Source organism: Theropithecus gelada, chromosome 18 (assembly GCF_003255815.1).
Source record: "Theropithecus gelada isolate Dixy chromosome 18, Tgel_1.0, whole genome shotgun sequence".
Taxonomy (NCBI): Eukaryota; Metazoa; Chordata; class Mammalia; order Primates; family Cercopithecidae; genus Theropithecus; species Theropithecus gelada.
Genome location: NC_037686.1, coordinates 23,597,932 through 23,742,110, shown reverse-complemented (window position 1 = coordinate 23,742,110; position 144,179 = coordinate 23,597,932). Strand labels below are relative to the sequence as shown.

Genomic DNA, 144,179 nt, shown 5'->3' with positions numbered 1-144,179 from the left:
CACATTAGAGAAAAAGTAAGGGCCATACGGAGATGAAAACCTGCAGTTAGAAGTTTCAAACTATGCTCAGATGGTCTTTATTTTTAATAATGATTTTTTTTTTAAATTTGTGAATAATATATTCTCTTTTCATTTAACTTGTAACAGAAATAAGCCCCAATGAAACAATTTGGACCTGAATTTTTCATGCTGAGGAATAGGCCATTTTGCTAATTCCATAATCATATCAATAAATAAACAAATTAGTGTTTATTCAGTTTGTTAGAAAATTTGGGGTCTCACTTGAACAGCTGGCTGTCTTTGCTTGCCAAATTAATTGTAATGAATGATCTAATTTCTTAAGTAAATGAATTTGAAAAACTGTTGGATTAAATAGGTTTGTGACTAAATGGTAGAATTATTAGGTTACCCTATGTTCTGTTACAAGTATCCTGGAAACTGCATTTTGGAGCCTGGAACTCTATTAACAAATGTCACTTGAGAGTAAAACATCCTTTGGTCATTAGTATACTCCCAAAATTAGCTGAATGAAGCAATTTGAGTATACTCTAGCAGTTTGAATTTGAGGGCCAATGCTATATTTGATATGTAAGCATGGGACTGGATTTTCACTCCTATTTTTGAAGGCATGTTTCGGCAACACAGGCCCTACACACTTGGCCCGTCCAGTTTTGATCACATTCAGTTGTTCCCGTAAACAGAGAAAGCCCCATGGCCTTTCTGGAACAGCTTGTAGTAATAAGACATGATCCTAATATGTGCTATCTTCAGATTATATCTTTTGAAGGACCTGAGCACATTTATAATCAAAATAGAAAAGGATATCAAAAAGGTTTTCCCCTATATTTAAGCTACATATTTATTTCTCTTGCTTTACCACATTATCTCTATTATGCTCCCTGCAATGACTGTTGACCATTAGGGGCAGTAGACAGCATTCTTCTTTTTTCTATTTTAATGAAAATAATTTGCGTTTATTTGAAATGTTTGTAATTGATTTCTAGGAAATAAACTTCAACATGTTTGGAAGCTTCTCTTTATCTTAAATGAGTTTTAAAGAATGAAAAGTGTCTGGTTGAATTTGTAGCTTCACTTATTATGATCATGTTTTTATTCTCTTTCCATTTCTTAACATATTAAATCATGTTCTTCCAGTGATCGAACTATTCTTGAATTCCTAAATTAAATCCTATTTTGTTAAATTCATTCTTTAATATATTGTTAGATTTGATTTGCTAGTTAAAAAAATATTTCTGACCTATATTCCTAAGTAAAAGTGATATTCCGCTGGGCATGGTGGCGCACACCTATAATCCTAGCACTTTGGGAGGCCAAGGCAGGAAGATCATTTAGGCCAGGAGATTGAAACCAACCTGGGCAACACAACCAGACTCTTGTCTCTACAAAATAAAAAGTGATCTTCAGTTGTCCTGTGTGTGTGTTTACTTTTTCTTTTTATCTTTTCACCAGCTTTATTAAGATATAGTTGACAAATAAAGTTATATATATTCAAGGTGTACAATGTGATTTTTTGATATATGTATACATTGTGACACCATTAAACCAAGCTAATTAACATATCTATCAATTCACATACTTACTTTGTGGTGAGAACATTATAAAATCTATTCTCTTAGCAATTTTCAAGTAGACAATACATTATTATTAACTATAGTCACCACGCTGTACAAGAGATCTCCAGAACTTATTCCTTCTGTCTAACTGAAAATTTGTACTCTTTGACCAACCATTTCCTCATTCCCATCCCAGCCCCACTCTGCCCCAGCACCTGGCCACCAGCATTCTACTCTCCATTTCCATGATTTCAACTTTCTTAGATTCTACATATAAGTAAGATCATGCAGTAATTGTCTTTCTGTGCCTGGCCTATTTGACTTAGCATAATGTCCTCCAGGCTCATCCGTGTTGTTGCAAATAACAGGAATTCCTTCTTTTTTAAGGCTGAATGGTATTCCATTGCATAGATATATCCTGTTTTCTTTATCCATTTATCTCTTGACAGACACTTAGGTTGATTCTGTATCTTGGCTATTGTGAATAATGCTCCAATGAACATGGGAATGAAGATATCTCTTTCACATAATGATTTCATTTACTTTGAATATATACCCAGAAATGGAATTGCTGGACCATATGGTAGTTCAGTTTTTACTGTTTTAAGGAATCTCCATACTGTCTTCCATAATGGCTGTGCCAAGTTACATTCCCACCAATAGTGTGCATGGGTCCTGTCTTCTCCACACCCCTACCCACACTTACTATTTTTTGTCTTTTTGATGATAGCTATCCTAACAGGTGTGAGGTGATATCTCTCTGTGGTTTTAATTTACATTTCTCTGATCATTAGTGATGTTGAACATTTTTTCATATACCTGTTGGCCATTTGTAAATATCTTCTTTTGAGAAATATCTATTCAGGTATTTTGCCTGTTTTAACATTGAATTATTTGTCTTTTTAATATTGAGTTGTTTCAGTTCCTTATACATTTTGGATATTAACCTCTTGTCAGGTGTACAGTTTGTAAATATTTCCTCCCCTTTCATAAGTTGCCTTTTCACTCTGTTGATTGTTTCCTATTCTGTACAGAAGCTCTTAATTTTGATGCAATCCCATTTCTGTCTTTTCACTATGTTGCCTGTGCATTGAGGGTCATATATGACCAAAATATCATCTCCCAGACCAATATCTTGGAGCTTTTCCCTTATGTTTTCTTTGAGTAGTTTTATAATTTCAGGTCTTACATTTAAGTCTTTATTTCATTTTAAGTTGATTTTTCTTTGTGGGTGAGAGAAGGGTCTAAGTTCATTCTTTTGCATGTGGATATCCAGTTTTCCCAGTACCAATAATTGAAGAGACTGTGCTTTCTTGAACATTGTATGTTCTTGGTACCTTTCTTGAAGATCAATTGAACATAAATGCATAAACTTACTTCTGGGGTCTCTAATATGTTCCTTTAGTCTATGCATCTGTTTTTATGCCAGTACTACGTCGTTTTGATTACTATAGCTTTGTATACAATTTGAAATCAGGTAGTATGAGACCTCCAGCTTTCTTCCTTTTGCTCAACATTTCTTTGACTATTTGGAGTCTTTTGTGGTTTCATACAAATTTTAGGATTCTTTTTTTTTTTTTTTTTTGAGACGGAGTCTCGCTCTGTCTCCCGGGCTGGAGTTGCAGTGGCTGGATCTCAGCTCACTACAAGCTCCGCCTCCCCGGGTTCACGCCATTCTCCTGCCTCAGCCTCCCGAGTAGCTGGGACTACAGGCGCCGCCACCTCGCCCGGCTAGTTTTTTGTATTTTTTAGTAGAGACGGGGTTTCACCATGTTCACCAGGATGGTCTCGATCTCCTGACCTCGTGATCCACCCGTCTCGGCCTCCCAAAGTGCTGGGATTACAGGCTTGAGCCACCGCGCCCGGCCAACAAATTTTAGGATTCTTTTTCTATTTCTGGGAAAAATGTCATTGAATTTTGATAGGCATTGCATTGAATCTGTAGATTGTTTTGGTGCCAATGATCATCTTAGCGATATTAATTCTTCCAGTTCATGTACGTGGGATATCTTTCCATTTATTTGTGTCTTCTTCATCCTTTCAATGTACAGGTCTTTCATCTCCTTGGTTAAATTTATTCCTAAGTTTTTTTTTTTTTTTTTTTTGGATATAGTGTAAATGGGATTGTTTTCTTGATTTCGTTTTTGGATAGTCTGTTGTTAGTATTTAGGAATACTGTAATTTTTCTATGTTGATTTTGTATCCTTTAACTTTATTAAATTTGTCTATTCTAACAGGTTTTTTTTGGTGGAGTCTTTAAGATTTTCTAAAATCCTAAAGATTTATAGATGAAATGTGATCATATCATCTATAAATAGAGACAATTTTACTTCTATTTTTCCAACTTGGATTCCTTTTATTTCTTTTTCTTGCCTAATTGTTCTTACCAGGACTTCCAGTACTATATTAAACTGAAGTGGTAACAGTGGGCATTCTCATTGGATTCCTAATCTTAGAAGAAAAGCTTTCAATTTTTCACCATTGAGGAAGATACTAGCTGTGGGCTTGTCATATATGGCCTTGATTATGTTGAGGTATATTCCTTTATAGTTGATCTGTTGAGAGTTTTTATTATGGAAGGATATTAAACTTTGTCAAATGCTTTTTCTGTATCTTTGAAATGGTCATATAATTTTTTTCTTTATTCTGTTCATGTGATCTTACATATTTGCATATGTTAAACCACCCTTTCTCTGGGATAAATCTCACTTGATTATGGCATATGATTCTTTTAATGTGTTGTTGAATTTGGTTAGTATTTTGTTGGGGATTTTTATATCTATGTTTATCAGGAATATTGGTCTGTAATTTTTTTGCAGTGTCCTTATTGATTTTGGTGTCAGAGTAACAATAGCCTTCTAAAGTGAGTTTGGAAGTTTTCTCTTTCCTTCAATTTTCTGGAAGAGTGTGAGAAAGATTAACATTAATTCTTCCTTAAATGTTTGGTAGAATTCACCAGTGAAGCTGTTGGGTCCTGGGCTTCTCTTTGTTGAGAAGTTTTTGATTACTGATTCAATTTCTTTTTTTTTTTTTTTGTGATGGAGTCTGGCTCAGTCGCTCAGGCTGGAGTGCAGCGGTGCGATCTCGGCTCACTGCAAGCTCCGCCTCCTGGGTTCACGCCATTCTCCTGCCTCAGCCTCCTGAGTAGCTGGGACTACAAGCCCCCGCCACCATGCCCGGCTAATTTTTTTTTGTATTTTTAGTAGAGACGGGGTTTCACCATGTTAGCCAGTATGGTCTCGATCTCCTGACCTTGTGATCTGCCCACCTCAGCCTCCCAAAGTGCTCGGATTACAGGCATTAGCCACCGCGCCCGGCCTACTGATTCAATTTCTTAGCTCATTATAGATCTGTTCAGATTTTCTATTTCTTCATGATTCAGACTTGCTAGGTTTTATGTTTCTAGGAATCTATCCATTTCTTCTAGGTTATCCAACTGTTGGCATATAATTGTTGACAGTAGTCACTTATGCTCCTTTTTTTTTCTTTTTTCTTTCCTTTTTTTTTATATAGGGGCTAGAGTGCAGTGGTATGATCTCAGCTCACTGCAACCTCCGCTTCCTGGGCTCACCTGATCCTCCCACTTCAGCCTCCCGAGTAGCTGGGACCACAGGGGAGCACCACCATGCCTGACTAACTTTTTTATAGTTTTTATAGAGACAAGGTTTTGCCATGTTGCCCAGGCTGGTCTCGAACTCCTGAGTTCAAGTGATCTGCCCACCTTGGCTTCCCAAAGTGCTGAGATTTCCGGTGTGAGTCACTGTGCCTGGTCTTTATGATCCTTTTTTATTTTTGTGATATCAGTTGTAAATGTATCTTCTTCCATTTATCATTTTATTTATTTGTACCTTCTCTCTTTTTTCTTAGTCTAGCTGAAAGTTTGTCCATTGTGCTTATCTTTTTTAAAAAATTAACTCTTATTTTCATTGATCTTTTCTTTTCTATTGTTTTTCTACTCTGTCTTTCATTTATTTCTGCTTTGATATTATTTCCTTCCTTCTGCTGACTTTGGGATTAGTCTGTTCTTTTTTTCCAGTTCTTTGATATGTAAAGTTAGGTTATTTGAGATCTTTCTCATTGCTTCTTAATGTAGGCTTTTATTGCTATAAACTTCCTTCTTAGAACTGCTTTTGCTGTATCGCTTAAGTTTTGGTATGTTGTATTTCCATTTTCATTTGTTTCAAGATTTATTTTATTTCTCAAAAGGGTAATAGGTATGTTATGAATAAGACTACCTGATGTCAGTATTGACCAGAGTCTAAGACTCTCCCAAATTTACTAACAGTTCTAAATCTGCCTGTCCCACAACCTTTCACTAACTAGCAGGGCTGCTCTCAGATGGTCTTTGCAGGCAAAAGCCCTTCCATGTGAGTTTCCGGTTTGGAGATATGAAGTTTTTTGGATGTGAATCACTCACGAGTGGTCTGCAGCATGCCTTCTGACCTGAGGCCTCCTGCTCCTTCCAGGCAGCAACAACTCCTTCCAGAGACTCCCAAGGTCTCTGGAGACTGCAGTGGAGGCTGCACTGCTCTTTCCTCTTCTGGTCAGTAACTAGTTCTTTGAGATGAGAACAAATAAACAGCAATGAAATGATTCCATCAGGAGATTTATCTTCTAAAACCTGCTGTCTGGAGAAAGATGGTAGTGTTAATGGAGATCAAATACATACTTTCCCTATAGCCACTGAAAATTCTCCAAAGAAGCAATAACAAAGGAGAAAATTATACCTGGGATGAAGCTAACAAAGTGCTGAAGAGTGGACAATAAACAACAAGGAGTAAAGCACAATTTGAACAAAAATGAAAGACTTCAGCAGTCAACTGACAGCCGGACAGACGTTTAGTACATTGCTGGATGGTAGAAGGCAAGTGGGGGTAATACTGAGGTCTCCTGCTAATTCCTCTCACCTAAGAGGCACAAGGGCTAGATGCACAGCTTTGGCAAAGATAGGAAATTCCCTGGAGTTATTTTCTTCATGAAAGATGCCAAGACTGGCAGACCTGGAGGGTAGATTTCTCCACCAAATAGTGTTGGAAGTGAAAGGAGCTCCTCAGCCAAGCAATTTTTTCTTCTCCTTTAACCAAAGGAGCCAGTTTTTCCTCCTCTAAACCAAGGGAGCAGTGAGAGAGAAATGCCCAAAAGACTTCAGGAATACCAATCAAGGCCAACATGTAGTGAAGCAAGTTGTGGCATTGTCCCCTGGGCTCACCTGGTGCAAACAGCACAGATAACTCTTGCAGGCAGCCCTCTGCGGAGGAAAGGTGGCATGAGGAAGGGGAGGAGAGTAGGGCTTCATTCAGTGGTGCACTAATCTAGAGAAGCTGAGCAAACCTGCACCAGCAGCCAATATCCAGAAGCCTCCTTTGGTGCTCCTCAAATTCTAGGGCATATAAGACTCCTCTAGACATTGTTTAAAATGCATGCTCCCGAGCCCCACCCCAGGAGGCTCTTGTTCAATAGTGAGGCCCTAGGAATGGGGTTTTTCCCCCCTCTTTTAAAAAAAGCAACTGATATTCTACCAACCACGCTTGGGAAAATGCCTGACCTTTTATTTATTAAAATAGGCAATAAATGGAAAATAATGAGACATTTGAGCAAGACTAGCAATCAGAGGGGATAAAGCTGAAAATGTAGAGCAAATGGCCACCTATAAATATAGAATCTAGAATGTTAACAACCACCCCAGCATACCAACAAGTGCATTTTAAAAGAGGAGTAGCAATTTATTAAGGAGCAAACTAGTGTGTGTGTGAGTGCATGTGCACACACACACACACACACACAAATGTACACTAGAACCAATGAAACCATGAGTTTAATAATACTTAAACAATATGCAGGCACCACGCTAGGAATGTTATGTGTATGAATTCATTTAAAAATGATCACATCCTGGGAGGAAAATTCTTTGGTTAGCTCTATATAATAGAAGAGGAACGGAGACTTGGAGAGGTGAGATAGTTTGTCCAAGACCATAAAGTAAAGTAAGTGCTGAGGCCAGAATTCTAGCCAAATTTAGGGGTCTGTTCTAACCACTGCACTATTCTTTGCAACACACTGCACTTGGAAGAGATCAATTAGAGAGTGTAACTATTCTGACCGGGAAAAGAGAAAAGATGAAATATTAAGACTGACTAATTTATTCATTCATTCCTTCAAAATATATATCCATTGCATGTCTACTATATGCCATACTGGACACTTTCAGCAGTGAAGGTGACGGAGAAATTCTTCATCCTCATAGGCTTTACATAACAGTTGAAGGAGCAGAAAACAAACAAATAACCTATATATTTACAATAAATATAAGTTTTAAAGAAAAATGAAGCAGAACAAAGGGATGAGATGGGTTGGGCAGGATGAGGCTATTTTAAATCGGGCACTCAGCTGTGCTTTTTCTGCAAACAGAACAAAAGGAGCTATGGGAGAGTCAAGCAAAATCTTGAGATGTGCATGCCGGACAATAGGAGTACACTAAGGTGGGCATAACCTTGGTGTTTTCAAGCAATGGCAAGAAAGTCAGTGAGGCTGGAGTAAAGGTGCAAGAGCAATAACATTACCAAATGACTTCAGATAGTCAGCTTTATTTATACTACTCCATCAAAATATTGGAAGCTCCACCTCAGGGTGTATTCTGTTACACGGATACGATGACCTACGCAAGCAAGCCACGTGCATTGTTCTGGAGTGCTAGAGAAAACATCTGAGAATACATGTACTGGTAAAGATGGATATTATATAGCAAAGACCTGGAATCAACCTAAATGTCCACCAAAGATAGACTGGATAAATGAAAATGTGTTACATATACACTGTGGAATACTATGCAGCCATAAAAAAGAACAAGATCCTGTCCTTTGCAGAGACATGAATGGAGCTGGAGGCCAATACCCTTAGCAAACTAACGCAGGAACAGAAAACCAAATGCTGCACATTCTCACTTATAAGTGGGAGCTAAATGATAAGAACTCATGGGCACATAGATGGGTGGGGCCTACTGGAGGTTGGAGGGTGAAAGGAGGGAGAGGAACAGGAAAAACAACCAATGGGTACTAGGCTTAATACCTGGGTGATGAAATAATCTGTACAGTAAACCCCCATGACACAACTTTACCTTTGTGGAGGAAAGACTGGAGACAGGAAGAAGAGTTAAGAAATCAGGAAATGATTGAAATAGTGCAGGTAAGAGGTGTCTAGGGTCTGATCTAGGACAGGAAAATTTGACATTTTAGATAGTAAAATACCTGAACTTTAGACAGTAACACACCTGCACTTGTATCCCTGAACTTGAAAATTGAAGTAAAATAAAATGAATAATGCAAAAAAGATGGGTATTATAGTTCATGTATATAGTATCTCCAATGACTTTTTAAAAAAATCAAGTTAACATTAACACGATTCTAAGATTCATTTATTTGGGCTCAAATATCGGTCGACTGCACTCCAAATGGTCCCTGGTAAGTCAGTTCAGCGTACATTTTCCCACAGCTATAGTGCTTCTGTAGTAGTTTAATTTTTTAGAATGAACCTAAAGTCCTATTTAGCGCCTCTGAATTTATTTATTTATTTTATTTATTTATTTATTTATTTATTTATTTATTTATTATTTTTTGAGATGGAGTCTTACTCTTGTCACCCAGGCTGGAGTGAGTGCAATGGTGTAATCTTGGTTCACTACAAACTCCACCTCTTTGGTTCAAGCAATTCTCCTGCCTCAGTCTCCCGAGTAGCTGGAACTATAGGCATGCACCACCATGACTGGCTAATTTTTGTATTTTTTAGTGGAGATGGGGTTTCACTACATTGGCTAGACTGGTCTCGAACTCCTGATTTCAGGTGATCCGCCTGCCTCGGCCTCCCAAAGTGCTGGGATTACAGGCATGAGCCACTGCGCCCGGCCAGCACCTCTGAATTTAATGATGGTAGTAGCAATAGTACAAACCATAACCAGGATGACCGCATTATTTCTGGGAGGAAATTAATTCTGGGTTCCACTAAGTGGGACCAACTCACAGCTCCTTACACAGCCCATTCTGGTTCTGCTGCTTTTTATTGGGAATCCACAGCAGCAGTGAGGTTCCTAGAGTTCTTGTGGCATCGGGGGGAGCCCTGTGCAGTTAAAGAGGGTCCTGGTGACCTAGGTGGTAGTAGGGAATCCCCAGAATATCAGGAGTGGGCAGAGAGCCCCACTGTTCTCAGCAGTGGAAGGAAAAGGAAAGTAAACGTGATGAGAAGGGGCAATTCTGGCACAGACAAGAGGGGGCCTCCAAGCAATACGACCCTGCTGCCGATTCTAGGGGAAACTGTTCTCGTTAGAGGGGCACCCCTCGGAATTCAGTGTCTCCGGAGTTGTTCAGTGTGGAGGTGAACTCCTGAATAAGACATCTCTGTCTGGGTGAGAGACGTTTATACATCAGGTAATGGTATGTAGAAAACTGTCTTAGAAACTTCTGCTTATATATTACAAATGTCTCCATATATTGAAATACATGTATATTTAATAAATCAGAAGATATGGTAGGGTTATTTAGCTTCATGCTTTTTCACAGACCCAGTTTTGTGACCAAAAGTAATAGTTTGTCTCTGAACTGCATTTTGGATCCATTATTCTGGTTACCTTGTGGATGAATGTAGAGGGAGGAAAGACTGGAGACAGGAAGAAGAGTTAAGAAATCAGGAAATGAGGCCGGGCGCGGTGGCTCAAGCCTGTAATCCCAGCACTTTGGGAGGCCGAGACAGGCGGATCACGAGGTCAGGAGATCGAGACCATCCTGGCTAACACGGTGAAACCCCGTCTCTACTAAAAAAAATACAAAAAACTAGCCGGGCGAGGTGGCGGGCGCCTGTAGTCCCAGCTACTCGGGAGGCTGAGGCAGGAGAATGGCGTGAACCCGGCAGGCGGAGCTTGCAGTGAGCTGAGATCCAGCCACTGCACCCCAGCGTGGGTGACAGAGCAAGACTCTGTCTCAAAAAAAAAAATAAATAAATAAAAATAAAAATAAAAATCAGGAAATGATTGAAATAGTGCAGGTAAGAGGTGTCTAGGGTCTGATCTAGGACAGGATAATTTAACATTTTAGGTAGTAAAATTGGACAGGTTTGTAGAATTTGATATGAAAGCAAGGAAGGAGAATAGCATAGAACCCAGTACCTGGTTGACGAAGTGGGTGATAGTGAATGAAGGAACAGTTTTAGGGGAATGACAATGATTTCACTCTTAGACACATGGAGTTTGTTGTTTTGTTTTGTTCTGTTTTTTAGAACAGAGATCAGGCTGGGTTAGAGGAAAGTCAGCCTGCTCAGTGGGAATAAGAGGGTTGTCCTGCTGGACTGGAGAAGGTTCAACCTCCATAGTGACTGTTGTAGGTATGGTAACGTCTATATCCACATTTTTTACTGTGGTATCAGGCAAAGTTGAATTACTTCTGAATATTGAAGACAGATCTAGGGGTGAAAATACCATCTCATCATTCAGTGAACTTACAAAGGCTGAGGAGAGCTGAATTGGAGGCTGAGTTGTGGGCTCTTGATGGCCTGAAGGAAGTTCATCATTTTCAGGGGTATTTAGCTGCTGAATTATAATCTCTTGCTGGTCTTTCAAATGTTGAAACTGCTCAGGGGACATTAAGGACTGAGCTGGGGCCCCCTGTTGGGTTAAAATTTCAACCTGATTAGTGAACTCGAGTCATGGTAACCATGTGATCCACAGGTTTAACAGTGACATGGTGTAATATTGGCGGCGGAACTTAATCATGACTTAGAGGAGAAACTGTTACCTCGTGATGCTCTGGAGGTTGAACTACAAATTCATCAGGGAGCTCTGAAAGCTGAGCTGGGGCCTCTTGCTGGGCTGAAGAAGATTCACCCTCCTCGGAGGTCTGCGGATGCTTAGCTGCAGCCTCCTGCTGGGTTGCAGAGGGGTTCTCATCCTTAACAGGTTCTGGAGATTGGACTGATGTCTCCTGTTGAACTGGTAAAGGTCCAGCCTCTTCTGATGACTCTGGAGGCAGAGGTGGGCCCTGTGCTGGGTGGCAGATGGTTCTACATCATTAACTGGCCCTGAGAGCTGAGCTGTAGCCTCCTGGTGGGTTGGAGACGTTCCCACCTGTGCAGTAGGCTCTGTTGCTATGGTGAGCTGAGTATCTGGAGGCTTAATAGCAACATTGGGCACATCTGAATGCTGAGCTTGCTGGTGACCTGGAGGTGAAACTGTGACTTCATGATGTTACGGAGGCTGAGCTAGGGCCTCCTGCTGGGTCTCAGAAGGTTTAGCCTCCCTGGAAAACTCAGAAGGCTCATCTGGCTGCTCCTGCTCACTGCGGGGAAAGTTCAGGCTCCACAGGGGGACCTGGAGACCCAGCTGGGGCCTCCTCTTGGGTTGCAGAAGTTTCCACCTCCTCTGGAGGCTGAGTTGGGGCCTCCTGCTGGGCTGGAGAAGATTCAGTCTCTTTGGTAGGCTCTGAAGTTATGGTAACCTCCACATCCACAGGTTTAACTGTAATGTTGGGCAAGTTATAATGAGCTTGATCTTCACCTGGAGGGTGCATTGTCACCTCACGATTTGGTGGAGTTTGAGCTGCACTCTCCATAGAGGACTCTGGAGGCTGAGCTGGGACCTCCTGCTGGGTCTCAGAAGGTTCAACCTCCCTGGGAAACTCAGGCGGCTTCTTCTGTTGACTGGGGGAAAGTTCAGGCTCCACAGGAGGACCTGGAGGCTCAGCTGGGGTCCCTTGCTGGGTTGCAGAAGGTTTCATCTCCTCAGGGTGCTCTGGTGTCTGAGCTGGGGCCTCTAACTGGGTTGAGGAAGAGCCCACCTCCTTGGGGTGTTCTGGAGGCTGAGCTGGGGCCTGTTCCTTACCTGGCTCTGGAGTTACCGTAAGCTCCACATGCACAGGTTTGACTGTGACACTGGGCAAGTGTGAGTGCTGAGCTTCACTCCAACTTCTCAATGGAACATTTACCTCATGATGTATCAATGGCAGAGCTACGATCTCTTCAGAGGCAGGCAGCTGCTTTGCTGGGGCCTCCTGCTCTGTTGAAGAGGGGACCCCCTCAAGGGACTGTGAAGGCAGAGCTGGGGCCTCCTGCTTTGGTTGAAGAAGGTTCTACCACCTCAGGGAGCTATGGAAGCTGCACTGCGGCTTCTTGCTGGAGTAGAGGACTGGATCTCTTCAACGGTTTCTGGATTTTGAGTTTCAGGCACTAGATGGAACTGAGCAAGTCCAACTTGCTTAGGAGGCCCTGGAGGCTCATCTGAGTTCACCTGGAGTTCTGGAGGCAGGCTGCCCGGATACAGTATATCCATACTTGAATCTAAATACTCATTCTGCAGAGTTTGTTTCTGAGGCTGCGGTTTTGATACAAATCGGTATGGAGTTCCAACAACAACCCTGGCAAGCCTTTGAGGCTGAGCTAGATCTTTCTCCGGGTTCTTGGGCAGAACAGTCAAGTTCGTTGCTTTTGATTTCTATCTAGAGGTGGAACAAGTATTTCATATGCCTGATGATCTGCAGCCTGATCTAGATCTACAGTTAGAAACTTACTTTTGAGGCGAAGAGGCCGAGCTGAGGCCTGGTTCTGATCCCAGTCTAGCGTTGCAACCACCTCTGGGAGCCTTCTTTGCGGAGTGAGCTTGTCATTCAGATCCCGGTGTGCAGCAGCGAGCGAACTGCTGTGGCCCCAGGGCAGCTCTCCAGCTGAACTGGTGTCCAGGAATGGAACCAAAGTCTGAGCCAAAGTCTCAGTCGGTTCCTGAAGCGGGGCTGACATCTTGGAGGAAGCAGAAGACCCCAGGTAATCAAAGCCCCTCCGGGTCTGCCCGGGGGTGGAGAGTTAGCTCAGGCGGCGATTCGCGTAGGAGATCGGAGGAGCGGGAAGACCAGGGCTCAGTTGGCCCCAGGGACTCAGAAGTCAGCTGGAGCGGGTCCTGGACCCACTGCAGAGGCTAAGCCGCCTGGACTAGTAGCCACAATAGTTGCCATGTGAGGAGGGGCCCGTGGGGGCCAGAGACGCAGCCAGGACAAGACACGCGCTGGCGCCGCGCACTGATCCGGAGGCATTAGGGCAGCCCCGAGACGCTGGCGCCCCTGGCAACCGCGCGCCCCGTCCCGTCCTTTATTAACGTCACCTTTATTTACGCAGCCTTTATTAGGCTGGGGTCCAGATCCGCTCCCCGTCACCAGGGCGATCTTATCCCACAATCCAGCCCCAACCTCCCTTCCGCCCCGCCCCGCCCCGCCCGGCCCCGCCGGAGCACCCCTCCTCTCCCCTCAGCGAGGAAGGATGTGGGCCGTGGGGTCTGCGGTCCCAAGATGCCAGCAGCCTGGTGGAATGGATGGGGTGGGTGGGGGCGCGGCAGAGCTTCCCGAGGAAGTTTCGGACCTCGCCTTGGGATATTCAGAAGTGCCAGTCCAGTTCGGGCAGCCTGAACTCTTCCTCCTCCAAGCTAAAATCCCAGAGATGCTTTTCCTCCTCTTGGCCATAGGGAAAGCAACTGACCTGCAAAATGTGTGCCAGTTAGGGTGGCACCAGAGCACACATTACGGTCATTTATTTCAAAATGTTGCCATTTCTGCTAAACCTTCCATATCCTTTGTTGCATGTTTGGTAATTAATTTACCACCCTATTAGGTAGGGGCTACCAGGGTATAAACGAGGACTCCAAATTTTCTGTCGGAGGGATTTAGGGGAGTGGGCAATTCAGACTGAGAGAGAAGCCTTTAATCCTAGTGAATAGCCCTTTGCACTAGCCTGGGAGGAAGCAGAACTGTCATCCTACTTTGACTTAACACAGCCTTTACCCTAGAAGCTACAGCGCCGCCCTTCAAAGGTCTACCCTGTGTGCACACGTGGAGAATGTGGGGAAAAGAAAGAGAGATCAGCCTGTTACTGTCTCTATATAGAAAGAAGTAGACATAAGAGACTCCATTTTCTTCTATATTTGAGATGCTGTTAATCTGTGACCCTACCCCCAACCTTGTCCTTGCAAGAGACACGTGCTGTGGTGACTCAAGGCTTAATGGATTTTGGGCTATGCAGGATGTGTCTTTGTTAAACAAGTGCCTGAAGGCAGCTTGCTGGTTAAAGGTCATCACTATTCTCTTAATCTCAAGTACCCGGGGACACGTACATGGCCAAAGGTCGCAGGGACCTCTGCCTAGGAAAGCTAGGTATTGTCAAAGGTTCACATGGGGAGCCATGTGATAGTCTGAAATACGGCCTCGTGGGAGAAAGGAGAAAGACCTGATCGTCCCCCAGCCCCACACCCGTGACGGGTCTGTGCTGAGGAGGACTAGTACAAGAGGAAAGAAGGCCTTTTGGCAGATGTTGGCAGTTAAGATAGAGAAAAGCACCTGTCTTCTGCCCGTCCCTGGGCAATGGAACATCTCGGTGTGAGACCCGATTGTATGCTCTGTTTACTAAGATAGGAGAAAACCGCCTTACGGCAAAAGGTGGGACTTGCTGGCGCAATGCTGCTAAAAGGTTTATGGAGATGTTTGCATATGCATATCAAGGCACAGCATTTTTCTTTAAACTTATTCATGTCACAGGGATCTTTGTTCATATGTCTTACTGCTGATATTCTCCCTACAATGATCCTATTATCCTGCCACTCCCTTATCTTTAAGATGGTAAAGATAATTGTCAATAAATACTAAGGGAACTCAGAGACCGATGCCGGCTTGGGTCCTCTGTATGCTGAGCACTGGTCCCCTGGGCCCACTTTTTCTTTCTCTATTCTCTGTCTCTGTGTCTCATTTCTTTTCTCAAGTCTCTCGTTCCACCTAACGAGAAATGCCCACAGGTGTGGAGGGGCAGGCCACCCCTTCAGAGAAGACGCTTAGGCTGTTAAAGTCAGCATGTTACATAATTTTCTGAAATGCGACTATAACTAGAACCCAGCTGACTTCCCCCATAGCCATTCTTACCTATCTTATTACTCATTGTCTGGCAGAATCACCTACTGGCAGTGGTATTGACACTTACCTTTTGTTATTTGAGGATTTCATGGGATAATAAATGTAGACTGCTTTGCAAACAGTGAGCTTTCAATAAAAGGCATCTATTATAAAATAATAATTAAAGAAATTAGAAGCCAATAAAAATATTAACATTGCCTGATAGTGAAATATGTATTTGTATGTATGCTATATTGTATATATACATATGCTATATTGCTATATATATGCTATATTGCTAAATTATATGTTTAAATTTCAAAAAATTAAATAGTTCAAACACGTATTTTTCATATTTCACTATTCAGCTGCAGCCTGCAGTGAAAACGTGTGATTACAAAGTCCTTTCTGTACATTTTGAGTATGTCAAGATTTAAAATCCAACCTCATGATTAGTATGTAATTCATTTATACGTCCGAGGTTACACGCATAAATATACGTGGATAATCATTCCTAACTTTCTTTTCTAGTTGATATTTTTTGACCCAAATTGAGTAATAAAGAAGTCTTGGTATTTCATTAGTAACTGAAGACCTCAAATTCTCTTTTACTGTGTGTGATTCTGCCTTTAAGAACGGGATCTTAGTAGCGCTGCGGTTTATTCAAGTTCCGATTCTTCCCACCGTAATAGCTACTGACTGCCAACATTACCGGAACTACTGTTGCTAGATGAAACGAAGGCAGGTAGCCAGAGGAAAACCATCCTGTAAGCACCCACTTCAGGCCTGTGCTCCTAGACTAAGCGGAGCCTGCTGATGAGGTGGGTCACAGAGACGTTCATCTCAAGCACTTCTCAAAGCCGCCTCTAAAGGGCAGAGCAATCACAAACCCGAGAGCACTACTGAGGAAGACTCATTGTAATATGAGCAGCCACCCAGGATTCTGCATCCTTTCTCTATAAATGTTATGTGGTGTGCCTTTTAATTCCACTCACAATTGATTTGTTTTCATGATATGTGGTACCAAGCTCTAAAGTTACAAAAAGATATTCTTATTCTCCAGAATCAATATTACCCAATATTAGCAATTTCTTATATATTCTCCCAGAGAATACATGTGTGTGCGTGTGTATGTGTGTGTGTATGTGTGTGTGTGTGTTGTGTATACAATACCCTCGCTCCTTCCTCCTATATGAATGGTAGTAACCATATACTCAATTCTGTATCTTGGTTTCACTTAACATTATCTTGGATGAAATTCAATAAAAGAATACAGGAAGCTTTTTTTGTTTATGGTTGCAAATTATTCTAGCTATGTGTGTACTATAATTTTAAAATACTTCAGTAAAGGGCATTTAACTATTTATTCAGTACTTACAGAATCTTGTGTATGCATAATTTCACTTATGCATGAGTACAGCTGAGGGTGGAATTCCTAGCGTAGAATTCCTAGTTCAAAGGGTATGTGCCTTTGCAACCTGATATATATTGCCAAGTGCATCAATCAGGGCTCTCCAGAGAAACAGAACCAATAGGACACACACACACAGAGAGAGACAGAGAGAGAATTGGCTCACACAGTTGTGAGGGCTGATAAATCTGAAATCTGTAAGTCAGGCTGCCACATTAGAAACTCAGGCAAGAGTTAATGTTGTAGTCTTGAGTCTGAAATTTGTAGGGCAGGCCAGCAGGCTGGAATTCAGGAAAGATGGCTATATTTTAGCCTGGAGGTAAATTCCTCCTACTCTGGGAAACTTAGTCTTTATTCTAAGACCTTCAATTGATTGGATAAGACCCATCCACATTATCAAGGGTAGCCTGCTTTACTTAGAGTCAGCTGCTTATAGATGTTAACCACATCTACAAAATATCTTCATGGCAATGCCTAGACTATTGTTTAACCAGATAACTGCACACCCTTGCCTAGCCAAGTTGACACACACTATTACAAAGACTTTCTGAAGGACTCTCATGCACATATGCCTGTAGTAAAAACTTCTGCCAAGAACTTCCTAAACTGTGGCTTGCTACATGAGTCACAAGGACAGCTAGCAGGATGCACAAGAACACTTGCTTGACACACTGTCTCCACGAATGAACCGATGTCAACTCCTGTGATGAGCACCTGTAGCCAACATTCTCTGATTTAAAACAAATGGTGTATACTTCTCCCTTTTGCCTTTAAACACTTCCCCCTGCCTCAGCCACTTTGGATGTGCCTCCGGTCTCCAAAGCCTGCATATCCCAGATTTGCAAATTCTCTGTGCACTCCCAAATAAGCTCATTATCTTTCGAGAGTCTTTTGGTTTGTTATTTAGGTTGACAGGCCTAACCTTGGTCATGAGGACCCTGTGGCATGGGTAGTGAAGGTGAGCACGGTGACACACATGACAATTCACATTATTTCAGTCCATTTCAATCCACACAGTCTCTTTCAGGTCAATGTTCCATCTTCAAATTTCTTTCCCCCACGCTCCCCACCCCCGCACCAACCCCCTTTCTCTTCTCTAAATTGGCATGTGGATACAGTCAGGGTTAAGGAAAGATTCAGGGGACCTCATGGGGACAAGGAATTGAGGGACCTCTAATCCACGTAGTGGGGGTCAGTCCTTTTGGGACCTCCCTTGTTCCTGCTCCAGGTCTGGTGTCCTTTGAAGTGCTGCTGATTAGTTGTACCTTGTGGTGTTGGATATCACAATGGCACCCATAGCTGAAGTCCTGCCATTTGCCCATAATTTTGCAGTCCTTGACATGTCTCCAGCCCAGGCCTCAGGGAGCCCACTGGTTATCTCAGCACCTCTTTACCTGTTCCCAGGGAACACAGCAGTGTCTGGATCCACAGCACACTCTGCTCAGAAGTGAGGGACTAGGGGCTGTATTCCAGGTTCATCCACCTGGCTTTCTTTGTATTGAAACCACCTTTGCAAAATTATAACTGAGGAAATTATGACAGTGAAAGAAATTAGACCTAAGCAACTCCATCTTACTTCTAACCTTTAAGCTGTCCTTGTTCATTCCTGGGCATAGGCCAAACTAACTTTAAGAAGAAATTCAGTTCATGGTTTGACTTTAAAACAAAATTAATAACAGCCCTTTTCTGAAAAGACCCCCTTCTTGCCTGGGGACCAGTCTGCCTTTGCAGGACTAACAAATTAGCTACACGTTTAGGAATTACAGTTTAGGGGTCATGCAGCCTCTGGTTCCAAGAGTCTGAACCTCCCCAAATTGCTTCTGGGGATAACATCACTATTGTAAAACCAAAGATCAGCGCTTGAGATATTTTGCAGACCCTGCACTTGATGGATCAGCTGACACCACCCAGACTGGTAATCTGGCTCAACCAGTTCTGCCATATCTACCCAGAAGCAGAGGACAGCAAGAAAAACTCACTTTGACCAGCGATAATTCCATCTCCAACCTGACCAATCAGCACTCTCCACTTCCCCTGCCCCTACTCGCCAAATTATCTTTAAAAACTCTAATCCCAGAATGCTCAGGGAGACTAATTTCAGTAATAATAAAACTCTGGTCTCCCGCATGGCTGGCTCTGCATGAATTACTCTTTCTCTATTGAAATTCCTCTGTCTTAGTAAATTGGCTCTGTCTAGGCAGCAGGCAAGGTGAACAGATTGGGTGGTTACACCCTCAGACAGGACATGATCTTTTTCTGGAGGCTCTCAGCTCCCTTAGGTTATACAGGGTGAAGAAAACAACTAGCCCCAAGCTTCCCTCATATTTGCCTAGATGTGTCCATTGATTTTTCCCCTCTGGGAATTTGGTCCGGGGCAGGTTGCTGGATGAGTTGCCTCTTTTTGCTCCCGCATCTCTTTTCTCCTTGCCCCCTGCTCTGGGAATGGAGTATGTCAGCCCTACCCTTCCCACGTGGCAGAGGTCTCCCTTAGAGCATAACCTGAGTTCTCCCTATTCCAGGCTTAATGGTGAAGTCAGCAAGGTCTAAGTCTTGATGTACTGATTGGAATTTAAAGAATGCAGAAAACTATGTATCTCTCCAAAAAACTCTTACCTTGAGAGCTTGTTTGGAGGTTCTAGCAGGGAAGTGCAGCTACTTGTATATCCTTGACCAAAGACCAGTTCTCCTCTATCAGGGATGGTCATCCTCTCAGACCGAGCATGCAGCTTCAGGAGGGACGCACATGGAGGGGTGAGGGAGGAAGGGGACACCCGCCTAGCCAACCGGATCAGCTAAATCAATCCTGGCCATTAATGGGATGACGTATGTCACAGCCGGATCACCCTCACATTCCCCAAAAAACTCTTATCTATCTTGGTAACGTCTTCCTGAGGATTCAAAAAATGCTACTTATGCAAATGCTACTTATGCTATCAAAAACCCAACATCTCAATCTCTCTTCTGGGAAGCAGTGGTTATAAGGGCCCATGAGGAGGTTAATGTGATGGAGTTGGTCCTTCCAGGAATCAGTGCCCTTCCTGGTAGCGGAAGGAGTGGAGAGGAGGCAGGGAGTGGAATATCACACCCTTCCTTTTGGCCATTCATGGCCAGTTCAGAGGTTTCTGCCTCTATAAGTATTCTTTTCTGATATGGAAGTCAGGGCTGGCTCTTAGTGACCTTGCACAACTGATTCTCCAAGAGCCATCCCTCCAGATATGCAGAGAGCGTTGTGTTAGGTGCAGGAGAAGGCTGGTTGCCACTGGGATTTATGGAGATTGTGAATGAGAGGCAACTTCTGAACTGTTTGAAATAAAAGAAATAAGTCAACACTGTACTACTTCTGTCTTATAAACAGGCCCTATCTTATGTCCATTTAGACAGACCTGGGTTTCTTAACCTTGGCACTATAAACATTTTAGTACAGATGGCTGTTGTTGGAGCTGTCCTGTGCATTGTAAGATGTCCAGCAGCATCCCTGGCCTCTACCCTAAATGTTGCTGTCACTCCTTCCTAGTTGAGACTACAAAAATATCTCCATACATTGCCAAATGTCCCCTGGGGGACAAATCACCTCTACTGAGAAACACGAATTTAGACCTTGGTCTTATTTTGATGTTGCTGCAATGCTTTCATTTTGTGCTTTTAAAAAATGTGGAACTATCTTAATGATTTCTGTTTGAAGCAGTAAAACTCATCATAAAATGTTAGTAACCAGTTTTAATATCTTGGCAGTTTCATTTGTGCATGACTCCCTTTTCCTGTCCATACCCATATCAATATTTAATATCATATTTTTTACAAAAATGGTATTCTCCATTCTGTTTTGGATTCTGCTTTTATATTTATTAATATATTGTAGGCATTTTTCTATGTCAATAAATACAGATCTACATCATAATTTTAAATGCATACTATTTCATTGTATGAATATATTGTAATTTTATTATTTTTTAACTAGCCATTTATTTCCTTTGTTGAGGTACGTGTTTTACATGCAGAAAATGCAATTTGATAAGATGGTACTCAAGTTACCATCACCCAAATAAAATATAGACATTTGCAGCACCCAGAAGCTTCCCTTGTGCCTCTTTTCAGTCAATTCCATAAGGTACCTCTTATTCAAAGAGACAACTGCTATTTTAATTTTTTGACTTTATTGCTAAATAGTATTCTTTTGTTTATTCTTTGTTTTTAACAGCCTTAAGGTATAATTGATTAAATAGTATTCTTTTGTGTATAAATATCATAATTTATCCTTTCTCCTATGTTGAACATTTGGATTGTTTCCATTTTTTGCTTATTTTGAATAAAACTGCTATAAACATTTCTTTCTTTCTCCTTCCTTCCTTCCTTCCTTCCTTCCTTCCTTCCTTCCTTCTTCTCTCTCTCTTTCTTTTTTTCTCCTTCCTTCCTTCCTTCCTTCTCTCTTTCTCTCTCTCTCTCTTTCTCTCTTTCTTTCTTTCTTTGATGGAGTCTCACTCTGTCATCCAGGCTGGAGTGTAGTGGCGCGATATTCGCTCACTGCAACCTCTGCCCTACCCCCAGGTTCAAGTGATTCTCCTGCCTCAGCCTCCCAAGTAGCTGGGATTACAGGTGCCCATCACCACGCCCAGCTAATTTTTGTGGGTTTAGTGGAGGCAGGGTTTCACCATGTTGGTTGGGCTGGTCTCTAACTCCTGACCTCAAGTGATCCACCCGCCTCGGCCTCACAAAGTGCTGGGATTACAGGCATGAGTGGTGGCCGGCCTACTAATTTTATTTCTTAGAGTTGAATGAATCTTTTCTAGCACATTAATGCCCCATGTAATTGTGGATGTGTGATGACTTGGGGTACCTCCAAGAGATTGCTCTCAACAACAAAGAGCTTATGGAGATGAGTTCCAGGGCAGGTCAACTTCTGCCACCACCCCCAGGCATTCAAGTGGGGCAGAGTAGTTAGTTATGTGCCCTCTGGAGCTTAGAGCCTAGGTTTATGGTTTCCCTCTACTTCCACTCCTTTTATAGTGGTTACCTTTCTCTGACCCTGTTCACTGCAGTATAGCACTCGGAGTCAGACGAGGCACAGAGCTTACTCATTACGTTACTGTAAGAAAATTCCAGGGTATGAACTAGGTGGTGGAGGTAAATTACAGGTGTAGTATCTCATTACATAGTTTAACAACAGTTCTTTCAGACATTCACTGTTGTCACTGCCATAACCAGTCCAAAAGCCAATTTCCATATTATTTTGATTGCATTATCCAGTTTGAACTTTCTCTCTCTCAGACGCCTTGATTCCTGGCGATGTGGGACTTTTTACATTCTGAGTCCCTGGTCTTCTCCTTCTGCTTCAGAACTGATTGGCGGGCTGGAAAGGTGTGAATCAAAAGAGTGGTAACTGGTGATGTGGCCATACTTTTAACGAAAAATTCTCTTTTTCTCTCACTCATTATTGCCATCCCCTTTCACTCACAGCCCTGAATAGATCAATAAATATTGAAATGGGAACCCAGAAGACTTGAGTTTGGGTCCTAGGTATGCCATTTATTGGTAGCTGTACCTGAAAAATTTAAGTATCTGAGCCTCAGTTCTCTCATTGACAAGGTAAGGAGATTTTTTGTCTCTTTTACTCTACAAGGTTGTTGTGATGATCAGATGATATAATGAAGGTAATAGTCATGAGTAGCTTGATGTTCCACTACAGGAAACTGTGATTCCATTAAAAAAGACAGTTCCTGTCCAGGCGTGGTGACTTATGCCTGTAATCCCAGCACTTTGGGAGGCTGAGGCGGGCAGATCACCTGAGGTCAGGAGTTCAAGACCAGCCTGGCTAACATGGTTACACTGGTTTTACCAAAAAAAAAAAAAAAAAAAAAAAATTAGCCAGGCGTGGTGGCACATGCTTGTAATCCCAGCTACTTGGGAGGCTGAGGCAGGAGAATTGCTTGAACCCAGGAGGCAGAGGTTGCAGTGAGCCGAGATTGTGCCATTGCACTCCAGCTTGAGCAACAAGAGTGAAACTCCATCTCAAAAAAAAAAAAAAAAGACAGTTCCAGACCAGGTGCTGTGGGTCATGCCTGTAATCCCAGCACTCTGGGAGGCTGAGGCCGGAGAATTGCTTGAGACCAGGAGATCAAGCCCAGATGGGTCAATATAGTGAGACCCCATCTCTACAAAAAAGTTTTTAAAAAATTAGCCAGGTGTGCTGGTACATGCCTGTAGTCCCAGCTGCTTGGGAAGCTGAGGCAGAAGAATTGTTTGAGCCCAGGAGTTTGAGGCTCCAGTGAGCTGTGATCATGCCACAGCACTTCAGCCCGGGTGACAGAGTGAGACCCCATCTCTAAAACTAAATGAATGAACAAATAAGAAAATAAAAAGACAGTTCTAAGGAGACAGAAATTGACTAAGAAATGAAACACTTCCCAGAGGCAGGTGAGTTAAATATAATCAAAGTTCCTAAACCTGAGCAAGCTTGAGAATTTGTGGGTCCAGCAAGAAAGTATTTTTATAAAAAGGGCCATTGGTGTAAAATTTCCAGATAAAACACACATTGCATAGCATACTGGACATACTTGTGCTAAAAAAAATTCATTGTTTATCTGAAACTCAAATTTAACTGGGAATCTTGTATTTTCACTGGTTAAAGCTGGCAAGCCTATGGAGGCGATCCTCATGGCCAGCCTACTTTTGAGACTACTGACCCAGATCCTGAGTAGGGCCTGCCAAGGAGCCAGGGAAATGAGCTGACAGCCTACAAGGTAAGAGTTCAGATGCTTCAGGGAGATGATTGTGGTCTTCTGCTATGATAATATAAAATCCTGCTTCACCATCTCCCCTAGGCTTGACATCTTACTCTTGGAATTTTCTACATTGTAAATATCAACTTCCAAGGCAGGGGTAGAAACTTCAGGTACATATCCATTATGAATGCTTTACTGTAGTTGAATGACCTAGACATAAGTTTTCCAGAGTGGGCAGAGATTATTAGGCCCTGGTCTCTGTTGAGAGGGGAGGGTGGTGGCCTGACTGTAACTCCCAGAGTCTCAGAGCTGGGACTGGGAGATGCTAAAGACACACTTTGCCTTCTTCCCAGGCTTGCCAGTCTGTGCAACCCCACCCGGCTTCATGTCAGACCCAGGGGAGGTAGGTGGGATTGTCTGTGCAACCTCTGTCTGTTCAGATGAAAGAGAAGGGTCCGGAGTGGTCCTGGGGGAGCAGTAACTTTAGCATTCTGGTACAAGTTGGTTATCACGATGGAGGACAAAAAAGCAGCTCTGATTTTCTTTTTGCTCCAGTTCAGTGCTGTCTGATAGAACTTTCTGCAAAGATGGAAATGTTCTGTATCGTCCATTATAGTAGCCACATATCATGTGTGACTACTGAACACCAGAAATGTGGCTAGTGCAACTGAAGAATTGAATTTTTAATTTTATTTACACTTAATTAAAATGTAAATTTAAATAGTTGCATGATGTGGCCTATGGCTACCATATTGGACATGTGCTTTATGGGCCAAGGTCAAGTCCATACTTGAACCACTCACTGGCTGGCAATTTGTGGGCTTCATAGACATTTAGTTTGTACAGTTAGTAAAACGAACAAATCTGATTTAGATGCTGACATTTAATAATTGAGAGATTTCAAATGAAAACTTGCATTTCTGTTTTCTTTTGAAAATAATAGGCTACCTGGCAACGCCTGGCCAACGATCCTTTGATGCACCAATTAACTCGAGCTTGTCAGCGGTTATTTTGCTTTTGTTTTGCTTTGCACTCTGCCTGCTTTCCCATGTATTTTACCTGCCTGGCTGCCACAGGCGTTTGGTTTGAGGAACCCTTGTTTGAAAAAAATTCGGTTTCACCTTTATGGAAAACATTAAACTCCTAACTTTGCTTTAGGAATTTGGACCTTAGGAGGGGTCTGAGATAGATGTCAATTAGAAGATGCCTCTCCCAGACTAACTAAGAAAAGGCCAAGTACAGGAAGGCAGAGGCTTCAAACTGTCTGAGCAGGCTTGCATGCTGCATCCATCACATTCTAAACAGACAACTTTGGGCAAGTCCCTTCACCTCTCAGAAGCTCAGTTTCTCCATGTGCAGCATCAAACCTGTAATGGTAGGGACCTTGTATTGCTATTATGAAGCCCTAATGAAATGAGGTATATATAGTGCTTCAGGTCTATGCTCAGTAATAAACTTAAAATTTAGAAAGTAACTTATTTTTATATATATTTAAAGACTGAGTCTCACGCTATTGCCCAGGCTAGAGTGCAGTTGCATGATCCTGGCTCACTGCAGCCTCTACATCCTGTTCTCAAGTCATCCTCCCACGTCGGCCTCCTGAGTAGCTGGGACTACAGGCATGTGCCACCGTGCTTGGCTAATTTTTGTGTTTTTGTAGAGACAGGGTTTCACCATGTTTTCCAGGCTGGTCTTGAACTCCCAGGCTCAAGTAATCCACCCGCCTTGGTCTCCCAAAGTGCTGGGATTACAAGCATGGGCCATTGTGCCTGGCCCATTTATAATTTTTATATTTAGATAAGAATGTCACTTTTGGAAAGAAACTGGTAAGAACCAAACAGTGCAAGGAAAACGAAATTTTTTTGTTAATATATAAAAAATAAATTGCTGCAGCCTATATATAAGGAATAAAATAAAATACTGTTTTTATATGATTTCTGAGTTAATCTCATGGGTCACAATCTAATACACCATGCAAAAACGTAACTGCATTTTGAGCTTGTCAAGATGATGTTCGCTGCTTAGCGGCATTCTTAATTTGGAATTGGAAAGGAACCAGAAATGGAAAAAGAAATCAAATTCAGAAGGAGCATAACATCACCAAAAGCCCTGAAAAATAGGGCAATGAATGTAAATGTGAGCACACCCAAAGGATTAGGAAAGAAGAGATGAAAGTGTTCTTCCTAAAGGATACTATGTGAGCAAAGCAAAAGGAAAGATGTAGAAGTGACTGGACAGGCATGGTGGCTCACACCTGTAATCCCAGCACTTTGGGAGGCTGAGGCAGGTGGATCAGGCAGGCAGATCAGGAGTTCGAGATGAGCCTGGCCAACATGGTGAAAGCCCGCCTCCACCAAAAATACAAAAATTAGCTGGGCGTGGTGGTGGGCACCTGTAATCCCAGCTACTCGGGAGGCTGAGGCAGGAGAATTGCTTGAACCCGGGACGTGTAAGTTGCAGTGAGCCAAAATTACGCCTCTGCACTCCAACCTCGGTGACAGAGTGAGACCTGTCTAAAAAAAAAAAAAAGAAAAAAAAGAAATGATGTCCCGTCCCAGTAGAATTGCAAAAAACAAGGGCAGCTCTGAACTACTGCAGCAATCTCATGCAAAAAAGAAAAAGACTCCATTATAGCCTGTGTCTAAGTCACTGGACAGAGTAGTAGCCAGCAGAATTTGTCAGACTTTTAATTTTATCGATTTTTGGAAAATGACAGGAATTTAAACTTGATTATAGTCATTTGACTACAATCCTCTTAGGAGATCTGATTATGAGAAAAGTGCTTAGAAAACAAACATTTGAGTGTGTGATTAAATACAGGGTGGGAGGAGCAAGTGGTCAGGGCTGTGCTCTTAAAGAGCTATCATCCAGTTGGGGAGAGGTAGGAGAGAACAGAGGCCTGTCTGTGGGAGATAGACAATGACTGGTGAATTTGGTATTGTATAGTCTTTACTTTTTAATAATTCAATTTCTTTCAGTTTGAAATAGTGTTTGAAAGATAATTAGACAAAAGTTTATTTCTGACAAAGGGATAAGGAGCCAGCATGTTCAAAGGCTCTGATACTTAAAATAGTAAAAGAAGATGGGGAAAATATTATTCTCCAGAATGTGGTACACAGACAGAGTTGATGGCATGGCTTATATCAGTAGCAAAGTCATTTATAAGAATTTCAGGACATTGGAAAGGAGAGAACATGAATGAAAAACTGAACATGATGATGAAATTTTATGGCATGTGATGTAATTTCTGTGCAACCTCTGGTAATCTCACTAGGTTTAAAAATTATTTGTGCATTATCCTTAGCAAACTAATGCAGGAACAGAAAATCAAATACTGCATGTTCTTACTTATAAGTGGGAGCTAAATGATGGGAACACATGAACACAAAGAGGAGGAAAACAAGAGACACTGGGGTCTACTTGAGGATGGAGGATGTGAGGAGGGAGAGGATCAGAAAAAATAACTATTGGATACGAAGTTAGTACTTGGGTGATAAAATAACCTGTACCACAAACCCCTGTGACATGAATTTACCTGTATAATAAACCTGCAATGTATCCTGAACCTAAAAAAAATGTAAAATAAAAGAATAATTTGTGGATACCAGTCCTGGGAGACTGTGGCAAGGATCAGTGGCAAGAAAGCGGACAGGGAGAACCACTGCTGGTAACATGCCATTTTTGTACAAATTTTTAAGAGATACCTCTTTGGGACAGAGTGACACATTTGTGTGAAAAACAGGCATTGTAGCCCCATGGCAGGGTGCATAGCTTTGAGGGTAGATTGCTGGTACATTGCAGGCTGTGCATTACAGAAGGTCTTCTAGCCAGGGAGTCTGTACAACTCAATGTGGCAGCCTCAAACATGAGGATGTATGCATGGAAATTTACAGGACACATGGAGGAGGGTTTTGGCTGTCACAGGTCATAGAAGTAGGATTTAGGCCAAGATCACCTAATCCTTAAAAGATTTAGGGATTATAGTGTGTGTATGTGTGTGTATGTGTGTGTGTGTGTGTGTGTGTGTGTAGTGTGTTCAGGAAACTAAGTAGATTAGTATTTTTGGAAACTATATTTTTAAAGAGGTGCATTCGTTTTCTGGGGCTGCCAGAACAAATGACCACAAATTGGATGGTTTAAAACAGAAATTTATTCTCTCATAGTTCTGGAGGCCAGAATTCCAGAAGTCTAAAATCAAGGTGTCTGCAGGTTGGTTTCCTCTGGTGGCTATGAGGGAGTACCTGGTTCAGGCCTCTCTCCTCGTTGCTTGTGGCTGTTGGCAGTCCTTGGCACTGCTTGGCTTGGAGTGCATCATCCAGTCTCTGCCTCTGTCTTCCCATTGTCTTCTCCTCTGATATAAGGATAGTTGCCATTGGATTTAGGGCTACTCCAAATTGCAGATTACATCTCTAAAGACCTTTTTTTGCAAATTGAGTAATGTCCACAAGTTCCAGGTAAATATATTTTTTGGGAGGCCGCCATTGAACCCACTATAAAAGGAGTCATGGTAAGACATTAGGCAGAAATCTAGCCGATATCATGTGATCACTGAATTTCTTATTTATATTAGTTTATGCTTCACTGTTATTCAAGTATTTGTCACTTACTTGGTGTCTGTTTTAGCCTTGGCAAACCTTCATTTTATACTTGTGTGACTTGGTTTTATTGTTACCAGACAATTGTCTGAATCAGAAAAGTGTAGATTTAATGAACACACTTCTTATTTTTTTCTTTCTTTTTCTTTTTCTTTTTTTGGTTTTCTTTTGAGACAAAGTCTCTCTCTGTCATCTAGGCTGGAGTGCAATGGCATAATCTTTCTTTCTTTTTCTTTTTCTTTTTTTGGTTTTCTTTTGAGACAAAGTCTCTCTCTGTCATCTAGGCTGGAGTGCAATGGCATAATCTCAGCTCACTGCAACCTCTGCCTGCCGGGTTCAAGCAATTCTCCTGTCTCAGCCTCCCGAGTAGCTGGGATTACAGGCGTACACCACCACACCCGGCTAATTTTTTGTATTTATAGTAGAGATGGGTTTTTCACCATGTTGTCCAGGCTGAAACTCCTGACCTCAGGTGATCTGCCCACCTCAGCTTCCCAAAGTGCTGGGATTACAGGTGTGAGCCACCACACCTGGCCACACTTCTTATTTTTGAAAGATGAAAAGTCCCTGACTACAGTCTTTGAATTTGAGGCTAAATTTCCTATTTGTCTGGAACTTGTTTTAAATTGTTGATATCTTAGAGCATCATTTTCCCACTTATTAGTCTTTGCAGATTGATTTCCATGAAGTATTAAACCTTCATGTAATCGATGCAGGATTACATAGAAGGATATATCTACACACACAAACATATATATCCTATTGTAACCCTTCTCATCTAAAGTATATTGGATACCATATGTTATTCTGAAACACAGAGTGCCAAGAGAATATACCATATATATATATATTTTTTTTTTCTCAGAGTCCCAAGAGAATATACCATGTATAAATTGCAGAATGCTCCTTGTCACATACTCTAATGCCCACAGGTTTTTAAATTAGCATTCAGTCAGGTGCGGTGGCGCATGCCTGTAATCCCAGCTACTTGGGAGGCTGAAGGGGAAGGACTGCTTGAGATCAGGAGTTTGAGACCAGCCTGGGCAACATAGTCAGACCACATCTCTAAAAAATAAAATAAAAAATACATAGATTAGAATTTTTAAAAAGTTCTTTTTCTGAAATGGGGTGGGTTACAAAATGAAACAAAATGTTCTTTCATGGAATTAAAGAATGATAGACCTGAAAGGGACTGTAGATTAATCTAGCTCACACATTTTACAGACAAGGAAACTGACACACAGAGAGGTTGACATATCACAGGTCACACATCTAGAGAGTGAAAGAGAGAGCGCTAAAGTCTAGTGCTTGCTCCATTCACCTCTATTGCTTACAATTAAATTTGCAACAATTGTGAAAGTTAAGTACATAGATAGAAGCCCTGATGAAATGAAAATTGGCATTCCTGTTTCCTAATGGCGCACCTAAAATGAGAAACCTGGCCTCATCGTTTTTCATTCACTTATTCCAAAACCTGAGGATGGCCTCTCTCCCCTGTTGCCATCACCATTTTGCATTTTTCTAATTTTCTCCCCAGATCTATCTAATCTTTTCTTATTTTTCCTTCCATGGAATGAGAAAAAGTGGGAAATTCAGACTCTGGGAGGGAAACAGGAAGAAAGGTGGAAAGAAATAAAGGGAAGAGAGAAAAATATAATTTCTCCTTCCAGCTTTCTATTTTTTTCTATTTTCAGGTGTCAATATTCTAGTGGGTTTTTTTGTTTGTTTGTTGTTTGTTTTTGTTTTTGTTTTTAATTGAGATGAGTCTCACTCTGTCTCTGAAGGCTGGAGTGAAATGGCATAATCTCAGCTCACTGCAACCTCTGCCACTCGGGTTCAAGCAATTATCCTGCCTCAGCCTCCTGAGTAGCTGGGACTACAGGCATCCACCACCACGCCTGGCCAATTTTTGTATTTTTAGTAGAGGCGGGGTTTCACCATGTTGGCTAAGCTGGTCTTGAACTCTTGGCCTCAAGTGATCTGCTGGCCTTGGCCTCCCAAAGTGCTGGGATTATAGGCATGAGCCACCGTGCCCAGCTGTAGTGCTGTGTTTTTGAAAATTAGAAAGAAACGAAATGCATGTCAACAACAAATTCATTAAATAAGGAGTTCTCAAAATTTGGTATGTTTCAGAGTCTCCTCCAAACACTACTAAAAATATGAACATTTGAGCCTCATGCCAGACCTTCTGTAGAAGCTGGACACTGGCAAGGGGAGAATGACCAAACTTCATAGGTGATCGTAACGCACACTGAAGTCTGCTAATCAACGCACCAAATCGTGATAAATTCATGCAAATGCATACTGTGCAGCCATCAAAAAGATAATGTAGATCTATATGAATTGACGTTGGTAAATGTCCATAACATGTTGAGTGAAAAGGTCAGGTGAAAGAATAACAGGTTTAAGATGATTTCATTTATTTTGTAATATATATTATATAACATATGCATGCAATTATAGCATATTGTGAATATTCATGTGTATAGGTATAATATCAGAAAGAATATAGAACCATTGTTCTACAGTGGTATTAGAGATTTCCACTTTCTGCTCAATATAGTCCCATTTTTGAATTTTTATGCTGAGTCTATTATGAACCATGCATAATGTGGGGGGGAAGTATTAAAATAAGAAACTGCCTAGGAGCTTCTGTCCTTAAATGACAATGTCAGGGAAGATTAAATTAATTAACACTATTTAAATAATTTACCACTGTAAAAATGTTTTATTCATCTTCTCCTTGCGCTTACTCCTTTTGACCATTCTAAATTACAGATAGCACATGTTTAACTTACCTTGTAAATTAACCTCTTCATCTAGAACAGGAAAGAAAACAAAATTCACTGCCCACCTTTTTTTGTGGCAAAAGCTATGACTCGTAATGAGGCCAGTTGACTAGCTTTCCTAAGAGAAAGAATAAAATGATCATCTTTCAGGACAGACACACTGTTTGGGTCACAGGCAATCCTGAAATATATTACTATATACTAACACTGGAGTATCTTGGAACGTGAGTGAATGTTTTATTGGAGACAGAGAATAGGTTTGGTTTTCCTACATGTCATTAAATGTTAAAAAAAAAAAAAAAAGAAAAAAGAAAAAGAAAGAAAAGAAATTTTAAAATAAATTTACCATTTCTCACAGATAGGGCATGGTTAATAATTTTGAGTCCCTGAGTAAAAAGTTTGGAAGAAGTTGACCATACATTTATTTGCAAGGTAAATAGTTTCCCAGACACTCTGCTGTGTGGTCACTCCTATGAAGAAGAAAAAGGACAGAGTAGTAGAGGTAATGTATGTTTCTCTGTGTTGTTTCCTTCTGCCGTTTACACCTCCCACCCCCATACATATCAGGGGCAGACAAATGTCCATTCAAGATGAGTGTTTGTAGATTCGCAACTCCTGCAATTTAGGTATATTAACATGGTTAATGTCTTAGAATTTTCACAGAGTACTCAGTAAGTTTCTCTGATGAAATAGCACAGTTCTTAGGAAGTAATCTTTATGACACTGCTATTGCTGTTTCTGATTTGGTCTATTTAAGCTCTTTCAGCTGGGGATCTTAAACCAAAATCAGGCTGGAGTACATTGTTACTGGTTATTAATGTTACATTTTGCTAGAAAACATTAAAATCAACCATAAAATTATGGAAATGAAGAGAGTCTTTAGAAGTTANTTTGGTCTATTTAAGCTCTTTCAGCTGGGGATCTTAAACCAAAATCAAGCTGGAGTACATTGTTACTGGTTATTAATGTTACATTTTGCTAGAAAACATTAAAATCAACCATAAAATTATGGAAATGAAGAGAGTCTTTAGAAGTTACATAATATTCTTTTTTTTTTTTTTTTTTCGTTTTTGAGATGGAGTCTCACTCTGTCGCCCAGGCTGGAGTGCGGTGGCGTGATCTCAACTCACTGCAACCTCCACCTCCTGGGTTCAAGCGATTCTCCTGCCTCAGCCACCCCAGTAGCTAGGATTACAGGTGTCCACCACCATGCCCGGCTCATTTTTGTATTTTTAGTACAGACAGGGTTTCTCCATGTTAGCCTAGCTGATCTCGAACTCCTGACCTCAAGTGATCTGCCTGCCTCGGCCTCCCAAAGTGCTGGGATTACAGGCATAAGGACTGTGCTCAGCCAAAAAGTTATATAATGTTATTGATAGTGTTTGATAAACATAAATACATCTATATATTATATACCTACATATGTAATATATATTATATATACTCCTCTTGCCTGTATTATGAATATATCTATGTATATGTACATCAGACACATTTATACATATACATATGTGTGTTTATTCCCTCTGTAAACAGAGCTGTATTTTTTTCTTATAATGTTGGAGGAATTAGGGCATGAAACTTAAATCTAACATTTATTGAGCAGTTACTATGTTCTAGGCATGTTGTCTCATTCAACCAGCATAACTACCTGTCTAAATATAATTTCCGAAAAGCTAAAAACATGATTCTCACTCCAATGTAGAAGAAGCACATGTTAAAGATGTATTAACTCATTAATGAGGGAGTCAGCAAAATGACAAAGTGGTTTAAAGAGTATTTTGAGGAACTGGGTGTTTATAGGCATTTGAGAAAACCATTAGAATAAGATTGTTCTATAGTGCAATAAAAAACCATAACATTTGAGGTTATCTTTTCTACCTTTCAGAAATTACTTGTAGCTCCACTGAATCTATCTATTAATACAAGTTACCATAAAATCCCACAGAGTCTAAGTTCTTAATTTTTATACAAATCACACAAAAAGAGCCATATAAAAGTCAAACGGACTGAGCGTGGTGGCTCACGCCTGCAATCCCAGCACTTTGGGAGGCCAAGGCGGATGGATCACCTGAGGTCAGGAGTTTGAGAAGAGCCTGGCCAATGTGGCGAAGCCCTGACTCTACTAAAAATACAGAAATTAGCTGGGCATGGTGGTGGGTGCCTGTAATCCCAGCTACTTGGGAGGCTGAGACAGGAGAATCGCTTGGACTCGGGAGGTGGAGGTTGCAGTGAGCCGAGATTGCACCATTGCACTCCAGCCTGGGCAAAAAGATTGAAACTCCGTCTCGAAATAAATAAACAAATAAATAAATAAAAGTCAAAGGAAAGTTGCCCTAGTTAATTAAATAATCCATAAGTGAGTTGGTTAAAAAAATGCCCTAGTAGGACCTTGAGAGCACATGTGGTACTCTCCTTGCCTTACATTCAAGTTTTAGATGATACCTTTTAACATACCCTGTTGTATAAGTACATTTATTATCCTTTTTCACTTGGTAGTGTTAAGCAAGTAAATCAGATTTGTATATGTTAAATCACATATACTTAGATGGCAGTAAAAACACCTGAATTTGAGTAGGTCATCTCTAGTCTATATTTCTATCTATAAATACAAAATAACTATATCTGTCTAGTTTCATATTTATTACCTGACTTTTGTCTTATTTGTCTTGTTTGCCTGATTTGGCATTATATTGTGTCTGTGATTTTTTAAAATTACAAGTTACGTCAAATTCTTTTGGTAGGTAGACAGAATATTAATATAGTTACCTCAAAAAAGATTTAACTTTGTATGCCAAGTACGTTTTTCTACATATATCTCTCAAACTGTAAATTAATTATTAACTGTGTGAGCCTTTTCTTTTTCCTAAGACTCTGAGCCACTTACTCTACTTGGTTATTGTATGTATTGTACACTTGAGCCTATTATAGGTTAACTTTAATATGAAAAAAAACTCTTCCATGGCCATTGCTAGTATCCTTAAACCAACTGGTTAATTCACAAGTATGTAATGTTGGTGAGGAGAGAGCAAAACCCTACATATTGTATCTTCTAAAAATGCAACCCATTGTTACTCTTAGAAAAACAAGTCCAAATACCTGAGTGTTTATCAGAGATTTTAGATATTTGGAATATGGTACGACAAAAGTTGTACTAAAAATAGATGCAGACCTTTGATATAAGAAAGATCGCGGCCAGGCGTGGTGGCTCACACCTGTAATCCCAGCACTTTGGGAGGCTGAGGCAGGAGGAACATCTGAGGTCAGGAATTCGAGACCAGCCTGGACAACATGGTAAGACCCCATCTCTACTAAAAATACAAAAAAAATTAGCTGGGCGTAGTGGCGCATTCCTGTAATCCCAGCTACTTAAGGGGCTGAGGCAGGAGAATCACTTGAACCTGGGAGGTAGAAGTTGCAGTGAACTGAGATCACACCAGCCTGGGTGACAGAGTAACACTCTGTCTCAAAAAAAATAAATAAATAAAATTAAAAAATCTCATGTTCTTTGATAAAAAGATATCGGTTTTGCCTAACCAATTATATTATTTCTAGATATCTTGAAATCCTCTTCAGGTTAGTAGCTAATTATAAAATTATTATATATTCTTGATGTTTTTACATTTATTGCAAAACTTTTAAGATCAATTTTTCACATTCATTTTTTGCTGTTGTCATTAATGTTGTTTTTGTGGAAAATGGAGATAACAAAAAAGGATTAAAATTCTGGATGTATTGTGATCAAAGATAGTCTGATGGTTTGCCTCTTCTGAATCATAAAGCACTGACTATTAACTTTCAGAATAATGTTTAAACCTCTTACCCCTGCTGATATATATGCAAAAGAACCAGTGCAAAATACTTGAGCTCAGAGCTTTACATATTTTTCCATATGGATTCTTAGACATCTATGGGAATACCTGAGACAGATCTGTCCTTGAATGCATTTGTTTAGTTCTGCTTTAATTCTCTATGTATCACACAGCTCCCCAGGCATGCTCAAAGCACAAGCTATTTAGGCTCATTCTTTTCCTAATACTGGCTTAACCTCCGACCTCAAATATGGTGAAAATCTGCATCTCTCCTATACTGCAGAAGACTTTCTAGGGGCTTATGTTTTCTCAAGTCATGTTCTGTCCCAATTTCTGGTTGAGGATGAAAATTTCTCTTTCGTATTGATCTAACAGTAACTCTTTTTGATTCTCAGTCTTAAAACAATCCAAACAGGAAGCAGAGTCCCTATTCCTTTAATTTCTCCCCCTGACCCTAACTAACCACGTACAATAAACAAGGCAGTGGATGTGACTGGCTTTTCTGAAGGCTATGTATAATATGAAACTGAAAAATCTTGTCCTTAGAAATCTGTGTCATTCTTGTATTTTTTTTCTCCTCAGACCCCAGCTACCCAGCATTTTCTGAGCCCTTGTATCTCTCCTCAAATTTTTCACTTTTCCCCACTTTCTGCCCATTCTTATGAAGACAGAATTGGTTATTTCCCCTCTTTTCCTTGCTCCTTTGCTTTTCAGACCTCCCTTTCTTCAGCTAAGATGACTGTCAAGATGCTTTGTCAAACCAAAGAGTTTTCCCTCTAAAAGAAATTCTGCCACCAGCTAATTTTTTAAATCAAAAGAATAATGTAAGCATAAGATTAAAAAACTTTCAACAGTAAAAAAGAGAATGTAGAGAAAGTGTGATTTCCTTTCATCTCGTACTGCAAGGCCCCAATTCTCATGCTTCTTACTCAAAGGCATCTCTTCGCGGCAGTTTCTTGGGTACATAGTGTGTCTATGTCCCCATGTTTTGAAAAGTATTGTGCTGCATACCTCCCATTTCCCTCCATATCCACTCTTGACCTTTCCTTTCTCACTTAGATCTCCCCTTGGATGCATCCTCAGGCTCCCATACCTTGGGCTGCATGTTGGAAGATGAATGAAGAGAAAAGAAGTGGGGCCTTGGCCTGGTTTCCTGAGATCCCACTGTGGCTGTCTCTGGCTACTCTCTTCTTCCGTTTATGGTATTTGTGCCTTTCCTTCACCTGTTTAGGCCTTTTTGTGGTTACAGTGGCTCATCCTATTTCTAGAGGTTTCTCCACACCCCACCCAGAACTTATAAACAGTCTCCTGTTAAAACTGAGATTATCTTGCATGACTGTGCTATTTGCTGCCTATAGAGATCCCAAAGATACAAACGGGAGCACCACATATATGATTTTCCAGAGCTTAGCTGTCAGCCTGTATCAACTTGCATGCAATCAACCTGAGGCCTTTATAAGCATAATTTCCAATTGCACCTATGTAATTTCTTTATTCTGTCCCTTATTCATGGCAATTAGGTTGTTTCCAGTCACCCTGTGTATAACTTTACCTCAAACATAGATCCCTGTGCTTGTATCTTTGCACATATGTATAAGTATTAACGGCAGGATAATTTTTAAAAATAGTAATTGTTACACCAAAGAGTATTTGTATAAGAAATATTAATAAGTACTGACAAGTGTGCCACTTAGAGATTTGTATTAGTCTATACTGCCACTGACAGTGTCTTGCCATTATAGCATATTATTTGCCAAACCAATAGGTGCAAGAAGGTATCTTATTGCCATTTTAACTTGCATATTCAAAATTTAAGATGTATAACAACTTTCCATGTACTTAAAATGATTTTTTCCTTGAGAACCTCCTTTCCCTATTTCTCTTATGTAAGTGATTTTTAAAATATTATGTAATATATTCCTCTTATATAAGTGCTTTTTAAAATATTATGTAATGTATTCTTATGTAAGTGCTTTTCTAAATATTAAGGAAATTAATCCTTTGTCTCTCTTATGCATTTCAAATATTTATTTTCACATTGCATTGATTTATAACTTTACTTTTGAAACACTTCCAATAAAGAAAATTTAAATTTTGTATAGTAACATTCGTCAATCATTTATTTTCTTTGTTAGCAAGACCTTCCCCACCCTGAGACAATAGAAAGGTTCACACTTTCTCCTTGTATTTTAAACATTTTACTTTTTACATTTTTATGTTTAAAACATTGAACTGTGGAAATTTTTGATATAAAAAATTAAGCAGGTCTAGTTTCTTCCAGATGTTAGCATTGTTCCTTCTCCACTTAATGACTATTCCAATGTTTCCCCATGACTTGAAAAATGCCACTTTTATATATGTATTAGTCGGTTCTTACACTGCTATAGAGAAATAGCTGAGACTAGGTAATTTATAAAGAAAAGAAGTTTAATTGGCTCACGGTTCTGCAGGCTGTGCAGAAGCATGGCGACTTCTGTTTCTAGGGAGGCCTCAGGAGATTTACAACCATGATGGAAGGTGAAGAAGAAGTAGGAATGTCTTACGTGGCCAGAGCAGGAGCAAGAGAGAGGAAGGCAGGTGCTACACACTTTACAACAACCAGAGCTTGTGATAATTTACTCACTCACTATCACAAGAACAGCACCGTGGAGATGGTGCTAAATCATTCATGAGAACTCTGTCCCCATAATCCAATCACCTCTCACCAGGCTCCACCTCCAACACTGGGGATTACGATTCAGCATGAGATCTGGGCAGGAACACAGATCCAAACCATATCAATAGATACTGAATTTCCATGTTTATTTGGGTCTGATTCTGAATTTCTATTTTGTTCCATTGTTTTTGTTAATCTAATTTATTAGTTGTCATAGGTTATGCTATGCCATGATGTAAATTATTCCTGAAATATCAGTCGCTTAATAAAATGAAGGTCCATTTCTCCCTCAGACTCTATATCAATGTGGATTGATTGCTGCAAATGGGTGTGGGGTAGGTCTTTGATTCACATCATCACTCAGAGAACCAGGTTGATAGAGGCAGCACTGATCTTATGACACCAAAGACCATCCTTGTAGTTTAACTAAAATATGGGCAATTTTGTCTGGGCATGGTGGCTCACGCCTATAATCCCAGCACTTTGGGAGCCCCAAGCAGGCAGATCACAAGGTCAGAAGATCGAGACCATCCTGGTTAACTCGGTGAAACCCCATCTCTATTAAAAATACAAAAAAATTAGCCGGGTATGGAGGCGGATGCCTGTAGCCCCAGCTACTCGGGAGGCTGAGGCAGGAGAATGGCATGAACCTGGGAGGCAGAGCTTGCAGTGAGCTGAGATTGTGCCACTGCACTCCAGACTGGGCGACAGAGCAAGACTCCATAACAAACAAAAAAAAGGTCAATTTTATAAATGCCTCATAAGCACTTGAAGCAAAAGTATATTCTCTTTCACAGAGTATGAAGTTTCACATATATTTTCGTTAGATCTACATGCTTAATTACATCATTTGATTCCTCTATATCTTACTCATGTCTACATGACTTTCTTAGATTAAGAAGAATAAATTATATTTATTCTACTATTTTTTTCATTTCTTTAGCTTTGCTGAACAATTTTTAAAAACTTAATTCTTTGAATTAAAAACATGTATTGAGTTATAATATACATACAGTAAAGGACACACCTCGTATGTGTAGAGATTGATGATTCTTTATGCGTGACCACCAGGATCACAGGAGATGCTTTCTTGCCCTCTCCCTGCTAGTACCCTGCCAAAAATAATTCATAGATTAGTTTTGCCTGTTTTTGATCTTCATATAAACTTCATTCTTTCCCACCATCTGAGTTTGCTGGATTAAAATAATTATTTTGTAATTTCCTCTTTATTTTCAAACACATTAGATCTCTATCACTTGACTAATCAGCTTCAAACAAATTCCTTTTCTTCCCTCTATGATAGATGGGGAAACAAATAAACTTACGTAGCTACTGTCTATCTTCTCTTTGCTTCCTCCTCCCCATTTTAGTGAGTTATTACACATTATATACAATAACCTAAAATTGTTCAGTCTTTGTTCGTTCTAAATTTCTATTGATTCAATGGTCACCGTTATTCCCTTCACCATTGTTTCTTCCTTTAGCACTCTGAGAGCCAGAGTTCTCGTATAGCAGGGTTTTTTTTTTTTTTTTTCCAAGAAGAGACTCATGGGAAGTGTATTTCCTGATTTCTTTCATGTTTGAAAGTATCTGTCTAGGCTGGGCATGGTGGCTTATGCCTGAAATCCCAGCACTTTGGGAGGCCGAGGCGGGCGGATCACCTGAGGTCAGGAATTTGACACCAGCCTAACTGACATGGTGAAACCCCATCTCTACTAAAGATACAAAAAATCAGCCAGGCATGGTGGTGCGCTCCTGTAATCCCAGCTACTTGGGAGGGTGAGGCAGGAGAATTGCTTGAACCCGGGAGGTGGAGGTTGCAGTGAGCCAAGATCATGCCATTGTACTCCAGCCTGGGCAACAGGGCAAGAAACTGTCTCAAAAAAAAAAAAAAAAAAAGGAAATTATCTGTCTATTGTCTTTATTCTAAGCAACCATATGTATGAGTATAAATTTATTACATGGTGTTTTCTTTCCCTGATGACTACTTCTGAAAATTATTTTAGAATTCAATGTCCCTATAGACAAGTCTGAGCCATTAAAGCCAGAAAAAAATTACCCTTTCTTTCTTTCTCTTTCCCTTTCTTTTTCTTTCTTTCTTTTCTCTCTCTCTCTCTGCAGTGGTACAATTTCAGCTCACTGCAGCCTCCACCTCCCTGGTTCAAGTGATTCTTGTGCCTCAGCCTCCCAAGTAGGTGGCACTACAGGTGTGCACCACCACACCTGGCTAATTTTTGTATTTTAGTAGAGACAGGGTTTCACCATGTTGGCCAGGCTGGTCTCAAATTCCTGACCTCAGGTGATCCACCCGCCTTGGCCTCCCAAAATGCTGGGCTTTACAGGTGTGAGCCACCATGGCCGGCCTTACTTTTTCTTTTTAATGAGCTGACCTTTTTTTGCTTGGATGCCCTTAAGATGTTTTCCTTTCTGCTATTTACTGAGTATACTGGTCAGTGGTGATCAAATCTATATTAATTTTTTCTTGGGACATGTTGTGTTCTTTTTCCCTTTTTTTTTTTTCTTTTGAGACAGAGTCTTGCTTTGTTGCCCAGGCTAGAGTGCAGTGGCACAATCTTGGCTCATGGCAACCTCTAACCTCTGGGTTCAAGCGAGTCTCCTGCCTCAGCCTTCCTGTAGCTGGGTTTACTGGTGCATGCCACCATGCCCGGTTAATTGTTTTGTATTTTTACTAGAGACAGGATTTCACCATGGTGTCCAGGCTGGTCCTGAACTCCTGACCTCAAGTGATCCACCCATTCGGCCTCCAAAAGTGAAGTGCTGTGAGTACAGGTGTGAGCCACTGCAACTGGCCAATGTTGTGTTCTTTGAACCTGTTGATTTAAGATTTCAATTTCTTGTAAGATGGCAGACTGAGTATCTAAGAGGGAAGACTCCTTTCCCTCTTAAAGACATCGTAAAGGTCAAAAACAAGAAGGGAAAAGTAAGGCAATAATTGAATTAAATATACAGCTGAGAATCTAACACAGAATGAAGCATATAGAGATGAAGAGATGGAAAATTAAAAGAGAAGGCAAAAGACAGGCAGAGAATGGGAAGATCCAACATATGCGAAATAGAATCCCTGAAGGAGCCTATAGAGAGAATGGGGGGAAAGCAATATTCAGAGGGCTAATGGCTGAGAACTTTCCAGACTTTAAGAAAGATATCATAACACTGAGTCTCTACCAGGATAAGTGAAAATACTTTATTGAGAAACAAGATATTGAAACCACAGAGCATCAGAAAAAAAAACGTGATAGTGATAGAAAATTACCTACAAATGAATGATAATTAGACAAATAGCAGCCATAGATACCATAAGACAATTAAATAATATCTTCAAAGGTTGGGGAAAAAACCCATCAACCTACATTTCTATACCAAGCTTACAATGTAACAGTAAAAAGGAGGCTTAGTATGACTAAATCCATTTTGTTCCTAGTCCCCTCATTCATGCAATATTTTTAGGTTAACTGTTTTTGCTTTCTTCTGCACATAGGCCAAGCTAACTATGGGAGGAATTTAGTTTGTAGTTTGACTTTAAAGCAAGGATGATAATAGTTCCCCCTAAACTAACCCGAAGAGATAATAAGGGTGTACACACAAGTAACAATGTTATGTTAAGGACTTCTAGAAGCAAGGACAAAGGACAAAGTTTCTCAATCCATCCCTCCCACCTACCCCTGACCCTTGCTGCCACCCAGATGTCTGTGATCACTGGTCATCTCTGTACCTCAACCCCCTCCTTCTTCCCCCTTCCCCTAACATTCAAGAAGTCTGAAATTTCTATTAACTTATGATGGTTCTTTAGGACATTAGTCTGTCTGCCATCTTCTCCATTTGCTGGCTCTCTATCTCTCTCTCTCTTTTTTTTTTTTCTGGGGGGAGACAGGGTCTCAGTCCATTGCCCAGGCTGGAATGCAGTGGCACAATCTCAGCCATCCTCTACCTACCAGGCTCAGGTGATCCTCCCACCTCAGCCTTCTGAGTAGTTGGGACTGCAAGTGTGCACCACTATGCCCAGCTAATTCTTGTATTTTTTAGTAGAGATGGGGTTTTGCCATGTTGCCCAGGCTGGTCTCTAACTCCTGGGGTCAAATGATCCACTTGCTTCAGCCTCCCAAAGTTTTGGGATTACAGGTGTGAGCCACCGTGCCCGGCCTAGCTGGCTCTCTTAAAGTCACTTGCCTTGCCACAACACTTTGTCTCTCAGCTAACTGGCTGTTGTGCTGTGAGTGGTATGAGCTTGGACTCAACTACACAATCATTAGTAGTGAGGGCAAAATAAAGACGAATTTCTGCGTTAAATGACTCAGGGTTTAATATCCACAGACCTTTACTATTAGAACTATAAAGGCTATACTGCAGGAAGGAAGAAAATAAGCCCATGTGAAGCCACAGATCTAAAAAGCCATGGTGAGAAGAGAAATGGGTAAAACCTCTTAGAAAAATCTACCTAAGTATTACTCCTAAAAGCAATAGCAACAATTTTTTAAAAAGCAATTTGATGATGTTTAAAGCAAAATGAAATGAAATAGTAGACATGGCATGTTATATGGAATGGAAACTATTTGGAGAGAAGCTAAATTGTTCTATATCTTTGGTTGAGAAACAGACACCAATAATTTTAGAACTACTTAAAAATAATAAAAATTTATACATTAAAAATTTGAAGATTATCAATAAAATAGTAGAATGTAGAAAAGTGAAGAAGAAGAAAAGGCAATGAAGTAAAACTTGATAAATCAAAGGCAAGACTTGATAGGAATAAAATAAGCCAAGAGAATCTAAATTGAATGGAGGGCCTCCTTCTTTTTAGTTTAATTGTATTTTTGAACTTTTTTCTATTGCATTTGTTTTCTTCTTCAGCAATGCCAAATATGCATATGATGGATCATGTTGCCTGTCTTCCATATTTATTTTTCTCTATTATTTTACTTTGCTCAGTTATCTCAAGCCTGCTATCTCACATCGAGTTGTGTTTTCAGCAACATCTGTTATCTTTTTATGTCTGTTCTCCATGTGCCCATGATTTTTGTGATGATATTGTTCTTCTCTTTCATTTTTCTTCTTGAGCTCTGCCAGCTCATTTTGCATCAGCTTTCGTGAACCCTTCCAACTCTCTCTCCATGTTTCCCAGGGATCGTGTGTCTGTGTGTGTGTAAAATTCATTTGAAGTTTTAAAAAAATCAATTTCAATCTCATTCTTCATATAATCTTTCTGGCATTTGATTATCTATCTTTCATATGCCATATTCTTTTTCTTCCTCTTCTTTTTGTGTCCTGGCTCCTTCTTGGTTATTTCTGCTTTGAATGGAGTTATTCCTGGTCTATTTGGAGGTATGGGCTAAGGAGTGTACCTGAGGAGCAACTGGATTACAAGATGTTGCCTATGAAAGTTTTCTCACTGACATTTTGCCTTGTGGCATGATTCTAACCTGGTTGGAAGAAGTTGCACTATTTTTCCCATGAATCTCCATATTATATAGTTTTCTAGTGTGTTTACCTTTGCCTTAGCTTTCACAACTCTTCAGATTACAGAAATTGGCAGCTCAGGGCTGTGAGATGATCCAAGGTTTTGCCTCTAATTGCACATCAGTAGCTTGCTTCTTACAGAAACGTTGTGTCTACGCATTGCTGGTTGAAAACGTCTTCCATTCCCGCATTGTCAAAAGAGGTCAGAGAGGTCCAGGCAGCCTAGATCTGGCCTCTCCTCCTACAGGAGGCAGTGGCTGCTTTGCCTCTGGGGGGGTTCCACTGCAAAGAATTCTGCTCTGTCCCAAGTGTACTGAGCAGGAATCCTCATGTGGCATTCTCCCTAACTGTGGGGACAATATTCCCAGGCTTTCTTCATATATTATTCTTCAGGATTTTAGGCATTTTCTGGCATCTTTGAATTTTTTTTTTTTTTTTCCAGGCAGGAGAAATGGCAGAGCTATTTTTATTTCATTAGTTTAAACTGGAAACCACCTTCTGCCAGTCCCTCCTTTAACAAGTTTTTCTCCTGCTACATGTGTAATACTTTTGTTCTAGCCTATTTTCTCTGTGGCAGTGGGAAATTTTTTTCTCAAAAATAGAAAAGTCACCCCTGTTTTATTTTAATGATTTGTACTTGATGGCATTAATATTCCTTCTCCATAGTATAGCATGATTCTTAAGAATTGTTATACAATGAAATCTCCTAGGAGATTTTAATGTCATTTTATAAACAGGGGTCAGGAACTCAATCAAGAATGTTTAAAATTAAATATCTATGTATTAATCACTATGCAATTCATATTTCTAAAATTATTCTACCATTAACAGTTTAAAGACAAACAGGGTCTGGGATAACTAGTATGTGAAATGCAGAGGGGTAAAATCTGAGTTGTTTTGTACTCTTGGTTTCACAGTTACACACATTATTTTGAAATTTCATGTTGGTAAAGTGATATTTCAGTTGGAAATTTTCTATCATATAGCAAAAACAGGGAATATTTCTATTGAAAGAAGTTATTTTAAGACAACTTATATCAGGACTACAACCTAAGTCAATTATAACTCAGTAATAATTGCCAGTTGCTGCAAATATCCCTGTGAACAAAAGTCCTACAGGCACTTTTCATTCTTTATAGCAAAGGACTTTGATTGAAGTCATTCATGGCCTCTCCTTGGTGCACTGGCTCTTGCAACTAACTGCAGAGTTTAGAGAGAGACTCTGAGTGATTGTTCTTTATCTAGTGCTCGGTTGTCCTGAAGAGGCTGGTGTGTTTGAAGATGTTCAGTTTTGCTTGGGGCACATCTGTGCCAAGGAAAGAAGTGTTGTGCTTAATGCAAGCAATAGTGTTTCCACCTACAAAGGCAAGTCTTGTTTGTATGTACTGATCTCTGTTTCAGACTCTAGAAGACTAGTCTGGAAGCTCTTCCTGTTTACAGCTTCCTGAAGGAAAGACTTCATTTACTTATAGAAAGATTAATCTTCTTTCTCAGGCATATTATTCATGCCTAGTCAGGTGAAGAATAGTGGAAACATAATTGGTCATGATTGTAAATATTGTTATGTTGAAGGGTATTTTCTCTTGCCATGGAGGCATGCTTACTGTCCTGCCTTTATCTATCGTAAGATAAGTGATTGTAATTCTCTAGCTTGGTTACTCTCCAACATTCATGGTTATATTTAGGAAGAATTCACATCTTTATAGTATTGAATGTCCTATCCTTTTCATTATTTATTTATGTATTTTATTTTTTTAAGACAGTCTCACTCTGTCACCCAGGCTGGAGTGCAATGGCACAATCTCAGCTCACTGTGACCTCTGCCTCCCGAGTTAAAGCAATTCTCTTGCCTCAGTCTCCCGAGTAGCTGGGATTACAGGTGTGTGCCACCACACCTGGCTAGCTTTTTCTTTTCTTTCTTTTTTTTTTTGAGACATGGTCTTACTCTGTCTCCCAGGCTGGAGTGGCACGATCATGGCTCACTGCAGCCTTGACCTCCCAGGCTCAAGTGACCCTTCCACCTCAGCCTCCTGAGTAGTTGGGACTGTAGGCGTGTACTACCATGCCTGGTAATGTTTGCATTTTTTAAATAGAGATGGGGTTCCACTATATTGCCCAGGCTGGTCTTAACCTCCTGGGCTCAAGCAATCCTCCTGCCTCAGCCTTCCAAAGTGCTAAGATTACAAGCATAAGTCACTGTACCTAGCCAGCCCTTTTCATTTTCAAGCCTTCTTTTTTGTCTTCACTTTGTTGAGTATTTTCTTCATATTAGTTCTGTATATTTCCTTTTCAGTTTATTTATAGTATTATGTATATTTTGTTGCTACTGCACTTGAGATCTTTTGGCTATTATCATGTGATCTCATGTTAACATTTGTATAAAGTAAGTTATAATATTTTATTAATTTTGTAATATAATTAGGTATATTATAGCTCCCATTTGCTGTTTGTCTTTATGATCTTTTAAAAAGTAGAATATGCTGTATGTGTAACAGGTATTTACATATTCATCTATGATATTCTGTTAATAGGACTTTTCTTCATGCACTGAGTGCCATAATATGTTCCACCAGTGATGTACTGGTGTACTTGTGTACTGGTGTATGCAAGCAATAAGCAAAGTCTAAACCATTGTGAGCTGAGTGGTTCCACAACGTGTGTTGTGTTCTCATGTTCTCTGTCTCAGCCTCTCCTTCCAGTTTTTGTCTTGAGTTCTAGTAAATCATTTTTATATGTATTGACTCCCAAAGCTATGGTACTAACAAGGGCAGAGAATCAGAAGGTAGCTGAGGACACACATTTTCTGCCAACTTGTGATGCTTTTAAGGAAATATTTGAGGAAGCAGAGAATAAAGAAAATTAGGAGATTGGTAGAAGTCTTTGACATTTTGAAGGACATTCTAAACATTGCTAAAACTGAGGATTAAGCAATCACTTAAGTACAATACCTATACCACATCTCCATAGAAACTACAGGACCCCATATAAGTAAGTTCAGTTAGAGCCCTAACATCTAGGAATGTATCCCCACGCTAAACTGGGTAAGTGTGCACATTTCTTGATTGACTCTCTTCTGTTAGTTCTAATGAGTTTCCTAGTGAACACTATTTTGGGGGGTAATAGTATAAACTACAAATAACAATAATTTTTATAACTTTCTTTTCCTTACTTTTACCTCTTAATTTTCTCATCTACATGCATTAGCTAATTCTTACCAATCATGTCTTTTTTTGTTATTTGAATGGAGATAATCCTACATTAATCATGTCGATCCAACTTGTTTAAGATAGCTCTTTACAAAATAAGACCACATCCTCTTATTCCTATTTTATGAAGAGTTTTAATATCAGAAATTTTTAAATCATATCAAATGCTTCCTAGCCTCTATAAAAGACATTGTACACCAAAAATGTATGAAAACTGCTCAATCCCATTAGCTCTTAGAAAGGTACAAATCAAAACCAAAATGAGACATCACTATGGTCTACCTGAAATGGTAATAGTAAAATCGGGTTGGCTATAGAAAGTACTGATAAGAATGCGAGCAACTTGAATTTTTAAATGCTGCTGGTAGGAGCATAAATTGGTAAAACCAGTTTGGGAAAGTGTTTGCCAGCATCTCTTAAATCTGAGTAGACACACATCATAAAACCTGCAATTTTGACTACTAAGTATATAACCAACAGAAATGCATGCACATGTGCATATATTTATCCTAGTTCAATTTATTATTGACTCAAATTGAAAACCAATGTTCATTAACAAGTAATATGATAATAGATATTTAGAATAGATATTTATATAATCATTCTAAAAAGGAAAAGATACTGTATTTTTTTCTTTGACTTTATATGTTGAATTATGTCAATAACTTGCTTAATGTTGCCAGGTGCTTCCATTTTTTTTTTTTTTCTAGACGGAGTCTCGCTCTGTCACCCAGGTTGGAGTGCAGTGGCCAGATCTCAGCTCACTGCAAGCTCCGCCTCTCGGGTTCACGCCATTCTCCTGCCTCAGCCTCCCGAGTAGCTGGGACTACACCGCCACCTCACCTGGCTAGTTTTTTGTATTTTTTAGTAGAGACGGGGTTTCACCGTGTTAGCCAGGATGGTCTCGATCTCCTGACCTCGTGATCCACCTGTCTCGGCCTCCCAAAGTGCTGGGATTACAGGCTTGAGCCACCGCGCCCGGCCAGGTGCTTCCATTTCTAGCTGTTTCATATTGGTCACGGCAAATTGGTATTATTACTTTGCACACTGAAAAGGTCGGTTTCTTTCTCTCTTTTGAATAGCTCTGATATACCTAAACTTATTATTATTTTTTTTTACAGTAACTTAAATCATTCCTGTGGCCATAAACTTGTGGATTTTAGCTTAAGAGAGGACCTTGTTATTCCAGAATTCCTGTTTCAGACACAGAAACACTGAAATCCTTTATCAAATTTACCTGAATCCTATTTCTTAATTCAATATTAACCCATTAAAACTTAGAAACTATTTTCCCCCCAGAATGATTCAGTCACTAAAACAGACCGAGAAAATTTTATGAGCCTTAGGACATTAAATATGATAATAAATGAATAGAAAATGGTCTAGAAATATTCTTCATTAAAAGTTATACTCTGTATCATAACTATACTTCTTGAATTGCTTCTCTTGGTTACAGGTATAAGACTCTTGATATGATAAAAGGACACTTTCATAGCATACTACCTTCCATCTATATATTTTATCTTTTGCTTTTGTGAGTCATTCACCTATGAAGATGGCCCTTTTGATAATATGCTCTGGATGAGTTAAGGTGAACTAACTTGTATTCCATTACACAAAACCCGGATATATATATATTTATATATATATATGTAAAATTTTGTGAAAGGTTAAGACTATGTTAATCCACTCATTCAATAATTATTTATTGCCGTTTTTGTACTAGGTTCTAGGATAGTAACATATATCACAAAAATAGAATCATGCCCAGAAAATGACTTTTTAAAAAATTTTACTTTAAGTTCTGGGATACATGTACAGAACATGCAGGTTTGTTACACAGGTATACATGTGCCATGCTCGTTTGCTGTACCTATCAACCTGTCATCTAGGTTTTAAGCCCCACATGCATTAGGTATTTGTCCTAATGCTCTCCCTTCCCTTGCCCCCGACCCCACCGACAGGTTCCGGTGTGTGATGTTCCCCTCCCTATGTTCTCATTGTTCACCTCCCTCTTTGAGTGAGAACATGCGGTGTTTGGTTTTCTGTTCCTGTGTTAGTTTGCTGAGAATGATGGCTTCCAGCTTCATCTATGACCCTGAAAAGGATATGAGCTCATTCTTTTTTATGGCTACATAGTAAGAAAATGACTTTTAAAAGCATTAAATGACTGGGGACTGGGCGTGGTGGCTCACACCTGTAATCCCAGCGCTTTAGGAGGTCAAGGCAGGCGGGTCACCTGAGGTCAGGAGTTTGAGACCAGCCTGACCAACATGGTGAAACCCCATCACTACTAAAAATACAAAAATTAACTGGGCGTGGTGGTGGGTGCCTGTAATCCCAACTACTCGGGAGGCTGAAGCAGGAGAATTGCTTGAACTCACGAGGCGGAGGTTAGAGTGAGCCAAGATTGTGCCATTGTACTCCAGCCTGGGCGACAAGAGTGAAATTCTGTCTCAAAAACAAAACAAAACAAAACAACAACAAAATATTAAATGACTGCAGGGGTTGGGCATGGTGGCTTATGCCTGTAATCCCTGTACTTTGGGACGCTGAGGCAGGCGGATCACCTGAAGTCAGGAGTTTGAGAGCAACTTGGCCAACATGGTGAAAACCCATCTCTACTAAAAAGAAAAAATTCGACAGGCATGGTGGTGGGCACCTGTAATCCCAGCTACTCGGGAGACTGAGGCTGGAGAATCGCTTGAACCCAGAAGGCGTAGGTTGCAGTGTGCCAAGAGATTGAGCCACTGCACTCCTGCCTGGGCAAGAGAGAGTGAGTCTGTCTCAATAAAACAAACAAAAGACTCCCAAAACATTAAATGACTGAACGTAGGCTATTTTGGCCATAAGAAGTTAATTCTTTTGAACTGTGTCAAGTAATAGTTCTTTTATCCTTTTAAGAAAGATGCATGTGTCTACGAGAAAGCTATCTCTTGAGATTCTCAGGAGTAACACTGTGTAGAATTCAAGGAAGATCTAGTATTGCGGATATTGTTTTGTCTGTTCAGTGGCCAAGTTTATGAACTTTCTCTCTAGGCTTGAGTTGCCCAGCTGGTATGCACAGTACCTAAGGTGCCCTGTGTGTCTGGGTTACATAGGTGCCAAGACTGATTTCCCTCAACCTTCAGGGGGCTACCCGGCACCCAGACAGCTTAAGCCTCAAGCTGGTGAAGGCAGCCTCTTTGTTTCCTGTTTTCTTGCTCTGTCGCCCAGGATGGAGTGCGGTGGTGCGATCTTGGCTCACTGCAACCTTCGTCTCCTGGGTTCAAGCGATTCTCCTGCCTCAGACTCCCGAGTAGCTGGGACTACAGGCATGCGCCACCATGCCTGGCTAATTTTTTATATTTTTAGTAGAGATGGGGTTTCACCATATTGGCCAGGCTGGTCTTGAACTCCTGATCTTGCGATCCACCCGCCTTGGTCTCCCAAAGTGCTGGGATTACAGACATGAGCCATTGCGCCCGGCCTAGCCTCTTCTATTTACCCTGGTGAGTGCTTATGTATCATCCCTTACTATGGAAGGCAGTGGGCACTATGTTGTGTGACTGGACTCTTTCAGTCTTCTATCTTTGCTTCTCCTTGTCTGCCTTCCCACCTTCCAACCGCATAGTTTTCTGAACAAATTCTCATTTCTGTTGGACTGGCTTCTTTTTCCAGTCAGCCTAGGATTTGCTGGCCTTGAGTCCAGTCAGTGGCTACTGTTTGGCAGCTCAGATCCCCTGTAAGGCAAAACCAGCAATCTACTGAATAAACCTAGCATTAAGCTGAGAAAAATAATGAACAAAGCTAACACCATCCATTAATTTTCTCATTTTGACTTACCAACTGATGACAAGCAAGGACTAGATAGTGGGGCCTTCACTTTATGTACCAGTTTTTTCCCTGTCAGTGTACCACGTAGTAGTATACTTTATATAGTTTCTTGGCAGAGAGGTCTAAGGCAAAATTGGTAAAGAAAGTTTGAAATATGGATTATGTATATTTATTTCTAAAAAATGAAAAAAAAATACATGAAGAAAACACTTACCCTGATAGGCAAAATAATCTGTGTGAAGATGAGAGCTGGTGTGGTTTGTAGTAAGGGCAATGAACTAGGCTGATAACATCTGGGCTTTTTTCCCAGCTCTGCTACCTTTATACTATGTGACCTCAGGCCCGGTATTTTACCTCCCTAGCTTTGGTTTCTCCGTCTCAAAAGGACATAATAATACTTGCCATACCAACCCCAAAGGGATGTTGTGAAAACGATATCAAAGTGGTTGGAATGCTTGAAAATGCTAGGACATTCGTATGATGTCAAAGAATGATCTTGGATCTAAGATCAAAGAGTTCAGGCACTTTGAGATTAGTAAGAAATTTGGGTCAAATGCTGAAGTAGGGCTGCTACCACTACAGCGGTTTTCTTTCAAAATTTTAACTATAATACAGAATTATCATAGAGTTATATATTATTTCACATAAATAGAATTATTAAAATTTGGCTTTAAAGTGATCATATTTGTTCTGAAATGGAAATCTTATTTAAAATTTATTTTATATAACCTAAATAAGATACAAGGACCAATATCATTTTTCTCACCAGAGATCTGACCATATTCACAATGCAAATTTGTATTTATGAGAAGTATCTGTACCACAACATTTTGGAATTACATATGTATATATACATATATATACTCAATTATATGTATATAAATATTCCATTTTATGAATCATGCCAATGTCTTTTATATGATCTACAATTAAATACAAATTCAATTGTCTAAGCATAATTCATCAACCTAATAATTTTCTTTAGCTGAGTCTCAGATGCTGAGACCATGCATTTAAACAGATATAATTACTATCTTTAATCAGTGATTGTAACATGAAGATCTGAATCTTTAGCTACCGTAAAAGTGAGATTCTCTATGCTATTTCCTTTCATTTCTTTCCCCAATTCACTGAAAAAAATTAGATATTTTTATTTTACCATGCTCACGAGCAAATTCAAAACACAGTGTATATTCTTCATCCTCACTCAGATAGCACAGACCAAGTAAAATGTCATCCATCTCATAAATAAGTACATTTTTCTTTTTTTGTTTTAATTGTAAACTCTGCATATACTTCTTATTAATACAAATAGAAAACCATTAATTATGACTTAATTTATTCCGTTTGATACCCAAATATTTAAGAGCATGGTGTCCCTAGTGGACAGAAAATAATAAAAGGAATACTTGGTGGTAAAAAACTTAGAACAAAGCCATTAAAAAATATTTATTTCTGTCTTACTGTTGTAAGTTATATCTTACTATTATAGGATTAAGATCCTTTTAATGGCATTGAAAGACAGACTTTTAGATTTCTGCAAGGTCACTCCTCTGTTATGGGGCTTACTTGGCTCCTGAGGAAGTATCAGTTGATATTGTGGGTTTGGAAAGGCTCAGTTAGCATTTCTTGGGCACTCAGTATTTAATCTATCTCTGTTTTAAACATGAGCTGAGACCCTGAGGCATCCCTCAGACTATTAGAGACAGACTTAACGGGTGACCCACTAGGAAATTTGGTGTTTAAACAGAAAGAGATAACCATCATTTGTTACTGTGGACAGAGAGTGACTGAGAGATTTCTAAAAATATATTTTACATATACTCAAATAGTACTTACCATGTACCAGCCTCTCCCATGCTCTTTACAGGCATTGATTCATTTAATTTAATCCTCACAACAATGACTGCACAGACTAGGCTTGTTTTCTGGTACAACAGATGAAAGCCTACTCCTGGGGAGAGATAATCAGTCTTAACAAGTACCGTGGGGGACACTTGCCAAGAGATAGGGTTAAAATTAGGAGAGATACCGATGGCAGTCATCTATGCCAGCTAGGTTCATCTGTACAGTCTTCAGATTTCTTAAAGATGAATCATCAAATTCTACCATGTTACTACTTCTCTCTTAGTTTTATCGTAACCTTTCCTTTGAATAAGCCAACCTTGCCTGAGAAGAATGGTCTACTACCAGGTCAGCAAAGGTATGTAACTCTCTTTTGACTAGTGGTATGGTGGTATCTGCTTTGTAATCAACCAGTCGAACTCATGCAAATAAAGAGAAATGAAAAGTCAATGGGATTGGAGAGGGGAATACCATAATTTTTGCTTCCTCAGCATTCATGACTTCTTTTGCTTGCATAGGTTTTCTTTATTTTACAAGTGAGTTTTCTTTTAATGTTGTTCCACTTTGCATTTTAAATTTCCCTTAAGCAACTAAAAATGTTACAAAAGTGTCATTACCTTTCACATTAAATATCAAATTTGCCAAAGAAGTTGAGTTGTGAGTACTCCAACAAGCAAAATATTAAAGAATGAATTTCAACTTGCTGATTCCACCTAGTGAACTAACGGGATATAAGGGAACCTCTTACGTTCCAGACACCATGCTTGGCATTATGCACAGTTACCCATTTAATCTCATAGCCTTGCAAGGGGGTATTATATCCACTGTTTGAGGGTGGAGAAAACAGGCTCACACAAAGTAGTAGCTTCCAGGGGTCTCACAGTTAATACTAATGAAAGGCTTGGGCTTATAAATTAGGTGTTTCAGGTTCCACATTGCACAGCACTATCTCAGAGACTAGGGCATGGGCATCGTGATAAAAACGTACCAAATTTATTGGTTATCAACGACAGTTCCATTTGCAAATACTGAGCAAATAATGGCAGTAGGGCATCCCGCCATTTCCTGCATGATTAGTTGAAAAAGAAATACCTGCGCACACATATTTGAACAATGTGATATAGCTAAGGACCTGGACAAAGTCAGCTAGCAGGAAGAAGCATTTGAACAAAGGGTAGACCACGGCCTAGGACGTGGATGAAGACACCCGTCCGTTTGCCTCCTGAAGCAAGATGGGGCTGAGGCGCTCAAGGGCCTATTGGCTTCCCAGAAGCCTTTTCAGCCCCGCCTGAATACAGCAAGGTCGACCCAGGGTTCACCTTCAGCGGTGAAGGCAAGTCCTGGTATAAGGGACGCACATAGGTCCGCGCCACATCCTGACACAGTTTCTACAAGAAGGGCGGGATGGGAGGGGGGCATTCGTTAATCCAGGTCAGAAATACACCTTGTTCCTCGAGGGAGGATCTTGGACGGAAATTCCACCCGCGAGGTCTCCTTTTGGAGATGCCCTTTTCCTTTCAGGTACAACATCCTTCATTATGTACCCCCAGGGTAGAATGTATCCGGGGCTCGCAACGCGACCCTTAGTCCCCAGCAGTGCGGCCACCGCCGGGTCCCCGAGCGGGCGGGAGCAGCGGTGACGCAGGAGGCGGCGGGGCCCCGGTGCGGCCGGCGCGAGGAGGGGGCTGCTCGGCGCGGACCTATCAGGACGCGCGGTGTTTCGGGCGCGGGGAGGGCGGCGGCCTCCCGGTTTCCTCGGGGCCCGGCGCAGCGCCGCCTGCCGAGTTCCGAGCGAGCGCGCGGAGCCCGCGGGGGTCTCCGGGCGCGCCCGCCGGTCCCGGTTTTCCTGCGTGGCTCCCCCGCCCTTTCACGTCCGCCTCTTTCTCCAACCAGACGCGGCTCCGACGGCGCTCGGCCTCCTGCTCTTCGGGCTCCCCGGCTCAGCCCGCAGCGCGCATCGCCCGGTCGCTCTTCGCCTGGTGTCCGCGGGCCCGGCGGGGGCGCCTCACCTCGGGCGCGCGGCGGTAATGCCGCTGCCGCCCTTGCGGCCAGGCAGGCAGCTGGCGGCGGCCGGAGTCGGAGCGCGTTCGTCGCTGGCCGGGACGCCGCCCTGGCCTGTGCTCAGCTCCCGCGGCGGCCGCGGGGCGCCGGGGCCCGGCGCGGCATGAAGAGGAGGCTCGGTGCAGGCGAGCGCCCAGCTCCTCGGCCCCCAGGGCCCCCGCGGGCCCCCGCGCGTCGCGCGCGCTGGTCGCGGCCCCGGCGCCCACGCTAGCCCCGCGCAGGCACGAGACGCCGCAGCCCGGAGCAGAAGGCGGAGCAGGAGGCGGCGCAGGCCTGCCGAGCGGACGCGGGCGGCACGGACCCTGAGCGCGGAGCTTCGCGGCGGGACTCCGCCGGGCGCGGGTAGCGGTGCCGGGCGTGCTGCAGTTCGCTGCCCCTCTCCGCAGGGGCGCCGCCGCGCGCAGCCTGCGCCTCTCCCCACCTGCAGCTCCTCCTCCCGCCGCTGCCAGGCGGAGAAAACGCGCCTCCTTGCCCTTCCCCGGCCTCCTTGGGTCCTGCCGTCCCCAGGCCCCCAGCTCCCGTCCCCTCTCCCTCCTCCACCTCTTCCCCCTCGGCCTCCGCGCCTCCCCTCCCCCGACTCTCTGGCCCCCCATTCATTCCGTCCGTTCCCTCCCATTTCCTCCTTTCCGCTCGGGCCCTCTCCCCAGAGCCTCCCCGCGCGGATCCCGCTGCAGTCTCGGGGTTCTCAGCACATTTATGGAAGTTTAGGGCCTGGACAGTGGCCCCGAGTCCGGCGTGAGAGCGCAGCCTGGGCTGCTGGCCGGGAAGAGGAAGATGTCTGTGCTCAGGCGGATGATGCGGGTTTCCAATCGCTCCCTCCTCGCCTTCATCTTCTTCTTCTCCCTCTCTTCGTCCTGTCTGTACTTCATCTATGTGGCCCCGGGCATCGGTAAGCACCGAGACACACCCTCGCTTCCCCTGGTCACACCACAGCCAGCGCAGGCTGTTAAGGATGTTACTTCTGGGATTTTGAAGCTGTTTAAACAGGGGCCCGCAGAAAAGCGTTTTGTTTTAAATATTATTTCAGAAGTGTCAAACTGCTTCAGGGCATGGCTTTGGTATGTGAGTTTTGTTAATTCATGCATTTCGTTGATGCGTGTTTGTTAATAAAGTAAAAGATTGCATTAAATAGACATGGCAGAATTAGTGTGATGGCCCGGGATGCCCTAGTCGCTTTCTTGAGTGTTCATGACAGCTTTATCCATTTAATGTTAAGTCTTTAAGCCTAAACTCAGTGCTTAATCATAGTTTTATTCAAACACTCTCGGGTATAAGAACTGGTTGTAAAAATATGGAGGAGCCAACAGCAGGGAATGTGGTTGAGTCCAACGATGTGTGTATTCTAGGGTCCTAGGTCGCTTTTTTAGAATGGGGTCAGTGGACATTTGTGCCATACTTGGGGAATTTTAAGGCGATGAGTTGTCTGTATAAACAATGCTCCTTTATTTTAGTCTGCTTGAGTCGAATTTTCAAGGGTAGGTTACCTTTGCTACCTGTTAGGATGACTTCTGAGAAAATAGTGATTAAAATAACCATTATCTAAGGGAACTTGTAGTTTAAAATGTTAACCTGTTTATCATTTTTTGGCCTTTGGTGCAAAATACACTTTTGTAAAACTACTTGAATTAACTGTATTACATATCCTAATTCCTTGTCCCCCTTTTGTTGAAAAGGAGCCAATGCGGCGTTAATTATAGTGAATGAAAAATAGGAACTTCACATGCATATTAAAATAGGTCATATTTCCAAAACTTTTCTGAGTTTCTCCTGGCTATTATGTATTTAATGTTCAATTACTTAGTAACAGTGACCATCTCCTCTCATTTCTCCTTACACACTATGGTCGTTTGAGCCAGTGCTGTTTGTTCGGAGTTATCTAAAAATAAAATGCCCCTTACAGAGTGAAAACACCTGCAGAATTTTGAGACGGAATGATCAGGGTATTGTCTTGACTGTAGTAGATTATTGTAATGAATTGCAGCCGGGAAGGAAGATGGAAACCTCACCCAGACTGCTTCATTTCTTAAAATTACTATGAGACTTTTCCTTTAATACATTTTTGGATTCAGTGAGGTGTATAAACTCAGATGATGATGTTTGAGAAGAAGTGGATTGTGAAATGATGTATCCCAAAATAGAAGTTTTAGGGTAAAGTTTGAAGAATATTTTAACATTATTGCAGTTTTCCTTTAGGCCAGAAAAAAAACAAAAAAACCTCACAAAAACCTACCCCTTGAAGCCTATAGTACAAATGACAGTGGTAGCTTAGTGGATTTGATATTATCTAGATATTCAACAAGGGCTTGCTTTATTTTTTGCCCTTTTGGAGTCTTATAAATTAACTCTTCATTCTATAGCAATTTTTACTTTCTCATGTAACTCTTCAAAAGTTCGGACATCTTTGGGGTATGTTATTTTACTAGGGATTTAACTTTGAAAGATTTTGGAGAAAAAGTTTTTTTCACACTTACATAACAATTTTCCCACTTTCTTAGTATTATGTGTAACATGTTAAAGTTATATTACTCAAAAAGCTAACCAAAGGAAATCAGAATTCTAGTCATCCCTTTTTTTAAAGTTAGTGCATCAGCATATTATTTGTAGGTTCTTAATTCAATTTGTGTGAAATACTAATAAATTTTTCTTACTTGAATGCTTAATGTTTGCCATAGAACGGTCACTGATATAATGTAAAAATTTTGGCAAATGTCTTGTAGGCAATTAGATTGACATGGCTTAATCTACTCTTTTTTTGTAGGTCTTATAAACGATAATAAGTTATTAAAACCAGTTAGAAGAGTGTAAACCAAAAACTTATAAAATGCTGTGAACCTGTCAAGCTGAATCTGTTTCCAAAACCCTGTACCATTTAGCCAAAATAAGCCTCCTTTTTAATCTTTTGTATCTTTAAGTATTGGGAAGCAGTTTTCCAAAATGCAAATTTTTGCTTGAAAGTTTGAATTTTATCATTGGTAACAAATACTGTCAGTTTTTCTTGAAGTGTTAGGCTCACTTTGCTCATTTTCGAGAAAATGTAGGTCAGATACACAAGTTTAAATAACCATAGTTTTTCAGTTGTTCTTTCAAGGAAAAATGATGTTCCATGAAACATGTGGCTTGTTGAATTCATACTGCGGCAATCAATCAATTGCACAAGTGCTTCAGATTTCTTATTTATGAGACATATCCAGAAGTAATTAGGTTCTTATAACTAGTTTTTATTCGATGTATGTAGATTTTTCTTGAAATAATAACTTCAAGAAAACAATTCATATTTTAGCCTGAATTACATCTTGGGGCAAAATGTGTTTATGACTAAAATATGTGTTGTATGAGTACTTTTTATGTGCCCTAAATAAACATTTCAAATCTCCTCTGTTAAGAAATTACTATTAATTCTACCATATCAACCTGTTTGGTAGACTTTAATTCTATTTCCCTACTTCTTTTCTGTCCTGAGCCCTGTGTCCCAGGTAGATCTTCTGTCATTTTAGTTCCTCCTCTTTGCCATTGTGAGCAGATACATCACAGTTGTAAACAGCATAATCTGTTTAGTTTCCAGTGTTTTCAGATGTTCCTCAGCATTTCTGGACTATTTGGGTTGTCAGCTGCAGTGAGTTCCGTGGAACTCAAAGCTCATTATTTTCAAGGAAACATTTTTCCTGAAGTGTCTAATGCATACAGGAAACACAGGGATTGTCTTTACATTATAAACCTTACTACTCAGGGAAACTGGATGGCACACACCTGCCCCATCACCACACCATAGGAAGTCCATGGACAAATTGCTCCAGTCCACCCAGTAGAGGCCAGAGCCATAAATTATTTCTTATTCTGTGTCTACCTTTGTGCATGACTGCAAAGATGAGTGCAGTTTCTCGCCAAGGTTTTGACTTGGCTGGATTGAGAATAGAATTGCATTTAATAGGAAACCTTTATTAATATAACTTCCAATATAACATAGTCATTTTCTTGCTGTCATATCAAAGATGAGCTGACTTGTAAGTTCATTCAACAATGAGTGGTGCACCCAAGAGAGGCTGGACATTGTTTGAGGTATGGAAGATAGATGACTAAGACTTAGTTTCTTCCCTGAAGTACAATGGGATGAGCCCCATAAAACGGCTGTAGTAAATCGCTGGAAGGCATGTGGTGGGGAGTGAGGGCTGGTTAAGGATTTCCAGAGGAGAAAGTGGTTGAAATGGAATGGATATGATTTATCTGGACTGAGCAAAGGGATCCTAGTCAGAGGGAACAGCATGAGCAAAGCTTCTAGAAGATGGGAGCAGCTCCATCCAGCTACTGCTTAGGGCTTGGAGTGGCACATGGGCCGGGTTATGAAAGGTCTCTAGGGCTCCAGTGCCCAGCCCTGGTGTTCAGATGCATGAGGTGTTTAAAATTCCTGGCAGAGAGAGACTGGTCTTTGTTCATACAACTTTATCAAAGCTGTCTGTGATTATAAAAACATTGATAGTGCCTGTAATCAGTGGGGCAATATAATAGGAGGAGATTACATAACTTCCCTGGGAGTGGGAATTTCACTGTCCATTTGACTCACCAGAAGCCCTGACCTTTCCTGGACACACTGATGGGCTGTTTTGCTCTCTGGGTAGAGGTGAAATCTGGTGGGGCCACTGTGGTCTGACTTCTCTGGACCCTTAGAGGAATTATCTGGCTGAGTGCTTTGTTATTTGGGCCTCCCTGGGGTGTGTGCGCTGCTGGGAATGGTGGAGGTGATGGGGACGGCGGGTAGTCAAAGTGTGGGATCTGTGTGCAAGCATGTGTGTTGTGGGGGAGGTATCTTAGGTCCTTTGCTCAGAGTCCCTCTGGCATTTTGGCTGGGGTTCTTCCTGGGCTAGCACAGAAGGTAGCTAGTTACCCTGCAGCTTTGTTATAGCTCTTTAGCCTCCTGGCCCTGGCAAGTGGGCCTGGCTGTGTTCTTTGGAGCTGTTATAGTCTGCTTTGTTTCAAAGGTCTTTCAGTTTTATTCACCCAGTGCTCTGATCTGCATGACCCATTTCAGGAGTTCAGATTTGGGCCATGGTACTGGGCATGTCTTTTCTCTGGGCCTCCCTTACTGGCCGCATATCCCATGCTTTTTTTGTCTTGTGAGTAGCAGGAAATGTCACAAGTTTTGAAAACGATGCAGCCCATTGTTTTAGAGTGACCCTTCTAGCATGAAGGTGGATTATAGGGGGAAATGGACAATAGAAGATTAGAACCATTGAGGTTGGTAGTTCATCAGGGCAGAATTGAATGGATGGGAATCATGGGTTTGAGGAAACAGGAACAGGTTTAAGATGAGAGTTGGATTCTAGCTTAGACCTTCAGGTAGCTATTAGTAGGGAGTATAGAAAGGCACGTCTTTGGGGGGCTATTTTGGTTTTAGAGAAATGGAGTTGGGATCGCTGTGTGATATCCAGGAAGAATTAGTAGGCAGGCAGATGGAAGTAAGGGCTTGCAGCCCAGGAGAGAGATTTGGTTGTCTTCCTCATGTAGGTGAATGGTATTTATCTGTTTATCCTCCAACACGCCTGAGTAATAAAACTCACTTCTGCAACTGGAAGTGACTCACTGTGTTACTTCCTCTGGAACATGGAATCACAGGGGTTAAATTGGAATACAGAGGAAGACCAAGTATAGTTTCAGAGTATCTGATGAGATTTGCTACCCTCCTTCTCACTCCCTGGCTTTGTTACAAGAGTCAGTGGGTCCACTTCACACTCAAGAGATGAGTTGGCCTTCTTAGAGATTGTTTGCACAGTCAGATTGCCATTCCTGAGTAGCATATGTAACTCAGCTATATCTCTTTAGTGTAAATTAATCCAAATCTCATGCCCTTGTGGGAAATTAGGCAATATTGAACGGAAACTTGATTCATTGAAATCTGGCAATGCTAACTGCTATTTTTCCACCTTAGCCTTTCTTTTACAAATACATTTGGTAGGTCTGTTAAACAATGTGGCAGAGTAAGGCAGTGATGGGTTTTTTTCTGCAGCAGTGCTTATCATTACTGCCTTTAATGTTTATTAGAGATAAAAATAGCCATGTCTGTGATTACTTTTAGAAGAGGAACTTCTAACCTAGGTTTGTAGTGTCTGTATGTAATAGGTATTCCAAACACTATTTGTAATTTGCTTGGGAATAGAATGCATTTTCCTTTTGAGGCAGTGTGGTACACAGTAGTTAATTTGCTAACCCATCCTGTGGAAAGCCTGTTTCTCACAGGTTCTCCTGCAGGGCTTCTCAGGGCACTTGTTCTTCTGGGCTTCATCTCTGATGGTTGTAGCTGTGGCTTTTCCTCTCACCCTCAGAGCCCTTGCATTTGCCCCTCTCTCCAAGATCCCAAGGCCAGGGGAAACTTGGGCACAGAAGCATTGGTTTCTGGAGCCAGAGCTATGGGCAGAGCAGCCCCAGGAGTAAAATCCCAAAGATAGCCCACCTCCTTGTCCATATTTGGAGATCCACATCTTCCCTGCCACACCCCTGACCCCTTGCCAGTAGGGCTAGCCTTGTTTGTGAAATGAGAGAAGAAGGACAGGCTCTGGAAGACGGCCACTTGCCTAAAGTGTCACACATCATTGTTGGAAGAGCTGAAGTGTACACCTTAGGATTCCTGACTCATTCTACTGTGCCCTAGTTGAAGGAACTCTCATTTTTGTCCTGGAAAATGGAAGATTTTGGGGAAATACAAGCTCGCTCTTCTTCAGTTTGAAGGAATACTGTATAGACAAGCGATGAAATTTTTTGGATAGCCTAAGTTAGCATTAAGGGTAATTACAATGAGGCAGAGTTGAGGTTTATTGAAAAGAGAGAGAGAAAAAAAAGACCAACCTTCTAACCGACCTGCAATCAGTGAAATAAGTGGCCTTATGAGTGCTCCTTTCCTTACACATTATCAGGTGAGGGTAGATGACCGCCTCTTAAGGCTGTGATTACTCTGGAGAGGGTGCTTTGTTTGGGAGACTGTACAGACCTCTAGGATTCCCTTAAACACTGGTGCTCAGTGCTGTGTTTATACTGTGTGCTTAGACTCTGCAGCACCCTGGCTTACCCTGCAAAAGGGCAGACCTGCTCCTCCACCTGTCTCCCACCCACATTGTCTTTTGTGACTCCTTTTCCCTTTCAAGCCTGCCTTTCATGTTTGTCTTAGGTAGAAATGTGGAGGTGGGAGGGGAGGCTGAGGTGAGATGTGTGGGAGGAGTGATTTTTCTAGAGCTTGGGTTTCCTAGCTCGCCCTTGGGAGTTCCTCAGGCCTGTGTGTTTGCAACATTCTTTTTCTAGTCCATTTTCTTGGCCGCCTTGGACCAAGCTGGCTTTTGTCACAACTGCCTGAGTCTGCGGTTTGCCAGCCTAAGCAGAGCAGGTTGTCCCCACCTCTTTGCCTTTCTCTTTTCTCCTTTCCCCCTGGTCCCTCTGAATCTGTTTCGCGTTTTCTTAATTCCTGGAGGACACGGTGATTTAATATTTAAAAGGCGTTTTCATTCAAATTCTGCCTTTTATCAGGATAATAACAAAGAGAATAATTATACAAGTAATATAGTGATTCAAGTTGAAGATCGATTCAAGTGAAGATTGAGAGTAGGTTTTCTGAGGATACCCATAATGCCTTTAACATGCCTTTGGAAAATTAGGCATTTACTCCAGTTATAATGAGATTTTTTACCTTATATCTTGGGCCCACTGGAGACTTTCAGGTAGCACCCTGATTCTGTTTTTCTTGAGCATTTACATCCTGTATTGGGCCAGTTTGATTTGCTGTGTTTCATGGTCAGACTGCCTGTGGACATAATTAGTTTTGGTCTTAGCAGAATTTAGCTCAGTTTGGTTTAAGATACAGCAATACCCCTCTTCAGTTGAAATAGGAGAGCTAGCTTAAAGGATGTTTATGTCAGTAATTATATTTTTGGCTGTGTAGCACAGCAAAATGTTTAGGAAAATATACTTGGTAATTTCAAATCTTAATTTTTAATTTTTTTTTCCTCCAGAAATGTAGTATGACTTTTTGCTTGCATCTTTGTTTTTATGTTTGATTACTTGAATTAGTGAAAGTCTTTGGCTTCACCAAATTGTTGTGTTATATATTCATTAAGGATGAAACAGATACTCCTATGTCCAAATGAATTGTGGTATATTCAAAAGCTTTGTAAAAGAAGGTACATTTAAGGCCGGGCGCGGTGGCTCAAGCCTGTAATCCCAGCACTTTGGGAGGCCGAGACGGGCGGATCGCGAGGTCAGGAGATCGAGACCATCCTGGCTAACACGGTGAAACCCCGTCTGTGCTAAAAAATACAAAAAACTAGCTGGGCGAGGTGGCGGGCTTCTGTAGTCCCAGCTACTTGGGAGGCTGAGGCAGGAGAATGGCGTAAACCCGGGAGGCAGAACTTGCAGTGAGCTGAGATCCGGCCACTGCACTCCAGCCAGGGCGACAGAGCTAGACTCCGTCTCAAAAAAAAAAAAAAAAAGAAGATACATTTAATATAAGTTAAACTGATTTGGAAGGAAGGGTCTACTGTTTTACTTGTTACAAATGTTATGTTTAGAGAATTACTACAAGAAATAGTTTTCAAGTATGAATGTGCTTGAGGCTTATTTAAGGTGATGTGCTTTAATAAGCTTATTTCCCAGGTCTTGAAGATTCTGAATCTGATTCGTTTTTAACACATACCCAGATGATTCTGCACACTGGAAATGATATTTCTGAAAAATACCCCAAATGGTGGGGAAAAAATAGTGCTTCCTACTTTTCTAAATTGATTACTTACATCATTTGATTTTTTTTTGGAGACGAGTCTTGCTCTGTTGCCCCAGGCTGGAGTGCAGTGGCTTGATCTCAGCTCATCGCAAGCTCTGCCTCCCGGGTTCACGCCATTCTCCTGCCTCAGCCTCCCGAGTAGCTGGGACTACAGGCGCCCGCCACCACTCCCGGCTAAGTTTTTGTATTTTTAGTAGAGATGGGGTTTCACCGTGTTAGGCAGGATGGTCTCGAACTCCTGACCTCGTGATCTGCCTGCCTCGGCCTCCCGGAGTGCTGGGATTACAGGCCTGAGCCACTGCACCCGGCCGATATGGTATTTCATAGAAATAATCTTACCTGTTGAAAACCTAATTAACTTGTTTATAACATCATGTTTTACTGGCAATAGAGATGGCTATCATCGTGAAGAAACTTTTCCTTCAGAAGAGAAATGGACAGATACATTATTTATGCCTGCCAGGATCATGTGTTCCTTTATGAGTCTGCAGTGACTAGGTGATTGGGTCCTGGGTTATCCTAAATTTGTTTAGTGTTTTTAATTATTAGAAAGAGACATTGTAATTCACTTAAGAGCAGTAAAACTTATTAAACTGTATAGCATTATAGGTTGTTCAGTGGAAGTAATTTCAAAACGTTTCCTAGCATTTGGCTAGAAAAGTCATTTTTATAATATCTTTACAGTGGTATATTTAAGTAGCTATCTGAAGTTTGTTACTATAACATGATATCTTGATTGAATACTATGGCCTGTTTTTATATATTTGAGGCAAATGTTAATATGATTTTACTGAAATCTTGTTACTATATTGCCTTCCTGATAATTAAGTTAATTGCTCAGAAATTATGACTTCTAATTATAGTGCAATTTTCAGTTTGACTCATAGGAAGATAAATTGGACATTATTTTCATTTGAATCAAGAGACCAAAGGTAGAGAATTAAAAGGTGCCTTGTTTACTGATTTGAAAATATGCTTTGAAAGTCTTTGAAATTCATTTCCTACCAGTTCCCTTCTCTGATTCTCGTTTTAGGCTCATTTTCCTTTCATGAATACTAAGTTGGAATTCTGAAAGGTATTTTAATTGTGAAAACACAAGTAAATTGAAGATGATTATAAAACATATTCAAATAGTTCACATTTTACTTCATTTTGATAGACTTCTTATATATTCTACACTTATATACTCTGACATCACTAATTTTCAACAATTTTATAATGTTTCCTGGGCCTGCTTATTTATGGCTTGGTCTTTCAGTCTGTAATGTCATTAAGTGAGTTTCCTGATTAGATTTTTAAGATCTGTTTAATTGCCTGCATTCTTCCTTCCCTGATTTCCTAATTTCCTCCTGATTCCACTTTCCACAGTGTGGTTCATAACTCTTAGGGTTCCTGTCATGCTTTAAAAAAGCTATATAGTTATTTTAAGTGAATTATACGGTGCATTAGCAAATGACAGGGCTGATAGTTATCTTTTGTTAGATAGTGTTTTCATATCACTAGGTTCAGAGTCTACTTTTTGAATTATCAACTAGGGTTAAAGTAGGCTGAACTAATGATCTGGTTGTTGCAAAAGTCCGTCTGATGTTTTAGACAGTTTGTGCCTTTGCAGGATCTTGGTTCTTTACACAGGAAGCCAAATGGCCCCTTAACTTTTGGCATTGCTTGGTAAACGGTAGGCACTCAATAAACACGTGGATAAACATGTTTCCATCCTGAACATTTTTAGTAAGATCATTGGAAAAGTCAGTTTTTATTAAAAAATGTTTAACCTTGATCAGTATTCCAACACAAAGAATCTCCAGAAATAACTTAAGATTGTTAAACTGCAGAGTGGAAGTTGTAAAGACACCTGTTACAAAGATTTCTTGTCAGTTTTTATGTTTGCATCTGCAAAATCTGCAAAGCTTGAGTTGTTAGCTAAGATCTGAAATAGATCTCCCATATGTGATCATTGTATTTGTTGTTTGATAAAGTGGGGCTCTGAACACAGAATTCTTGCAGACTTTGTCAGCTCATAACTTGAAAAGTAGAGGTAAGGATGTTATATGTTAGTAATAATTTGCACTGCAGATTTCCTTGAGTCCATACCTGGTTTTAAATTATTGTTACCATGGTCAGACAAATAGTACTTTGACATAAAAGAATTTTTTTTTTTTTTTTTTAAAAAGCCTGGCACATCCTTGATGTTTGTCATTTTTTTGTTTTTAATCCAAGTAGTACCCATCTTCCTTAGTCCTAGCTGTAGTATGAATAATATTTCATGAATAGTCTGGCCTAACCTTGGGGTTTACACGATAGTTATTGAAGATAACATATTTTTCCTTTACCCACATGGATGAGTAATTCTTGGGGATTTATTGAACAAGAGGCTAGATGTGGAAAGAAGAAAATTTTTCAGTGTCAGAAACAGATATTTAGAAGATTATCATAAATCCTTAGAAATTCTTAGAAAGAGGTACCTGATTCACATATCTGTAGTTAATATTGAGTGGTGCATTCAGATTTTTACTTTTGTCTATATTATTTCCTGTGTTCTGTAGATAATACAGGAAATCATTTTCTCTTCTGTAACTTTTAAGGATCCCTTCTGGCTTTCTCCTCCTCTTTGTATTAAAGGAAATCTGGTTAATCTCTCATATGTTCACTTCCCTTATAACTTTTTACAATGAAGATTTCTTTTTCCTTGTCTCTCCCTCTCCTCTGTGGCCTTGAACCAAGGTTTCTTCCAAATCCCTTCCCCTCAGAGTCACTCAGGCTTGTGCTTGAATCCTGAGTTGTTAATTCTACCTGTGTTAACTTTCTTTTGAGTTTGTTTTCTCATCTTCTAATGGACAAAGTTGTACCTGTCATGGGGTGGTGTGTTATTTTCCTAGGGCCGCCGTAACACATTACCACATGTCGGCTTAAAACACCACGTTTATTTTCTCAAAATTACGGAGGCCAGAAGTCTGAAATTAAGGTGTGAGCATGACAGTCCCTCTGGAGGCTCTGGAGAAAATCCTCCTTGCGATTTCCAGCTTCAGGTGCGTGGTGGCCGTATCACTGCCTCTGTCTTCACATTGCCTCTGTGTGTGTGTGAAATCTCTCTCTACCTTTCTGTTACAAGAGTGCTTGCCATTAGATTTAGGGTCCACCTGGGTAATCCAGGATGATCTCCTCATCTCAAAATCCTTAGCTTAATTACATCTGGAAAGACCTCTTTCCAAGTGTCACATTCACAGGTCCCGGGAATTAGGGTGTGGGCATATCTTTTTGGGGATTTCCATTCAACAAACTCCAGGTGGTTGTAAGAATGAAAGGAAATATAATTGTGTATGTGTACTTACATATATTTATATGTGGACTTCAACTCAGTGCCTGACCAAACTCAGCACTTAGTAAATGTTAATTCATCTACTGCTCTTCAGAAACCTATGCCCGTCAAGCTTCTATATCCCTGGAAGATTTCAGCAGTCAGTGCTCAGTTCTGAATGTTCCCTTCCACTTGGTGCCCCACCTCCGTCCTCGTTGGTGACCACCAGGATGTCTAGCTCTTATCTTCTGCCCTCACTCCGCCTGGCCATGCCCTGGGTGTCAGCATAGCTGTGGCTTGCTCTCCTTTGCACCTCTCCAGACTGCAGCCTTCTTAACCTTCCGCTTCTAGGGGTTTCTCACCTCTGTTAACAGTTATGTCTCATCCTCACAATGACTTCTTGTCCTCTCACTCTCCTTTGCTTTTTTTTAAACTCTCTATCCCACTTGGCCCTTCCTAACTTCCGTTACTACCCATCTCCACTCAAGACAGATTGTCATTCCCTGGGTGTGCACCGCTGCTGTGCACCTCAGAGCCTCTGCTTAAACTTTCCCACCAACAGAGTGGTTTTCTCTCCTTCCTCTTGCTTCCTTTAGTGCCTAAAATTATTCACCCTTTCTTCTAGTTTGTTCCACTCAGGCGGCAGACATCCTCTTGCAGAAAACCTTCCCTTGATCTTGCTAATCACTTGTTTGCCTTTTCTGAAACTTGCTGCTTTCACTTTGTCAGTGTCCACTGAAATCTTTACTATTTTCCTTTTGTTTCCACTGCTTCCTGAAGCTGCTGTCTTGAAGGCTTACAGTGATCTCCTATAGGCTTTTCAAAGAGGCTGAATGGTATGATGGTCAAGGGCTAACTTGCTGGAGCCAGACTGCTGGGATTTGAATTCTGGCTCCACCACTTCCTAACAACTATGTGACCTGCGGCAAGTCATTCAACTCCATGCTTCAATTTCTTTATCTGTAAAATGGAAATAATAATAGTACTTGCCTTATAGAGTTGCTTGTGAGGATTAAATAGGTTAGTGTATGTAAAGTATGCTTGACAAAGAGAGTATGCTGAATTTTTTTAAGCTGTTGTTTTTAAGTCCTCCTTAGCATCTGCAGCATATGACATGGTTGACCTCACCCTCTTCTTTAGTCTATTAGCTTTTTCACTGTGTTCAAGCTGAGATTAATTCACTTTGGGATCTTTTGTCTTTGTGCTGCCTATTTGTGGTCTGTCTTCACCTTTTTATCTCCCTTTTGGATAATTTTTCCTCTGGGAATTTATCACGATAGTTCCAGCTTTTACATTTATTGAATGTCTCTCCAAATGGTATTTCTAGCCCTCTTTTAGCTTCGGTCCTACATTTATAACTGCATCCCAGATTGCCTGACCAACATCATCATCTCCCTCTCAAAATCACTTATTCACTTGACTTTTGTTAAGAGACCTGGGAACTGTGGCAGCATGTCATAGCAGCTAGGAACAGAGATGTCAGGATCACAGGGATGCTGCGTTGGTGTCCTGCAAAGCCCAGGAAACAGTTCTGGATCCCTGCAGGCAGGCATGTTCTTCTTGTCTTGAATCCTTGCAGCACTGTTAGTGAGCAAAACTGGATGTGGAAAGGGGCTGGGAGGCAGTTTTATAGCAGATGTGTCCCTTAATTTCCTTAAGTGAAGAATTAGACAAGTTCATAAATCTCTTGCCTTGCAAACTCGGGATAGAATGCCTGGCCTAGAAGCTTTCATAAACTGTTGAAAATAGGTTTTATTTTATTTTTTAAATTTTTTGAGATGTTATCCCCTGGGAAGCAGAACTGGTAAATAAGTTAGATTTATGTCTCTCAATGCAGAGTCTAATAGAAAATGAATGAAATTAGAGAACAAACAGCATGGTTTTAATTAAGCAGTGGTAGGTTTCCCTATTTGTTTTCTGAGATGAGGGTTCTTATAAATTGGAATAGAAAGACAAGGATTTTCTCTACCTAAAGACTTGCCAGTATGACATTACATTTTATTTTTTGCAATCTATCCATCGGACAAAGGGCTAATATCCAGAATCTACGAAGAACTTGAATTTACAAGAAAAAAACAACCCCATCAAAAAATGGCAAAGGATATGAACAGACACTTCTCAAAAGAAGATATTTATGCAGGCAACAGACATGAAAAAATGCTCATCATCACTGGTCATTAGAGAAATGCAGATCAAAACCACAATGAGATACCATCTCACGCCAGTTACAATGGTGATCATTAAAAAGTCAGGAAACAACAGGCTGGAGAGGTTGTGGAAGAATAGGAACGCTTTTACACTGTTGGTGGGAGGGTAAATTAGTTCAACCATTGTGGAAGACAATGTGGTGACTCCTCAAGGATCTAGAACTGGAAATACCATGTGATCCAGCAATCCTATTATTGGGCATATACCCAAAGGATTATAAATAATACTGTGATAAAGACACATGCACACATATGTTTATTGTGACACTTCGCTACAATAGCGAAGACTTGGAACCAACCCAAATGTCTATCAGTGATAGACTGGATAAGGAAAATGTGGCACATATACACCATGGAACTATGCAGCCATAAAAAAGGATGAGCTCATGTCCTTTGCAGGGACGTGGATGAAGCTGGAAACCGTCATTCTCAGTAGAAAACTATCACAAGATCAGAAAACCAAACACTGCATCTTCTCACTCTTAAGTGGGAATTGAACAAGGAGAACACATGGACGGGAACATCACACACTGGGGCCTCTTGGGGGTGTGGGGGTTAGGGGAGGGATAACATTAGGAGAAATACCTAACGTAGGTGACGGGTTGATGGGTGCAGCAAACCACCATGGCATGTGTAAACCTATGTAACAAACCTGCACGTTCTGCACATGTACCCCAGAACTTACAATTAAAAAAAGACATTACATTTTATACTGCTACTGATAAGCAAGTTTTGGGTTTGGGTTAACATAGTTTTACGTTTGGAAAGCAGACAATTAGAACCATTCTCATGCTGGTTTAGTGTGTCTTGCAACCCTTTGACATAGCACTTTCTTCCTGTTAACGACCACTCTCTATTTAAACACAGCTTCATTCCCTAACGGGTTTTGGTCTTTAGGGATTAAACCCATGAGGACCATTAACCTGCGGAATGTAACTCAGCTGTAAATGATTTGGAATAAATAAATAGATTTTCCATTTGGAGAAATTGGTGTCTAGCTTAATTTTGGTCTTCATTTGTTTAATGAATAGTAAATGCACTCTTTTTCACCTTTGTTAGAGGTACCATAAAAAATCATTTTTAAGGCCAGGTGCGGTGGCTCACGCCTATAATCCCACCACTTTGAGAGGCTGAGGTGGGCGGATTGCCTGAGCTCAGGAGTTCGAGACCGGGCTGGGCAACATGGAGAAACCCCATTTCTACAAAAAATTAAGTGGGCGTAGTGGCAGGTACCTGTAGTTCCAGCTACTTGCGAGACTGAGGTGGGAGGATCGCTTAAGCCTGGGAGGTGGAGGTTGTGGAGAGCCAAGGTCGAGCTACTGTACTCCAACCTGGATGACAGGGTGAGACCCTGTCTTAAAAAAAAAAAAAGAAATCATGTTTTTTAATGGTTTTGTTACCTACAAGTTAGATAAGTTAAAAAGTTGTTTCCAGGAAACACAGTAATGCATATAATGCTCCTACTTAGCATCTCATTTCTTAGGCCAGGATCAGTCCTGGAAGTAGAACTTTTTTGCCTTAGGCTGAGTTCTAGTACTTTGTAGCAGGTTTTCTTTTCACAGTTTGGTGTAGCACAAATATGAGATGTTTATATTACTGACAACAAATTTCATATGTAACTTTAGGATTAAATAATCCAAGGTGTTGGAAACCAGGTGTCATTAGTAATCTGTGTGATGCTGCCCCACCCACATCATTTCAGTTGAACTTTGGGTCTTCATTTTGGCCGAGTTGTTAATGTTAGCTTGTCTTTTATTGAACATTTTCCTGCATTTTTGTTGGCCGTTCTTTTAGTTTTCTTTTTTCTCTTCGTGTCTTTTCTTCCAGTTTTTCATAGTTATCAAAGATGAATTTATTGTTGTAGATACTTTCATTATTAAAAATTAATATGGATTAATTCAATTAGAAAAAGTCTAAATGTACAAGAATGGGATTAGGAACTAATACATTTAAAAATAGAGGAAAATAGAATTGAGATATTCAAGACAGATTATTTAAATATAAGCAATGGAATACACAAATATGACAAGTCTTATAAAAATAAAAGGGAGTGCTTGCTCTGGCAGCAAATATACAAAAATGGGAACAATACAGAGAATATTAGCATGGCCCCTGCATGAGGATGACATGTTTATTTTCAAATTTTACATAGAAAAGAAAAGGGAGAAAATAATTAAAAATCAAAAGTAGAGGAGATTCAAAAATTATATAAGATTATGCATAGCTTTACCTAATTTGAATATCTCAATGAAATTGTTGATTCTCGGGGACGAAATACTCCAAATTGAGTCAAGAATAAGTAGAAACTGAAATACATCTAATACAGTTTCTGGTAGAGGGCAGGCATTCAACAAATCAACAAATTGAATACATGAACAGAGAGGAATTGGAACAGGCATCTGATTACAGCTTTTTTTTTTGACAGAGAGTCTCGCTCTGTCACCCAGGCTGGAGTGCAGTGGCACAATTGCCGCTCTGCTCACTGTAACCTCCGCCTCCTGGGTTCAAGTGATTCTCCTGCCTCAGCCTCCCGAGTAGCTGGAGCTACGGGCATGTGCCACCACGCCTGACTAGGTTTTTTTTGTTTGTTTGTTTTTGTTTTTAATTTTTTAGTAGAGATAGCATTTCACCATGTTGGCCAGACTGGTCTCATACTCCTGACCTCAAGAGATCACCTGTGTTGGCCTTCCAAAATGCTGGGATTACAGGCATGAGCCACCACGCCCGGCCAGATGATGTCTTCCTTTTATGAGAAGTCAGTTCAAACTTTTAAGGGCTTAATATCTGCCACACTGTATCAGTTGTTTCAGAGTTCAGAAAATGACAGCAATGTGTACAGTCTATTTTATGAAACTAACATTAAGAACAAACCATAGAAGGCGAAAAACCCAAAAACCTTACTTATGAATATATATTTAAATTGTTATGAATAAGTTTTCCCCCATATGATCTATTTATTTTAATTATTTTCAACTTTTATTTTAGATTCAGGGCATACACGTGCAGCTTTGTTACACGGGTATATTGCATGGTGCAGAGGTTTGGCGTATGATTGATCCTGTCACCTAGGTAGTGAGCATGGTACCCAATAGGTAGTTTTAAACTTCTGCCTCGCTTTGTCCCTCCCTCTTCTAGTAGTCCCCAGTTTCTGTTGTTACCATCTTTATGTTCATAAGTACCCAGTGTCTAGCTCCCACTTAGAAGTGAGAACATGTGGTATTTGGTTTTCTGTGCCTGTGTTAATTCGCTAGGATAATGGCCTCCAGCTGCATCCATGTTGCTGCAAAGCACATGATTTTGTTCTTTTTTATGACTGTGTTCTTCATTCTTTTAAAGTCCACTTAAGTACAAAAATGTAGTCAAAATGTGTTGTATTTGTATTTGTATTTGTAAACTAGTATAGTAAATTCAGGTGTAAGCAAGTTAAATCTAATTACAGGACTACTTTCTAGAAAGCCTGTAGACATGCTCTTAAAAATGATACCTGTAAAGCTTAGGTGAAACCTGGATTTCTGTTTCTCTCTTTTTTCTGGAGGTGAAAGAAAAGTTTTATTTTACTCTGCTTTTCTAGTAGTTTTATTTATGCTCTGCTCGTATGTACTTTGAGCAAGTTCACATTTACATAAGAAGTGGGAAAGACGGTAGTAAACATTAAATTTCTCTCATCCCTCTATTCCATCTGGAGAAACTAGAGCAGGACTTAGAAAATTAATCAGCATTCTTAATTTTTTTCATTCAGCATTCATCTTTTGAGAGTGTCATTACTGTATTCAGAGACAGCTTATGTTAAAATTGAGTCATTAACTGAGACTTGCAGTTTCTTGGTTTTTGCCATGATAGTGAGCCTCTGCCTCTCATCTAAATGGAGTTTATGATTTTTAGCTTTGTGTTTAGAGACTTTAAAGAAGAATGCACTACTTGCACAAATGCCTTGTGGAAACGAGGAAACTGAGATCCAAGGAGCTGTACAAAGTTATGCACAGCGCTAACAGAATTGGGACCAGGAAAGGAGTTTCTTACTTAGTTCTGTGCCTCTGGGGAGTCTGGACATCTCAAAAGTTAGGGATTTTTGTGATAAAGCTTTGTCAATTTACCAGTTTCTCCCAGCAGAGGAAATTTGGAGCCTATTTTTGAAGCACTTATTGTGAAGAATTAAATTGACTCGCTTTAAAAATACACATTGATTTTGATTTTATTTGCTTTTACCCTGCTGGTAGATTTGTGATTGAAAGGCAGTGTAAAAGTTTAATTAACTCTTAGAAGTGTCCCAAAGAGATACTTATCCTAGATCACCCCTCTCTGCAAACACATCAAGAATTTTCAGGACCATTGCAAGATCTTTGTTCATACATTATGGGATTTATAAGGAATCCTAGCTTTTGTGAAGTTTTTGGTAGGAGGAAATTAATATTTTAATTAGAGAAACTGAATTATAACTAAGATTGAGTACTTGTAATAAAATGCCTTTTTGAAATTTCTAAGTATATTTTATAGTAGAAAATCACTTATGGATATGGGGTTTCATTATGATATTTTAGTTTGTTCAGTTAGTTTCATTTTATTTGATAGGTGGATATTTCAACTTTTTTTGTTTTTATTGCTTTTAAAAAATCAGTTTGTTTTTGTCAGTTTTTATGGTAGGCAATATTTTGTATTTCTCTTTTCCCTTTGGACGTGCTGATTGAGTCAGTTTATGTTTATTGGGCACTTCACCAATTCTGAATATTATTTTATTAAATATTAAAGCTTACTGAGTTATGACATTTTTTCTCTATTTTTCTTTTATAGCCAACACATATCTCTTTATGGTACAAGCTCGAGGTATAATGTTGAGAGAAAATGTGAAAACAATAGGTCATATGATCAGGCTGTACACAAATAAAAACAGTACGCTCAACGGTACAGGTAAGACTACTTCCTGCTTTACCCCTTGTAGTCACAAAGCAGTAAACCAAATCTTTTACAGTCTGTTCTGCCTTCAGGTAACTTCCTGTTAAAGATGAAGGTATCTTCCCCTAAGCGTCCTGGCAGATTATTTTACTGTGCAAATCGAGACCGTTACCTATTTTAGGATGTATGAAGGTGTGGTCACAAAAGTGATGAGATTTTGTACAAACACTTAAGTTAATTCTTGCAAACAAAATATAGAAAGCAGCTTCTACTTTTTCAATTCACATATTGTATTAAAGAGAAATTAACCAGAGAATAATTTATTCATCTTAGTAAGCCATACTACCATCTCTCTTTATGTTCATTCTAGTTCCTAAGTTGTTCTTCCAACTAGGTCTAGAAAATAGTTGCTTTTAATTGTAGAAGATTGTTAGTAGTTTTATGGCCTTTTTAAGGAGCTAAAGGAGAAATTTTATAAAATTGGAAATTGGTAACTACTCTTGTCTTTTTATTTTATTTATTTATTTTTTTGAGACGGAGTCTCGCACCGTCGCCCAGGCTGGAGTGCGGTGGGGCAATCTCGGCTCACTGCCAACTCCGCCTCCCGGGTTCACACCATTCTCCTGCCTCAGCCTCCCTAGTAGCTGGGATTACAGGCGCCCGCCACCACGTCTGGCTAATTTTTTTTATTTTTGGTAGAGATGGGGTTTCACCGTGTTAGGCAAGATGGTCTCGATCTCCTGACCTTGTGATCTGTCCGCTTCAGCCTCCCAAAGTGCTGGGATTACAGGTGTGAGCCACCGTGCCCGGCCTACTCTTGTCTTTAAAATGTCACCTGAAAGTAGAAGCTGCATTAGAATCCCAGGAGGTTAAAATCTAATAGGCTGAACCAGTGATTTAATGATGGTAGAATTGATGTAAATAGATCTCACTATTGTGGAAGAATGTTCATGCTCTTTTATGGCAGCGTTGCCACAGTGTCTCCCAAAGTTATTAGGTGTTACTTTAAAGGATTCAGTGGGGTTGTCAGTTGTTGTACCCTTTATGGTCTCATTTTGAAGAAGTAAAAATAAAGATTTAATTTGTGTTAGTAATTCTTCCTTGTGTCACTGTAAACCTACACATTCTACTAGGAGAAAGTCTGTCTTCCACTGTAGGTGTTCTTTCTTAAATGTATGTCAAGGTGGGTGATAGTTTTAGACCCTTCTAAAAATTCAAGATTGTGACATATTGATCTCAATGTAATATCACGTGTGCTTTTATAAAATCCAGTTTAGTCATTTGCCTAATATGTTTATGATGCCACAAATCAAAACACTCTTGTTTTATTTTAATTTTTTAACCTTGAAGGATTTTTTTTTTTTTAGAAGGACTGTCTCAACATAGTTGATGTTTTAATATTACAGTAAAAGTCTTGTTAACTATTCTTTAGCATGAATGAATCTTCTGAATAGTCGGTCAATTTTAGAAATTTAAACATTTTAAAAGCTTCTGTAGGATTTGTGCTGGTAGAATAAGTTGATTGTAAAAATGTTCACTGAAAGTTTGTTCAACTGAAAGGAAATAGACATCTCTAAGTTGGTATATTTGTGGGAGTGCTAAAAATTTGTGCATATCAGGTTGTTTTCCCTGGGATATGAATAACGTATATGTCTGGATATTGAGCATGATTAGGAGGAATGATTATATGGACAAGGCAATCTTTCCCCATAGTACCCTGCAACTAAAAAAAAAAAACTTGGAAACTTTTCATAGGGTTCCTTTACTGATGGTAAAACTGTTCTCAGGAAACAGTCATTGTATACATTAGGGATTAAGTTTGGATGTAACAGAGACCTGTCTGTGGTGGTTTAAACACATGAGTCTTTCTGTTCTTATGTGAAAGAACTCTGCAAGTTGGATATCTGTGGCTGGTTGTGGAGGCTCCTTAAAGTAAGTCATCACACTTCATTTTCTGCTATCCATCATGTAGCTCCGTGGTTAACTCATAGTCTAAGATGGCTGCTTGGGTGCCATCTTGGTGTTTGAACTTGGGTCAGTAGGAAGGAGGAAAGGGAGAACAAAGAAGAACAAATAAGGGACCCCTTTTCTGGAGCCTTCCCAGAGGTCCCATACAGTATTTTTTCATACAGTTAATTGGCTAGAACTTAACTGCATGGCCACATGCGATAACACTGGGAAATACAGTCTTTGACCAGAGTGTGCTGGAACTCTAGTGAAAGTGGCATTCTGTTACCTAAGGGGAAAGGGAAAAATGGAGTTTGAGTCAGCAATGAGGCTCTGCCGTGTTCATTTAACCAACATTTGCTGAATATAGTTAGTATATTTAACCAGATATTGGAAACACAATATTAAGAAAAACAGTCTCCTTTAATATGAGGATCTCTAGGCCTCTGGGAGAGATGGAAACATAAATAATTATTTATAATGCAACTGGTTATTTCTGCATAGACTTCTATAGATACAATATCCAAAAAAGAAGATAATGGTCTATAAGGTGTACAGAAAGCTAACTGAGCTCTAGAGGAGAATTGATTAATATGCAGTGGCTCATTTACAGTTTAACACTAAATGATAAATAGATTGTGATAGTTATAAGCACATTTGATTTCCAAAAGGGGTTTTTAATCCTGTACCTGCCCTTCTGTGGCATCAAAATACAAATAGATGTATACTATTTTTGTAAAGAAATTACACACTCTCATAATCAGATGATGCCGTGTAGCCCACAGAGCCAGTCAAATTATGAAAACAAGATGTATTCAGTGAATTCATCTAATTACTGAAGAAGATAAGGGCCATGCAATGTTAGAGTGGATAGGTTTGTTGGAAATAACCCAGCATGCCTCCTCATTTGATGGATGTATGAATTGAGGCCCCCAGACACTGCCAGACTGACAAGACAAGTTAGTGGGAAACAGACTAGAACTCTCATCGGTTTCTAACACCTGTTTTAAGCTGCTGTTTAGCAGGAAAATAAACACCATTAAAAGGTGTTCTTGGGTCCTGTTCTCCTTTTCCTTTAGGTGATAAGGTCCAGTGAGAATTACTAGGGGATCCATCTGGCAGTTTTCATTCTTTGTTTCCCTTTTCTTTGGTTGTGTTTCTGGAAGGGAGGAAGAAAGCAGGGGGCCCAGAGCTCATCTTATTTTTATCCATTCATTAGATGAAATAATGTCTACCTTTTGTAGCAGTTGTGGTGGATCCCAAATGCATCTGTCATGCATAACCTTTTAAAATGGTTCCTGACTTTGAAAGCAGTGGTTATACATGATGGACATTGTTCACCTAACCACTTTTGTAGGAATAATAATTCTGTGGGTTTATTACAGTGAAATCTCTAAAAGCTTAAATCATTATTGGCTGTATTATCATTTGTGAGGTGTTTGTTTACGGTATGTTCCTACTATGTTGTAGGTACTTTTATTAGGTGCTAGAAATCAAAGACAATTTGATTTTAATTAAAAGAGATATTCAGAATAATAGATGAGTTGGTAGATAGACTATATACACATAATACATTGAGAAGACACAAATACCACTGAACAGAGTACTCCAGGAGTGTGGAGGTGTTTCTCTAAGTCTGGCAGTGAGTTGAGCTCCTTACGATGTGGCCAAGAATAGCACATGTTTAGTTCTAAAACTTGGTATTCAGTGAAGTGAATATAATGATATTGCGTAACTTGAAGGCACTTAAATGTGGTTCTTTAAAAACTAATAAAAGTGATGGAATGTTTACTTTGTGATTCAGTCATTCTAGCACTAAAATAAAAAGTAGAACAATTCTTTCTGGCCCTCCTGTTGCCATTTGACTCCCCAGAAGGAGTTAACAGTTTGTTTTGCGGAAATGTCTAGAGAGCAGAGCACTTCTGTGAATTGGATGCGGGTTTAGAGAGTCATAGCATGTGGCTAAGAGAAGGGGCCCAAGCATTAATGATAAAATGAATAAATCATGCAGAATAAGAAAATACTCTTATTTAAAGTTAGTGCATGACATTAACAAAAGGATTGAATGAAAACGTAGATATTTTTCTGCCTCAGTATTACAAGAAAATGAGCCTTGTAACATCTCAAGGCAGATGACCCCCAGGGACAAACTTACTCTTTTGGTTTTTTTTTGTATTTTAAAATATTGTTATATCATAGTTGTACATCCAAGGACAACCTTATTTATTGTCTCATTCTTGTGAATGTGTAGTGTATAGTATGTCCTTAATAAAAATTGAAGAGATTCAGAAAAATGATCATCTCTATATAGCTAGCCCATCTTTTTCTGGTGGTATGTGCAACAAAAGCTATAATATGAGCTGTGTGTGTGTGTGTGTGTGTGTGAGAGAGAGAGAGACAGAGAGAAAGTGAGCGCACGCTAGCTAATTAGTGAACAACTTGCCATTCACTATTTATTGTTTTAACTGCTCACTTATTCATACTGAAAAGCACACTAACTTTCTTGCATTTTTATTTTAAGTAGAACTTTTTATATTTTAAAAGTAGAAAAGGGTATAATAACAACAGTCTCCTAGCTTACTCCTCCCTGAGTCCCAATCCTCAGAGAACTAACAATTTATTGTCTTTATGTTTCTGTCCTGCTGTCTCTTGATTTATCAATTTTAACTACTTCTGTTATGGAAGAAAGACATTTAGTATTATAGTCTCACCCCAATTTTACGTATCCTTATCCCCAGTATAATTACATCACAATTTAAGTTCAATCGGTATTGTTGATGTTGTTAAGAGAATGTAGATAATGGTTTGTTTTCCTGAGTCTAGTTGTAATTATGTTTGTTTTGTAGACCTGTTTATTTTTGTTGATGTTACTTGTTAACTCTTTTTTCCCTCCAGTTTGCAGAACCTTCTTAATCTGTCACGGATTTTCCCTTAGGCACATGAGTTGACCACTCTAAGGGGGGTTTCCAAAATTCCCATGCCATTGTCTTCTCTCTTCCAGTGCTGCTTTTGAGAAGTCTGTTGACTATCCTGATTGCAGTTACTGTTCATGGACCAGTTTTTTCTTTCTGGAGATGTTTGGGATCTTTTTGTATTGTTAAATTTCACAAAGAGCATCTTGGAGCTTGGTTTTTCTTCTCTTGCTGGGAGCAGTCCTATCAATATGGAATATCTTACCCTTCAATTCTCCAAAATATTTTTGTATTATTTCTTTGATAAGTTGTCTTCCTGCTATTTTCCTTTCTTTTTGGAAATCCTATTATGTATCATCATTTCTCTCTTGTTTTTCAATTCTTTTTCTTTCCTTTCTGTCTTTCTGGGAGATTGCTCTGACTTTATTACAATGCTTTGATTTGATTTTTTAAATTTTGGCAAACTTACTTTTAAGAATTCTTTTTGTGTGTTTTTCTTTTCTTACTGTCTCCCTCAAATAAGAATGCCTTATCTTCCTTTTCAGGAATATTGAAGATAAATAAGTAACTCTAAGGTATAAATCAATGAACTTGACTAGACACTGTTACAGAACTCATAACAATAGTGATCTTAAGCAGTTTTGGTGGGAGTGACAGAAACCCAATTCATGCTCATTGCACTTGCTCCTACCACTAGCAAAGTAGGAGTCCCCATAAAAAGAGAAGCCCTTTAAAAAAAAAAAACTTGAATTTTGGTATATATCTATCTACATATATATATTTAAAGTATCTTAAGTAAAGAATCAGGCCAGGCATGGTGGCTCACACCTGTAATCCCATCACTTTAGGAGGTTGAGGCAGGAGGATTGCTTGAGCTGAGGAGCTGGAGACCAGCCTAGGCAACATGGCAAGACCCTGTCTCTGCAAAAAATACAAAATTAGCTGGGTGTGGTGGTGCGTGACTGTAGTTCCAGCTATTAATAGTTGGGAGGCTGAGCTGGGAGGATCACTTGAGCTGAAGAAGTCAGTGCTGCAGTGAGCTGTTATCATGCCACTGTACTCCAGCCTGTGTGACACAGCAAGATCCTGTCTCAAAAAAAAAAAAAAGAATCAGAACTTTATTGGACTTCCTTCCACTTGCTTTTGCTTGGTATCTTTAAATCTTTCAGATACACGCGGAATACATTGAGCATGGGCTACCAGAGTAGTGTCTGTGGTCTTGGTGTGTCACTGGGCATATAAAACGATTAATGTTCACTAAATTTCTCCTCCCCTTGTCATTTGGAAGATTTTCCTTGTCAAATGCTTGCCAGCACTCCTACAGGGAGAGACAGTGGGGAGGATTGTCTCATTGGGGCTTTCCCACTTCCTGATAGAATAGGCCTTAGCAGTTGTACCATCATTGATCTCTCTCATGTTGGGGTTTTCTGGGAGTGCATTTACCTTAACACTTTACTGATGCCCTGTGAAATTTGTAACTGGGGTTTCCATGCAGTTCTTTGGAATTGGACCTTCTCTTGTGGCTTCTGTTTCTTCCTTGGTGCCCGACCTGGAACCTTTGTCCATCCCAACACCCTCTGCTTAGCAGCCGTGGCAGGGCCTCTTTCATTCGACAGCCTTGCAGGTGGCGTGAGACTCTGCCCTGAAGTACTGTCCTGACTCCCACGCTGCATCCTCACCAACTCCATTGTGACAATGACTGAATATTGATGTTAGGGAAAGGTGTGCAGGGGAGGTGCTTAGTTTTCTTTGGCTCATCTCACATACTTCTTATCTAATTTGCAGGATTCTGTCATTAGCCTATGGTCAGAGGGTTTAGCTCCTACATTCTCTCTCATTGGAGCAGATTACTCAAGATTCAAAGAATATCTTCACATTTTCCTAAAGTGTCTGCCTGAGTTTCACTTTCTGTGGTACATAGTTTGTGATCCAGGAGACAGACAATAGTTTAATGAGCTGTTTCCATCTCTCATTTCTTACTCATTGCACGTTGATGTCATTCTCTTAGACCAGCTTCCCTACATAACAGGAAACCTGCATGTCATGATTCCTAGAGTTGTGTCTCAGAACTTTGCTCCAGAAAGGGACTGAAATGTGATCTCTCTGGTTCCACATTCAAAAATTCTAAGCCTGTGACTCTCTCATGGGTCAGGTGCTCATCTCTAATCGCTCATAGCTACAGTTACTAACTATTTCTATGGGCCAGGGATTGTTCTCAGCACCTTACACATTTTATCTTATTGAAGTTTAAAAATGACAGTATGAAGTAGGCATAGTGGGAAACTACATCATGTCCTGCCCTGTATCACACAGCTACAGTGTGTTGGAGCGAGAATTTGAACTCAGGCATTTGACTTTGGTGCCGTGTATGCAGTTTAACTTGCTAACTCTAAAGATAATGGGCCTAATGTAACGATAGCTCCAGGGCTCCCGCGGGGCTGCAGCCCGCAGGCTGGGAATGACTAACTTAAAGGTTTAGAATGAGCTGTATTACAAAAGTAAGTTGAGTGGGTAAATCTCAGTTTCTACAGTGTGAGGTGGTAAGAAAACATTACTCCCACCCCTCTGCTCTGTGGATGCTAGTAGCAAGCACGCAGCAGTTTGGAACACCCATGGCTGTGCCATAGTGGAGGGGATTCCCTGTTATACTTTCACACTCCCTTTAGATCGGGCTCAGCCAGAGGAGGGATGGGAGCAGGTGTTCTCACATGGTTGCAAATGGGACTGCTATGTCTGTATGCAAGGATATAAGGGTGTGCTGCTCTCTGGATGTCCCTTGGGAAATCATGCGGAGAGGTCTGTTCCCAGCAGCAGTTTGCTGTTCTCTAGTTCTTTAAAGATAATTGATTTTAAGTACTTCTGTAGATTGTGTGCTGTAGTTTTCTCACAGTGACAGTGACGTATTTCATTCCAGGGACAAAGCAAAAGGCCTTTTTGTTTTTGTAACTCTTTTCTCTCTCTCCAAGATTATCCTGAAGGCAATAATTCAAGTGATTATCTTGTTCAAACAACAACGTATCTTCCGGAAAACTTCACATACTCACCATACCTCCCCTGTCCAGAAAAACTGCCTTATATGCGTAAGTCGTCATCTAATTTTGACTTAACTATTTACTTGTGTTACAGTACGGTCATAAAAACCACATGATTTGAGTGCAGCAGGATCAGGTCATGTGCACCTGGGTGCAAATGTTTATATTATGCAGCATGTTATTTGAACTTTTTTTTTTTTTTTTGGCAAAGTGCTTTTTGAAGGGGGATGATTGAAAAGCTGAAGAAAAATACAAAGGGAGAAAATGACAAATACCCATCTTGCTCCCACCCAGTTTTAAAAACGAATACTTTGGCTAACCTATGTCCAAGTTCTTTTAAAACAGTGTTTAAGAGAGTAATTAATGTGTAGTCTACTTTTGAATATGTTAAAATGTTCCTGGTTAAGCAATCCTTTTTGACCACCATCCCCAGCACCGACTCCGCATTCCTTCCTCAGAAGTAACCTCACCTCTACTGAGAGTTTGCTGAGTATTCTCACCGGTTATGAAAATTGTTTTTTACATAGATAGATGTCTGTATAGAAAATAGATATTGTTTCAAAGGAGAATTTATGTAAGTTGGTCTTAAAAAGTGCATTTCATTCTTATAACTTGGTTTTTTACATACTTTTTTGAGAACTACCCATGTTATTACATATAGATCTAATTTTTTCCCCTTAACTATTACTGTGTAGTAATAGTCTTTGTATAAATGTATCACATCTCATTTACCTGTTTTCCCACTGATGGACTATTTAGGTTGTTTCAACTTTTTGCTATCACAAAATAGCAAAAAAAAAAAATATATATATATATATATATATATGTATGTATGTATAAAGAACAACAGAGTGTGGGTTTTCCTGTGCATGTATACTTGAGGGTTGATGGCTAGTGGTGGAATTGCTGGGTAGGTTGGCTCAGTTTTTCCAGATTTTGTCAGTTGCTCTCAAAAGCAGCTATACCAGTTTATATCCATAACAGCAAAGCATGAATGTACCACTTTGATACAGATGGACTTTTAAATTCTTGCTAATCTGAAAGATTAACAAATGGTTTCTTATTGTTTCAATTTTCACTTCCCTTATCCTGGTGGGTTTGAGTAGGTTTTCCCATGTTTGTGTTTTTAAATTTTCTCTCCTGTGACTTGCTGCATCATGGGCTTTATCAGTTCCTGGTTGGTTATTGTGTGTTGGTATTGATCTGTAAAAATTATTTATATTCTGGCAGTGGCCTGTTTTCTGCTATGTGTTTCGTAAGTATCTTTTCACGCATTCCCGGGCTTCTCATTTTATTTTGTCTTTTATTTTATGGAAGTTTAAAATCATAACATTTTCAAATGTTTTTATCACTTTACCTAGGGGTTTTGCTTTTTTTTGGTCTTAAAGCTTTTCTTACCCTGAGGCCATACAAATAAATACCTTTATTTCCTTCTAATGATTTTACTATTTTGTTTTTAACCTTTGTGTGTAATATGTCGTAGTGATAAAGCTACTGTACTTTAAATATATATTTTTAAAATTATGAAGATAATACATAATCATTATTTAAAAAACACTATACTGTACTCTCAACACTCAGAAGCTACACAGCTATTATTTTGGCTTTTCTTTCTTTTTTTTTTTTATGTCTTCTACCCCTGCCCCATGATTTTTAAGCGTACTTTGTATGTGTAGGTTTGTATCTTGGATTTGATATAATTAAAGATTTATATAAACATCTTTTTGAATTGCTTATTTATCCATATTCTGATGTATTTGGTATCTGTTTTTTATTCTTTACACGAGCTTTTTAAATTGAGGAAATTAGCCTTTGCCTATCGTATTTGTAGGGTTTATTTTAGTTTATTGTTGATAGATATTATATCTCGATAATAAAAAGAAAGATTGACCTAATATCATCTAAGGCCATGGCTTTTAGTCCTGAGGGTGCATCAGAATCACCCTGATCATCTTGTCAAGCCTCATTGCTGGTTCTTGCCCTCAAGTTTCAGACTCAGCAGGTGTGGAGCGGGCCTGAGAATCTGCATTTCCAACGAGTCCCGCAAGGTGATGCTGTTGCCGCTGAGCCTTAGGCCACGTATTGAGACCCACTGATCTAGAGTAGTGGGCCTGGTCCCTGGTAGTTAAGAAAAAAATTCTCAAGTGATTCTAATCTTGCTGTCTCTTTGCTATACCATAATAAAGAATGGAACTCAGTGATTTTTATGGTTGTCATTACTTTGTTATTGCAGCCTTGTTTTCTTAAAAATGAATACTTTTGTCTGTGTAATACCGAAACCACTGGGTAATGCTCTGTTGAAATATTGATTACAATAATTTCATCTTCATAATTTTCATATTCAAGGTTTATAGTTTCAGGAAATCTTTCTGTTCTTGATTTAGTTGCCATTTTCTTTAATTAGTGCTTTATGAGTACTAATTAAACTATTTCAAAGCATCTGTCTGCCACTTCCTCATTCTGGTACTCCTCTCCTCCCGCCCCACAGCCCATTGTACCGTCTCTGTCATGGTGACTGAGAGATTGCGTCGTGCGTGGCTGCTGTGCACTGCCTTTACACTGGGGGTGGGGAGCGGCCTCAGCACTGCTGCCCCTTTTCTCTGCTTCCCTGGGATCCTTGCATTCTTTTGTAAGAGAGGATCACACTGGTGTGGCCAGCCATCTTTTCACAGCAGGCCCTCTCATGGGCTGCCAACTTTGGGTCCTGTCCCAATTTTGTGCCCAGTTAGTGGTGGCCGTGGTGGCCATGATGGCAGGGTGATTTGGTAGAAAATACAGCCACATACAGGTAAGGGTTTAGAAAGGAGCCATGGGTACAGCCAACATAACGAGGCTTCTGCCAAGAGAGCCTTGCACAAGCTGTCCAACAGAGCGCTTCATTAGTCCTGTGACCTCCGCAAAGTGGAGGCTTAGTTTACGTACCTGTAAAACCTGGGTTTCTAACATCACCTGCAGAGTGTGGTAAGGATAGAATGAAGCACAGTGCCTGAAGTTTGATAGGCGTTAATTTGATTCTCCCTTTCTTCTCCCTCCTTCTTTGAATAATAGAGCCAGACTTTACAATGGTCAGGGGAATGAGACACCTAGGAGAAATGTGTGGAGTTTAGAAGTTTTATTCTTAGCTATGTATCCTTACATTTTTTTACTTAGAAAGATAGTTTTCATTGATAATAGAGAACAATGCAGTAAAATACATAAGTGTAAAATCTCACAATAGTCACACAAAATAATTGAATGTGATTCTTTCCCAAATAATAGAAGGGATTTGTGTAAGAATTAGATCTACTTGGATGAAAACCATCAAGTACAAGTGATATTTACTTATAGTCACTAAAAGTGAAGTTAAGGCTTAACATTGGTGTATTTGATTATCCTGTTGTAAACTTTGATTTTTACCTAATACAGCAATGGAAACACCGGCACTGGATTTCTGTAAAGATAAAGTGAATTTTTCAAACTAGAATGCAGATAAAACAGATAAATGTTTCATATATTTCAGCAGTGTTTCATATTCAATAGTGGCCAATTACACTGTAAAATCTATTTTAATGTGTATTTTTATATGAAGAATATGAATGAATACTTCTTTCTTGTTAGTGTTTATAGATTCTCCAAAGGGCAAATCCACATTCAGCTTTATTGCATTTATGTAAGTTTCTTTGTGCTAACAAAGTAAAATAGAAGTTTCACCTTGTCTGAGGCTAAAAATTAATAAGTGCTTAGTGTGGATGTTTTGATTTTAATTTTTATGGGTGAGGTAGAAATGGAAAATGTCAACTGCATACTCTGCATTAGACTGAAAATAGACTTACCTTTAGTTTTCCTATCTTTTAATTCTTATTCAAATAGAATACGTTTGCAGTGACCTTTATATATTCTGTTCTTACTATTTGTGGAATAGTTCCCTTTATGGTTTAACCCTGATAGTTTCTATAGTTGCTAACCTTATGAATATAACAAAAGCTCCAAGGACTTTTTGAGATGAATTTAAATAATTCAAATGAAAATCAGCAAAGAAGGAAAAGATAAGCAAGCAAACTTCAGCAAAGCTCAAATAATGCTCATGTAACAACCATCATGCATATGTTTATTGTAAAAAAAAAAAATTAGATGGGAGCCATTTGCCATTTTAGAGTTAACCAGTCATTGATGAACAGCTGCTGTACAGCAGTCCCTGTGTTGTTCATAGAAGCAGGCACGGGAGAGACAAAGCTGAACATGGTCATGTGTGTGGCAGCCCAGTGCAGGTAACACACTTGGAGAAAGGCACGCTATGAAAAGCTTATCAGGTCGGGCGTGGTGGCTCACGCCTGTTTCCTAGCACTTTGAGAGTCCAAGGCGGGTGTGTTACCTGAGGTCAGGAGTTCAAGACCAGCCTAGTCAACATGGTGAAACCCGTCTCTACCAAAAACACACACACACACAAATTAGCTGGGTGCAGTGGTGCGCGCCTGTAGTCCCAGCTACTTGGGAGGCTGAGGCAGAGAATTGCTTGGAACCTGGTAGGCGGAGGTTGCAGTGAGCTGAAGTCGCACCGCTGCACTCCAGCCCGGGCGACAGAGTGAGACTTTGTCTCAAAAAAAAAAGTAAAAAGGTTATGAATGTGGCAAAAGGGAGACAGCAGTTTATTCTGCAAGGGAAAGGACGATGTCAGAGAGAGGTGTCATTAGAACTGGGTCTTGCAAGACAACTGAGAGAGAACAGCATCACTATGAGGAGGCTCTGTGTATTCCGGGACTGGAGAGCGGTCGGCTGTGCCCAGAGAGGGTGTGTAAGTGGCGTGTATCGGAAAGGAGGCTGGCCAGAAGGGTCTTGTGTAAAGGCCTGAGGAATCTGAGGGCCTTGTGGGTTCCATCATTCCTAGGCATCCATGAGGTGAGCTTCAGAGGGAGAAGAGCCTGTGAGCTTATATGCAGATGGTTGATTTACGAGCCTGTGTCCATTTCTCTCAGGCGAGAGTGCATGATTTTCAAAGGGTCTAGGGGCAAAACAAAAACAAAAAACAAAACAAAAAACCAAAAGCAAAAATAAACAAAAAACCCCACTGCTTTAGGGAAATGGAGAACCTTCAAAGGCTTTAGGCAGATGAATGATGGACTAGGATTGTATTTTAGGAAGATTATTCAGATGAGAAGCTGAAAAATGGGTGAGAATGGAGAAATACTGGGATCACCAGGAGACCAAAGAGGAGCTTGCTGCAGGGAGCCCACAGGCAACAACAAGGGCATGTGCCAAGCCTCTGGCGTTGGAGAGAGGAGGAGGCACAGAAAAGAACCTACAGGGTACCGTTGGCCAGATGTGGTGACCAATTGAGAGGTGAGGATTAATTTCCAGGTTTCAGACTTGGTGACCATGAACTGAAGCGATACAGAGTAACCATCGCATTTGGAGGATGGGGAAGTTAGTGGTTTCTGTTTGGGCTGTTTTGTTTGAAGTTCAGGAGGGTTAACTTGGGGTCTGACTTTCATAAGAGATCTGGACTGAGATTAGAGGAAGTGAGGTGGGAAGAAGGCTGAGAGTGGGTCCCTGAGAAGATCCGTACTTGTGAGGTGAGTGGCGGTTAACAGAAGAAGGGGAGACAGGAACCTAGAGAAGCCAGAGGATGGTGTCTGGGGGGCCAGGGAGGAACACATTCCGGAAAGAGACTGCTGTGTCTTGTCACACACCTGCAGACAGCAGGGAGAGTGAGGAACTGTGAAAGGGCCACTGAATTTGGTGCAGAAAACGGATGGAGAATACAGCAACCACGATTTCAGTAAAGTGGTTGGGAAAGAAGCAAAGTAGACTGTCTTGAGAAGTGAGTCAGATATGTGTGAAGACTGTAGGTGAAACGAGAGAAATTTGGTGGCAAGGGGAAGGAGATTAGAGGAACTGAGGTGGGAAGAAGGCTGAGAGTGGGTCCCTGAGAAGATCTGTACTTGTGAGGTGTGTGGCGGTTAACAGAAGAAGGGGAGACAGGAACCTAGAGAAGCCAGAGGATGGTGTCTGGGGGGCCAGGGAGGAACACATCCCGGAAAGAGACTGCTGTGTCTTGTCACACACCTGCAGACAGGAGACAATGCCTCAGGTTGAAGAGTGAGCATGGAAAGCCTCAGGAATGCCTCCTTCCCTGAGGAAGCCTGAGGTTTATTTGGAGATGAGGTGGAGAGGTAGGGTGCTTGTGCCTGCTATGTCTGTTTTCCTGAAGCAGGAGGCCTTGTGTCCCTGAGAGGATGGCCAGGAAGGACTGAGCAGCTTGAAAGGGAGGAGTAAGTATTTAAAAAGTTGTTGTAGGGAATGAAAAGTAGAGTCAACTAATCATAAATTAAAAGGTGACAGGTTAGCCTAGAGAGCCCCACACCCCACCCTGGTGGGGTCACAATACAAACAAAAGTGACACTTGTTTTTGCTGAAAACTTACTATGCTTAAGGCAATATGTTAGGTATTGCCACCCAAATGATGGGATTAATCCATATGCTTATGTGCTTTCTTTAGTTATGTTTATTAGGTAGAGAATTGGAGCATGGATAATTGTCACCACAAGGATGGGACCTGTAGCCCAGGTGTGGCAGGTTGGGGCGGTGGTAGATAAGGTGTTTGTCAGTGTGTAGGTGCTGTGATTGGGTGAAGGTCATAGAGCTGCATTTCTCTAAGTGTGATTCAGATGACATACACTTGTTAAAAATGCAGCTGGGGGCCGGGCGCGGTGGCTCACGCCTGTAATCCCAGCACTTTGGGAGGCCGAGGTGAGTGGATCATGAGGTCAGGAGATCGAGACCATCCTGGCTAACATGGTGAAACCCCATCTCTACTAAAAATACAGACAATTAGCCAGGCGTGGTGGCGGGCGCCTGTAGTCCCAGCTACTCGGGAGGCTGAGGCAGGAGAATGGCATGAATCCGGGAGGCAGAGCTTGTAATGAGCATAGATGGCGCCACTGCGTTCCAGCCTGGGTGACAGAGCAAGACTCCGTCTCAAAAAAAAAAAAAAAATTGTGGCTGGGATACTTGTTAAAAATGCAGCCTCTGAGCTAAACCCTAGACTGTGAAAGTCAGGGCTCTTGGTTGCAAAGCACAGAATATACTTTATCTGATTTAAGAGAAAAAAGAATTCATGAAAATATATTAGAGAGCCCAGAGACAACCTGGGTGGCTAGAGAATTAGGTTGAGAAATTGAGCAGCCAGAACAAGGCTCAGACCACTTTGAAGCATCCCCTGCTGCCACTTGTCAGGGCTTACACCTCCTACCAGCACTGCTTAGGTCTGGAGACCAGAAGTGCCACTTGTTGGTTCCCGTAAAGCTAGAAGCTTTTGCCACCACTTTTACTGTGGAGAGAGAGTTTTGCAGAGTACCCTTGTCTTTATATTGTTTACTACTGCTTCCATTCTCCTGTGGGTGCATTTGGTCACATGACCACTCCTACCTGCTAGAGGGGTTTGGAGAGTGGGTTCTAGCTTTTTCCTTTGAAAGGCAGGACTCAGTGGTGGGTAGTTCAAGCTGTTGAAATGTGTTCAGTTAAAGCCAGTGGACAGAACCATGACCCATGAGCTTCAACTGACACAGAAACTTTGACAGTGTGGCCAGTCACCTGCATTTTAAACAAGCACAGCTGGCAATTCTTAGGCACACATCAAAATTAGCAAACCACTTTATGCAGAGGCCAGATAGAGGAAAATGTGGATATAGCAGAGAGGACTTCAAGTCTTCATGAAGTTGAGGAGGGACTTCATGGGAGGAGAATGGTAGAAGGTGAAAGGGAAAGAGGCTTTAATGAGAGGGTGCAGTGTCAGAGGTGAAAGCCAGTCATTTCTAGGTGACTGTGATTCAGGGTCTGGACACAGAGCTGGGTGTCACTGTGAATTCACTATCATGAATATTGCTGCAAGGAACATAATAGTGCATGTGCCTTTTTGGTAGAATGATTTATTTTCTTTTGGATATTTACGCACTAATAGGATTGCTGGATCAAATGGTAGTTCTGTGTTTTTTGAGAAATCTCCAAACTGCTTTCCACAGTGGCTGAACTAACTTACATTCTCACCAACAGTGTATAAGCATCTCCTTTTCTTCCCGAGCCTAGCCAGCATCTGTTGTTTTTTGACTTTTCAATAATGGCTTTTCCTATTGGTGTTTGATGGTGTCTTATTGTGGTTTTAATATGCATTTCTCTGATGATTAGTGGTTTGGAGCATTTTTTCATATGTTTGTTGATATCTGAATGTTTCCTTTTAAGAAGTTTGTATCTTTTGCTCATTTTTTAATGGGGTTATTTGTTTTTTGCTTGTTTAAATTCCTTATAGATTCTGGATATTAGGCCTTTGTTGGATGCACAGTTTTGCATAAATGTCTTAAAGAAATATTTTAGCACCTGATGGAGCCAGGGAGTAGAAATGCAGGTAGATGGAAGCAGGGATGAGACAGGAATCTTCCTATTAATTAATTAATTAATTCATTCATTCTGTGTCCAGGCATTGCCCTTGGCAGTGGGGATGTGTGACTAATGCTCTGTCTTATGTTTAGAATGCTCAGGTTTGGTTGCTTCAAGAAAACTTGAGTAAGAAATCCTTTGTAAGCAGCGGTTGTAAAATTTTAGAAGTCGAGAAGCTTAAGTAAAGCATTTGAAATAAGCAGTGTCTAGTGTTGGCTTCAGAAAGGACAGGAGATGACCGATGGCTGGATGCCTCATAACTGTTCAGTCTCAGAGCTATGCTCAGGAGGCAGCACAGAGGCTGGGGGAGGGAATGTCCCATCTTATCATAAAAATGCTTTTCTAGCTTTGGAGAGGAATTTACCCTAAGGGACATTTCTAGGGGAAATTCAGGTCTTTCTCTGACACGGTCATCAGCTCTTTGAGCTGTGCACATTTAAAACCCTAAGGGTAAAACAGACAAAACCAACATATCCAGAATTAGGTTTTAGGTACCAAAAAATAGACATAGGCTCCAAACAAAATGAAACAGTCATTTAAAACTATTGATTTATAGAGCAAACAACTCTCTGGAGATTATATGGCTTAAATTTTACTTGAAATGGTAGAAAAATATAAATGTAGGTAATTCATAGGTTTTGAATATTTGTTATTTTAAGAATTATATTTTAATAGAAAAATAAAATCCTAAATCATGTCGTGTGATACATTATCTACAGCACAATAAGCCTGTTGTTTTGGCCCATGCATGCCTGGCTTTCCCAGATGGGCAGCATTGCTGCATATCTTGCAAATTCAGCATTAGGAAATTATAGTAAATGTCCTACATAACCAATGGTGCAACTAAGTTACCCTCACACATGACAGAAGCAGTTTGGCACACATGACTGGAAGGTAGCTTCCAGCTGACTTGAGTTCCTTGTCCTCACCTTGACCCTCTAGGGGCTTGGCAGCCCCTCCACTCTTCAGACACTCAGTTCTCCTGGTCTTTCCTTTCTAACCCCAGCACCACCTTCAAAATAGTGAAATTCAGTAAATTTACATTTGCTGATTGTGATTACAGTACTGGGTAAATGGATTTCAGTCAATGTATTTATTTTCTGATCTTTAAATCTCTAACTGGGAAAGAAACCACTTGTGCTAGTTAAAAATCTCAGATTTATATGATCACATCTGGGATTAAGAACAACAAATCTCTGATTAACCACAGAGGAGAGTGAAGATTGGCTGTCCATGGAGTTCAGTGGATCTCTTCAGTTGCTCTTGAAATCTCAGCAAGTGAAATAAAGGGGACTGGCCCAGTTGGTGGCATCCTTCTTTGCAAGAATGCCTTCTCTGGCTTCTTGCAAGAACCCCCTTCTCTGGCTTCATTCATAGCAGTTGGTTTTCCGAAGCCTTTTGTTTTGTTTTTAAAGCAGTGGAAGGCTTTCTTGAGTGAAACCTAAAGGGGACAAAAGAGTACGTGAAAGAGATGAAAGTGACTGTGTTGGGGGAGCCTGAGTCCTCCTTCCTCCAACCACAGGATCCCTGAGAGAAGTCCTTCCTGAGGACGGTTTGGAAACCACACCATCATTAGTTTATCTGCAGTGTACTTCTTCCCGGCCACTCTTTTTATAACATGCCCTCTTCCCTTCCCTTCCTATGTACAGGATCTTCTCCCTAATACCACTCCCCACAATGATGCGTGTTTGTTGTTCCTGTCTTCTCTGATCATACTTTTGCTGTTCCCAGTGGTGGCAATACCTGTCCTGGGAGGCCTGCCCCGCATACTCCCCAGTATAGCGATGTTGCTGTTACCACGGGTAGCGTGCCCCCGGGTCAATCTTTAGCCTACCATCAGCAAATTATTAGGATTTCAGAGCAAAGGGCAACAAGCACATAGGAAAGCTCCTGATGGACTCTGAGGGGTGTGGATGGGGTTGGGGTGGGGGGCGGTGCACAACCCCGAGGAGTGTGAACTTAGGATACCTCAGGCATGGGGATAGTGATGGACAGAAAAAGCCGTCTCTACTGAGGGAAAGAAATAAAGCCTGTCTCTTGCCAGCACATATGCGTTGGAGATGGAAATTAAACTGCAAATGATGCTGGAGAAAACTGCTGACAATAATGATGATTACAGCTGTTGAAGCAATAAAGCTGGAAAAAAGACAAAAAATTTGGTTTAACAGTGCAGAAAGAATACCAGCTTCTGTTACTTATATGAACTGCTTATTATTTAGCCTAATTACTATCATTTTAGCAATCATGCATACTATTAAATGTATCAGATTTATTTGTGTAAATTTTATTTGATTACAATGTTAGATTCCATTCTTTGTCAGCTGAGTCATGATAGTCTGTACTTACGTTGACCGATCAATCTTACGTTTTACTTACTCTTTCTCTGCAAGTTCATAGGTTTCTCTTTCTTTTAGATGAATCTGACCTTTGTAAGATTAGCTCGTTTGCGTATCTTGTCACACTGAAGGCTGAGTGTTTTGTTATAAAAGACTGCTTATGTTGTCAGTAGAACAGGCAGGCATTAGAAGATAGCAATTCGTTTTCTAACTTATTCTGGGAAGCAGGTATTTCGATGTAAAATATTCTAGCATGCCTGCGTGGAGGCTACTGACAGTGCATCCTGGTTAGGATGAAGTGGGGACAGGAAGAGAGGCTATTGTGAAAACTCATACAATATAGAATAGCAGGAGCAAAGAGGCTCTCTGGAGAGGAACTGAGTGTTTTTTATGTGAAATTGTGGCTACATGAAACTCAGAAGACTCGAAATGGGAAACCTCAACATTTGTTGGTTTGTATTTTATGAGATGAGGTCAGAGAGAAGAATTTGGCTGGAGGGCGCTCCAGAGCAATTTGTACCTATTTGGAAGTTAACAGATGACATTAAAACTGCTAAAAGATGATCTGTAGTTTTGCTCCAACAGCCTTTTCCATCCTGTTCTCTCTAACAGTGAAATCATTGAATATAGCATTGCTTTGAAGGGATGTTAGTGATCATGCAGCTATTTTAATTCAGGGGGAGATACAGAGACTTCCTGATTCTTAGTTCTGTTTTGGGGTTAATGGAAGTGGTTTTCTATTCAAGATTCGTTCCTGTTTCAATGGTATACATCAGAAAAGCTGCTAGTAAGAACACCTCCAGTAATGTCGTATATTTGTTAATTTGGAGAACGAGTGTCTATTAGACCAGGAATATCTCAGAAGTAGTTTTTCAGTTTTGTATGCCAAGGGGCCTGATATATGGTAAGTGCTCAGAATCAATGCTTTGAATTCTGTTTGTAAATTCCCTCTCTTAAGAAATGTCAGTAGGTAACAGTAATAGTAGCTAACATTTGTTGGTTGTATCTAATGCCTGACACTGCATATGATCCTTCACACAGGTGATTTCTCGGAATGGATACAACCACCTTGGGAGGCAGGCACTACTGTCCTTTTTACAGAGGTGGAAGCTTAGGCACAGAGAGGTTAAATGATTTTCCCAATAGACAGAAGCTGGGAATCAGTTCCCAGTCAATCTGACTGCTTATTTCATTAAGTACTGTGCTATTGTGTCCCCTATGTTGAAAATATTAAAATTAAAAATGGTATTAAAATATTTGAATAGTTGTTAAATTGCAGTGTTAAGTTATAATGACATGCAAACATTTTCCAAAGAATATTAAATTATTCGATATGTTACCCAAAAGCAGAAAGTTTTTAAAAAGAATTTGATTTTCTTTGGCTAATTTACCAAACATAGTAGGGTGACCGTATATATTATCATGGAAACTAAAAGTGAAAGGGGGTACTATTCATAATTTTGTGGTGGTAATAGGAATAAACTGTATTTTCCTGGCAACTAAGTTATGCCATCACCCTGCTGATTATTATTTGTTCTACTAGATCTTTGAGGCAAAAAATATTAAAACATTTCTTCACATTTTTAATTTGCAGGAGGATTCCTCAGTGTCAATGTAAGCGAAGTCAGTTTTGATGAAATTCATCAACTCTTCTCCAAGGATTTAGATATTGAGCCAGGGGGTCATTGGAGGCCAAAAGACTGTAAACCCAGATGGAAGGTGAGGTAAATTCTTTTCATAAGCTATTTGATTGTTACTATGCGTTTGAGGAAAGAATGCGCTTGATTCAAAATACAGAGACAAATGTCTTTAAGTCTTGATAAATTTAAAACATCAGTATTTTTGTCTTTAATGTTTACTATTTATAATTCAAATGTGATTTAATTGTTAACGTGTGAAGACTGTAAATGCACCTGTGTAGATACAAAATAGATGCTCGGTTCATTCTCTTTGAGTTCCTGGTAATAAATACGTGACTTGAGTTTGGCTTGGAAAACAGATTTTTTCTGTTGTTCTGTTCTGTTTGGAAGAGAGGCTGTGAGTTCCCTGCCTCCTGCAGCTGTCCCTAATGATTACTGACACCTGCAAGCATAGCCTCACCAATTTCTGGAATCGTGAGAACTCACTCGGAGGATATTAATATCCTGATTTTCAGTTTGATCTGGCGTTGGGGTCTTCAAGCTGTGTTTCTCAGAATCCAAGATTATAAAGAGGCTGCTCAGAGATCACTGTGGGACTTGAAAAGTTGGACTTTGGGCTCTTCTTGGCTTCAGAAGGCACAGCCCAAGCTTTCAGTCTTTTTGGTATGTCAGAATTCTATTCAGTGTTTTGTTTGAAAAACTGTAAGGGGGTGGGTTTGCCTCTGCTGCTTTTGAAAAATTGGAAGCCATAATTTAAACCAGACTTGCCCTCAAACCTGTGAAGTTGGTTAATAAGTGCATATTCATCTAATGTTATTACGTTTGAGTAAGAAATAGCATTTGTGTAATTCCAATGAAGACTACAACTGATTAAATCAAATGTTATTTCCTGAAGAATTGTGATATAATCTTGATCTGGAGACAGTTTCAGTTTTCTCTTTTAAAACATTAGTATACTTCTAGAATATTTGTATGTTCACCTCCCCCACACAAAAAAAACCCCACTGGTAGGAAGGAAAATCATATGTTGTTAAACTCATGAAAAAGACCCTCTGACTTCATCTACCATGAACTCTTTGTGTTTGAAGATGTGTATTATTTGTATCTGTATTCCCAACACAGAGCACATTGTCTTGTGTGAGTTAAGCACTAAACACAGTTTTGTTGAATTAACTCTATAAGGCAAATAAAAGCCTTTTTGGCCTTGTTACAAATGATTCAGTAAATGGTCAGCTTTCTTATTGCCTTGAACAAGTTGTGAAGCTGCTTAAATGGATTCCAGTACCAATTTTAGCAAAACATTTTATTTTATAATTACCTTACACTATTTCTCAGATCAGATTCATTTAACAAATGAATCTCTTCATATGTCTTGATTGATTTTCCTCACATTTGTATCTATATGAAATGCGGCCCAATTTATGTACATTCCACCTTTTAAAAATAGCCTGGGCACATAAATTATTTTTAACATTTGGATATTGAGAGTGTATATTGAGTGCTAATAGAAAAAGAAGCACACTCAGTCACCGAGGCTGTGGGATAGCACGGAGGTTGATATTCAGATAGTTGTTTGTACAGGATATGGCACACCCCTCAGGTGTGCTCTACTAGTAGCATACTAGTAGTAGAACAGTTTGGGATAGGAAAAGTGAAGTCTTCTTGTCCCGTTTCCAGTGATCTATACCAGATGGATTTTAAATTTTTTTGTTTTCTTCTCATTTTCCAGGAGACCGGTGTATCACACGAGTAGTTCCTACTTAGAGATATTAGTAGACTATGAACTACATATGACTCAGTAGGTAACAGTATTGAGAAGAGTTCCTGGAAAGAAACTAATTCAGGGATCTAAGGTTCATACCTGTAATCCCAGCACTTTGGGAAGCTGAGGTGGGCAGATCACTTGAGGCCAGGAGTTTGGGACCAGCCTGGCCAACATGGCGAAACCTCATCCCTACTAAAAATACAATGGTGGCACATCCCAGCTACTCAGGAGGCTGAGGTGTGAGATTTGTTTGAACCTGGGATGTGGAGGCTGCAGTGAGCCAAGATTGCAGCACTGCGCTCTAGCCTGGGTGAAAGAGCAAGACTGTCTCAAAATAAATTAACTTATTTTATTTAGGAACTATATGATAATGCTGCTTTTATTTCAACTTTTAGCAAACCCTTCTCAGAATATAGTCTGTAGTTCAGAATTACACAACTAAAGGTATGAAGGGAATTTTGGAGATTATTCAGAAGTGAGCTATATTCACATAAATATTATATAACTATCATCTCACTAAATATTTAGTTACACAGTTTCTCCCCCTACCCATCCCTACCTGCTTACTGATAATGTTCCATTCTCATATTGGAACAGTAGAGAGAGAGGGAAGTAAGAAATGACTAGATTTATGTTAAACATCTGTCATCAACTTGATTCTTAATATTTGAGGCCCCTTTTTTAAATGAGAAAAATACCAGTGCAGTTAGTTGATGGCAAATTAAATAGAACTGAGATCTTTCAAAACGAGTAATTTCAGCTGGCCAACCTGGTGAGACCCTCGTCTCTCCTAAAAATACAAAAAATTAGCTGGGCATGGTGATGCAGGCCTGTAATCCCAGCTATTCGGGAGGCTGAGACAGGAGAATTGCTTGAATCCGTGAGGCAGAGGTTGCACTGAGCCGAGATCGTGCCACTGCACTCCAGCCTGGGCAACAGAGTGAGACTCCGTCTCAAAAAACAAACAAACAAAAAACCAGTAGTAATTTCAGCAATTCCTAGATATTCCTGAATGCTGCAGGTTTGAGTAGAAGATTTCTGCACAGGTTGGACAGCTTATGGGGCAAGCTTATATCTAAAGAACATGAGGATGCTTTGCAGGTCATTAAAAGTGAAGTGTTTACCTGTGACATTGACTTTCCATTCAGATTTCAGATGGAGGGCTTGATGAACAACTTTGGTCTGTCACTTCCAGGCTTAAAGAACCAGGCAGCTGCTTGATGCTCTTGTCTACTCAGAGGCCTGGAGTTTCATTTGTAGTCCAATGTACCTCAAAGATGGGTCTTGGCCTCCCTGTTTCAGAACTACTTGAGGCATATGGTAAAAATGCTGATTTTTGGCCAGGTGTGGTAGTTCAAACCTGTAATCCCAGTGCTTTGGGAGACTGAGGCAGAAGGATCATTTGAGCCCAGGAGTTTGGTGCAGCTGTGATCACACCACTGTACTCCAGCCTGGGCTATGGAATGAAACCCCATCTCTAAAAGAAAAAAAAAAATGCAGATTCTTGAACTCAGTCCTCAAACATACTGATTCTATTGGTGGGAAGGAACAAGAACTTACATGTTTAACCAAGTGCCTCCAGTTTGAGAATTGCTCCTGTAGGTACTGAAAATTGGGAGGAATAGGAAGATGGAACTAAAAACACTGAAGGAGAATGAGGGTTTACCAGCTTCTGCTTACTCAGTGGCAGATAGCTAGATTTACCTTAAGGTTCCCAAGCCTAAAGCCATGTCATTTAGGGACACCATAGCTGGTGGTGTGCTGAAAATTTGAAAGTAGGACAGAAACTTGGTGGGAGAAATTGATGTGATACACATTTTTCTTGATGATCTCCTCATGGTGTATATAGGAGAAAATAAGCAAGGGAAAAAATGGTGCACATGTTCAGCAAGATTTGTGATTTTAAAGTAGGAGCAAACTGAATGGAATAATTTTGCTTGATCAAGAGGTGGTGAGGAGAGATTCAGGAGGATAAAGTGTTGTTTTATCAGAAGATAATGACCAGATGTTCTCAGTCTCCACTGGAGGTGTATCAATAAGAGAGTGGCTCAAACAGCAAATTAGGGCACATAGAAGAAAGAATGTCCCGAAACAGGCTATTAAGCCTTAAAATAAATGATCACAGAACAATGAGATATTTTCTAGACAAAAAATTGTAAACTATGCAGGACATTCTTCCACAAACACAAGAACTGATGTGCCAGATGAATTTTTAAGATATTGTTTAGCTTTACTTTAATAAAAGCTTTGCTTTAGATTTATCACATATTCACAATCTTTAATAACCCTCTCATTAAAATTTGGACGTCTGTTTGCTGTTAGCGCAGTGGGTTAGCTTATTTGAATTTGCCAAGACACTGGTGATTTCTTTCTTTCATTACTGTCTCAGTATCCTTATAAGATTTTTTTAAAAAAAAACCTCTTGATATTTAAATACTTCATTGAAGAGGTTATTGTATTGGGAGCTAGAACTTTACCTTTTATTTATCCTTATATGTTCAGCTCATCACTCAGTCTAATTGTCTTTAATTAATATGCACTGTCTTTAATCGGGCCTCTGTAGCCATTTAATAATTTCTTCCCTCAAACATCTATAATTGGCGTTAACTGCTTTTACAGCTCATTGACATTATGTCATAGGTGGCCAACTCGTGGCCAACTTCCAAATCAAGAAGGGCAGGCTTGACTTATGAAGCTATGTGTTATCACATGGATATGCTTTAGATAAGGTCAGTAGTGGGATATGTACTCACCATCTAACCCCTTTTATTCCTTTTACTTTTCATAGCACTTTCCTATCCTAAAAGCAAACCCCTGAGCTGGGTTGGCAGTTGTTTTGATTTGGGAATTCCTTGAATATGCCAGCCATTCCCACTGAAGCCCAGCAGTAAGTCCTGCCTCAGTATATAGTTCCAGTACAGTTGGCAGCCATTGTGCAGGGGCAGGAAGGAGGTCTTGGGTGTGTTGGGCGGGTGTTGCTGGGGTAGCCTCGTGGTCCTCAGGCTCCTGAGCCAAGAGAGACCTTTAAATGGGAGTGGAACCCAAAGTTGGGCTGGCAAGGGCACCAGACCTCTTTAGTTCGTACCATTTGCCAGACAGATATGCCGTAATTAATATAATCATGAAAACGTCAGCCTCATAGCAGCCATTGTCTCTCTTTTTTTTTTTTTTTTTTTGCTATCCCATCAGCATTAGGGGAAAATGAATGGTGGAGTTTGTAGTTTAGACATCTTCAATTTTGCTAAATCATTTTTTGTTCTCTTTATAAATGAAAATGTTTGAATAATTTAAAAATTTCTGCCATCTATGATCCTAGTAATGTAAAATACATGGTTAAGTATTATTTTCGTTTGATGATGTCTAATATCAGGTCCTGATTTTAAAAGGATTAGGTGTACAACTTAGGCATTCTCAATTATTTGCGTTTATTCATTTATTAATAAACTTTATTTGGTATCGATAAAATTTTAGTAAATCATAGATTTAATGTTCTTTCACAATATTCTGTTACAACCAGTTTAGATTGTATATTTTAAAAATCTAGATTATAGAGTGACACAGAGGTATTTTGGTTAGATATACTTTCACTGTTGTCTTTTTTTGAAAATCTAATGATTTGGAATTTATGATCTGTGGAAAACTTGCTTTAATTTCAGTTTTATTAGAAAATTCACTATAATAATAAAGCTAGCTCAGCTAGGAAGTTGCTGAGAAAAGTAATTTAGAAAACACTTAGGTTTTTCAAAGGCAAAATCTAAATTGTAAGGAGATATAGATTGTATGACAAAGTTTGGATCCAAGAAATGGAGGATTTGAATTAGTGATGATTGATGATTATGCATTTATTCCTGTATTACATTAAAACATTTTATATAGATGGTGTTTTTAAGTGTTGGGTTTGAGAATTACATTAGGTTTTTTATTTCATATTAGAAGAAAGATTAACATACTAGAACTATTTTCATTTCTATGTACGTGTTTTTTCTTTTACTTTTTGGGTGAGAACAAATTTCTTTGATTGATAAAGGACAAATTTCTGTGCTGCTTACATCATCTTTTCTTGTTATGGATTGTTGCCAACTTCATTTTAAACTGAATATTATCCTACCACTGAAATACATTTTAAAAATGTATCAAAAACTTAATTCTACATTTTGATTAAATGAAAAATATTATATTATCAAACTTCATGTGTATTTTGGGGCAATATCATGTATGAGTGAGGTTTTCTTGTATGCTATGGCTGGAACCCCATGTTTGAAGATTTTGGTTTCTATTATATTTCTGAAAATATCTCTAGGACAGAGAAACCATGTGTAAGACAGTAGATATTCAAGTGAAATGTCTTTTAAATTCAATTCAAAATCCAGAAAGTTATTATTTAGGATCTACTCTAAAACCAAGAAGTTACTCTTACGATACATTCCCCTCCCTTACTTTTCATGCCCAGTTGATAGCCAAATCCTGCTAGCTTACCTCTTAGATGTGTTGAAAACCCATGTACTTCTCTTCTCCTTTATCCTCCTCTTAGTTTAAGCTACCGTGACCTCTTTTCTCAACAGTTGTATTAATTGCCTAGCCAACTTTTTCGTCTTCTCCAATCTGCTCTCCATACTGCCACCAAAGTAGTCTTTGCAGTCACCACATCTGATTTATCACTCTTTCAAAATCCTTCCACAATTTCTCGTGGTGTTCACAGGTTGAAGACCACAATCCTTAGAAAAACCTTCAGAGCCTCTTCTACCTCTCAGCTTTATAAAGATGCATGCAGCAAGGACTTTTTCCGTGTTTGCTTAATGCTGTATCTCTGATGAGAAAATTTATAAGGGCGTGGCTTTAAAACCATGAGAAGTTTTCAAGGATTAATTTTTATACTGACCTCTAGGATGTGCTACTGTATTTATTTACATACATGGCTATTTTGTTTTAAAGGTGGCAGTTCTTATTCCCTTCCGTAATCGCCATGAACATCTTCCAATCTTTTTCTTACATTTGATTCCAATGCTCCAGAAGCAGCGGCTGGAATTTGCCTTTTATGTCATTGAACAGGTGAGAATACTTTTCACAGTGGTCACTAAGTATACTAGAGTCTAAACTCTTAGATATGGTTAGATTAAACATGTTAGTAGTTTAGGATGAATAAGGTAAGTCAAATTCTTTGTTTTATGCTTGGGTGAAATTACATTTTGGATTGGGCCTATATATTTCTTATAATAGTAATTTGGTCAAATGAGTTAATTAGCAATCATGTTTCACTTTAGTATGATAGCCTCGTTGTATTTTAATGACATTCTAAATATTGGATTGTCAATCTGTGGTTTTTAAAATAGCTCTACAGCTGATACTTACCTTACAGGATTAAATGTGTCTTTGACATGTAGTATTATTCCTTTTGATGTTTTCATTAGGCTTATGATCTTTATTTTTGAAAACCTCTGTAAAGTGTCATTTAATTGAGAAACTGCTTATTTTCTAATTTAGGCTACTTGGCAGCATTTAGACTCATGTACAGACATCTGGACTCATAACTGGTGCAACTCAAAGTTCTTTTCTGAATTACACCGAAGCACCCTACAGTTACCTCAGCTATATTTGCAGTGTTTGATTTGAAAAAACATTTCAGTTTATGACTCCTGAATTTAACTACAGAAAAGGAAGGAAAGTTTTTTTTTCTTTTTTTAACTCAATAGCAAAGCATAGGTTATTCTCGATTGAGGATTTCTTTGTACTGTGGGGTAGTTGCTGGCTATCCCTGAAAATCAATATTGGATTAACTTTGTTAGGTAATCAGAGACACCTAAATGAGAGCCAGTTATTAAACCTAAAAACAAAAAGTAGTATACATTAAACATTTTCTGTCCTGTTTTCAGTTTTTCATTTTCAAAATCATCTTTCTTGGTAGAGAAACCTTGACTGTTTCTGTTGTAGGATATAGACCCAGCTCTACAGTTGGTAAGTAAATATGCATCCAGTGAGCTGACAGGTCAAAAAAAAAAAAAAAAAAAAAAAAAAGGCGTACATTACATGGAAGACTAAACGATGTGATGCCCAAGATCCCTTCCAAATTTGAGATTCTATGATTCTTTAAAAGAGATAACCAGGTGGAGAATGGAATTTTAAAATATTGTCAAAAAAAGCTTATTCCTTTTGTTTCTGAACAGAGGCTATCAAAGCTGAATGCATCATAATTCTTTAACATAGTTAATTCAAATAGTTGAAATGACCCTGACTTACTTTTTGTAGTCTTTGTTTAAAGGCTATAAAGTGTATATATAAAGAAAGAATTTGGCCTGGTGTGGTGGCTTATGCCTATAATCCCAGCACTTTGGGAGGCCGAGGCAGGTGGATCACAAAGTCAGGAGTTCAAGAACAGCTTGGCCAAGATGGTGAAACCTCATCTCTACTAAAAATACAAAAATTAGCCAGGCATGATGGTGGGCACCTGTAATCTCAGCTACTTGGGAGACTGAGGCAAGAAATTGCTTGAACCCGGCCGGGCGTGGTGGCTCAAGCCTGTAATCCCAGCACTTTGGGAGGCCGAGGCGGGTGGATCACGAGGTCAGGAGATCGAGACCATCCGGGCTAACATGGTGAAACCCCGTCTCTACTAAAAATACAAAAAACTAGCCGGGCGTGGTGGCGGGAAAGTCCCAGCTACTCGGAGGCTGAGGCAGGAGAATGGCGTGAACCTGGGAGGCGGAGCTTGCAGTGAGCCGAGATCGCGCCACTGCACTCCAGCCTGGGTGACACAGCACGAGACTCCGTCTCAAAAAAAAAAAAAAAAAAAAGAAAAANAAATTGCTTGAACCCAGGAGGTGGAGGTGGCAGTGAGCCAAGATTACACCACTGCACTTCAGCCTGGGCGGCAGAGCGAGACTCCGTCTCAAAAAATTAAAAAAAAAAAAAAGAAAGAATGTAATTTTCTACATTATTTCTAAACATGGACAGAGTGATGTTTTGGAAACCTAAAAAAGATCTGATAACACCTAAAGACCAGTTCTCCATGCCAGCTTATATCACTTTGGTATTGTCACCTCATATTTCACATTTAAGTGTATGTGATAGATGGTAATTTTCTGTTAATGTATATTGACCTTTCCAATTGCTTTACATCATTGCCAGCACTTGGTATGGTCAGTCTTTTTAATCTTAGCCATTTTAGTGGGTCTGTGGTAGTATCTTACTTCCCTGATTACTAATGTCAATCATCTTTTCATTCACTTATTTGCTACCCATAGGCCTTCTTCGGTGAAATTTCTGTTCAGCTCTTTTGCTCATTGTTCAATTGAGTTGTCTTTGTTTTACTGAGTTGTAAGAATTCTTTATATATTTTAAATACAAGTCTTTTGTAAGACATACGTTTTGCAAATATCTTGTAGTCTATGGCTTGCCTTTTTATTTTTTTGACTCTTGAAAAGCAAGTTTTAAATTTTGATGGAAGTCCAATTTATTGATTTTTGTTTTTATAGCTTGTGCTTTTTGTATTATATTTGAGAAATTGTTCTCTATGATTTTCTCATTCTTCCAGAAGCTTAATAGTTTTAAGCTTACACTTAGGCTAATCATTGAGTTAATCTTTAGATATGATATGAGCTAAGAGTGAAGTTTCATGTAGTTGTTTCATCACCACTTGTTGAAAAGACTGTTTTTACCATTGAATTGCTTTAGCACCTTTGTTGAAAATCACTTAACATATACACGTCATATGTATGCAGGTCTGTTTCTGGTCTCTGCGTTCCATTGACTCTGCTTGTCAGTGTCTACTAAAAAGTCCACTAGGCTTTATTTCCTTAGTTTTCAATAGATAAGTAACAGTATAAATGATAGACAAAGTTACCTGGCTTGTATTATTAGATACTTTTATCTTTTCTTTTGGTAGAAAATACTCAAAAAAATTTTTGTTTTTAAGATGGAGTCTCCCTCTGTCGCCCAGGCTGGAGTGTAATAGCGCAGTCTTGGCTCACTGCAACCTCTGCCTCCCAGGTTCAAGTGATTCTCCTGCCTTAGCCTCCCGAGTAGCTGGGATTACAGGCACTCACCATCATGTCCGGCTAATTTTTGGAAAATACTCAAATTTTTTATTCCTAAGATGGTTGTAGTGTCTCCAGTTCCTTTATTCTAAATCTGCCTTCTTTTTTTTTTTTTTTTTTAGTTTCTCACTCTTAGCTTTTTACCTCTGCTTTTTCTCCATGGAAATGCTTGGTATTTAATATAACATACCATACTTCTGTGTGTATAAATCATCCTTTAAGTTTTGTGCCTTATGTACTTTTTAATGTAATAGTCTATACTCTGAAATGTGACTTTTTTTTACCTAACAAGTGAAAATTTTTATCTGCTTTCATGGTAGCTGTGGTTGTAGATTTGTACATCAGTTTTACTGATCTAGGAAAGTGCTGGTTTCCTTTGTGTAAAATTCAATTCCGCATAATGTATTGAGAGGTGAGAGAGCTGTCTCTGTGGTTTGTTTGCTTGTTTGTTTGTTTTAAGACGGAGTCTCGCTCTGTTGCCAGGCTGAAGTGCAGTGGCGCGATCTTGGCTCACTGCGACCTCTACCTCCTGGGTTCAAGTGATTCTCATGCCTCAGCCTCCCAAGTAACTGGGACTATAGGCATGTGCCACCACACCCAGCTAATTTTTGTATTTTTAGTAGAGAGAGGGTTTCTCCATGTTGCCAGGATGGTCTCGATCTCCTGACCTCATGATCCACCTGCCTCAGCCTCCCAAAGTGCTGGGACTACAAGCATGAGTCACTGTGGCCTGTCTCTGTTTTTAAAGGCATATTATTCTGAGAGTTGACTGGTTATTTGGTGTATGTGATGAAGCAATCTTTGCAAGGCAATTAAGGTCTGCGTTTTTATTTTCAAACCTTTTAAGTCTGAGTCTCAGGCTTGATCAGTATTAATTCAGGACCGTGTATTTGATGGAGTGAGGTTTTGAGCTAGAAACATCTTCACCATATTTGAAATAGAAAAGTAATTTTTCTGCTAGACAGGTACCCGGGGAGTGCTAAGCAACTGAAGAGCAGCTCAGGAATTCTAGTTAAATATGGAGGATGGACATGGGTTCACTACTTCTTTCCAAACTCCTAAAATGAGAGTGAAAGAAAAAAAACTTTTGAAAAGTTATTAAACCTCAAGGACAGAAAGTCGTGGGTGAGAGATTTTCACACGTTTCTGTTAAGTCAGGAAGCAGATGGAGTGCTAATGCCTAGCAGAACAGAGGATGTGCAAACCCACGTGCTTGTAGAGGGTGATGTGACAAGACTAGAGTCAATTTGCTGGACACACCTCTGTCTCAGTGCTGTCACTGAAGGTAGGCTGAAGCACTGTGCTAAAGTAAGGAGATTGTTTAAAAGTTTGACTACAAAACAGCCACATTCCCAGTTGCTCATCTTTACTTGTACTGCCAGGTGATTACTCTGTTGTATCTTGTAACAACTTTTTCCAGTTGATCCTGTGGAAAAAGTGTAGCAGGAAGCTCCTGAGAGTGCTGACGCAGCTGTGTGGTAGGGCCTAAAACCAGGGGAATTGAGTAAGTCTGCATGCTGATCTTAGGGACCCCAGGCCTTCCCTGTCTGGCCTTTTGAAGCCAACAGCCCGGTGTGAATCCCCCCACCCCTCAAGCTGTGGCAGGAGGTAGTGGTGTCTTCGCTAGAGAAATAAATTATCTCCAGGAAAAAGAGTCCAAATCTGATATTTGAAAGTCTCTAAAGGAAAAGGCCAGCCTGTCACTTTATCAGCTCCCTGCAGCCCAGTTTCATTCATTCAACAAAAGGAATATGGCAGTGAACAAACCAGACAAGGTCCCTTCTTTTGCTGGCCCAGAAGGACGGGCAGTAGTAAATCATTGTGCAGTATCTCCATGGCACTCAGGGCAGAGGGTGGTAAGGGCGGGTAGAGGTGCTCTTTTTTGCAGAGCATTTGGGGAAGACCTCTCTGGGGAGGTGAGATCAGAGCATCCTGGAATGATGTAGAGGAGAACGCCATGCTCATGTAGAGGCTGTGCACTCTGGAGAAGGCAGGAGAATACTTGGTGTGTTCGAGCAAAGAGGTCGGTGTTGCCAGAGCATCAGCTGAGGAACATTCTGGGGAGGAAATCAGAGAAGCAAATAAGGAAGTGCAGGGTGAGGGCTTGGATTATCCTGTGTCAGGTAGATTAAGTCATTCCTTTATGTAAAACCTTCAGAAGACACTGGATAAAGTGATGTTTTAGAAACCTAAAGAAAGTCTGGTAACACTTGAAGACCAGTTCTCCATGCCAGCTTGTACCACTTTTGGTATTGTTACCTCATATTTCACATTGAGATGTATGTGATAGGTGGTAGTTTTGTATTAATGTATACTGACCTAATGTAAGTCTCTCCTCCACTTAAAACCCTCCACTGCCTTCTGGAATGTCTTAAGTAGAGGAGCAACTTAATCTAAGTTTACAAAGTGACTCTGGCTACTGTGTTAAGAATAATAGCTGTAGAGGGACATGGCTAACGCAAGGAGAGCATCAGACAGCTTTAGCAGTTGTCCGGGTAGGAGATGGTTACCATTTGGGCAGCTGTGGTCGTGGAGGAGGTGGTGAGCAGTGGTTGGGTTTCGGCCACCTTGGGTTTTAAAGTGGTATGAGTTGCTGATGAATTGGGTATTGTAGCCTGAGTGATGGAGAAAAGTCAAACATGATGCCAGGGTTTTCTGTCCTGAATAAAGAAAGGCATTGCTGCTTCCTGAGCCGTGCCTACTTTTGTTTGTTGTTTCAGTTTGGTTCAGGGATGTGTGTGTGTGTCTGTGCTTATATGGGTCAAGAGTGGTTTGCAATAATACTTGCATATGTATTCCTCTTGATACGGGAGGTGGGCAGGGAAGTGCTTGGTAGAGAAGGGTGGGTCCCTGGTGAAGGCTTCACTGCTGGGCCTGTCCCATGACCTAGGTGAGGACAAGCATTTCTGTTTTCATGCCCAATTGTTGCATTTCCCAAGACCACCCTGGCCTATCATGCCCCCATCCTATAAAAGCCCCCGAGATCCTGGCAGGAAGAGACACAAGCAGGTGGATGTTGAGAGGAACACACCAGCGGAAGAGCATACCACACCGGCAGACGCCGGCAGGCCATCGACTGGTGGAACAACACCAAGTTTGACCAGGGCTGTTGGAGGAGAGCCCGGCCTCTGAGCAGCCCAACTCCAGGGGAAAACCACCTTCCCGCTCCATCTCCCTCTGGCTCCCCATTCATCTGCTGAGAGCTACTTCCACTCAATAAAACCTTGCACTCGTTCTCCAAGCGCCCACGTGATCTGATTCTTCCGGGACACCAAGGCAAGAAATGGGATACAGGAAGCCCTCTGTCCTTGTGATAAGGCAGAGAGTGTAACTGAGCTGATAAACACAAGCCACCTATGGACGGCTAAACTGAAAGAACATACTGTATGTAACACAGGCCCACCGAGGCTTCAGCTGTAAACATTCACCCCCAGACACTGCCGTGGGCTCAGAGCCCCACAACCTGCCCGTCTGCCTGTTTCCCCTAGAGGTTTGAGTAGCAGGGCACTGAAGAAGCGAGCCACACCCGCATCGTATACCCTGTGAGGGGCATAAGGGAACTTTTCCCATTTCACCCTCACCTGTTGAGTGCCTTATTCTCCAACATGATTGGGCAAGTCAAGGATCCCCAGATATCTGAAGAAATCCTCCACAGGAGGAGACAAATGCAAGCCAAAAAGGAAGTGTAGAAAATACAGATAATGGAGGAAGCAGAGGAAATCTTGAAAAAGAACAAAATCTCACCATCAGGATCTGTAATGAGGGAAGGAAAGATAATCTATGGAACAGAAATAGTGTACCATGAAGAATAATCAGAGAATAAGAAAGTTATTGAAAAAATGAAAATAACTAAAACAAAACTTTCAATAGAATGGCTGGAAGATGAAATAACTCCCCCAAATAGAACCAAAGCTAAGAAAATAAAAGAATCTAAGAGTACCAGTATGTCATGGAAGTAACCACCCTCTAAGGTGGCCCCCAGGGGTCTTTGCCTCCTTGTAATCAGACCTGGTGTAGTCTCTTCCCACAGCGAATAAGGACTGCTTTGCACGGGGAGCCGCATACTGTGGGAGGGACAGTACATGGCTTTTGAGGCTAGGTCATAAAAGATGTTGCTGCTTCCGCCTTGATCTCTTGGATCAGTTGCTGTTGGGGAAGGCTGCTGCCCTGTCATATGGATGCCCAAGCAGCCCTGTGGAGAAGAGCCGGCTTGCCAGCACCATCTCACAGCCACGCGAGTGAGTCACCTTGGAAGTGGATCCTTCTGCCCCTAGTCAAGCCTTCCAACGTGTCCAGCTGCCCAGCCTTTAGTCTTCCAGCTGAGGCCCTGAACTTAATGGAGCAGAGTTGAGGCATCTCCACGCTGCTCCCAGAATTCCCTCTCCCCAGAAGCCATCAGCATGATAAATGATTATTTCATTCATTCATTCATTCAATCATTCATTCATTCGACAGGGTCTCTCTCTGTTGTCCAGGCTGGAGTACAGTGATGCAATCTCGACTCACTGCAGCCTCGACCTCCCGGGCTCAAGCTGTCTTCCCACCTCAGCTTCCGGAGTAGCTGGGACTATAGGCACATGCCACCATGCCTGGCTAAATTTTGTATTTTTTGTAGAGTTGGAGTTTCACCATGTTGCCCAGGCTGATACTATTACTTTTTTAAGCCACTAAATTTTGCTATGATTTGTTACACATCAGTAGATAGTTAATAACATTCACTAATCAAGGTACTGTAAAAAAATACAGCAGAAAAAAATTTGAGGGGAGTGAGAGACAAATGACCACAGACCATGAGAAAATTTCCCCAAAGTGAGGGTGGGAATCTTTAGATTAAAGGGGCCCCACGTGCACACATGAGTAAGATACAAATCTGCCTTGAAATGTATTATTTTAAAATTTTAGAATACAAATGGAAAAGAAGATATTACAGAAGTTTTAGAATGCTGGGAATTCTAGGAAAAATGATACATGATTATGAATCAGAAACCTATGAACATTCTCAGCAATACTGGAAAATTTTTTTTCCCTGGAATTTTTTACCCAGTCAAAATGACAAATGTGAGAGTCGACTAATGGCATTTTCAGTCATTAATTGGCTAAAAACATATTCTCCATGGGTCTTTACTTAGGAAGCTCCCGAAGAATGTGCCTCAGCAAATTGAGAAAGCCAAGGAAAAGGCGTGGGTGATTTAGGGCGTGAAGACGACCCAGCTGATAGTCACACATGGTCTGGAGAGGGCAAGGGAGAGTTGGGCTTGAGAGATGGAGAAGGAATTGATAGATGATTTGATGTGTTTGAATGATTACATCAATTATTAATAGGTGTAGGGCGTATTTCTTGGGCCTTTTGTACAAAGTAATAATATAGTAGTTATATAGAAAACTATAGTTACTCCCAGTTTGCAAAAGAAAACAGAATCAATTTATTCATCACTGAAGAAATATTAAATATTTACATAGTCCTAATAATGTAAATTCTTGATTTAACCAAAAATTATGTTAAAACTGTATTGGGAGAATAGAGGTAGGGGCAAGAGGTGTGGTGGTTTAAGTCCTCCACTACCATGATAAGAAGTCAAGAGACAGTGTGTAAAGTGAAAGAAGCAAGAAATATCAGGACTCTAATTTCCTCAAAATATGTAGATAAATACCAGAATAAATGGGAAGAGTTGAAATGTATTGCTCCTGGGGGATGGAGATGGATTAGCTATGGAACTTTTTATTTCTGTTATAAGCCTTTGAGTGTTATGTCCACGTTTAATAAAAACGATTTTTAAAACCTTAAAGGAAAGTAGTTTGTTAAAGCGGATGTTGATGTACTAGTCATAACATTATAATTTAACTCCCTTTTCTTTTTATTCTATTTCACTGGTGAAAAAAGAGGCTGTAAAAAATAGTGACTTCTATTACCTCAAGTTAGTGCAAGGCCTAGGACTAAAAATTAGTAATTTTTCACTCTTGAGGCAGCGCTCTGATGATGACTACAATGTGTGTCTCATTCACTTCTGTAATGATCCTTTTTTAAATATATTTTAGAAATGGTTTTGATAAATGTTGCTAAGACATTGGTAAATGCTCTTTAATTTTCTTCAGATGCAGAATGAAGGTTTTTTATTGCCAGTGCACCTTAATATATGTTCACTGATAAATAAAGGACAATGGTTGTAATATAGGGAGTTGGGTTCTGTATAATAAAATTCTATTTTTCGTCCCTTAAAATGCCCTTAATCTTTATCATAAGCAATAATAGAAACTATTTATTGCCCATGTACTTTAATGTATTTTCTGTAATAATAAAGGAAAATGGTTGTAATAAAGGAAGTTGGGCTTTGTGTAATAAGTTCCAATTGTTTTTTCTCTAAAATGCTCTTGGTATTTATTATAAGCATTAATAATAGAAAGTTAGACCTCCCTGGTGTTAGTACTTTAGAGAAGGGTCACTGTTGAGTCATTTCCACTTTTCTCTTAGTCTTGACAGCATATGGCAAGCTCCACTAAAAAAATAAAACCTATATTATTTTTAATGACTTTTTTTTCTCGCCACAAGTAATCTATATCCTGATGTGTTTGAAGTAGAGCAGAAATATCAATTATGTAAATGTGCTGATGTACTAATGGACTATACACTGTTTTCTTCTATGTTGTTAAATTATAAAATAATATAGTAAGTAAATTTAAACAGTATATTTGAAAATCCTGAAGTGTGTTTATTATTTGTCTATTTCATTTGGGTCTAATTATTGTAATCATTTGACCATAATGCAACAAGTTTGAAAAATAATAGAAAAAAGTCAGATGGGGGCCCGGTGCGGTGGCTCACGTCTGTAATCCCAGCACTTTGGGAGGCCAAGGTGGGCGGATCATGAGGTCAGTAGTTGGAGACCAGACTGGCCAACATGTTGAAACCCTGTCTCTAGTAAAAAGAAAAAAAAAAAGAAAAGAAAAAAAGATGATGAAGTGTGAGTACATTTCTATTTTCTTCTCTCGGTCTGCTCCATGAAGACTGGCACACAACCTTTTAACCGTGCAATGCTCTTCAATGTGGGCTTCAAAGAGGCCATGAAAGACAGTGTCTGGGACTGTGTAATCTTCCACGATGTGGATCATCTACCTGAAAACGACCGAAACTATTACGGATGTGGAGAAATGCCACGTCATTTTGCTGCAAAGCTGGATAAATACATGTATATGTAAGTAGTGTGCACCATTCCTGATATTGTACGATGTAATTGCACAGTCATAGCATTGAAATGGTAGCTGCATTATGTCCCTAAATCTGAGAGAACTCAAGAACCCCAAGAATATCATCTTTAACTCTATCATGTCCTCCTGGGGAGCCAGGACACAGAGTGGCTTTTCGTTCCCGTGGGTGCTTCCTTACACAGAGGTTTGAATGTGGTGTGGTGGGAAAGAGAGCCTGGTTTCTGCAGTGAAACACACACAGATTTAAACTTGGGTTCTCACACTTACAGTTCCAGGACTTACAGGTTAGTCACTTGCATCTCTGAAGGTATATTCCTTGTTCACTGGGATAATAGATCCCATCCATATTGCTGCTGTGAGATCACATGTGCTCTGTGCCTGCTGTGTGGTAGGTGCATAACTCATCTTGACTCCTGTCTGCTCTCCCCCAGTGATGGTTTGGAGGGCCACAAAGTGCTGTTTATCTTCTTCCTAAACTATGCATTCTTGACCTGCCCCTTCATAATAAGAAAACCAAATCTTTTCCTTCTCTAATTGGAGATAATTTAAAATGTGAACAGTTATCAGAGCTGAGATAGTAACTTAAAAGGACATGAAAGAATGCAGGTCTAACCTGGGGAAAGGATCACAGTTTTCATTGGCTAATGGGAGTGGAGAGAAAAGAAAGCTTTTTGTTGCTTAGGGCAGGAAGATGTTGCCTGTGTCACAGTTTTGCCTAGTGCTAATCAACAGAGTAGAGAGAAGCAAAAAGTCTGACACAAGCAGGAAAATAATGCTTGCTTTTTTCTTCCTCTTCGTCCTCCCCACTCCCGCTCCCTCCTTCCCCCTCCCTGCTTCTTACTCTTTCTTCCTTCCTTCCGCTCCTCCTTCTCCACCTCCTCCTTCTCCTCCTCCTTCGTTTTGTTTGTTTGTGTTTTTTTTTTGCTAGTCATTGTTATCATTAGAAAACCTTTTTCTTTGTTACCTCTGTATCTGAACTTTGAGTATGGGGTTACCTTGAAGAAGGCCATCAAGGTTCACAATCTGGTTCTTATCACTTCTGGAAACGTGATTTTGGTCAGTTTGCTAGAATCCAATTAGATACAGGGTAACTGATTTTCACACACACACAAAAAATCATAAAGGTCATATAAACTAGGAATTCTAAATTAATTGTTAAATTCTAAATTAATTTGTTTTTTGTCTAAATAATTTGTTGTTAAGTTGTAAATGTCAATTTCTAATAAACACAGTTGACCCTTGAGTAATGCAAGGGTTAGAGTGGTGACTGCCCCCCTCCCCCACCAGAATGCAGTTGAAAATCTAGTATAACTTTTTACTCCCCAAAAGCTTAACTACTAATAGCGTACTGTTAACCAAAAGCCTTATCAATAATGTAAACAATTGAGTAACACGTATTTTGTATGTTATGTGTACTGTATACCACATTCTTACCATAAAGTAAGCTAGAGAGATGATGTTATTAAGAAAATCATAAGGAAGGGAAAATGTATTTACTGTCCATTAAGTGGAAGTGGATCATCCTAAAGGTCTTCATCCTCATCGTCCTCATGTGGAGTAGGCTAACGAAGAGGAGGGGTTGGTCTTGGGGTCCCAAGGGTGGCAAGGTGAAAGAGTTGAAGATGGAAAAGGAGGCAGAAGAGGCACATTCAATGTAACTTTTATTGAAAAAAAAATTGTGTATCAGTGGACTTGTGCAGCTCAAACCTGTGTTGTTCAAGGGTCAGCTGTATTCATATCCATCTAGACTAGTCCCTGGATTGGTTAGGCATCTTGGACGTTTGGATAGTAATTAGAATGTAGCTCAGGGAGAATGGCAGTAGATCAAGGCCTGGGCTGGACAGTGCATAGACTTCAGCTGTGGGATGAAGCCTGGTGAAGCGTCCCTGCCCCACAGTGGTGGCCACACTGCTGCTGACCAGAGAACTCAGACCCTCAGGTGTGGTGTCTCTCCCACTTTGGACAGTGTAAGATAAACACTGCAAGAGTTTGACTTGTTGGATTTTGTTTTCTCTTTAGTTTATCTGTTATACCTTCATTTTACCTAACTTTCCATTCTTTGTATAGTACAATTGATTATTTCCACTTAGAGCAGTAAATGGAATTGATAGGCTTGCTGATTTATACACGTCAGTAAACACACAGACACATTTATTCATGTCTCCCTATCTGACAATCTCAGGTTTTTCCTAAACTACTAGCCTGGGCAAGAATAATCCATCTGATGTGGGAAGTACACGGTGCCAAGAAAGCGTATTGGCCCTGTGGAACCCCCAGCTAATCTTACTAAAATACCAGAACACTAAGCTCCCAAGAGTGAGCCTTGAGAGGTCTCAGGAGAGTATGGTTGTCTTTAGGATACCAGTGTTGCTATTACCATCTTGGAGTACCTTTGACCTAGGGTGAGGGCAAGACTGCTTTCTCCTACAACCCTAGGCTTCCATGAAGGAACTACTGTTCCTTGGTCTGTGTGCCACACAAGACCTCAGCTGGCAGACAGCACGTCCTTCTCAGAATGTGAGGCGAGTCTCTAACGAAAAGCTCCCTCCTCTGAGACAGCTTTGCTGTGGTCGCAGCCAGGTTTCCCTCAGCTTGATTTTTGGGTGCTGTGCATGGTCACGTTTTCTCTGCTCTGACATCTGCTCCCCAGGGGCATGTTTCAGTCCACGGGAATGTATTCAGGGTTGCAGGTCTAGGGACGCTGCCTAAGCGTCAGAAAGCCAATCTATACCTAAACACACAGTTTAGCTGAGTAAAAATAAAGTTTAGAAAACTTTAAACACATTGCATCGTTTGACACATTCCTTGGAATGAGAGTTAGGGAAGGGTAAGGAAAATAAAATCCAAATAAAAATATAGTTATTTCTGTAAATATCAGTGCATTGAAAATGAATATATTTGTAAATATCCGTAAATATTTTGAGAGTATAATCCTGACAGATAAGATCATTATAAAAGTAGGCAACTAGAAAATTAAATGCTAGAGTTGTCTTTTGTAATTGATATTTATCCTGCTTTATATAATAAATAATGCATTTATAATTCAGTTAATTTTTTAAGTGTTACTAACTTAGGAACATCTGACATGCATTGACCATTATTAATATACTTAATCATGTTTACTTTTGTTGTCAAAATATACAATTTTGGGGCACTGGGTTTTGAGCCTTACAGGTTTTGTTTTGAGTCTTATTTGTATACTAAATATTAAATTTAGGTTTCCATAAGTGCTTTACGTTTAACATAACACATTTACATGTACTTGTGTCACTAGAATATAAAGATGTTTTGTATCTTGCTGTACTTCGCATTTTCTAACAATTGTCTATATAGAATATAAAGGCATATTTTGCAAAGCACACAAAAGACTGAAACCTTCATTTCACATGGGAAACTATTATGATTTTATTTTTAGAATACTGTATCTTTCTTTTCTAGTCTTCCATATAAAGAATTTTTTGGTGGTGTAAGTGGGCTGACAGTGGAACAATTTAGAAAGATCAATGGTTTTCCTAATGCCTTCTGGGGATGGGGAGGAGAAGATGATGACCTTTGGAACAGGTATGTTGAGGTACAAATTGTTCACTAATAGAATTTTTATAAATCTTATTTATATTAGGTAAATTGTAATACTTATCTATTCCAAGAAGATTCTTCGGGATGGGAAATGTTTGAGGTTTCTAAACCCTATTTTGTGTTTCTCCTTTTTTTCATTAAGACTGCTTTCTGAAATTACTGGCAACATATAGATTAGAGCAGCAGTCCCCAACTTTTTTGGCACCAGGGACCAGTCTCCTGGAAGACAATTTTTCCATGGACCTGGGAGGATGGTTTCGGGAGAAAACTGTTCCACCTCAGATCATCAGGCATTAGATTCTCATAAGGAGCACGCAAACTAGATCCCTCACGTGTGCATTTACAATAGGGTTTGTGTTCCTCTGAAAATCTAATGCCGTTCGGTGGTCTGACAGGAGGTGGAGCTCAGGCAGTAATGATCGCTCACCTCCTGCTGTGTGGCCCAGTTTTCAGCAGGCCATAGACCTATACTGGTTTGTGGCCCAGGGGTTGGGGAACCCTGGATTAGAGCATTCTTTTGTGTTTTAAAATTGAACTCACATAACCCATTTTCATATTTTATTTCCCTGTATTTTCATTTCCATATATGGTATTGTAGAGTTCACTATGCTGGATATAATGTAACCAGACCAGAGGGAGACTTAGGAAAATACAAGTCAATTCCTCATCACCATAGAGGTGAAGTCCAGTTTTTAGGACGGTAAGTTGAATGTCATCTTCAGATACCATGGTTTCCAAAGCTGTTGAATATATGAAAGGTAAATAAAAATGCATTGAACCCCAAAAAAGCTGCTGAAGGGAATTTTCATAATGGAAGGAAAGTATTTTTTGCTGAAGGGAATCTTTACAGAAGGAAGCATTTTTGGTGCTTGTTTTGAAGAGATATGTATGTATTAATAAATATATATATTTACGTTAAAGAGCCTGGTTAACTATGTAAAAGTATTTACGTAACAAAACGTAACATTTCATTTACTAAAAATGTCTAATTGTAAAAGTGCAAAATAATGTTTTCAGGTGGCATTTTTTGGGTAGTAAAATTGCTAATTTAGAATAATGGTTTAGAGATTCTTAAATTATGCACAAGAACCAGAAATTGTAAAGAGCATTAAGTGCTTTAATTATAAGATGACCTTGAACACAGTCCTTATCAGTTTTCCTTTTTGAACATGTTTTGTTCCTTTTTTTTTTCCTCTAAAACTATAGGTATAAATTACTAAGGTATTCCAAGGAGCGTCAGTACATCGATGGGTTGAACAATTTAATATATAGGCCAAAAATACTGGTTGATAGGTTGTATACAAACATATCTGTAAACCTCATGCCAGAGTTAGCTCCAATCGAAGACTATTAAAAGAAATGGCTGTCGTGGCAAGATAGACCACAATGCTGGATCATAAACTTGGAGCGCACTCTTAGTGGAGGTCAGCGATTGACTGTGTCACAGTGCCCTTTTCCTTGAGAAGAGCCAGCAGTCCTCAATGTTTACAGAGTGGGACTATATACAGTCACCCTTCTCTCACCCATCCTCCCTGCTCTGAGACACACCCCTATGGCGAACATCACAGAAACTGGAAGCCACTACTTAAGGTTGGAAGTTAAGAGAGCTCCCTATGAAGAGAAAAATTTTTATACTAAAATCTATAATTTAATTCAAGAGAATGCTTTTATTTCCGTTTAAACATATTTTGTATATATGTGATATAAATTAATGTGTGCAAATTGTTGAAAAATTAGATGTGTTGCAGTTTTGCATGTAATCGGTTATACCTTTATTGGACTTTTATAGACATTTTTTATTTGCATGAAAAAAAACTCACTAAATTTATGTCACTAAACAAAGGTTAACCCTTGTGTGAAATGAAGGAACTGTCAATAATTGACAGCCAACTAATACAGTAAACTGTTATACTAGTTTTGAGCTTTAGACCTCAGCCTTTTGTGTGGAAGAAGTCACAGCTTTCTTAGGCTTTAAAGGGAAAGAAGAAAGGACTTAAACAGCTTTTCTTCCTACCGGGATTACCTATGTTTTTCCTTGCTTGCAATCTCATCTGATTTTGCTAGAAATCACAACCATATTGTTTATGCATATTGCATGAGTATTACCAAGAAAATCTTAAAAGTTGTGATGTGACATGATATAAAGGACCTCTTTATGTTAAATGTCTTTCATGTATCTCTGGTGTGTCAGGGATTTTGTGCCTCAAAAAATGTTTCCAAGGTTGTGTGTTTATACTCTGTATTTTTTTTTAATTCACAGTGAACAGCACTTTTATTATTTCCAGTTCAGAAGAGCCAAAAAAAGTATCTTCATTTAAAAAGAAATCAAGTCAGTTTTTTTAAAAGAATGATCTATGGAAGAAAACCCAATAGTGCTTATAATATACAAATGAATTATACTATTAGATAAGAATTAAATATTCTATTTTTATGAAGATAAATACTTAGTAGATAAAAACAAATTTTAAGTTTAGTTCTCAGACAGAATTTCACTTTTGGAGGGGACCCTTGAATGTTAGTTTCATTCAAATTATATTTTGTTTTTTTCACTTTTAAGAGATTGTATCTCTGATATTAACTACTAAAATTTTCTTTCTGAAAGTATAATTTAATAGAATTATCTTAAAATACATGATCAGTTATTCAGTGTGCTGATACTATTATGTCTTCTATTTGTAGTATCTAAAAAGTATAATTTAATAGAATTATCTTAAAATACATGATGAGTTATTCAGTGCACTGATGCTATAATGTCTTCTATATGTAGTATCTTATATGTTTGCATGATTGTCAGGACTTTGTCCAGTTATCTTCATACGACTGTTCTCTGAAAAAAGGTCTTACTACCTGATATCAAGTACATATCTTAATTTTGGATGAACTTTTCCACAGTAAAGCCAAACGGTATTTTTTTTTTTAATTAGCAATTGTAAAGATTCTTTAAAATATCTTGATATTTTCACAAATTTTAAACAAAAAATTAAATATCTATAAAATGAATCTTCAACAACAATGATGAACAATAGAAATCTATATATGAGAGACGTTTGGATAGTATTTGTTTGCCTCAAGGATTGTTTACCTAAAACAGAACTATGGTATTTATCTCAGATTGTAAGTTTTATTTTAAAGTGTCATTTTTATGGCAATATTGATAACACAAATGACCACAAACTAAATCATAAAATAATTGAATTCTTACACTTTGAGAAAATGGATAGTTATAATACCAAACAAAATATTTTCATATTTCTTAGAGCTATTTCCAAAATATTTATATTTCAGGTTTTTTTGTGGTAGTCAAAATAATGAAAAATCAAATCTTCTGAAAATTACGATATTTGTACTTAATTTGTGTATCAGTTCATTTTCTGTTTCTATTACATAGTTTTTAAAGTCAATGAAAGATTGAGAATGTTAACATTTGTTGATCAATGTGGAGCTGTCCACATTCGGTATCTTTTCATTTTTATATATATTTTACAGTTTCAAGAAAACTTAGTACTACTAGTATCTGCCTTATTTTCTTAAGTCTGATGTTAATTTTTGTTTCAGGAGTGAGATATAAACACTTTTCTTTTTTTCCGTTTTGAATATGGTTTTTCATCTCGTGAAAACCACCTAATTAGTTTGCTTTTTGTTTGTTTGGTTTGCTTTTTTAGTGTAGACCTAAAATTACTTCTGCCTATAAACGGTGACCTTAATATGTTTCTGTAAGTGACAGAGCTGTGCCCATTTATCTTCATTGTATGACAATAAATTATTACATAAAGATTAACAAATATATTGCAAATGCAAATTATCTTCTTTATAGTATGTTTGGAGGATTTATTAATGAGCATATATTGATTGCCTATTCCATATCCAGTGCGATGCTAGGTATGTCTATGGAAAGAGTATTATTACTTCATTTCTAAACAAATGAAGTCAAGCAAATTGAGATCTTTCTGAAATTGTGAAGACATCCTCTGATAACTCATCTGTTGTATTTCCTAGTGTCAAAGTCAAGAAACCCGTATATGTGGACTTAGGGCTACTAGGAGGTCCCTGTGGCACTAACTGGGAAAATTACATGGTGCTTTTCAACTACAGAAAGAAGTAATGACTAATGGGCCTGTCTGTAGAGAAGAAAAGGAAAAGAGTACACATTTGCTGTAACATGATATCTAATTCACAGTGGAGATAGTTAATTTTTTGCCAAAACTAGGTTTTATGAGTATTTTTTAAATCTACATTTAAGTTTTTGTTTTTGTGAAAAGGTATTCAGTAACAAAACTTTATAATATTAAGTAGATACAGTTATGTATTAAAAACTTCCTTATATACCCTTTTGCCAGCCAAGATACTGATACCTGTTTTAAAACAAAGTGGAAAAATGTCCAATACAATATTCTCTTTCCGGAGGCTTCCTACAAGTGAAAGCAGATTTTGTCATTTTATTTGGCCTTTGCTTGTCTTTGATATATTTCTTTATGTGTTTTTCAAATAAATACTATTCTAGATTTATTGTCTTGGATTTGCAAGTATGCCAGTTGAGAGAACTAAAATGGTCGTAGTACTGTTTATCAGAAAGAGGAAGTGTACTTAAGATTATTTTATTTATTTAGATGAAAGGCTTCTACATAAATGCACTGAAATACATGCTAGTAATTTCTTGTATCCCACTTTTCTTCTTTTTTTGCTTCTCATGGAAATGTTTGTACTTTTTTATCATTGTCTTTTATGAAATATAATGTTCTAAAGACTTTGTGTGAAGATGTAATTATTTTCCTCTCAGGAACTTTTTTGGGTTACCTGGGATTTTTGTTTGTTTGTTATCCTAAATTTTAAATGAATTATTGGTGAATATCTTGGTTGACACTAGGGTTGCAATGTAAGCATAAGGTAACCACAGCTTAAATACATTTGGAGATCACTTTATTCCTTTATCTCAAAAGGTAGTATTTAAGTATTTTTCATTAGTGCAACAATTAGTAATCTACTATATCAAGATAAATATTTAAGAATTCATTTTAGGATAAATTTTCTTCTCCCTGCACAACTTCAATACATTAACTTGGTGTGTTATGCTCAGTTTACTACGTGTTTTTCAGGTATCGATGATTTTTAAGGCAAAGACCCAAATCTCAAAAATACCTAGGGACTAGATTTGTATTTGAGGCTAGATTGTGAGATCATGAGTTTTATCAGCTATTTGTGAAATGAATTGTAATTACTTTATGTATAATATGATCTATAGGGATATTGTCACTGCATGTCACAACTAAAACCAGACATTAAATCATAATCATTTAAAGCCATGAAATTTAGTCAGCTTAGTCTGCCCCACATATGGTATTAATGTGTCCTCTGGTGAAGACATAGTAACTTCATTTAATGATCATGTGTGTGTGTGTGTGTGTGTGTGTGTGAGATTATTATATATTTTGTATATATGATCATTATATATACCTCCTTGATATCCTATATATGTACACACACACTATACACACACACACTTTTTGTGCTATCTTTAGACAAAGATTCAAGGTTGTTGGGTATCTTCTGGACCAAAATATAATTTAGAGAAGTCTGTTTTTAAGGAGCATGCACTGTGTTGCTCTTGATTTAAATGACTTCAGAAAAGTGATTTGCCACTCAAGTATACAATGAAAAGAAAAAAAAAAGTGTGAAAAATAAAACTTGCATCTTTCTCAACACATTCCCCTAACAGATTCTGGTTGCATGCCCTTGCTAATACAATTTTCCCAATTTTATCGGTTTAAGTGTGTGCTCTGAAGGATCTTGAGAGGTATCAGACATTACCTACCTTCAAGGAGTTTACGTCTTCTGTGTGTAAAACTGATGTAGCGGAAACACCTGAAGAATCATATGCCATCAAATGAGGGGCTCATTTCTGTCCTTTGCAAACGTTGGTTGTCTGTTTCACTAATTGAGGATCTTTGTAGGAGCAGCTTTTCTCCAGCACATATTTCTCAGCTATAAACATGTACTTCAGAAGGAGTTGTTGAGATAATTGTTCTTTTGCAATAGACCTTAAAAATTTGCTTAAGGATTTTGCATAAGGTGGGCTCTGCCGAAGGTGGGGATTAGAAGCAAATACTGTGGAATTTTTACTTATGACTTAGACTGATCTGAGTTTGAATCCAGGGGTCCTCTGCCATTATCTGTGAAACATTAACACATTTTCAAACGTCTGTTGTCCTCAGTTTCCTGTTCTCTCAATCAAGGATGATGTTCTGCCCGAGGATAATTCAAATGATTAAAAATAAGCTAACTCTAGTAGAGCACTCAGTGCCACTGTGTCAGTGCCTGACACAGGGAACAAAAACTTGGCTCATATTGTCAGTTTTTCAGCTTTAGGTTAGCAAGCTTTTCTTTCATGCACATTCTTGGCTTATATTTAAAGAATGATACTGCATTCTTTAATTCAACTAGAAAATGAAGTCAGTGATTACCCTGTATGGGATCATATATGTGAACAATTAGTAAAACTGCAAAAGTGTACAATTGAAATTTGTCAGTAATAGTCATAAGAAGAAATGTAGCAAATGGGAATCAGGGTCCCTTTCACTGGGTTGTGTGGTTTTAGATGGCATGGAAAGTGCACATTATAATATGTAGTTCAAGGAAGGCATTTAGTAACTCAGAGCTTCTCCCAGTATCATGCTGGAAGAAGTCAAATATCCCCGATGTGCTGGAGTCCCTGCTCTCTCTCTCTCCAACCTTGGCTTTTGAATTTGACTTTTCATACATATCTGCAGTTTCCTTGGAAGGTCCTTCCTTTGCCTTCCACTTGCCCTCTCTCTTTGGATCAATACTCACTTTTAATGGTGTCCAATAGAATGTTTTGTGATGATGAAGATGTTTTACGTCCATGCTGTCCGATGTAGTCGTCACTAGCCACATGTGGCTCTCAAGCACTTGAGATGTCAGTAGTAAGGGTAAGGAACTCAATTTTTGATATTGTTAAATTTTAATCAGTGAAATGCAGCAGGCAATCTCTTGTACTTCTAGAGCTTTAACTCCATGGACCCACTAAGTATGTACAGGAAATTCCTAAGCCTTTATTTCCAGCTCGGAATTGTTATTAGCATCTGACTCATTATCAATTTATTGGTCATCCCCACCTGTTTGTTCACAGAAACTTAAAATTCACCAGGTCCTTAGGTAAATGTATCAAATTCCTCTGCAAAACCTAGTCTTTTCCGGTATTCCCATCCCCTTAGCAAGTCCAGGCATGAATCTGAGTCATCCTCCCTTTTTCTCCTCCCCATGGTTAACATTACCTTTTAATTCTCTCTTCAATCTGCCTGGGTCTTTTGTTTCTTCAACAGCTGCCCAAAACCTTCCCAATCTGTTTGTTTGTTTGTTTAAGATAGGGTCTCACTGTATTGCCCAAGCTGGACTCAAATTCCTGGACTCAAGTGATCCGCCTGCCTCACTCCATCTTTTCTCACTGCAAGGATATATCTTATTCTTTGACTCCGTTTTCCATATTGCCACATAAATTGTCTCTTGAAATGCCACCTTGCCGAAAATCTTCCTGGGCTTTCCACCAACTACGGATAAGGTCCAGGTGTTTCTGCTTCTCATACGAGGCCCTTCATGATCTGAATTCTCCTTGCCTCTCCAGGACGGATAACTCACCTCTCTCCTGTTCCATTCTTTCCATTCCTTAGCTACCTATGGGCTGCTCCGAGTGGCCTCTTAACCGTTGCCTTTGTACACAATCTTCCCTATCTTATCCACCAGAGAATCTACTACATAGCTTTATTTATTTTTATTTTTATTTCTTTGAGGCAGGATCTGGCTTTCTTGCCCAGGCTGGAGTGCAGTGGCACCATCTTGGCTTACTGCAACCTTCTCCTCCCAGGTTCAAGTGATTCTCCCGCTTCAGCCTCCTAAGTAGCTGGGATTACAGGCACATGCCACGACACCCAGCTAATTTTTGTATTTTTTTGTAGAGAAAGAGTTTCACTATGTTGCCCAGGCTGGTCTCAAGCTCCTCAGCTCAAGTGATTGCCTGCCTCGGCCTCTCAAAGTGCTAGGATTACAGGTGTAAGCCACCAAGCTTGGCCTACACACCTCTTTGACTCAGTAAGCTCCTCTGGAAGCCTTCTCTGGCCAACCAGTTTGCCACTCTCTCCTTTCACCTCTGCCCACAGTACCTGAACCTATTAAAAGCATGGCTTACACTGTTGCATGTGTTTGATTAACAAATTTTCTTTTCTCCCAAAGACTGCTAACTATCTGAGAATAGCAGTGTCTTATTTATTTTTGTATTTCTAGCATCTGGCATAGTACTCAATGCATGAGTGAGTCTATCAGGGGAACACTTTGCCCTCTAATTAGGGAAGAACTAAATGGCATTCTAAATTACTGTTCTATTAAAACATATACCTCATCAGGAGATCGAGACCATCCTGACTAACACGGTGAAACCCCGTCTCTACCAAAAATACAAAAAATTAGCTGAGCGTGGTGGCAGGCACCTGTAGTCCCAGCTACTCGGGAGGCTGAGGTGGGAGAATGGCGTGAACCTGGGAGGCCGAGCTTGCAGTGAGCCGAGATCGTGCCGCTGTACTCCAGCCTGGGCGACAGGGCGAGACTCCGTCTCAAAAGAAAAAAAAAAAAAGAAAAGAAAAAAAAACCATATACCTCATAGTTGATTATGTTAGGTAGGATCAGTATCTTCATTAGGACTATTAAAGGCCGTTGTCAAAATGTGTGACACACCTGTGAATAAATCTGAATAGAGAGCCCGGCTCTTTTATACTCAATATAGTTTTAAAATTAAAAGATATCTTCTAAGTCAGTTGATAGAGGTTAGTATGTAAGAGAAAAAATAGCAAAGAATTCATTGCCAAGATAATTTTTATTGTTTTTTTAAAAAATCAAACATGAAAAGTGAAGTCACCCTTCCCACAAAATATACAGTGTTATGTGACCCTAATATTTTGATGAAAGATTATATTTAAAGAATGATACTGCATTCTTTAATGCAACTAGAAAATGAAGTCAGTGATTACCCTATATGTGATCATGTATGTGAACAATTAGTAAAACGGCAAAAGTGTACAATTGAAATTTGCCAGTAATAGTCATAAGAAGAAATGTAGCAAATGGGAATCAGGGTCCCTTTCCTCACTGGGTTGTGTGATTTTAGATGGCACGGAAAGCACGTGAGAGCAGATTGTGAAAACACCTATTTGGCTTATCAAAGAGAAAGTGTTAATTTATCTCTGGAGTGTAATTTTCATCTGAGGTAGTTTTAGCAATGTGTCTAGTTAATTTCCAAGGATTATTAGATGTTCTTCACACAGTTCTCCCTCCCCTTCTACCCCTCTGTTGCCTGCTTTTCCTTCTCCCTTCTTCTCTTCCACCACCGTCTTTGTCAGAATCAGTAACAATCATGATGGCTATTAATTCTTCGTTAAATTCTGTTGAGTGTTTTTGTTTCAGCAGAACAGGGTCACTATGGTAACTAGATTCCCCTTTTATTATGCTTTTTCCCTTGCCCTTGGTATGAATGTCATTTTGCGTAGGGTAATTATGCAGCCTTTTAGCCTATTTAGCAACTCGGGTAGCCTTGTCTTTATTCTAACACCAATAATTTTTTGTCATTTATTAACACACTACGTCTCAGCATTGTGCTTAGTGTTGGGGGAATGGGGGTAAATGAGATACAGTTTTTTTCCAAGTAGCCCATAACCAAGAAAGGGAGATGCTTGCCATGGGCTTCTCAAAAGGGCCAACCCCCTTTTCTTCTAAATGTTTTACAGCCTACTTGTAGACCTGATGGAAAATTGGGCAAAAGTCTTGGACAGGTCCCATAAAAGAAGGAAAGCTTCCAGAGTTCTACCTTAGGCTGTGTAAGGGAGGGGCCTCGTCTGGTTACCACAGAGAGGGTGTGAGTGAGGGTGGGAAACAGGTCGTCCACAGCACTGCAGGCTGGGGCAGAGGAAGGGCATAGCTTCTTTGCTGGTGCCGCTCTGTAGAGCAGACAGGTATGCATAAAAGGGATGCTCTTCACTATTTACAATAGCAAAGACTTGGAACCAACCCAGATGCCCATCAATGATAGACTGGATAAAGAAAATGTGGCACATATACACCATGGAATACCATGCAGCCATGAAACAGAATGAGTTCATGTCCTTTGCAGAGACATGGATGAAGCTGGAAATCATTCTCAGCAAACTAACACAGGAACAGAAAACTAAATGCCACATGCTCTCACTCATAAGTGGGAGTTGAACAATGAGAACACACAGACACAGGGAGGGGAACAACACACACTTGGGCCTGTCAGGGGCGTTGTTGACGAGGCTGTGGAGAGTCTGGGATTGTCATACATTGCTGGTCATATATTGCCTGCTATTGTCACCACCTCTGTGGAGGGAAAATTGGCAATATCCAACAAAATTACTAAAGCATTTACCTTTTGTCCCAGAAATCTTCTTTCAGGCATGTACCCTAAAGAAACATCTCTATAGATAGGAAACAACAGATGTTCAAGTTTATGGACACATTGTTTAGCAAAAGATTGGAAGCACTTGAATGTCTATCCAGAGAGGACTGGTTGAATAAGCTCTGTTTACCCACACAGTGGAGCACTTTGAAGCCATGTAAAGGGGGCTGGGGGGTATTAAAGTTTTAAACACACAAACATTGACTTTTCTGTCCACAGCCTGAAGGACTTCATTGCTTCTAAGTGAAAAGAATATGGCATTAATTTTATAGTATATTTTTATAAGGAAATAAAAGCTATCCAAATGCATATTAGGACTCATTGGGGGAAATGATGGAGTATTTTTTTAATAATGGTTTTTAGTAGCTACTTATCTAAAAACTTCTTTTAAAACTCATTTCCTGGGAGTAAATGTAATTTTTTTCCTCCAGGCCCAGAACCTATTTTAATTACTAATCTCATTGGGGGAACAAATTGAGTAGAAATCATGAAATCACAGATCAGGAAGGGAACTTTAAAGTCATCTAGTTTATTTCCCTTGCTTTTTATTAGATATTAATAATAACGAGAAGAAATACAAGGGAAATTTACCACCCTTTCACCGGGCGATTGTAACAGCCTTTCGGCTCCACTCATTCAGTCTCCCGCAGCCACAAGACTGCACTTGGGAAAGCATCAATCAGATCGATCATTACCCTTCCTACCTTCACCAGCTTCCCCATGACACACAAGCTCTTTTATTTCTTAGCATGGCCCTTCAGTCTTCTGCCATTTCCTAGGAAATATCCGAGCCTCTAACTAAACCGAATTGGCTCGCCTTTCTCTGAATATTGCAGTTCTGTCTCAAATCTGAGTCCCTCTGCAGCTTCTTCGCTCCAGGAATGACTTTTTCCTAGTTATTTGCCTGGTACCTCCTACTTAGCTTTTAAGAACTAACACAGATGTCCCCTCCTCTGTGAAGCCTCCAGGCCCCCAGGAATTAGAAAACATTTTTCTCTTGTGCTATCATAGTATTTTAAGTATTTCCATGGCAATGCTTTCCTTCTCCCTCCCTCCTTTCCTCTCTCTCTCCCACTCTTCCTCCTTCCTTTCTCTTTCTTCTCTCTCCCTTCTTTCTTTTTTCCCTCCCTTCCCCACATTCGTCTTTCTCTTTTTCTTTCTTTAATCCCTCCCTCCCTCCCTTTCCTCCTTCCCCTCCCCTCCCCTCCCCCTTCCTTCCTTCCTTTCTCTTTTTCTCCTTCCTTCCTTCCTTCCTTCCTTCCTTCCTTCCTTCCTTCCTTTCTCTTTTTCCCCTTCCTTCCTTCCTTCCTTCCTTCCTTCCTTCCTTCCTTCCTTCCTNTCCCTCCCTCCCTTCCTTCCTTCCTTCCTTCCTTCCTTCCTTCCTTCCTTCCTTCCTTCCTTCCTTCCTTCCTCTCTTTTTTTCCTTCCTTGCTTCCGTTCCTTCTTTCCATTGCTAAGGATGTTCCTTGCCAACAGGCCCTGTGTCTCCATACACCTTTATAGCTCCAGCACCTGGAACAGAGTAGGTGCTCAATTAATGTAGGTTGAATGAATCAATACATCTATGCTGTTTTAGGCTGAATAATTGCCCCTCAGAGCTGTCCACATGCGAATTCTCAGGACCTGTGAATATGTTACCTTACATGATAAAAGAGATTTTGTATATGTGATTAAATTAAGGATCATGAACTGGGGAGATAATCTTGGATTTTTTAGGTGACCTGATACAATTACGAGGGTTCCTATAAGAAGGGGTCATAAACCAAGGAATGCAAGTTGCCTCTAGAAGCTGGAAAAGGCAGGGATATTGATTGTCTCCAAAGCATCCAGAATGAACACAGCCCTGCCAACACTTTAATTTTAGACTTCTGACCTCCAGAGGTGTAAGACGACCATTTTGTGTTGTTTTAAGCTACTGAATTTGTGGTAACTTGTTACGGTAACAGTAGGGAACTAATACACACGCCTATACAAATTAACAAGTCACAGTCCCTTTGGACTATTAGACATACTTTATAAAATCATCTGTGAAAGGACATAGACAATAACACAAAAAATAAAAGACATGGAGAAATGGCCACCTTCAGTAATTAAGTGAAAGTTAAGATAATTATGAGATATAATGGTATGTCTGTTAAAGTGACAAAATATTATCAATAAGCAGCACTGGTAAGGCCGTAATGCCATAGAACTTATTATATTAATGTGTTCATACACTAATATTACTTCAAACAGTAATAGATACAGCTCTTGAGACTGTATTATGTACCATACATTGTTTTAAGTCCCTTGACATGTATTATGACAACTGGTTTCCAAAGTAACTCTCCGGAGTAGGTGCTATGATTATTCCCATTTTACAAATGGAAAAAAACCAAACAAAAAGAAAGCTTATGTGATCTGTACAAGATAGTAACAAGATAATACTATTTGCGAGAATGGAGCCAAGACTTCTTCCCAAGTAGTTTGATACCTAAGGCCTTGTTTAGTCTAGGAGTTGTATACTCCTAGAAATGTTAGGTCATTCACTTAATAATTCAAATTCAACAAAAGGAAAGAGCTGTATGCTGCGTAAATCTGTTAATTGCAGCACTAATTACAAATACAAAAAACTAAGTATGTATCACACTATGGGGGTGGTCTAATTACAGAATATAAACAAGATGGTAATGTTTTCAAAAAATGAAAATTATAAAGATTACAGAGAAACATGGGAAATTGGTTATGATAAAATCATTAAAGCATAAAAAATAATTTAACAGTTATGATTGCAACTTTACATAAACATTTTTTATAATCTATTAATAAAAAACATTCTACTGTGGTAAAACCATGGGTTACTATATTTTTAATTTCTTTAACATGATTAAATTATTTTCAAGAGGAGTATAATAAAATAGTTACCTTTGAAAAAATTCTGACAATTTTGTTCTCAATAAATCATAGGATTGACTCTTTCAATTTAATGTTTTGTGTGAGGAGAAAGCCTATTTCAGATCCATTACTGATTTCTTTGTACTTCCTTTTATCTTACCAAAGAGAAGATGATGAATATTTTTATAGCTGTATCTGTTAAGACTTTCTTGGTCGTAAGTAATGAAATAACTGAATCAAACTCACTTTACAAAGGAAACTCTTTAGTTAATGCGGTGAACATTCCAGAAATAGTCAGTGCTTCAGCCAGTCAGCAGTGTCATCAAGACTGGCTTTCTCTCTTCCTGTAACTGCCCCCTCTCCCGAGGATGGCTCCCCTCGTAGTCCTAGGATGGCTGCCAGCACCTGCCAGGGCTGCAGGGACCAGGGACGTACCACATTTTTATCTCTTCATAAAAGAGAAGTCCTGGGTTTCCCTCTGATTGGGCCATTTTAGATCCCTGCCATCCCTAAACCAAGTGCATGGCAAAGATGATGAGACTTCCCTGATTTAGACCAATGAGTTCCTCACTCCCATTCCCCTCCTCCTGGAGCTATGGCTGAGATCATTTTCATTCCTACTCAGTGGGAGAAGAATGAATGGGATGGACGCTGGTGTTGCAGCTATAATGTCCCTTATGGAGCATTTGTGCATTTCCCTTTTTTTGTGTTTACTTTTTTACAGAGGAATCCCAGGCAAGGCGCTGACTCTCTGTGAGGCTCCCAAATCCCCGTGTAGGACTCCCGTTCCCCGTGCAGGCCCCAAGTAGCCCAGCAGTGCCTGGATCCAGGCAGTTCTCCCATCCCTTGCTGCTTCTCTGTGAAGAGGCCTAGAAGAGCAGAGGGTCTCTGCAGTTCAACTCCCTCAACCAACACCTTCTTAGCAGGCTTTGGTGGTTGTTTTGAGAGGCAACCCTTGTTGTTTTGATTCTGGCCCTAGTCAGGACACTTTAAGTACACTAGTTCTATTTTTAAATATTCCCAGTGATTAAGTTGTTGAAATCAATCCACGGATGCAGAACCTGCCAGTCGAAACTTGAACAAGGTTACTCACAAGAGCTGGTAGTTTTCTAGTGTTTCCCAACAAAATGGTCAATTTCTCATATACTGGTGGGTCATGATGCCATTTCTCACATCTGATCGAATAGTTATTGAGCATGGACTGTGTGCTAGGCACTGTTCTCCAAAGACTTGGAAATGTATTCCCTTTTCTAAATACATTTCTAAAAAAATGTATATCTTTTCTAAATACACTTTCCTAATGAAGCCAAGAGTAGTATTCACTGAGCTCAGCACAAGTGCTTCTTCAGGCAGCGACCCAGGCTCTGAGTTCAGCCTCAGCATGCTCTCCTGAAGCCTGTTACTGTGCTTTCACACCATGCCTTATACCCAGTTCCACCACCTTCCGTCTCCTGGGGAGTGAAATTAATGGCAGCAACAGCAGGAGGGTGACCGCTGAGCCTGGAGGGAAGCTCCACACAAGTGTTGATTTAAGAAAGCCTGCATGTGACCCGTCTCTCCTTCAGCACTTGCATTGATTGCCAAAGATGAATTACCATCTGCCTTGGCTTTAAATTAACTGGGCCAGTTCTAACCCAGAGAGAATGGGGAGCCAGGAAAATGGAATTGATTCTAAGCTTATTTCCATTTTGAAAGGCAGTAAGAAGATGTAATGGGGCTCAGGGAGGGGTGTGTTCTATGAAGCGTGAAGTCAGAGGAAGGAATTGGCTGTAAAACTAAGGGGTTGGGTGGGAAATAAACATTCTTAGGAAGTGCTGCCTGTGCTGTAGCTCTTGGTGGACAAAATGCAGTGAGAGGCATAAATACTCTAAATTTTCTTGTTTGACAGGTGCTATCAAAATGTTTCAGGAGGTATTTGTGATTTATGATTAGGCTTTGTGATTTTTGTTTTCAGAAGATATCTCAGTATTAGTGGTTTTTTGTTTTTGGGCTCTGTGTGTGTGCACATAGTGCCAGCTTCGAAGCTATGAGATTGGAAACTGCCTGATTACCCCAGGCTCAGTGTAGCTAAAATTGGACTCATTATCTCTGACTGCAAAGCTGTTCTTCTGCCCGTATCCCTGAACTCAGTTACTCTCTCATCCATTCACACGATTAGCCAGGACGGAAGCCCAAGGCTTCCTAGACTCCTCTCATTCTCTCACAGCCCACAACAAAGCTATCATCACTCATCTGCTGATTTTCTATTCAAATACCTCTATAGACATCAAGGAAAAGAAGGAAATATTTAAACATCCTGGTATCTGAGAAGTGGCCTCAATGTTATTACAAGCTAATCTGGCTCTCTCCTAGCTGAGCTGTGTTGATCCCTTGGATGTAATCTCACAGAACATCAACACCAACCAAGGTCGCTCTGAGACTATGACAACATAAGACAAAAACAAAAATCACTGTGAAACCCACAAAATACCAGATGTCACCCTCCCACTAAAATGAGTAACTGCTGCTGCTTTACAAATCACGCCTTTATCTCTACTCTGGTCTGCCCTTCCTGTAGAAGTGCTTGAGATACCCAATCATAGAATTATCCCCAGTTCCTTAGACTCTCCCCAAAGTCACCCAACCAAAGCCCGAGTCCTCTAATAGGTTTTCTTCTAACACCCTCTTAGTGAGATGCCCCACGGTTTCCCATGGAATATGCTTTCTCTTGCTGGAAGGAGTAATAAACCCAACTGATTCAACCTCAAAGGTGTGTTCCTGGGGGATGTGGACTGTGTAGCGTATTGACACCATTCTCTCCTTTCCATTTCTAGTTAAATCCTGTTTTTTATCATCACCAGCCTTTATTATCATCAACAACATCCTGTGTAGTTTTCCAGGTTCCCTTGTTCTTCCCCTCTCAGCCTTTTTCACGCTACCATGAGATTACCTCACCCACCCCACCAGTGGATTGTGTGAAACTTTTTGTTTATCAAAAATGGGCCACGGAATATAATGTATTTACAACATAAACTCCTAGATATTATGCACTGAGAAGAACACAATATCATTTCTGTAATATCCTCGCCAAAAATGCATAATCCCATTTCAGTCATGAGAAAAACATCAGGCAAATCCAAATTAAGGGATACCCTCAAAATAACTGATCAGTACTCTTCAAAACTGTCAGTGATGAAAGACAAGTGTTGTAAGTTGAATTGTGATCCCCCAAAACAGATAAACACATTCTAACCCCTAGTAACTCAGTGCGTGACCTTATTTGGAAATAGAGCTGCTGCAGACGTAAGTCACCAAGACAGAGTCATACATGTCACAAAAAAACAGATACTACATGATTCCACTTATGTGCAACTGAAGTAGTCGAATTTATAGAAACAGAAAGGAAAACGGAGGTTACCAGGGGCTGAGGGGAGGGAGTAAAGGCGAGTTGTTGTTTAATGGGTATAGAGTTTCAGATTTGCAAGATGACAAGGTCCTGGAAATCTGTTTCACTACCATGTAAATATACTTAACGCTACTGAACTGTGCACTGAAAAATTAAGACAGTAAATTTCTTGTTACATTTAAAAAATTAGATATATACATATACATGTGTATAAATATATATTGATTTTAAAAGATGAGATCATGCTGTTTAGGGTGGCCTCTAGTCCAATATGGCTAGTGTCCTTATGAGAAGATAGCCATGTGAAGGCAAAGACACACAGGGAGACTGCCCTGTGACAACAGAGGCAGAGATTGGAGTGATGTAGCTGCAAGCCCAGGAAGCTTTGAAGAAGCAAGGAAGGATTATCCTCTACAGATTTCAGAGACAGCACAGCCCTGCCAACATTTTGATGTTGGACTTTTGGCCTCTAGAACTGTGAGACAATACGTTCTTGTTGTTTTAAGCCACCCTGTTTGTTGTTACTTGTTATAGCAGCTCTAGAAAAAATGCTGTAGCAAAGAAAGACTGAGAAGCTGTTATAGGTTGGATGAAACTAAAAAGTATTTCTATCAGTGTTCTTTTCCTGGTTTTGATAATTGCACTATGGTCAGGTAAGTGGTTAATATTAAGAGAAGTTTGGTAAAGAGCTCTATGTACTGTTTTTCTAACTTCTTTGAAAGGCTAAAACTAGTTCAAAATGAAAAGTTAAATAAACACGGTGTCTTAGGCTCTTTGTGCTGCTATAACAAAATACTTTAGACTAGGTAACTTACAAAGAACAGAAATCTATTTTGTACAGTTCTGGGGACTGTGAAGTCCAAGATCAAGGTGCCAGCTGGTAAGGGCCCAGTCTCTGCTTCCACGATGGTACTTTGGTGCTGTGTCCTCCAAAAACGGAGAGATGCTGTGCCCTCACGTTTTGGAAGGTGGAAGGGCAAGAGAGCTGAAGCCTGTATGAATTGTCTTATATAAGGGCCTTAATCACATTCCTGAGGGAGGAGCCCTTATGGCCTAATCACCTCTTAAAAGTTCCACCTCTTAATACAGGCATCTGCAATCTGAACATCTGAAATCTGAAACGCTCCAAAAGCCGAAACATTTTGAGCTCCAGCAGAATGCTCAAAGGAAACGCTGAGTGGAGCACTTTGGACTTCGAATTTTCAGGTTAGGGATGTTCAACCAATATCATGCAAATACTCAAAAACTGGAAAAAAAAATCTGAAACACTTCTGGTCCCAAGTATTTCAAATAAGAGTTATTCAAATAGTATCATCACATTGGCAACACCTGAATTTTGGAGGGAATACAATCAAACCATAGCACATTGTATAGATTTTTTTTAAAATAAGAAACACTGGTTTGGAATACTAATCTAAACATGACGCATCTCTGCTTAAAAACCTGCAATTGATGTGGGAGAAACAACTCCTCTACGTTGCCTTCACTCACAAAGTGCCTGGCCTGACATACAAGGGGCAAGGTTCACGAGCTATCCACATCCATCAAGCTGCCCTCTGCTCTCTGACCTGGGTTCTCCAGCAGTTCTGACCACACGTGCTCATTTCCATGCCTCCCCTGTTTCACATGACTCCATTCATCTATTATATCGTCTCCAGTAATTTCTCTTTTGTCCTTAGGCAGCACCACTCCACAGCTGCTTCTAATTTGGCTCCCAAAGCATAGCCCTGGGCTCTGGGAAGGAGAAGATGGCTAGAGAGAGAGAGACAAACACATTTAGAGATAGGGACTAAGTGTGCATCCTGGTTTTTTTTTCTTTTTCTTTTTTTTTTTTTTGATGTTTGCATCTAAAACAATAAGAAAAAATAGTCCCATCTTTGGCATTGCTTCCATCTCCAAAACTGCTGGATATCTGTTCTTATCTCAGAAACGATTTTCCAGGCTTTGGCAATCAAGCATCCTGAAATATCAGGATGGTTAATGGGAAAAAATCACTAATCAACTTCTGTGTGTGAGACCAGACCAATGATTTTTATCTGTAAAGTCTAGGTTCATAGTCTCAGGGCATCTACTGATTTCAATAGGGATCCCTGGTTCCCTAAAGATAGAATATGTGGCAAAAGAGAGCCTTTAGAAGAGGTAATTGTGAAATAGCCTCTCACATATAAATGTCTTATTCAAATATTACGTTTATTTGAGTGTGCCTTACATAGACATCATACATAGCTTTTTCTTCTTGTTAAAAAGGGCAGGGACATTTTATGAGAATGAATACCCTTCTTTTAAATGACACTGTTGTTTAAACTCTCCCCCTCAATATTCACACACAAACACACTCACACCGTTATAGAAAGGAGTTGTAACACAGAGGATATATACAGTAGTGTGCTGGAATCAGCAACTAATAGCTTATTTTAAATTTTCAGAAATTTCGTGAGCTGGTTATTGAACGTAGCATTAACTTATATTCAAACAAAGATAATAAACAGTCTAATCTTATTGCTGCCTAACTACCTTACCGGTACTCTTGAGGCTGTTTCTATCTATTGTATCTGTATGGTGGAAATACTACACTAGACTTCTATACAACTCTTCCCAGCTGTGCATTTAGTGACATCGTGGTAGTAGTTTGAAATTGCCATGGTGAGATTGTTTTTACCATGAAAATTGGCAAACGTAACAAACCCGAGCTAGCTTTTTTCCTCCAAAGAGCCAGTTAAACATTTACCGTCCACCGTACCCACAGCACACACACCTTCTTTACAAAGACTGACTTTATGTTTTCGTATTGGGATACAAGTGATTGATTCACAAGGTAGAAAGTTCACACAGGTAAATGGGATCAGAACCTCATCATTCATCCCCCCGTCAGGCATTGGTTACTTTTTAATCTACCTCATGATTTTTCCCTGAGGAATGCAAATCAAACCTCTTTCCATCACATACACATTTTAAGATCTGACATGCATTCCTTTTCCGGCATTTCTATGTCTGCCTCCCTAATGCAATGTCACATCAACTCAAATCTTCATTGCTACAAATGTGTCAGTGTGATTCCTCTACCTTCTCCCAATCAGTCCTGTGATGTTCATTCCTACAAATTTTGTTTTGCTTTTTAAATTCATCCCCTCAAGCATTTATCCTTTAAATCACAAATAATCCAATTACCTTCTTTAAGTAATTCTAAAATATACAGTTAAGTTATTATTGACTATAGTCACCCTGTTATACTATTGAATAGTAGATCTTATTCATTCTTTCTGTTTTTTGTACCCATTAACCATCCCTGCCTCCCCCCAGTCCCGCACTGTCCTTCATAGCCTCTGGTAACTATCCTTCTATTCTCTATGTTCGTGAGTTCACTTGTTTTGATTTTTAGATCTTACAAATAAGTGAGAACATACATTGTTTGTCTTTCTGTGCCTGGCTTATTTCACGTAACATAATAATCTCCAGTTCCTTCCACTTTGTTGCAAATGGCTGGATCTTATGGCTGAATAGTGATCCGTTGTGTATATGAACCTCATTTTCTTTATCTATTCATCTGTTGATGGACACTTAGGTTGCTTCCAAATCTTAGATAGTGTCCACAGCGCTGCAACAAACATAGGAGTGAGTGCAGATTTCTCTTTGATATACTGATTTCCTTTCTTTTGGGGATGTACCCAACGGTGAGATTGCTGGATCATGTGGTAGCTGAATGTTTAGCTTTTTGAGGAAACTCCAAACTGTCCTCTATAGTGGTTGTAATAATTTACATTACCATCAACAGTGTAGGAGGCTTCCCTTTTCTACACATTCTTTATTATTTATTTTATTTTTTATTTCCATAGGTTTTTGGGGAACAGGTGGTATTTTGTTACACGATTAAGTTCTTTAGTGGTAATTTCTGAGATTTTGGCGCACCCATCACTGTATGCAATTTGTAGTCTTATCCCTCACTCCGCTCCCACCCATCTCCCCTCCCTGAGTCCTCAGAGTCCATTGTATCATTGTTATGCCTTTGTATCCTCATTGCTTATCTCCCACTTATGAGTGAGAACATAACTGCTTGGTTTTCCATTCCTGAGTTACTTCACTGAGAATAATGGTCTCCAATTCCATCCAGGTTGCTGCAAATGCCATTATTTGGTTCCTTTTATATCACACTACTCAGCCATAAAAAGTACATATACATATATATAATGGAATACTACACAGCCATAAAAATAGCTTTATTAATAAATGAGTGGATAAAGAAATTGTGGTGTATATGTGTGTGTGTGTGTATATATATATATCCACTCATTGATTGATGGGCATTTGGGCTGTTCCATATTTTTGCAATTGTGAGTTGTGCTACTATAAACATGCATGTGCAAGTGTCTTGTTCATATAATTACTTCTTTTCCTCTGGGTGGATAGATACCCAATAGTGGGATTGCTGGATCAAATGGTAGTTCTATTCTTTATCTCCACATTCTTGCCAGCATTTGTTATTGCCTGTCTTTTGTAATGTCAACCATGTTAACTGGACTGAGATGATATCTTATTGTAGTTTTGATTTGCACTTCTCTGATGATCAGTGATCAAATGCTGTTTTCTTAAACTCAGCTTCCATCATGTTGCTCCCCTGCTCCAGAACCTACAAGTCCTCCCCATTACCATACAAAGGGACCTTCAAAGGGTGGATGATAGTACAGTACCTGTATAAGTTCAGGGTTCTCCAGAGAAACAGAACAAACTGTGTGAGTGTGTGTGTGTGTATTAGAGAGAAAGGGAGAGAGTGATGCTATACAAATATCTGAATTAAACTTAGTTTTCCTGTCCATAGTTCCTTTGGTATCAGCATACTTAATCTTATCTGTTGGAATAAACTCAGTTTGACTTCCAGTTTAATGCTCAGCCTTCTTCGTTTTTCCGTGAATTCCATCCACCTTTTGGAGGTTATGGAGCATCTTGATGTAAAGAGGAATGTGTTGTCCGGTCACTGACTGTCTTCTGTCCATACTGCTTCCACTGAAATGGTTGTTTTCTCCCTTGGTCTGTAATTGCCTGATGCATTTTTCCTGCTGTGCATACAAAACCAATTCACTGAGACCATAGTATTGCAGTAAAGCAAGAGTTTAATTAATGCAAGGCCAGCCATGTGGAAGAACTGGAGTTATTACTCAAATCAGTCTCCCCAAAGGCTTGGAGGTTAGGGGTTTTTAAAGGAAAGTGTGGGCCAGGTGTGGTGGCTCACACTTGTAATCCCAGCACTTTGGGAGGCCAAGGCAGAGGACTGTTTGAGCCCAAGAGTTTGAGGCCAGCCAAGGCAACATAGTGAGAGCCTGTCTCTATAAAACATTTTTCAATTAGTCAGGTGTGATGGTATACACCTGGTGTCCCAGTTTCTCAGGAGATTGAAGCAGGAGGATTGCTGGATCTCAGAAGTTTGAGGCTGCAGCGAGCCGTGATGGTGCCAGTGCCCTCCAGCTTGGGCAACAGAGCAAGACCCTGTCTCAAAACAACAACAACAACAAAAGAAGCATAGTTTGGTGGGCAGCGAGCTAGGGAGAGGGAATGTTGATTGGTTGGAGATGAAATCATAGGGTTATGGAAAAAAACGGTCCTTGTGCACTGAGTCAGCCTCTGGGTGGGGGCCACAGGACCAGTTGAGTCACAGGTGTGTGTTGAGGTGAAGTCCAAGTCAGTTGATTGTCAGAAGTGTAAAAGTCTGAAAAAACCTTTTAAAAGGCCAATATTAGGTTTTATAACAGTGATGTTATTTACAGGAGTAATTGGGGAAGTTATAAATCTTGTGACCTCCAGAATAGTGAGTGGCTGGTTAGTGTTTAATTATGCCTGTATCTTAGCATAATTTAGGCACATCTCAAAATCCTAACCTTGTGCCCTTTTATTAGTTTTACAATGGTGGTTTAGTTTGGGAAGAGCTATTATGATTCTTGCTTTAAGGTTAAACTGTAAAATAAACTCATCTCAAAGTTAGCTTGGCCCATGCCCAGGAATGACTAAGGGACAGCTTGAAGGTTAGAAGCAAGATGGAACCAACTATATCAGATTTTTATTCAATGTCTTTTCCAGGGGACATAGTTTCACCCATAACAATGGCCATGAAAGGACATAAGCAGAAGATACTAATACAGAACAACAAAGACCTAAAAGTGCCTTTGCAAAAATTATGACCTGTGAATGTGACCTTATTTGGAAATAGTCTTAACAGATATTAACTAAATAGTTAAGAGCAGGTAATTAGGGAGGACCCTAATCCAGCATGACTGGGGTCCTTAGAAGAGGAAAATTTGGAAAAAGACACAGGGAGAGCATCATGTGATGAAAGAGGCAGATCATGGAGTGATATGGCTGCAAGCCAAGGAACTCCAAAGATCAAGTGCCACCAACAGAAGCTAGAAAGAGGCAAGGAAGGATTCTCCCCTGCAAGGTTTGGAGGAAGTATGGCCCCAAAATACCTTAATTTCAGACTTCCATCCTCCAGAGCTGCGAGACAATACATTTCTGTTGTTTTAAGCCACTCTGTTTTTGGTGCTTTGCTATCACAGCCCTAGGAAATGAATAAAGCCTCCTGCAGGGTTCTTCCAAATTTTGTCCTAGGTTTATGTTCATCGAAATCTATGCCATTCTGAAAGTCAAAAATTACTCTTAATATTTAGCTCAACTTCTCTTTTTGCCTTGCAATACTGAACATATTTTCTCATGGTATTGGCCATTCGAACCTCTCCTGTGGACTGCGTGTCCACTCACCTCTGTCATCTTATACAGATACAGGGGGCCCATTTATTTAATGTTGATTTACCAGAACTCTGTGTCTATTAAAGAGATATGAACTGTATTTCAAAGATGGGACATATAGAGGAATAGTCGTCTAGGTTGTAGAAAACCACATCAGCTAAGATGTCTTGGTGGGAGTTAGTCTGATCATAGCAGAGAGGGAGACGAGAACTGGATTTTCAGAAGCAGAGAGCTGGAAACTCCTGATGGAAAAAGTTGGAGGGGTAGGTTAGGTTCAGGTTAGAGAGCCACTGAATGCTACGTTTGGAGACTTGTTTTAGGATAAGGAAATAGATACGTAAGGTCAAGCAATTTGCCCAAAGCCATTCGGGGAGCTTTGGAAAGCCCTGAAAAGCAGAGAAACTTAAATTTGCCAGAGTAGTTATTGAGTTCTCAATTAATTTAAATGGCGAGGAACTGCTCACCTAAAGCCTTGAAATGCCAATGAATGCTTATGAGAAAAGCCTGCCAATATCCTGCTTCTAACATATCAACCTTGGTGGCCTCCAGCCAGCCCTACACTTGATTCCCATAAGATACCCCAAAAGATAAATGAATATGTTAATTAATTCCATTCATAACCTTCCCCACTAATCAGAAACACGCATCTCTTAACTCCCTAAAGCTGGAGGGATCTTCTTCATGGTATATCAGTTTCCCCCATGACCTCAAGAATAGGAATGTGGCCAAAGATTTCATTCTATGATGAACAAATTTGGGAAAGGGGACTGCGATGGTTAATTTTATTGTCAACTTGGTTAGGCCTGTCTTTGGTCAAACACCAGCCTAGATGTTGCTGTGAAAGTATGTTTTAGACATGATTGACATTTAAGCCCATGGACTTTGAGCAAAGTAGATGACCCTTCATAATGTGGGTGAGCCCCTTCCAATCACTTGACAGCCTTAAAAGAATAGACTCAGGCTCCTCCTCCTGATCCATGAGGAAAAAGGAATTCTGCTTCCAGATGAGACTGCAACATCAACCCTTCCCTGGGTTTCCTGCCTGTGGGTCCGCCCTATAGATTTTAAACCTGCCAGCTCCCATAATTGCATGAACCAGTTCCTTTAAAAATACATATATAGTTTATTTTCTTTCAGACAGAGTCTTGCTCTGTTGCCCAGGCTGGAGTACAGTGGCATGATCTCGGCTCACTGCAACCTCTGCTTCCTGGGTTCAAGCGATTCTCCTGCCTCAGTCTTCAAGTAGCTGGGACTACAGGTGCCTACCACCATGCCCGGCTAATTTTTGTATTTTTAGTAGTGATGGAGTTTCACCATGTTGGCTAAGCTGGTCTTGAACGCCTGACCTCAAGTGATCTGCCCACCTCGGCCCCCCAAAGTGCTGGAATTATAAGCTTGAGCCACCACACCTGGCCATATGTATATAGTTTTAAACTGATTCATATTTTCAACCTGTTTTGATTATGAAAATCCATAGCTATTTAACAACAGCCAAATGAATATGTAGCATTCTCAAAATAGGCAGGTTAGTGACCAATACAATCATGGTAGTAATAGAGTGAACCTTATGAAATTGCCAATATTTGACCATTTGATCTATAAAAATGGCAATTTGCTATGGATTAACCAATATGCGTGGAACAAGGACTTGCTAACAATGTTGAATAGAATTGGAGACGTTGATTTTGTTTTGTATTTTGGGAAAAGTGCTTGTGAAAAAGTCTAAACTTATACTGTATTCTCTTCAAGTTTCTTCCTCTCTCAACACAGCCAGTTAGAGGGTAGCAAGATTTGAGATTTGAATTTGGAGGAAAATAGAAAGACCACCCAGGTAGGTTTAGGCCTAAACCATGTGTCTAACTCAGGTTCTACTGGAGAATCCTGGTTGGAGATTATGGGCAAGTGGTAACTATTCTTGTCCCAGCCATATGACTGATGTCAAGGTTCCCTTCAATGGAACCATGTTGCTTTTAAGACAAATTCACAGCTGTAATGGGTGGTAGATAAAACCAAACTTCACTCCAGCCTCATGTCCCACCAGTTCCAACCCTACTGTGGTAGAGATGGTTGTTGGCCAACTCAGATTAGTGCTCCTCTTCTAGAACATAGAGTTAGTTGTTCTGGGAAATGGCTCCCAGCCAGGGGCCACATTTCTCAGCACATCTAGATTGGGGCATGTAACTAGCTCTAGCCAGTGAGATGTCAGTGGGACTCACGTGTGACACTTCAGCACAGAGGGGTCTAATACTATACTATGTTCCCTCAGTCTGCTGGCTAAATGTCACCAGAGTGACCTTGAAGCCACAAGACTAAATCAAACTGTCTCAAACAGTCACCATTAGAAGGAAGGCCACCCTAAATAGTCTCTAGAACAAGGAGTTCTGCATTGGACCTGGCACAAGTGAGACATAAACTTTTACTTTGTTAAGCCTCCAAGATTTAAGGTCATTTGTGATAGCAGCATAACCCATCCCACCTCAATACCTTTGCCCTTCAACATTCTGAATCATCGTCTGCTCTCTCAACTTATCAAATTGTTTCACTTGGCTGGGCCTTGCAAACTGTATTCTCTCTGCCTAGAATACCTTTTCCCTTGTCTATCTGACAAATTACCAACACTCAGATTAAGTGACACCTATTCAGAGTCATTTTCTGATTTCTCTAGGGTGTTGGTTTTTTCCTCCTTCTTACCTTTGCTGTGCCTTGTACCATAGCCTCCTGCCAAACCATGATGAAACAGTTATCTTTTCAAAAGATTGTGAGTTCTTTAAATAAATGCAGGTACTGGGTCCTATTCTTTATGTTCAGATCACCTAAAATAGTGCCTGCTGCATGTGAGTTCTCCATACATGGATTTTGGATCAGCCTAAGTAAATTGGGTGTGTGGGGTTCTTTGGTTTGTCCCTGACCTGGCTGATTGCAGCGTGGATCTAGCCTGAACTGATCGGATGGCCTGAGTCTCTGCAGGTGTGTCTTGTTGGAGCTGCCCTTCTCTTAAATCAAAGAAATGCCCAGAGTAGGGGCCGGGTGTAGTGGCTCATGCCTGTAATCCCAGCACTTTGGGAGGCTGAGGCAGGTGGATCACCTGAGGCCAGCCTAGCCAATATGGCGAAACCCCATCTCTACTACAAGTAGAAAAATTAGCCAGGTGTGGTGGCGGGCACCTGTAAACCCAGCTGCTTGGGAGGCTGAGGCAGGAGAATCGCTTGAACCCGGAAGCAGAGGTTGCAGTGAGCTGAGATCACACCACTGCATTCTAGCCTGGGCGACAGAGTGAGACTTTGTCTTGAAAAAGGAAAAGAAAAGAAAAAAAAAAAAAAGAAAGAAATGCCCACAGTAAAGAAGTGGGCCCTTAGAATGTGTCTTTTGCTGTTCACTGAAGGTTACAGGAAAATAAGGCTTTCTCATTTACAGAATGTGTCTTTTTAATGACTGCAGATCATATTTAATATGTGCTTTGCTTGCAAGAAATTGGAAATTTGGATCTCTCCTAGCGTTCTGCCCAGATATGTTCTAGAATTCCTTTGCTTCTTTGTAGAATTTTGATTCTTGTTTTTTTGGAAGGGACAATAAGGGAATTTAAAAAATCAAGTTAAAATGGAATGAAAAGTGCCTTTCACAGGAATGTTTTATTGTCTCTGCCTGGACTCCTAACATAGCTTATGAGGTGAAAACACTGCTTTAGTAAAAATGGAATACTCTTGGTTACATGAAATCCCATCCCTCGTCCTTCAGATCCTCTGGAGGAGAAGTCCCTCATTCCTTGGGATTGGTGACAACAGCCGTGGTGGAATAGGAGTAGGGGCTCAGCAGGGCGGCGATGGTGTAGTGGCGGGGGCCGGAGTCGTTGGCTGTGAATACCACCTATGAGAGAAGACAGACAGTATCCATTTCCACCAGAGCCCGAAAACCGTACAGATGACACACGACTGACCACCGGAAGTCCAGTGCCAACTTAATTAATTTTATTCTTTTATATTTTGAACAGTTTGAACAGAAGGAAAAAGCTCAAATACGCTGGCAAGCCAAGCCTTTGGAACCATGCACAGCCCTTAGAGCAGGAGTACAGAACCAGGTCTTGTTTTGCAAATTCACATCAAAAGTCAGGATGGCCCTAGCTTGACTAAGGGAAATCCCAGAGAGCCTAAAGGCTGTATTTATTTTGTTGGTTTTAGAAAAAAAAAGGTGGGGAGAATGGAAAAATGCACTGAGTCATTGAAAAGCTGCTGCAATAGTGGCTGCCAACCACAGACTTAGAGACTTAGCATTCTGGAGCTGGAAACATTCTTCCCATTTTACAGATGAGCAAACCAGACTTGAATTCTTGTATTGCCCCAGTCTACATACTGATGGAACCACAGTAGGAAGGTAAGTCTCCTGTCTCCAAGCCCAGAGATTCCCCTACCCCACTATTCTTTGCATTTTCTAACATGAAGAAGAAAAAGTATATTTTTATGTATAGCAAGCAATGAAATATGAACCAAAAGCATTTCAGGGCTCTATTTACCATACAGAGTGTGGAAGAGCATGGTGGAATTTTGAAATATACATGCATGCACTAGACCTCATTTAAGCTTTGTAACTGGGCAAATTGTGGATCAAAATGCTGTTCCAGATAGTCACACAGTTCTGTCAAATTCAGTAGAGTATCTGCAACTCATGTGCTGGGACAGGCTTGATTCTCAGAGTGAGGCAAGTTGGGATAAATTGAGGTCAGGAAAGAGGTAGAAGACAGTAAAGATGTGTTTAATTTGATTTATTTTGTATACGGGCCTTGGGTTGAGTTTTGGACACACTCTGCATAAATACATTTTGTTCCAAATATGGGAAAAAGAAACCCGGATTACTTAGGGATAGGAGGGAAAAAGGAGCTGAGTGAGCCATACCAAAAACAAAAATAATATTGGGGCAAGAGGAAGTGAGAATCACCTAAGAATCTGTTAAGAAGAAAGGGCTCCCCTTAAGGCCAACTCCCTAGAATCAACTAATAAAAATATCTTTTATCTTATGGTGACATTGACCTTCAGCCCACTTGATTCTTCTTAAAAATTATAAGAGGCATAATCTGTGATCAAAAATCCATGAAGTAGCTGGGTGTACTGGCTCACACCTGTAATGCCAGCACTTTGGGAGGCTGAGGTGGGTGAATCACCTGAGGTCTGGAGTTCGAGACCAGCCTGGCCAATGTGGTGAAACCTTGTCTCAATGAAAAATACAAAAATTAGCTGGGTATGGTGGCGTGCACCTGTAGTCCCAGCTACTCGGGAGGCTGAGGCAGAAGAATTGCTTGAACCTGGGAAGTAGAGGTTGCAGTGAGCCAAGATTGCACCACTGCATTCCAGCCTGGGTGACAGAGCAAAACTCCATCTCAAAAAAAAAAAGAAAAAAAAAAAAAATCCATGAAGTGAAGAGGCCTGAGAGCTCCTAATAAAAGTTTCCAGTTTCCCTTGGTAAATCTAATGTGACCACCTGGGTCACTGGCCAAGGTAGAGGTGACCGGTTCTGAAGGAGGCATTTATCAGAAGAAGCTGCATGAAGCCCACCATGCACCAGTCACCAAAGTGAGGCACCGGGACTCATCTCTCACTACTCACTCGCTCTTGTTCTCCATATTTATCTGGGCTTCAAGCTGGGCTGATGGTCCTGCCTAGTCTGTCTTACTTCAGTCCTTTCCCCTCCATTCCAAGGGTAGGGATGTATTTTCATTTCTGAATCTCCAGCATCTATCAGAGTGTTCCACACATAGAATGCTTTTATTTTTTAAATGTTTGTTGAATGAATAAACAAGAGTGAAGAGCAGTCAAGGAAGCTGAGATCTAATGAAAGAGAACAACACGTGGGCAGTATGGCGATGAACTTTTTAGATGGTTCCCATCAGGCTGAGACCCAGGTCTTAGGCAAACAACGGTCTCAGGTAGGCAGTTCTACTACTCAAGGGTAGGGGCTGAGACTCTAGGGGCAATGTCTTGTGCTGGGCACCACTGAAACCCTGCTGCTGCCCTGACCGGCGTCCGTGTCTTGCTGCCTGGCTGCGGGGTAGTCAGGGACATGCTTCTTGGTAGATGGGGCTCCCTTGGTGACTTGTGGGCCCCAGAAGTCAAGCCCCTATTGTTTCCCTGGTAACATTGCCTAATAAAGGAACCACTTTATAGCAATTGAAAGTCTCATCCATGACTAAGCCAGAGAATAGTTCCCTTTCATGCTGAGCTATTTTTGATGGAATTAGTTGATCTTTTAACTCTGACCAACATGTCTGGATTCTATTTCCATGACAGCCATCTGTTTCAAATGACTGAAGAAATTAAGACAAGGGGAAGACAGGGAGATGTATAACTGTTCGAAGATCCTCACCATAGGCAGGGGAACAGAGCACGTTACAAATGTGGCTTTTCTTTTTTTAAGCTTGGCTTTTCACAGGGGAACAAATTTCCTGGGTCACAATGCGAGGCAGAGCAGAATTGAGGGCAAACCCAGCCTGGGCCTTGTTTGTAAACATCTCTACTTGTGCGTTTCCTAGCCCTGTGACCTTTGACAAGTTATTTGACTTTCTGGTGCCTCATTTGCTTCATCTATGAGATGGGGATAATAATAGGACTGACCTCAGTGGCTTGTTCCTGAGGATTAAGTAGGTTAAATATAGAAAACACTTATAATTGTGTCTGCCACATGGTGTATGCTTAGTAAATGTTATCTGTTGTGTTGCCATTATTACTTTGATTTTATTGTCTCTCTATGTATGTGTTGCCAAGAATCACTTGTCCAAACCTCCGAGGAGCCAGATGTGTTTTGGAATGAAGAATGTTACAGGTTTTAGAGAAATAAAATGGTGCATCTCTTGTTTCATACACTCTACGTGGGGT

The 144,179-nt window shown here is 40.1% G+C and overlaps 2 protein-coding genes and 1 pseudogene across 5 annotated transcripts in view; 2 read left to right on the top strand and 1 right to left on the bottom strand.

Annotated features, from left to right (window-relative positions):
* The first annotated feature begins 54,335 nt into the window (after positions 1–54,335).
* B4GALT6 (beta-1,4-galactosyltransferase 6) lies at positions 54,336–118,598 on the top strand. Of its 3 annotated transcripts, XM_025365005.1 has the most exons (9): positions 54,336–54,746; positions 72,903–73,019; positions 80,830–80,943; positions 93,235–93,359; positions 99,978–100,094; positions 110,078–110,265; positions 113,717–113,839; positions 114,453–114,554; positions 115,061–118,598. In XM_025365005.1, the coding sequence occupies exons 1-9, from the start codon at positions 54,632–54,634 to the stop codon at positions 115,206–115,208; spliced, it is 1,149 nt and encodes a 382-aa protein (XP_025220790.1). In that variant the 5' UTR covers positions 54,336–54,631; the 3' UTR covers positions 115,209–118,598. The 3 variants fall into 3 exon arrangements, with proteins under 3 accessions (XP_025220790.1, XP_025220791.1, XP_025220792.1); XM_025365006.1 differs by lacking the exon at positions 72,903–73,019; XM_025365007.1 differs by lacking the exon at positions 99,978–100,094 and having other exon boundaries at positions 54,407–54,746.
* On the top strand, positions 70,169–70,261 carry LOC112611812 (annotated as a pseudogene).
* A 22,330-nt stretch (positions 118,599–140,928) lies between the features above and the next one.
* TTR (transthyretin) overlaps positions 140,929–144,179 on the bottom strand; it is a 7,387-nt gene continuing 4,136 nt past the window's right edge. The window contains exon 4 of one of the 2 annotated variants that reach the window (XM_025365009.1): positions 140,929–141,183. In XM_025365009.1, coding sequence (XP_025220794.1) covers positions 141,076–141,183 — 108 coding nt within the window. In that variant the 3' untranslated portion in view covers positions 140,929–141,075. The remainder of the gene's footprint in view (positions 141,184–144,179) is intronic. The other variant, XM_025365008.1, reaches the window with a different exon arrangement.

Bases quoted from the DNA above. Each gene is read 5' to 3' on its own strand.
- B4GALT6 (XM_025365005.1), top strand. From the start codon at position 54,632: ATGTCTGTGCTCAGGCGGATGATGCGGGTTTCCAATCGCTCCCTCCTC. The intron at 73,020-80,829 runs GTAAGACTACTT...TCTCTCTCCAAG, and splicing joins CAGTACGCTCAACGGTACAG to ATTATCCTGAAGGCAATAAT. The intron at 80,944-93,234 runs GTAAGTCGTCAT...TTTAATTTGCAG, and splicing joins AGAAAAACTGCCTTATATGC to GAGGATTCCTCAGTGTCAAT.